The following is a 144179-nucleotide window of genomic DNA, read 5'->3' on the forward strand; positions in this document are numbered from 1 at the left end:
TGGGGAGCACGTGTCTACTTGGAGAACTTGCTACCTGTTTGCGCACGTTGCCTCTCAGGAGATGTGAGGGGAGTGTAACTTGGTGAGCAGTTAGAGGGAGGGATGAGATGATTAGGGCTGGTTGTCAGGGTACAGGCCTACAGTTGTGTCACTGAGGCAGAGGCAGGAGGATTGTTGATTACTATGATAGAGACACAGTTTCAGTAGGAAGAAAGGATAGTAGAGGTTGATAGGCCAGGAGGTTCTGGAATGAGGAGAGGCTTAGTGAACGTTGTGGGCTTTTGTGAAATATGATCTCCTATCCCTCTCTTTGAGCCGATTGAAATATTAGCACCTCCCCCTCCACCAGTGGTAAAATCGTTTTTATCACTACGCTATTGCCGTTGGCTCAAAAAGAAGACTAGGAGGCAGGGCTGGGTTAATTAGAGTGATTGTTCCTGGCAGAGCGTGGCTGACCCTGGGCATTGTTGGCTGTTATCCAGATATGGGCTAGCTCTGTCTCTTGTTATACGATACTGTCTGTCCACACTTGCCCACAGCAGAGCTATGGGGATGCACATTGTGGTTTATTTTATTATTTTACTTTAGTGGATGAGTGTTTTTGCCTGCCTGTTGGTGTACCACATGTGTGCCTGATATCTGTGGAGGTCAGAAGACGGTGGTGGATGCTCTGGAACTGTAATTACAAACCACAGTTTGTGAGACCTTGTATGCATGCTGGGAATTGAACCTGGGACCCCTGAAAGAGTAGCCAGTGCTCCTAGCCCCTGAGTCCCTGAGCCATCTTTCTAGCCCCCATATTAATATGCTGTTTTGTGTTCTTTTGAGTAAGGGTCTCATTATTTAACTCTGGCTGTTCTGGAACTTGCTTTGTAGATCAGGCTGGCTTTGAACTCACAGAGATGGGATTAAAGGCATGCACCCCTATGCACCCCTATGCACCCCTAATCTCCATATTAGATTCTTAAACCCATCTCAAACCCCTTGATTCTGATGTCATACAAGATTTGGGGGCAAAATAAAATCTTTCTTCATCAGCAAAAGTCCCCCCCTCGAATATTAACAGTTATAGTCATTTTTATGAGCTTAATCAGTGAAACGCAAAGTTTAGGGGCTAGTTTACACAGACTGAACCAACTGACTCTTGTGGTTAATTTCCTGTTAAATTTCTCCAGAGTACATATCAGTCTGGATAAAAGGTATCTATGTCATAGTTCCTTTCTATTAACTATTAGAAGTAATGATGGTTAAGTATTTTATGGAATCTCAATCATGCGCCAATTTCGGTAAATTACGTGTTATCTCTACTATTCAACAAGTCACACCTTGTCTTGTGTAACAGTCGATCCACTGCTTGATAATATGCAGCATTTAGGAGCTGATGGCAAAAGTGGAGGGTGGTGGACTTTGCCTAGACAACTTTTGGGAAACAATCTATCCATCACAATAAAGTGGGTCTGGTACAGGATGTTTCTACATAATGCCAGTGCATGATAACCTCTGGGCCAGTGGTGTGGTTATTTTATAACAGAGTCTGACTGAAGCTAATCTTTTTGAGGGGTTATTTTTGCGCTCTGCATTACTGGGACCATTCAGATTGTGAGGGACCTTGTAAATGATTAACTGCACGGTAGGGAATGGGCATTAGGGGCCATCGAGAGGCTCAGTGGGTAAAGGTATTGGCCATGCAAGACTGACGACATGCATGCCATTCTTGGGTCCACACTGCAGGAGAGAACTGAGTTCTCAACGTTGTCCTCCACATGTACCTGCATGCATGTATGTGAGCACACGCACCCCTTCCACTACTAATACCACCACCACCAATAAATAATATCTCAAATAAAACAAGTAAATAAATGAAAAAGATGTGAATTGGAGTTGTTCCCACATGAGATGACAGGTGGGATAAATTTTCCCCATCATTTTTATGCAAAGGAAATCAACTCAACAGCTAGTGTGATATTGCTCTGGGGCAATGGCACCTGGACCTCTAGGCCCATGCTTGCATGAGGATGTGAGCTGCAAGTCATGCAAGATTCAGTCCTTTCTAGACATGGGTCCACACTGCATATCCTTCCATTGCAAATCTAGAATCAAAGTATACTTCTTATATCAGTATTCTGAATATGCTTCTTGCAGGAATAAGTTGTTAATATCACTGGAAACTGCATTGGTCTTATGGCCAAAGGTTCTCATCTCAGTAGAGGGCAGAAGGATGTGGGGAGGTTTGGGGAAATTAAAATCAAGCTTTGGCCTTAGCTCAGACCCTTCACTAGGGGCCACTGCATAGTTTTCCCAATCCTATCCCATCTGTAAAATGGGCCAATACAACCTACTTCACAAACTGGGTCCATACAACTCATTTCACAAACTTGTGTGGATTTTTACAAGAACACATTTTGTGCCCAATCTCAGTCCTTATTAATTGGAGACGACAGCCATGATCTCCATCATTATGATACCTTTTCAGTCTGGCCCTTAGGCATATTTGAAGCAGTGGTTTGGGCCCTGGTCTAGCAGGGGCTGAGCTGCTGTGCCACATATACGAGGCTCTGGATTCTATCCTCGCACTGTAAAACTGATTGTGATGATGGTGATGAGCTGGGCATGGAGACTTGCATCTGTTATTTCAGCTCTAGGGAGGCTGAGGCAGGAGGTTTACTGTGAGTTCAACTTGAGCGAGGACCACAGAATGTGTCAAAAGGCAAGTCAACCAACAAAGAAAAACAAAATAAAGAGCAACAAAATTGCCTCAGTCACCCCATGGCTTCACTTAGTGTTTAGGGACATATCGGCTACATGGAATAGGAAGGAGTACATCCTTATTCCTTCCAGACAGGCTACATGAGGTCCTGGAATCAACTTTGTGGTCAGTCCCCTGGCTAAGGTTGCCTGGGGCCTATTGTGTTATACTAGGTTCAGACTAGATTATAGGTGAGTAGACTTTAATTATAAATGTTGGCAAAGTGATCTTGACAGGGAGGATGAAAGTCATCAACAGAGACCATTGTGTCTCTCTGCCCAACTGTAATTAAGGTGCACCACATTTTCTCTGAAGTGAGCACACACTATGGGCTCATGCTCCTGGCACAGAGAGCTCTTGGAAACCTATCTAGATTTCCTTATTTTTTTATTGTTAGATTGCCAGAGGCTCACTTGTGGGGCTTTCTGGTCATTGTGGACATGGTTTGGTAAATGTTAAAATGGTAAAAGGGGGGTAGCTGGCTACTCTCTGTAACTCTAGGGTGCCTGAGTTCTCAGGAGAGATGGCAAGTGCATAGGAAACAGGTAACTGTGGGTTTGATCTGGGCCAGGCAAATCCCCTCCCGATTCCCCTCAGTGTTTGTTTCTTCTCTTGGGAAGTGGATGTGGTAATTTCTGCACTTATCCTCTGAGCTATGGGAACGATACAAGATATAATGCAGATATGGCTCTCAGACCCAGCATGGAGCCCAAGAAAACTTGCTATTTCTGATTGCTGCTTGTTTCTGCCTAATGGTATCAAATGCCAATTCTGTAGGTGACAATGATTGCCGAACATGGATGGATTCACTAAGCTGCATTGTATGCGGACCTCTGCTCATGATACCTAGTTAAAAGGAAGAGGGAAAAAGCATACATGAGTGCACAAACACACACACACCACACATACCACACACACACACACACACACACACACACACACACACACACACACACACACATTTTCTTCACCTTAAGCACACATGCAGCCCTGAAGTCCATATGTCTGTGGAACCATTTCCAAGAAGCTCCAACTCAGGAAATCAATACTGGAATACTAACATGGGGCAATGCATCAGGTGTGAAGATCCACAAGATGCAAAAATCACACTGAATGTGCAGGAAACTGACCTCACACAGTTTTCTTGCACCATCTTTCTTTCCTTCAGGTCATAATCTAGGTTCTCTGAAAGGGGGATGCATCTCTTGGCAGTGGAAGGTTTGGCTTCTCTGATTAGGATTCCCATAACAATGGAAATGGTCTTACAGTGATAACTCAAGTGAGAATCATTTTGCAGTCAAAGGGAGACAAGCTAGTCCAGGGAACCCTCTAAGGAAAGGATGGGTGAAATCCTGAGGAGCCTGTTTTCTGATGGTCATTGAATGTGTTTCTTGGGTGACTCTAGGAAGGGAGGATAGAAGGGAACATTGATGCCAGTTCTTATTTATGTCTTTGCTTGTTTAATTTGTCCTCAGGTAGTCCAGAAGGCCCAGGAGGGCAGAACCCTGTGTTCTCTGATCTCTCCGCAGAGCTTATCATACAGTAGGCACAATAAATATTTATGGAGGAAATGAAGCCCTATGAGTCTCAGACTGGCATTCTGTGAGAGAAACTCTAGAACCAACCATTAGTCTGTTCTTCCACAGAGCAGAGAGGACCTAAAGCTCATAGAATGCTTTTGATTAATTGCTGTAGAGAAGTATCTATTGTGGGAAAAATTGTTAGTTCATATAGATTATCAAATCATACATTATACTTCCCAGAGTCCTTTAAATCCTAGCAAACTGACACAGCTGATGTCACAAATGTTTCCTTTATCATAATCACGGTTCTTTTGCTTCAGTGGGGTTTTCTGAACCTATAGTTTATTTGTTTTTTGTTTATTGGTTAAAACTATAATATCCACATGTTAGTTACTTTTTTGATTTCACTGGAACCAAATGCCTAAGATCAGCAGCTAAGAGTTATTTTGACTCACACAGTTCACAGGATATTGTTTGTCATGGAGGGGAAGGCATGGTGGCTTCAGTGGCTCAGTTTGTGGGTATGGGAGCTTTCAGCATGGCCTGCTCATACCTTGGCTGATTAGGAAACAGAATTCATTCACTGGAAGTGGGCTAGGTTATCACCTTCAAGGTCTACCCTTAGGGACCTACATATACCTGCTAGGGCCTATGTCTCCTAACATTCCTAATCTTCCCAAACATTGTCAACATCTGAAGACCTAATTTCCAAACCCAGCAGCCTGTGGTGAAGGCTTCATACTCAAACCACAACAATCTACATACAAAGACCCGCAGCTACTCTACCAACAAGTGAGCTTTTCTGTACGAACAAACACAAATGTAATAGTTATAAAAGCAAAACACATGGACTTAGATTTTACCAAGGATTATAGAGACATTGATAAATGAAATTGAAGAAGACATATATAAATGAGAAAGTATACCATGTTCATGGAAAAGAAGAAAGGAATCTTCTTGCAACAAACCCAAAAGAAGAGAGACACACAAACATAATTCCACCTCTAAATATGAAAATAACAGGAAACAACAATCACTATTCCTTAACATCTCTTAACATCAATTCACTCAATTCCCCAATAAAAAGACATATACTAACAGACTGGATATGTAAAGAGGACCCAGCATTTTGCTGCATACAGGAAACACACCTCAGAGACAAAGACAAACACTACCTCAGAGTAAAAGGCTGGGAAAAAATTTTCCAATCAAATGGTCTGAAGAAACAAGCTGGAGTAGCCAATCATAAGTCAAATAAAATCGACTTCCAACCAAAAGTTATCAAAAACATAAGGAAGGACACTTCATGTTTATCAAAGGAAAAATCCACCAAGATGAACTATCAATCCTAAATATCTATGCGCCAAATGCAAGGGCACCTATATTCATAAAAGAAACCTTACTAAAGCTCAAAGCACACGTTGCATCTCACACAATAATAGTAGGAGACTTCAACAACTCACTCTCATCAATGGACAGATCATGGAAACAGAAACTAAACAAAGACACAGAGAAACTAACAGAAGTTATGAACCAAATGGATTTAACAGATATTTGTAGGACATTTCATCCTAAAACAAAAGGATATACCTTCTTCTCAGCACCTCATGGTACCTTCTCCAAAACTGACCATATAATCTGTCACAAAATAGGCTTCAACAGATACAGGAAGAGAGAAATAATCCCATGCATCCTATCAGATCACCACAGACTAAGGCTGGTCTTCAGTAACAAAGATAATGACAGAACATCCACATATACATGGAAATTGAACAATGCTCTACTCAATGATAGCTTGGTCAAGGAAGAAATAAAGAAAGAAATTAGACATTTTTAGAATTTAATGAAAATGAAGGCACAACATACTCAAACTTATGGGACACAATGAAGGCAGTGCTAAGAGGAAAACTCACAGCTCTGAGAGCCTGCAAAAAGAAACAGGAGAGAGCATACACTAGCAGCTTGGCAGCACACCTAAAAACTCTAGAACAAAAAGAAGAAAATACCCAATAGGAGTAGAAGGCAGGAAATAATCAAACTCAGGGCTGAAATCAACCAAGTAGAAACAAAGAGAACTATACAAAGAACCAACAAAACTAGGAGCTGGTTCTTTGAGAAAAATCAACAAGATAGATAAACCCTTAGCCAGACTAACAAGAGGGCACAGAGAGTGTGTCCAAATTAACAAAATCAGAAATGGAAAGGGAGACATAACAACAGAATCTGAGGAAATTAAAAAAAATTATCAGATCCTATTACAAAAGCCTATATTCAACAAAACTGGAAAATCTGGAGGAAATGGACAATTTTCTAGACAAATACCAGGTACCAAAGTTAAATCAGGATCAGATAAACCATTTAAACAGTCCCATAACTCCTCAAGAAATAGAAGCAGTCATTAAAACCAACCCAGAAAATCCCAGGACCAGATGGGGTTAGTGGAAAATTCTATCAGACCTATTAATACTGTCTATTATTATTCCACAGATATAGAAACAGAAGGAACACTACCCAATTTCTTCTATGAAGCCACAATTATGCTTATACCTAAACCACACAAAGACCCAACAAATAAATGAATATCGATGAAAAAATACTCAATAAAATTCTCGCAAACCGAGTCCAAGAACACATCGAAACGATCTTCCATCATGGTTAAGTAGGCTTCATCCCAGAAATGCAGGAATGGTTTAATATATGGAGATCCATCGATGCAATCCACTATATAAACGAATTCAAAGGAAAAAAAACCAATATGATCATCTCATTAGTTGCTGAAAAAGCATTTGACAAAATTTAATAGCTCTTCATGTTAAAAGTCTTGGAAAGATCAGATATTCAAGGCCCATACCTAAACATAGTAAAAGCAATATACAGCAAACCAGTAGCCAACATCAAGCTAAATGGAGAGAATATTGAAGCAATCACACTAAAATCAGGGACTAGACAAGGCTGCCCACTCTCTCCCTACTTATTCAATATATGTCCCCACCCAAAAGGAATGTCAACAGAAACCCTGGAGAAGGGAGTGGGAACGGATGGGACAAGAGATGCGAAAAATGATCTTTATTCTGATCAAGTCTCATTTAATAAAGGAAAAAGCACTTGCTTATAAGCAGAAAAATCACACAACACAAACTGGTTGTCAGGGTAACAATAACATACTTCACATCAGAAACCAATGGCATAAGTTTCAATTTCCCCCAAATTTCTAACTTACAATAAATTTCACTTTCCCTGAAGCTTCTAACTAACAATAGAATGAAACTCATTCTAGGGCAGAAGCATGCTACCAGGAAGTCCCCAGGATTCTTGGCTGGTGGTAACCACCACGTATGTTACTAGGAAACAAGGGCCTATGATGTGGAAAACACCTAGTTCAGGCAAAGAAAGGCGTAAGCAGGTCGGGTGGCCCCGGACAAATATAGTACTCAAAGTCCTAGCCAGAGCAGTCAGACAACTAAAGGAGGTCAAAGGGATACAAATTGGAAAGGAAGAAGTCAAAATATCACTATTTGCAGATGATATGATAGTATACTTAAATGAAAGCAAAAGTTCCACCAGAAAACTACTAAACCTGATAAACAACTTCAGCAAAGTGGCTGGGTATAAAATTAATGCAAGCAAATCAGTAGCCTTCCTCTACACAAAGGATAAACAGGTTGAAAAGAAATTAGAGAAACAACACCATTCACAATAGTCACAAATAACATAAAATACCTTGGTGTGACCCTAACAAAGCAAGTGAAAGATCTGTATGACAAGAACTTCAAGTCTCTGAAGAAAGAAATTGAAGAAAATCTAAATATTTAGAAGATGGAAAGATCTCCCATGCTCATGGATTGGCAGGATTATTATTGTAAAATGTCCATCTTGCCCAAAGCAATGGACAGATTCAATGCAACTCCTATCAATATTCCAACTCAATTCTTCATAGAGATAGAAAGAGCAATTTGCAAATTCATTTGAAATAACAAAAGACCCAGGATAGTGAAAACCATTTTCAATAGTAAAAGAACTTCTAGGTGAATCACTATCCCTAACCTCAAGTAGTATTACAGAGCAATAGTGATAAAAACTGGATGGTATTGGTACAGAGACAGGCAGGTAGATCAATGGAATAGAATTGAAGACCCAAAAATGAGCCTACACACCCATGGTCACTTGGTCTTTGACAAAGGAGGAAAAAAACCATCCAGTGGAAAAAAGACAGCATTTTCAACAAATGGTGCTGGTTCAACTGGAGGTCAGCATGTAGAAGAATGCAGATCGATCCATGCTCATCACCCTGTACAAAGCTTAAGTCCAAGTGGATCAAGGACCTCCACATCAAACCAGACACACTCAAACTAATAGAAGAAAAAGTGGGGAAGAGTCTCGAACACATGGGCACTGGGGAAAATTTCCTGAACAAAACATCAATGGCTTATGCTCTAAGATTGCTGTGTAGATTCAAAACATTCATACCACAGAACAATAAGCACACGTCAGTGCATATGTGCTAGCTTTCTTAGCTATTTCACAATGTCTCCTCAGGACAAATAAAGTGTTATGGGTTTGTTGTTGGTTTGTTAACACAGTCACTGGTGCATGTGCAACAAGGAAAGAACATTAAGGCCGCCCTGAGGACAGACAGCAAGCCAGTGGGGAGACTCCTGCAGCTGGCTGTGAGAGGAGAAGCTAGTCTGGACTGGTCTGCTGGCAACAAAGACAGATCAGCAGACAGGTTGAGATATGTTATGGCTGTACCACCAGCCAGAAATATAGATGGGAATTGTACATGGGGACTATGGAAGGGACTTCCCAGCACATTCTCTCTGTCTTTCTATTTCTCTTTGTTTCTGTCTTTTTATCGCTGTCTCTCTTCTCTTTTCTCTTCTCCCCCTCTCTGTCACTATCTCTCTTTCTCTACTATTCCAGATGGCCTTAGGTCATTTGAACCTGTGTCAGGCTAGATGGCATTTATTTATTTATTTATTTATTTATTTATTTATTTATTTATTTATTTATTTATTTATTTATTTTTTATTGGATATATTTCAAATGTTATTCCTTTTTCTGGTTTCCTGTCCATAAGCCCCCTATTCCCTCCCCCTCCCCTTCTTCTATAAGGTTGTTCCCCTTCCCAATTCCCCCTTACCACCCCTCAACATTCCCTTGCACTGGGGTCCAACCTTGGCAGGACCAAGGGCTTCTCCTTCCACTGGTGCCCAACAAGGCCATCCTCTGCTACATATGCAGTTGGAGCCATAGGTCAGTCCATGTATAGTCTTTGGGTAGTGGATTAATCCTTGGAAGCTCTGGTTGGTTGGCATTGTTTTCTTATGGGCTCGCAAGCCCCTTCAGCTATTTCAATTATTTCTCTAATCCCTCCAACATGGGTCCCGTTCGCAGTTCAGTGCTTTGCTGCTAGCATTCGCCTCTGTATTTGACATACTCTGGCTGTGTCTCTCAGGAGATATCTATATCCAGTTCCTGTCAGCATGCACTTCTTAGCTTCATCAATCTTATCTAGTTTTGGTGGCTGTATATGTATGGGCCACATGTGGGGCAGGCTCTGAATGGCCATTCCTTCAGTCTCTGCTCTAAACTCTGCCTCCGTATCTCCTCCTATGGATATTTTTGTTCCCCTTTTAAGAAGGCCTGAAGCATCTGCATTTTGGTCATCTTTCTTCTTGAGCTTCATGTGGTCTGTGGATTGTATCTTGGGTCATTCAAGTTTTGGGGTTAATATCCACTTATCAATGAGTGCATACCATGTGTGTTTTTCTGTGATTGGGTTACCTCACTCAGGATGATATTTTCTAGTTCAATCCACTTGCCTATGGATTTCATGAATTTCATTCATTGATAGCTGAATAATACTCCACTGTGTAGATGTATCACATTTTTCTGAATCCTTTCCTCTGTTGAAGGGCATCTGGGTTCTTTCAGCTTCTGGCTATTATACATAAGGCTGCTATGAACATAGTGGAGCACGTGTCTTTGTTGTATGTTGGAGCATCTTTTGGGTATATGCCCAAGAGAGGTATAGCTGTTTCTTCAGGTAGTGCAATGTCCAATTTTCTGAGGAACCTCCAGACTGATTTTCAGAGTGGTTGTACCAGTCTGCAATCCCACCAACAATGAAGAAGTGTTCCTCTTTCTCCACATCCTCATCAGCATTTGCTGTCGCCTGAGTTTTTGATCTTAGCCATTCTGATTGGTGTGAGGCGGAATCTCAGGGTTGTTTTGAGTAGTGTTTCCCTCATGACTAAGGATGTTAACCATTTCTTTAGGTGCTTCTCAGCCATTTGATATTCCTTAGTTGAGAATTCTTTGTTTAGCTCTGTACCCCATTTTTAATAGGGTTATTTGATTCTCTGGAGTCTAACTTCTTGAGTTCTTTGTATATTTTGGATATTAGCCCTCTATTGGATGTAGGATTGGTAAAGATCTTTTCCCAATCTGTTGGTTGTCGTTTTGTCCTAATGACAGTGCCCTTTGCCTTACAGAAGCTTCGTAGTTTTATGAGGTCCCATTTGTCGATTCTTGATCTTAGAGCATAAGCCATTGGTGTTTTATTCAGGAAATTTTCTCCAGTGCCCATGTGTTTGAGACTCTTCCCCACTTTTTCTTCTATTAGTTTGAGTGTATCTGGTTTGATGTGGAGGGCCTTGAGCCACTTGGCCTTAAGCTTTGTACATGGCGACAAGAATGGATCGATGTGCATTCTTCTACATGCTGACCTCCAGTTGAACCAGCACCATTTGTTGAAATTCTATCTTTTTTCCATTGGATGGTTTTAGTTCCTTTGTCAAAGATCAAGTGACCATGGTGTGTAAGCTCATTTCTGGGTCTTCAATTCTATTCCATTGATCTACCTACCTGTTTCTGTACCAATACCATGCAGTTTTTGTCACTATTGCTCTGTAATACAGCTTGAGGTCAGGGATGGCGATTCCCCCAGAAGTTCTTTTATTGTTGAGTATAGCTTTTGCTATCCTGGGTCTTTTGTTATTTAAAATGAATTTGCAAATTGCTCTTTCTATCTCTGTGAAGAATTGAGTTGGAATATTGATGGGGATTGCATTGAATCTGTAGATTACTTTTGGCCAAATGGACATTTATGCTATATTAATCCTGCCAATTCATGAGGATGGGAGGTCTTTCCATCTTCTGAAATTTTCTTTAATTTCTTTCTTCAGAGACTTGAAGTTCTTGTCATACAGATCTTTCACTTGCTTGGTTAAAGTCACACCGAGGCATTTTAATTATTTGTGACTATTATGAAGGGTGTAATTTCCCTAATTTCTTTCTCAGCCTGTTTATCCTGAGTAGAGGAAGGCTACCGATTTGTTTGAGTTAATTTTATGTCCAGTCACTTTGCTGAAGTTGTTTATCAGGTTTAGTAGTTCTCTGGTGGAACTTTTGGGGTCACTTAAGTATGCTATATCATCTTTAAATAGTGATAATTTGATTTTTTTCCTTTCCAATTTGTATCCCTTCGACCTTCTTTCATTGTCTGATTGCTCTGACTAGGACTTTGAGTAGTATATTAAATAAATAGGGAGAGAGTGGGAAGCCTTGTCTAGTCCCTGATTTTAGTGGGGTTGCTTCAAGTTTCTCTCCACTTAGTTTAATGCTAGCTATTGGTTTGCTGAATATTGCTTTTACTATGTTTAGATATGGGCCTTGAATTCCTGATCTTTCCAGGACCTTTATCATGAAGGGGTGTTGAATTTTGTCAAATGCTTTCTCAGCATCTAATGAAATGATCATGTGGTTTTTATCTTCGAGTTTGTTTATATAGTGGATTATGTTGATGGATTTCATTGTACTGAATCATCCCTGCATCCCTGGGATGAAGCCTAACTTGATCATGATGGATGATCGTTTAGATGTGCTCTTGGTTTTGGTTTGCAAGAATTTTATTGAGTATTTTTACATCGATATTCTTTGTACAGTTCTTTTTGTTTCTACTTGGTTGATTTCGGTCCTGAGTTTGAGTATTTCCTGCTTGTTTCTTTTTTGCAGGCACTCAGAGCTATGAGTTTTCCTCTTAGCACTGCTTTCATTGTGTTCCATAAGTTTGGGTATGTTGTATACCTTCATTTTCATTGAATTCTAAGAAGTCTTTAATTTCTTTCTTTATTTCTTCCTTGACTAAGTTATCAGTGAATAGAGGGTTGTTCATCTTCTAGGTATATGTGGGCATTCTGTTGTTATTGAAGACCAGCCTTAGTCCATGGTGATCTGATAGGATGCATGGAATTATTTTTATCTTCCTATATCTGTGGAGGCCTCTTTTGTGGCCAATTATACGGTTAGTTTTGGAGAAGGTACCATGAGGTGCTGAGAAGAAGATATATCCTTTCGTTTTAGGATGAAATGTCCTACAAATATCTGTTAAATCCATTTGGTTCATAACTCCTGTTAGTTTTTCTATGTCTCTGTTTAGTTTCTATTTACATGATCTGTCCATTGATGAGAGTGAGTTGTTGAAGTCTCCTACTATTATTGAGTGAGGTGCAAAATGTGCTTTGAGCTTTAGTAAGATTTCTTTTCTGAATATAGGTGCCCATGCATTTGGCGCATAGATATTTAGGATTGATAGTTCATCTTGGTGGATTTTTCCTTTGATGAACATGAAGTGTCTTGCCTTATGTTTTTGATAACTTTTGGCTGAAAGTCGATTTTATTTGACTTATAAGATTGGCTACTCCAGCTTGTTTCTTCAGACCATTTGATTGGAAATTTTTTCCCAGCCTTTTACTCTGAGGTAGTGTTTGTCTTTGTCTCTGAGGTGTGTTTCCTGTATGCAGCAAAATGCTGGGTCCTCTTTATGTATCCAGTCTGTTAGTCTATTTTTTTTAATTGGGGGAATTGAGTGAATTGATGTTAAGAGATATTAAGGAATAGTGATTGTTGCTTCCTGTTATTTTCATATTTAGAGGTGGAATTATGTTTGGTTTCCTTGCAAGAAGATTACTTTCTTGGTTTTTCTACAGTATAGTTTCCCTCCTTGTGTTGGAATTTTCCATCTATTATCCTTTGCAGGGCTGGCTTTACAGAAAGTTATTGTGTAAATTTGTTTTTTTCATGGAATATCTTGGTTTCTCCGTCTATGTTAATCGAAAGTTTTGCTGGATACAGTAACCTGGGCTGGCATTTGTGTTCTCTTAAGGTCTGTATGACATCTTTCCAGGATCTTCTGTCTTTCATAGTCTCTGGTGAGAAGTCTGGTGTAATTCTTATAGGTCTGCTTTTATATGTCACTTGACCTTTTTCTCTTACTGCTTTTAATATTCTTTCTTTGTTTTGTGCATTTGGTGTTTTGACTATTATGCGATGGGAGGAATTTCTCTTCTGGTCCAATCTATTTGGAGTTCTGTAAGCTTCTTGTATGTTTATGGGCATCTCTTTCTTTAGGTTAGGGAAGTTTTCTTCTATAATTTTATTGAGGATATTTATGGGCTTTTAAAGTTGGGAGTCTTCACTCTCTTCTATACCTATTATCTTTAGGTTTGATGTTCTCATTATATACTTGATTTCCTTGATATTTTGGGCTAGGAGCTTTTTGTCTTTTATATCATCTTTTATTGTTTTGTTGATGTTTTCTATGGTATCTTCTGCCCCTGAGATTCTCTCTTCTATCTCTTGTATTCTGTTGGTGATGCTTGCATCTATGACCCCTGATCTCTTCCCTAGATTTTCTATCTCCAGGGTTGCCTCCCTTTGTGATTACTTTATTGTTTCTATTTCCATTTTTTAATGCTGGTTGGTTTTGTTCAATTCCTTCACTGTTTGGTTGTGTTTTCCTGTAATTCTTTTAGGGATTTTTGTGCGTCCTCTAAAAGGGCTTTTGCTTGTTAACTTGTATTGTCCTATATTTCCTTAAGGGAGTTATTTATGTCCTTTTTAAAGATGATGACTGAGGAGTCATCATCATAAAATGTGGTTTTAAATCTAAATCTTGCTTTTCCAATGTGTTTGGATATCCAGCATTTGCTTTGGTAGGAGAACTGGGCTCTGATGATTTTGGTTTGTGTTGCTTAGGTTTCTGTGCTTGCCTCTTGCCATTAAGTTGTCTCTGGTGTTAGCTTGTCTTCCAACAGTGGCTTGATCCTCCTTTAGGCCTGTGTGTCAGCACTCTTGTAGACATGTTTTCCTGTTTTCTTTCAGCCAGTTCAGGAATAGAGTGCTCTTCTCTCAGTTGTGTAGGTGCTCCTGGTGACTGTCTTTCAGCTCTTGGTGCAGGCAGGAACTGGAAGGGTCCTGCTCCTGATTGCTCCTAGGTCCCTGTGCCCAGAGGGCACAGATGGCACTAGGTGATTTCCTCTTGCGTTGGGAATGTGGGCAGAGAGTAGTCTCTGATTTCTCAGGAGTGTTCACACTTCTGAGTGTCCAGCTCTCTCCTGCTTGGGATTTGGGTGCAGGTAGCTGTTTGTTCAGTTCTGGATGCAGATTGGAACTGCATGTACCTGCCACTGAGTGCTCCTATATTCCTGGGTCCAGAGGCACTATGAAGTTTCCTCTTGGGCCAGGGATGTGGGCAAAAGTGGGCAGAAGTGTCAGTCTGTCCCACGGTCTCAGGACGTTCTGCCCTTCTGGGTGTTCAGATCTCTCCCCCGTCGGACTTGGGAGCAGGGCGCTGTGCGATCGAATGGCTTTTATATGAACCTCTTCAGCATCCCTCCCTGAAACCTCTCTGACTAGAAAATATCTTCCTGGAATGTGTAGTATCTTGTTTCTCAGAGATACCACCCCATGTTATTTCTCCTTCTCTCCTCTAGATGCACAATAGTAATGAGAATGGACTTCCCCTTAGAAGTGGACTCCCCAAATCAAAACTTCATCCTCTCCCTGCTTTTTCTTGCTCCAACAAATGAGTCCCTTCCCCGCCCCCCGGAGGCGGAATGAAGAACTTCCATCTGTTTGTCTTGATTTGTATCTGCTGCCCAGTCTTCTGTCTCTTCCTGTCTTACACACGTTGTGAATCTGTGCACTGATGTTTTTGAATTATAATCTCTTAGTACCTGTTGCAGTCTGTCTCCTGGCCCTACCCCAACCTAATAATTTTCAAGGAGATAGAAAAGAACAGAAAATTCAGCTGGAGTGTCCTTTCTATGTGCTTTCTGGTTATTTTAACTTAAAAAAAAAAAGCTATTCATTGTGTCTATGAGCATGTTTGACATAGGTTCAGATAATGTCAAAGTTCACAGAGCAATGGGGAAAGTCCCTGGCCATTAACATGACTATTTTGAGAGGCCAATCTTCCTCACTTCCGGCTCTTCAGCAGCCTAGAATTCTGTGGATGACAGAGTTTGCTGATAAAAGTTCTGGGTGGAGATGCTCTTGGCAGTGGGTGGACAGGTATGAGACAGTCTACATTCAGAATGAGAAACTGAGCTCTCATCTCCTCTCCTGCACTCTGTTACATCTAGCTGCTTGGCTTAGTGTAGGCTTTGGCATTCTCTTGCTACTTTGGGTCTCCCTTGGAACAGTGATAGAGCAGAACTCAGAGTTGGGCCCACTTTGGACTATAGAGTGATCCTCTCTGTGCATGCGCCCTAACTCAGGAACTAGCAATTCATCTCAGGAGATGAGAAATAAACATAAGAAAATGAATAAAGCCAATGTAAGGGCAGTGAGACTCAAATCAGGCTTATCCGAGGCGAGCAACATCCTGTTGTGCTTTAAATTTGTATCCCATGGCAAGAAGGTACACTTTCCATCCAACCAGGGCCATGTTTCTGGGCCCTCTCTGGTAAGTTCTGTTGCAGAAGGACAGGTGGGCTGCTGCAAAGAGTTGGAGAGCATTAAGTCCTACTACTGGGGTACAGCTTAGGTAGGGCAGAAAGTTCATGGACAGGCGGGTAGATAGGTGAAGCTGGTGGAAGGCTTGTAGGAATCTGTCCTGTAGGCTATGGGTATTGAAGGGTCTAGAAGGTGAGTTTGATGGTTGCTGGAAGCTGCGAGAGGCCAAAGTTGACTCAAATTCCAAAAGAGACAAAGCAAAATGGTTCTTCCAGGTCTTCAGGTGATGATGAATTGTGTTGTTGCTGCTAATTATAGTTTCCTATTCAGCCAGGCATACAGCTACATGTCTAGTTAGGCACACAAGGCTTCTCTGTGTGCGTGAAGCTGCTGTTTGACCCTTACCTGCTCTGCTGTCCCATCCCCATCCCCCACTTTCTCCCACCTTGCACCTTGGGTTGTGTTTTCACAATGTGCAATGCTCACTCTTATCTTCCTGTTCCCACGCATGCCGAGGTTCCTCTGTTCTGAAGCCCTCTTTCCCTCTCTCCCGCCTCCCTTCTGCCCTTGCTTCCCACACTGCCTGCACTTTCTCACCATTACCTTTATGACTTGATGTTCATACTTTGTGCTACTCCCTCCAGCGAGGGCCTCTTCTTGGCCCCCTTATCGCCTGCTCGGCTCCCTTATTGCTCTGCTGTGGAACTGCCATTTCACTCGGCTCTCTACCATAAGCTTTTATGGACCTTATTTTATTCCCTTTGACTCCTAATACCTGACCCAGATCCTGACACGAAGCAGACACTTTAGACATTCTTACTAAGTGAACAGTATAGTTTAAAGATGAATTTGAATTATTTTATATTAAAGCAAAGCTCCACATGTTACAAAGTCCTATAAAGGGTTTATGGATGGTGAGATCCTAACATCATGGCTCTCAGAGGTTGGTCTCTGACACTAACGTGCCATGATGTCGTCTCAAGAGAGTCAGGGGATCTAGACTGACACTTGCAATACATTTGCATTATATTAAAAGATATATTCCTATATCCATCAAAAACTTGTTGAATAAATCAGGACATTTGGAGAGAGAGAAAGACTTTCCTGTGAACTTTGTTCAGGGGAAGAATTAAGAGCTTAGCATGCAGCTGAGCCCATGGCTGATGTGGATGTGTGAGCACAGTCAGGGCATTATGTTCTTGGCCAGAGTTTGGGTGGGAAGAGCGGTGGGGAGTCACATTAGCTGGATGCTTTTATAGGCAATGCAGAGATTCTTTTATGGTTTTCAACATTGTTTTGGACATTTGATTCTTCAAGTTGCCATTATAATTCTAGATGGGAACCATTGCTTCATAAAGAGTGGTCATCCCACCAATAATTAGCCATAAGTCCTGGGGGGAAGACTTAGGAGACATCAGTGGCCTTCAGTTTCCTAGATCTCCTGCCATTTTTTTCAAGATAATTATATTATAAAAAGTCAAGGGCTGCACCCCCATTGTATTTTTATGAAACTCTTATCCTTTGGCAAGTATTGCAAATATGTTTGTCCTCCCACTCCCAGTTATTGAATCATTTCCCAGTAGCAATCTCCATCTGGTTGGTTATAAGTAAGTGTTTTTCAGAGAATGATAAGAGGAAAGGATGTTGACATAGAATGTCGAAATCTCAGTGTGAGAACTTTTACTGGTCTCCTGCCAGTGGTTAGATTTTAATCCTGATTTGGTAGCTGGTTCTCTTTTAATATTCTATAACTCTTCCCTATTCTTATTAACTTTAGACCTTCTTAATCTACAGTATCTGCGCTAAAGTCTTAGATTGTGGTTTTTGGTAGTGGTTTTAATTTGATAATTTGACAATTCAGTCATATGAATTGTTCAATATGCTTCAAGATTATGTTGGTAGATGTGGTCAGATTTGGTAAAATATTTCCCTTAAAGATTGTATCATTCTTTTTTTCCTTGTTAATATTTTTACTATAAATTCTACATTTTTGCTAAAATCTGTCATTGCGGTACATGCCTTTTTTTACATGCCTTAATTTGATATTTGAGTGGTATCTCTTTTTACAATCTTTCAAGGTCATTTTGTTTTAGGCATGACTTTTATAGACAGGGCATAGCTTGATTGAGAAAACACAGTAGATATTCTGCTTCTGTTGAAAAGTGAATTTAGCCCACTTATATTTAGTGTGACTTCTGGTCTATTTGGATTTATTCTAAATATTTTACATTTTATGCTTCTACATAATTTATTTGTTTGTTTGGCTTGGTTTTTCAAGACAGGTTTCTCTGTGTAGCATTGACTGTCCTAGAATTCAAGTCTGAAGACCAACCTGACCTCAAACTCATAGAGATGCCCAAGTATTGGGATTAAAGGTATGCACTACCACTGCCTGGCACTCCTACCCAATTTGTTCGCATTTCTGTGTTATTGCTATTTTTGTAGGAGAATGTGATATTAGAATCCAGTCTCTGCTCAGGCCTCTTCTCACAGATACTATTGTCAGGTATGCTGTTTGGACATTGTCTGCCAATCCCTAGTTAACATATTTGCTGGTGCTATGAAATTCTGACAGTGTTACATCCTGCTTTCCACTTCATTCCCTGCCTCCTGCCTTGGAATAAGAGAGATGGGCTACAGGCTTTTGCTATGAACTCCTTCTATCCTAAATAAAAGGTACAAGAAGAGACTCCCTGCCATGTGGGCTCTGATTCTCTTCAGATACCCTGCGTGCTGTCTGACTCTGATGATGACTCTATTTGAAGTCCCTTCCATACTGTTGCCCCTCTGTCTGCTGTTCATGGTGTTAATATTGTTTCTAATAAACTCCTTAGATCCCCATGATCCGTCTCTGTCTTCTCAAACCTTCTCATCCTCTTTATTCAAAACCTAACCAATCAATCTAATTCAAGATTCAATGTCATGCTATCATTCTTCCTTTCTCTTTCTGGTTTTCTCTCTCTCTCCCACCCTCCCTTCTTGCCTCCCTCCCTTCCTCTCTCTGTTTTTGTTCAGGGTCTTGCTATACTTCTCTACTTGCCCTGATGATATGCACACTCACTGGCTTTGAGCTCACAGAAATCTTCCTTCTCCAACCTTCCATGTGCTGGGATTAAAGGTATATACCACTTAGATCTAACCACAATTTCTTTTTCTTTCATTTTTTTTCATACAGGATATTGCTATATATATATATCTCCCAGCCAGGCCTTGAACTCATTATGTAGCTTGTGCTGGTCTCAAACTCTTAACTGTCCTGCATCAACCTCCAGTGTGCTGGGAGGCAGGTATATGCATCACATCTGGATGATTATGTATCTTTTCCATCCTTCCTTCATTGAGATGATAATGTTTATTAATCTTTATTATTTATCTTCTTTGCTCAAGTAAAAGGTATAAATTATACATAATATTTTAATTCCTACCCTTTTTAATTTTTATTTAGATGTTTGCATGTCTGTGTGAATATGTGTACATGAGTTCTGGTGCCCTCAGAGGCCAGAAGGTATCAGTTCCCCTGAGGCTGGGGTTCCGGGTGGTTGTGAGCTGTCTTCTCTGGGTGCTAAGAGCTGAACTCAAGTTCTGTGGAAGAGCTGCAAGTGCTCCTAACAGCTAAGCCATCTCTAGCCACTTCAATATTTACTTTTAAATGGTACAATATTAATGTGACAATAGTTAATACAAACAATAGTTAATTTAACCTTTTCTAAATATGAGGTTCCTCAGAGTTTAGATTCTACCTTCTTAGGGTCTGTAGGACACATCCTTTTTTATTTTTATTTTATACAAGCATTTCTTCCTCAATGATGCTGAGGGAGTAGAAGTTAGACAGATTCCCTTTTAGACAGACAAGGAGAGGGGCCATAGTTATGTAATAAAGTTGGCAAACTTCTAAGAAGTCTGGCTTCTTCCTTACCCTCCTGACTTGAGACAAAAGCCTGGCAGCTTAAAACAAAGGCTTTGGACTCTTCCCCCCCCCCCTCCCCACCGCTGGACAGCTGCATGTCCCCTGCTGAGGGATTAGCCTAGACTGGATTAGGATATGCCACACAAGCACTGGCCCCGGCCAGATCAGGACATGCTACACAACAGTTGTAGGCCAATTAAACATCCTGTCTTTTTTTTTTTTATTATTATTATTAACTTGAGTATTTCTTATATACATTTCGAGTGTTATTCCCTTTCCCAGTTTCCGGGCAAACATCCCCCTCCCCCCTCCCCTTTCTTATCGGTGTTCCCCTCCCCACCCTCCCCCCATTGTCCCCCTCCCCCCAACAGTCTAGTTCACTGGGGGTTCAGTCTTAGCAGGACCCAGGGCTTCCCCTTCCACTGGTGCTCTTACTAGGATATGCATTGCTACCTATGAGGTCAGAGTCCAGGGTCAGTCCATGTATAGTCTTTAGGTAGTGGCTTAGTCCCTGGAAGCTCTGGTTGCTTGGCATTGTTGTACATATGGGGTCTCGAGCCCCTTCAAGCTCTTCCAGTTCTTTCTCTGATTCCTTCAACGGGGGTCCTATTCTCAGTTCAGTGGTTTGCTGCTGGCATCCTGTCTTTCTTCAAATTGCCAACCCTAATTCGGAGTAAGAAGACTCTGCAAACATCAACTCTTGAGAAGAGACTGGATTCCCCGCCACCCCTGCAAGGGTCTTTTTCTCTGTGTGCCTTCGCTGTGTGAGTCTGTCTCCTTGCCTTCCAATAAAATGCCTTTCTTCCACTGCTGATTATGTCTACTGCTGCTTCCTGTTTGAGATTTCTCCACCACTTCCCATTTCTACTTATATTTTTTTCTTGCCTTTTCATTCTTTAACTGGCAGAGAAAAATTCCCAAGATCCCCCACACTGTATCATTTTCATCAATGCGCACTGTGCACAGACGTACAGATGCTTTATTGTGGCTGTCTATTCTGAATGTTCTATTCTCCATTCTTCCAAGATCACATTTCCTACTGCTTCCTGAAGCTGCCCCTTTCCTATGTGTGGGAACAGCAATAGAAGAAGATTTTTGTTTCATGTACCAGACACTGGCACATGGCATGGACACCCTCTCTCCATCACACACAGTGAGGACGAAGGAAACAACAAGTCTTACAGATGGCAGAGGGCTGAAGGCCACCAGGTTCTTCAGGAAAGGGAGTAGGAGGAAGGGTTGCAATCATTGTGGTCATTGCTTTTCAAGAAATATAGGAACTGGGTATGTTCAAGAAATTGAGTGTATTTTGTACATCATGATCTGTGAAAAACTCCAGAAGCTTGAAGAAGAAAGGTGAAAGGAGCAGGCTGTCCAGGGGCTGCACTGGGCAATGTAAACATCCCCACACCCCATGACACACACACACACACACACACACACACACACACACACACACACACACATTAAATACAATGTAATAAATCTCTAAACTTTATGAAAAAGGGAAGATGAAGTTGGAACATGATGGGAGATGTTTGTAAAGATGTAATTGTGACAGGTAAGACAGCACAGAGGTTTTTCTGTCTTGTATTTTCACTGAGGCCATTTTAAGTTTACCTAGACTTTGACCTCCTTGATGAAGAATCCTGTGGGAAATTATCGAACTCTGTTCTAAGAACCCAAGGTCAAGATGCCCAAGCTAACTTATCTTTGCCTCTGCCTATTTGTACAAACACCCCCGCACCATGTAACCATGTATTGTAGCTTCTGTTATATTGCTTGCTTGCATAAAACCTTCCCTATAGCAGCCAAGATACCAGGACATTATTTTTGCCTTTAAAGACCCCTTACCCTAAACACTTGTAGCTACTACACTTGGGTCTTGAATATTTGAGTGTAGTCCCAGTCAGCTGGAATAAAGACTTTCAACTGGCTATAAACTGTGTCTGAGGTGTCTGAAAGGTCTTCTCTAGTGACTCTCTGTAACAAAAAGTTAAGAAAGTAATTCCTGAGGTGGCATCAAAGGGAGAAAAATGTTCCCCTTCCTCATTTGGGTCAGTATTTAACAACCCTCATTCTTGTGCATTTTGAGTCTTGTCTTTCATGAAAAGGATAAGTAAGAGCTATGGAACCTCATCGTGTTTTTTTTTTTCTTGTTAAATAACCTTTACTATGTATATTTGAGGGCTACACTGTGGCATTATGAGATAGTGTAGAGAATAAAATGGTTATTATGAAACTATTCATCATACATAGTTTCTTTTTATCTTAATTTCTTTCTTTCTCTCTTTCTTTCTTTCTTTTTTCTTTCTCTCTTTTGACAATAGCAGCATACATTTTAAAAACACAACTCCTGACACAATTCAGTGTTATTAGATGTAGTCTTTATGTTGTTTATTAGCTTTACAAACTTTTTTGTTGCACATGTCTGCTATTTCTGTATTTTTAACAAATCTTTTCCTTGTTGCCACTTACCTGGGCACCTATTTCATTCTCATCCCAGCACACACACACCACACACACACACACACACACACACACACACACACACACACACAAACACACGCACACACACACACACACACACACACACACACACACACACACACACACTTTCTAAGTCAGGGTTTCTCTGTGTAGTATGGCTGCATGAAACCTGCTCTGACCTTCAACTCCCAGGGATCCACCTATCTCTGCCTTTCAAGTACTGGGATTAAGGCATTCACCACCACTGCCCAGCTATTCCAGTAAATTTTATTGTCTCCATTTTTCTATTCCACATGTAAGTGAAATGGTATGCTATGATTTTTAACCCTGCCTGGCTTCGAGAGGGAGAGAGAGAGAGAGAGAGAGAGAGAGAGAGAGAGAGAGAGAGAGAGAGAGAGAGAATCACAGAGAGACACAGAGACACATATTTATATGATATATCTCGCTCTCTCTATATAATGTGTGTGTGTGTGTATGTGTGTGTGTGTGTGTAATAGAGCATAACTCAACCTTAAAGAAAGAGGATGGCCCTGGCATTTGTCACATGACTGATGGGACACTGGAGGATATCATACTAAGTGAAATAAACTAGACAAGGCACCTTAGGTTTAAATGTCTCAAAGCAGGTAGGTTTCACCATCTGGGATATCTCAACGTGCTATCTTAAGCAGGAGACTGAGGGAAAGATAAATTAGCTTCCTAATGAGTCCTTTCTTGGCCAGAAATGCAAATTCTGTGATAAAGATAGTTGTGGTGTGAGCTTGGCCTTGCGCCCTAACAGAGCCTGTAAAGGCATTTCTCTGATCAAAGCTCATTGTGATGATGGACAGCTGCAGTGTTCTGGACATATCCTAGAGGGAAGGAAAAACCGTGGGAGATGCCCAGGATGGCTGTGAAAGAGAGACATCACAGACAAGAGCTGTGCCAGTTGCCAACAGGAAAGGCATTATGGCAGAGACAGGCAGGTGAGTGCCAGGCACAGGTAGGCCTTGGGCCAAGATGCCCCAGGGTCCTCTGTAACACCAAACAGTCTTCTGAGAGGAGACAGCCAAACATGGATTAGTCAGGACAGAGGGCAAGGAAGAAGGTTCTGGAAGAAAGCCACATAAAAGGAAGAGGAGGAAGTCTGTTTTTTGGCTCCAGAGGAGCATGCCCAAAACAAAGAGGAGGGATGGACTTCGTAGGGGGTGGACACAGTGAAGACCTCCCATCATAAGATAACAAACTGGGGCTAAGGATGAAGGGGAAAGGAGTTTGGCAATCAACATTGGCAGCAGGAAGAGGAAGCTTTCCCCAGTGCTCTCAGTCTCAGCTATGGTCATTGCCATACAAAGAGACATAAGATAACCTGTCCCTTGTGCCAGAGTTTCTAGGGAGTGGTAGGGCATCAGATAGTTTGTTTAGTTGTCCTTCTACAACCTAGGAACCTGTGGAAGTTTTTCGTACAACCCAGAGGGTGAATTAGACACTCTTCTGCATGCTGACCTCATATCACTGCCCCCTGCCTTCACATCTCTCTGTTTCCCATGAGTCTGCTCTAACAAAAAAACTGGGTGCCCATGGTGGGCTTCCTTCTTGGAGTGACCATTAGCTCCTGGCATGGTTAGAAGCAAGGAGATGGAGTAGGAAGTGGGGAGGGCTGGATACATATGTGGCATCTCTGAGGTCGTCTTCTCATCTGTAAAATGGAGAAGGAGCAGGCTGTCTTGTGAGGTTCTCGCTGCTTCTAAGATCCTACAATTCAAGGGACCATCATGGACTCAAGGACATGCATGGTAGTTTCCAGAGAAACAAGGGGGTTTTTGAGCGCTTGCTGAGGGAGCCATCCAGCCTTTCCCTGGTGCCCTTCTTTTCTGGCTTCAAGGTCAACCAATGTGCCTTTTTAATGTCCACATTCTTAACCCCAAATGGGAACAGTGGTTTAAACCACTTGCTTAAGAAGCAAGATTACCAAGAAGCAAGATTTCCCAAGTAAGGATAAGTAGGAATAGAATTCTCAGTGGATGAAGGGAGCCTGGAAGAAGACTTTCAGTGGCCCAAGTTCCTTCACACAAACACCATGTTTCAGGAAGAGTTCTGCTGTGTGAAAAAGCACCCATCTAGAGAAGGCCCAGGACACAAGAATCCTCTGGGAGTAGGCAGGTACCTTGCACAACGATAAGCTGCTCATAGAGTGCTTAGTAACTACATTTAAAAATTGTCTTTGTCAGGCCTGTGAGGTAGCATGTGCATGCATGTGCATGTCTGTGCACGTGTGCATACACACACACTAAATAAAAATAAAAATCTCAAAAAAATTGTATTTGCCCTTAGGAACTTTGCCAGTATAATTAGTACATTGAATAAATACAATGGTATCTATCCATGGTATCATCAAAACACAAATTCCTTTTAAAATTTTACCTTATTGTGTATGTGTATATGTGTGGTTGTGTGTATGTGTTTGTGAGTGTATGTTTGCATGTGTGCTTATATGTGTGTATGTTTGTGTATGTATTTGTGTATGTATTGTGTGTGTGTGCAAATATGAGTGCATGTGTCAGAGGATAACTTGTGGGACTTAAGTCTCTTCTTCCACTATGTAAGTTCTGGGGTTCTTGGGAACAAACTTAGAACTTCAGACTTGGCAGCAAGTGCATTTACCGGCTGAGCTTCTCACGAGCAGTGAGGCCACTTTAAATCATTCAGGAAGGATAGCTCCTAGCCACATTATATTGTATTTTTCTTCATATTGCTGCTCTGTGAGTACATTGCTGTTTATAGAGTGGTCTATGAGGTCAGATTTTGTGGCACAGGCCTTGGGTCCCAACTATTCTGGAGGCTGAGGCACAATGTTCACAAGTTCAAGACCACCCTAGATAGCAGTGAGTCCTTGCCTCAAAATAAAAAGTAGTGTGTGTATGTGTGTGTGTGTGTGTGTGTGTGTGTGTGTGTGTGATGTGCCCCCCCCACAATTAAACTAAAATAAAAAAGTAAGGTGGTTTGTATTTCAATAAAAGGTAGAAATCAGATATTCCAGACATGTCACCAGTCACTTTGAAAGTATCCCTCAAGGCCCCAATCTGCTCCGTGAACCTCGCTGTGCATTTAAACCCGGGAGTTCTGGTTTCTGTAGAGCTCAGGCCTCCTGCAAAGGACGCCAAACAACGTGTGTTCTGTTCGTGGATTTATTTTCAGCTTTTAAATGAAAGTATTTGTGCAAATAATATTTTTAAACAATAATTTTATATTTCTGAGTGTGTAGCAATTTCAGTCATTATCTCATAAATCTTTGACTACGATCAATCAAACACCTGTTCCCTAGGTTGAAGCTCATGACGAATGACACTGTTTCTCAGTGTCAGAGGTCCTGCAAGTCTAGAGTATACATCTCACATCTTTAGTGCCCGTTCTGATGCAGGATTCTTGAAATATCCAGGTTGTCAGCTATTTCCAGTACAACAGTGAGGTTTTTTTTTTTAAATTTCCCCTTCCACCTGGATTGTAAAAGCCTTCAGATAGGAATGGTAGTTTTCCTGGAAATTCTACAGATCTCTGGAACCCGATCAATTAGTGTACATCCTTCATGCCTCCCAGGACAAACCCACTTTCATTTTGTATGTAGTGGGTGCAGTAAAAAAACAAGAAACAGAAAACCCTAAAACAATAACAACAAAAGACCTTCTGAGTGACTGCTACATTAAAGGGAAGGTTTTTCCTGTGAATGAGGGAGGGAGAGAGAGAGAGAGAGAGAGAGAGAGAGAGAGAGAGAGAGAGAGAGAGAGAATGAATGAATGAATGAATCTAGAATCATCTGGAAATGTCCAGAGCAGAGAGAAAGCAGTAGACTAGACATGGCCAGGGCTACTGTTAAACTGAAGAAAGAACACATCTATGGTTGACCAAGTAAAGCAAGCTTTATTTAACACTTGCCAGGAAGATGGACACTGGGCAGGTCCATACAGAGGATTCCCAGAAAATGGCACCAAATTAGTTTAAGTCAGGTGCTCATAAAGGCAGAACCCAGAAGGCCATGTTATTTCACACCTTGGTCCAACTGGGGCCAAGCATATACATCATGATGTACTTTTTGCTTACACAGCTCCTGATTTTATGTGATCAAGCACATTCTGTGCAGTTGGGGCAACCAACCTTGTTTACTGAAGTGAGAATACATGACCTGTCATCTTACATGAACAACAGCCCAGCATTGCAGGCAGGTATCTGTCCTTGGCAAACGGGCTTACAGATTAACTTTAGCCCTTACACTATCTTCGAGAGACGAGGGAAAGTGGGAGATGATAGTGGAGATACAAGAGAGCAAGAGCAGAAAGAGTAGAGAATAGCGGGCTGTAAGGAGGCTGAATAGCCACAGGGAGGAAAGCTATGAACTGGAGTAGGCCTGGAAATTGAGGGTAGAGACAGAGCTCGGAAGGGTCAGGATGCTAGTCTGGAGGCTTTGAAATGTATAAAGGGCACGTGAGTAGTGGCAGAGGGATTCTGAGGCCAGTATAGACTTTTCTATGCAACCACATGTGTATGCTATTGGAAAACCACATGTCTCTCTGCCAGAAGCCAGGAAAATGACTCCTTTTATGGGACAAGAATCTGTTTCCCAAGTTCCCGAGAAATGCTGGCTTTAATCTAACCACCCGAAATCCTTCTATAGTCTAGTTTACGCTCATTTCTAGACATATGCACTATCCAAGACCTAACAATGTCCTTGTCTTCCTACTTACTACATGCTTCTTAAAAACCCACCAAGGCTCTTCAATGCTTCAATTAAGCTCAGAGTCCTCTATGAGCCAGAAGGCAACACTGCACTGTAGCCCCAAACAGTGTCCAGGAACCCCCTAATCCATAAGGGATGTGCTCCCAGGCCCCAGTAGAGCCCACCAATTCCCAAGGTGGACTTTGTCTTCCCTATACATGAATACTCTAGGAAGAGTTTAATTTGTAAATTAGATGCAGCAAGACTTTTACAGTGCCTGGTATTAAATAGAATAACTATAGCAAAAGAGGATCTTGGGAATCAGGGGCCACAGAACCCCATAAAATTTACACATGCAACTGACAGCCAAAATAGCTGAACTATACAGGAGCCAGAGGAGCTGAGGAGAGGGAAGCCCAGCCCGATATCTGAGCTAAAGAGTTTAGGGTAGGGCATGGGATACATCAGCTAGGAGGACCCTGTAATAGTAGACACTGAGGGATGCTGGGAGAACCTGGTGGCCAGCATCTGTTTTGATATGTTAATGGGCACCTCAGCTGTCTGTCCCAGGTTTGAGACCTAACAAGTAATTCTTTTATTTTTTTTGAAACAATAATTTATTATTTTTATTTTATGTATATTGATGTTTTGCCTGCATGCTTGTCTGTGCAAGGGTATCAGATCTTGGAGTTATAGGCAATTGTGAGCTGCCGTGTGAGTGCTAGGAGTTAAACCTGGGTCCTCTGAAAGAGCAGTCAATGCTCTTAACTGCTGAGCCTTCTCTCTAGCTCCCCCAACAAGTAATTATCTCTTGAACTAATATATATATATATATATATATAATTTTATTTCAGTATATCACTAATCTAGACATTTTAAAAAATTACTAAGCAAAAGCATCTTAGGCCTTTGCTAGGAACTTAAATAAGTAATCATTTTGTGTAACTCAAAAGCTTTTCTCTGTGACTTGAAATAACATGACGCCTAAGCTTGCCACTAGGCAGTTTTGGTAAGAACAGGCCTCAAAAGCAAGCCTCTGCAGGCCACTGTACAACCCAGATACAAAGCCTAGACTAGGACAGGTCTTGACATGCTAACGAGCTAACCCCAAGTGGTATTGATGAAGTGAACCAGCCCCAAACTCTGAGCCCTAGTAGTACAAAGCTTTCACTCAATGAAATGATACAAAAATTGGAACTTGGGGGTGGTCTCTAGGATCACATTGCTGTGCTACCGGACATGACTTCTCCAGCTTGTGTTGTCCATCTGCTAGAGGACTTAAGACTCTGTACATGGCCCTGGCCTCAGTGAACACTGAACTTCCCGCACTGTTGCTGGGCCTACACAGGCTGACCTGTCAGCACCAGCCATTGGCCTATGCTCCCAAGGACCTCCTGGGCCCCTGTCAGTGCCATCCTCCCAGCTGGCCACAGCTGAAGGACATCATGGTAGATGTAGGTTCAGTCCACAAGCTTCTGAAGTATCCTCATGGGAGATTCCCTATGGGGAACCTTTCAGCCGTATTTCTCACTTGATGTCCCTCATTTGACGAGATGTCGGTTTAACTTTTATGTCAGCAAGATATTATAAGGAATGTGGTTGAATAAACCAAGCATCTTTGAAAGGCAAATATTGTGTGGACATCCTTATTGCTGGGCACTTTACAGTCCACAGGCTGTGCTCTCTCCTTGTGTTAATCTCAGGGAATCAGAATTGATATGCTTCTAAGCTCAGGTATACCCCTGGAGAGCCTTACAGGCACCCAGAACAGCTCAGTGTGGCCTCTGATATGGCATAGTCAGCTCTGAGCAACCTTGTCCTTCTGACAGTGTTTAGCTTGAATGGCTCTCCATAGTATGTGTCTCTGGCCCAATAAAGGCAGCTTCCAGAAGGACTTGGAGGAGGCAGCGTGTGTCTAGTCTGTCACTGAGGAAGGCCCTCTTAACCTTTGAGTTACAGGTAATAACAAGATGATTCTTGTCCAACCAGGAAGCAAGGGTAGAAAAATCAGGCCCTTTGGGCTACAGTCTTATCTCCAAACTCCTACTGGATTTCTTCTGACTAGCAGGGCTTAATCTAGGTGATAAAAGCCACAGAAGCCTGCAAAGAGGAAGCATGTGGGGTGGGGAGACTTTGACTAGGGGTCTGGAGATGGCCTGTAACCTTGCAGCCTCTGTTTCCCCCTTGGAAAACAGGGAATCTTCATTAGGTAGACTCTAAGGTCTGAGAAGAGACTTCAGCTCTGGGAACAGGAAAGTAACACACACACACACACACACACACACACACACACACACACACACACATTTGAGATAGGCTCTCATGTACTCCAGCTGGCCTTGAACTTGCTATGAAGTCAAGGAAGACCTTAAGCGTCAGATATTCCTGCCTTTAACTCTGAATGCTGATGTTACAGGTATGCACCAGCCCCCATGTATGTTGAAGGGGTCAAGCCCCCATGTATGTTGAGCTTCTCCACCCCAGGCAAACATATTATCAACTTAACTATATCTCCAGTCTCGATAGATATCTTGGTTCTATCTTTGCTTTGACTGCTAGGAGGTCCACAGCCACAGTCCTAGTCAATCTTTAGTAGCTAAGTCCCTCTAGCAGGTGGTGGGAAGGGTGGGGTTGGGGAGGCCTATGGTGGTGCTTACGAGGAAGGTTCATGGCTCAAGTCTTTGCTCTGTTTCTCCAGCTTCTGTGTCCTTGTCTGCCATTATTTTTCTGTTTATACAATCATTGTTTACTAGTTCATTGTATGAGGTTTTGAAAATGGCATCAGATTGCTTTGGCATAACCAATACCACCCCAATCAGGGAGGGACAATGATGTCACAGTTATGCCCCGTTGTCCTCACCTCTTGATCACCATATTAGGACGGTCGAGTCTCCTCTTTGAGCCTCTTTATCTATAAGATGGTTGCACTGCTGCACCCTAAGTCTTGCCTGCCCAGGGCACGTGGGACTGTTCCATGAGGCAGAGGGTGCAGGAAGGTGATAGCATTTGCAAGGCTTCTCCAGCTGCTGTTTGAGGTCGTGCCGGGTGAGCAGAGTTAGGGGTGGAACTTGAGTTGGGTCAGAATGAGTGCACGTGGACGTAGGCTGCAGCAGTGTGGCGTGAGAGATGAAGAAAGTATGAGGAGAGTGAGGCAGGCAGAAGCCTGTGTAGGAGCTGGAGAGGAAGGCATCAGCTTTCTGTGTGGGACCAGAATCAGAGGGGAAGACTCTTAGTAGTCCCTTCTGCTTGGGTGAGAAAGGCTCCTTGGTCCCTGGCCTATGAGACACAGGGCAGACTGTCAAGAAAACTTTCAACCGGAGCCCCTTGGCAGAGTCCAGGCTGTTTGCCTGGGGATGCGCTAGAAGCCAGGGAGAGCACTTTGTGAAAGAATGCTTCCTCCTGCTCTGCTCTGACTCTGGTTGCTTCTTCTAGAGGCTGACACTGTCCTATCAGAATCAACAGCAAGGTGGCCTTCAAGGCAGTGAACATGTGCTTGACTAACTGCACCCACCAAGATAGGCTTGTGTTAGTCATGGATCTGCTCTCACTTACTACATGACAACATATGTGAACACACACACACACACACACACACACACACACACACACACACACACACACACTTTTAGCTCTCTGGCTGGCCTGGGGCTGTAATGAGGAAGCAGGAAACAAAACCTAAATGATGCCTCCACTCAAGGAACTCACCCAGTGTCAGTAAGCTCAGTGGAGGCCATCCACTGTGGTTTGCCCCTTCACTGGCCACACATAAAAATCCCATTATGGCCCTGCTGCCCTTTAGCTCAGGGACACCAATGGCACTCTTTATTTTCTTTGCTTTGGCTTAGTGTTGTGAACTTGTCATTACCCCATACACATTTAAAGCTCCACTTTTGTTCCAAGTTCCTTGGGGGTGACAGTGTGTGTTGTGTTCTTTCAATGCCTCCTGCCAAACCCACTGATAAAGGCTGACTGAGGACATGGTTGTAGTTGTTGAACAAATCAGTGGTTCTGAGCCATTGCGCTCAGCTTTGCATGAACCAGTAATCTGGGGCAAGGAGGCCTGGTTGGGGCTTCTGGGTCCCGAGGGATTCACCTTAGCTGATTTGGAAATACAGTGGACTCCTTGGCATAGTGGGCAACAAATTATGGCCCCCCTCTTTCTCTCTTTCCTTTCTTTCTTTCTTTCTTTCTTTCTTTCTTTCTTTCTTTCTTTCTTTCTTCCTTCCTTCCTTCCTTCCTTCCTTCCTCTCTCTCTCTCTCTCTCTCTCTCTCTCTCTCTCTTTCTTTCTTTCTTTTCTTCCAGTCATGGTTTCCATGTAACTCAAGATGACTTTAAACTTGCTGTGCTGTGTTGTGTGATTAAGATTATGACCCTCTTGCCTCAAGTCCTGAGATGCCAGGTATGGGACTCCACATCTGGTTTTCGATGTTCTAGGACTGGAACCCAGGGCTTATATTTGCTAGGCAAATGCTCTACCAGCTCCAGCTTGAGCCCTGCCCCTTCTCTTCTTTTCTATGGGATCTTTGAGGTTGTTCAACAGGACCCACTCAGCTAGCAGCTCAGAAGGTTGTCTTTGTCCTTAGAGAAGCTGGCACAATTGGACTCTGTACATCTAGAGAAGTCACAGCTTGGCAAAGGCCCTGCCTAGAGCCTACTAGGGCCTTGCTGGGGCTGGAGTATCAGGACAGCTCAGGACTGTGTTCCCTCATGTCTTCCTTTGAGCAGCCACAGCGACATTTCCAACATTGCTTCCCCACCCTTTGTCACATTGTTTCTTACCTAACCCTTCTCCCTCTGGGGCTTCCCAGACTTGAAAGGTACAAAACTCCTATCAGAGGTGAGAAAGGTTAAGTGTGTAGAACATTCTTCCAGATCTCAGGAAAAGGAAGGCCAGACTGCTGGAAGCCAGAGGGCAGAAGGATGGTGAATAGGGCCTAGGCACGCACTGGGAACAACCTTAGGTGAAGTAACCACACAATGATCCTAAACCAATATTCCACCCATGGGAGGAAAAGGGGAAGTGCCATTCACAAGCCTTGGATAAGAAGTAAGGGTCCTGCTGCTCCAGGCTCACTGGACACATGGTCTCTGTTTGGGAGAGCCATAGAGTTCAGTCTTTATGCAGAGACACTGAGGTGGCCACAAGTGTGTTTAGGAGGGTGTGGAGGTACAGAACCAGGATAGACTGTCAGAAAGAGGCTGGCTCTAAGCTGGGATACAGCCCTTTAGAATGGCCTATGTAACTCATCTCTGACATTCACAGATGATGTGGATGTGCTAAACTAGAACCTGGTACTTGTCCAGAGGCCAGGCCTTGACTCTGAACCTCTATCAGTCTTGTCTCTTTTTATTTAAATATCCATTGGTTTATGATGCAGAGTGGAGGGAAACTGTCTTTTAAAAGAAAATCTGTTTATCAAATAAAAATTAGCGTCTTGGTGTTGGTCTCAGAAGCAAAATATTTTTGAACATTTGCAGGTTTGTCGAATGTAGTAAGAAGGAAGTTCTCATGGCCTGAAGTCTCAGTAGGAAGCTTCAGCTCTCTGACTTTCTGTCCCCACTGACTCTTTCTTTCTTGAGCTTTGACCCTCAGTCATACAGCCACACCCCAGCCTTGCCCACTTCAGAGACCACAGCCAGCTGGACCAATGCCTATGTTGGCCTAGGCCTAGGCTCCTGCCTTTTATTTTCTTGGCTTCGGCCTGTATGTAGGGAAGTCTCCACACCTTGTTTTATTTCCACTATGCCCCTGCACCCACCTCCTTCACCAGCTCCAGTCTCCCAGCCTCACCTGTGTTCTCTGCCACTATATTCTCAAACATTCTGTTTCTATCTTCCAGACAGAAGCTCTGGGATCACCAGGTACTGATTTCTTTGCTCTCCCAGAACTCGAGTGGGTACAGGCCCCATATGTATAGCCCAATTCTAGCTGCCACTGGCTGCTAGAACTTTGACCTTGGTTCTCCTCTCCTGGCCAGATCTGCAGGACAGTTTTTACAAGGTGGAGGTAGCCTGTAAGTTGCAAAGGACTTGAGAGCAGGGCTGGTGGAGAGATGTGGGGTCCATGGAATATTGACTGTCAGTAAAGCTGCAGACAAGATGGACCATCAGGAGGAAGAGGGGGAGCAGTGGGTTGGGACACGGCCTAGGGAACACATGCCCTCCAAATTCCCACTTTTCTTCTGAGTTCCCTGTCACATAGCTGGCACCTCTAGTTGGCATCAATGACTCAAACCCACTTAGGGGCCTTCTAGGCTCTTGCATTTGCAATGCTCCTATTTCCCCAACAAAGTGTCATCTATGGAGTTTCCTATGTTCACTGACTATGCCTGATGATTGGAGTTCAGACTTGTGCCTTGTTCCTCCTCGTGTCCCCAGACATAAAGCAGATCTGGCACACCAATAAAGTTCATCGTGTGTTCTTGCCTGTAGATATTCTTACATTGAGTTAGATTCTGAACCCATGAATGACCAGTTGAAACACATCATAAGGCCTTATGTGGCAGCCTTGGCTTTTATACTATGAGCTCTTGGCAGATAGGTAGAGTCCAGAGCTCACTCTTTGAAAGCCAGGGGTTCAGTGCAGAAATGATCAGGGTAGAGAGGTTTGTTAAGAGGAAAATAGTCTTCCTTCTTTTACGGCCCAAGATCCATCTACCTTTTGGGGTGGCTTCTGCTGAGCTTGCAGTCAATCTTGATGAATATCAACTGAGCACTGCCTTGCCATGTGTCTCTGATGCACACCATACCATTCCACCCTCCAAGAATTGTGTAGTTTTAGACTCTAGGGTAGATCTGACTTGAGGTAGACTTGATCTCATTCTGCTCTATCAGTGGCTTCTATCTTTTTAGACTGTGGTGGATACTGGTGACATCTTTGTTTCTGAAACTGAAGGGAAAAGGGGATCTGCCAGTTGGAGGGCTGAGCACTGTACTGGAAGACAGAGTCCCAACATCAATCCCTCTGGGACATAAATTTTCTGATGTAAGAAATGAGCCCACCTCTTACTTCTGTCCAAAAGCCAGTGGATGCCAGTGTCTAACCCAACTGGAATCCAGCAGGAGTCCTTAGATGACCTGAACAGGCTCATCTCCTGCTCTGTGGCCATGCTCATGCATGCTCTGGCTTGGAGGTGGCCTAGTCAATTCTCCCATGTCTCCAACACACCTGGGACTATATGTCCACGATTTGGAGGGGCAGTTGTGACGCCAAGCACTCAGAGGTGTCTAGAACAGTTTTTTGTGCAGAAACTGCCTGAGGAGGTCCATGGCAGTTGCCCTTTATCTGGATGAGAGTTGCCCTTGGATGCCATTCAGTTTCCTTGTTATTATTCTTTGCTCCGAAACAAACTATTGGGATATATTTTAGTCTCTCACACAGACTCATTCTAAAGCCAAAATACACTTCCATTGTCAATGGCTGAGTTGGTTTCCTGGTGTACCAACAGTGTCTGAGCAGTGTAATTAGTGCGGCTGGACATCCGAGGATCGTTTTACTTCAAAGTCTGCCGTGGGTGGTGGTACATTCCTTGTGAGGGAGGACCTCTCCAAAAGAGCTGTTCCCCTGTCTGAGGACCCTGGTCAGCCAGGAAGCCAAACCTGGAATGTACCTTGCTTTTTGGTGAAATTAGAAGCAGATTCTAAGATCCTAACTTCACAGCATCATACTAGAATCAAGTGACAGAGACTGTGGGTTAACAAGGCAAGGTAAAGGAAGCAAGGTACCCCTAGGTCTTATGTGGCAAGAGCCTACTCACCAGGCCAGAAAGAAGTCAATTTTCCTGAGCTGGCTGCTTCTACCACATTCCACACACCAGCACATTCCACCACAGAGACTATCTTACAAATGTGAAGCAACTTTCTTGGAGTCTTCATTGGGTCTATTGAATCCAGGAATGCAAATTGGGGTGTCCCAAAGAGTTTGGGAACATTTACATCACAAACCCAAGGAGGGGGATTGAACATAAGACAGACAGGAACAAGGGACAAGTTCCATGGCTTTCCCAAAATCTGAGCATCCTACTGTGTAATTGCCAAGGACAAGAAATCAAAGCAGGGAGAGATGGCTGGAAATGGTGCAGTTTGAGGTGGTGGATTTCTCAGCTGAGATGAAGATGTTGGTGGATCATCGGGTGGAAGCCAGCAAGGGTGCATGGTCTGGGTGGAACTGTTCTTCATGCCTTCTACTTTTAGTCAGTATGCAAGGGCATTCTCAGCTCTCTGAGCCTCAGTGATGTCCACAAGAGCTAACTAGAAGGACAGCATGCCAGTATGAACCGTCCTGAACACATCCCTTCCCCTTGGCACCATGTCTCTTATTTGCCCAACAGCCCACATCCTGCTTCCCATAAGTTTCTTGGACTCTTCCAAGATAAAAATCAAGGCCATGTTCAGGGAGCCACTGAGAGTCTTCGATGCTCACCAAAAAGGAAGTTTTATCACTGAAGTCAGGCCTCTACGTTGGGCAACGGCCAGGTTGTTCCTGCCACAATCAATCAAATACACCTAACCTTGTTCCCACGGATTAGCCAAACTGTTAACAAAGTTCCTCACTTCCGTCATATTGATTTATAGCAGCAATAGAAGCATACCACCCAAGAGGGCACACCTCCTTCCACCCAGGAACTTATAAATGTCAGGGAATTTCTACTCAAATCGAGAGGAACCAGCACAATGGGGATCTCCATCGTTATCTTTGAAATATGTCTTTTGTGGGGTCAAATTCTTTCTACAGGTATTTTGTCTCATTATTTATAGTCATGAACTGTGTTTCTGCAAACCTTGGTCCTGGTGGGTTGGATGAATTTGTTCATGGTTGTGTGATTGTCGGTCTGAAGTAGGCTCTTTGCTAATAATTGTAAATATTTGCAAGTGTGTGTGGAGGTGTGTGCTTCTCTTTTTGTCCTATGTCTACATGTGGAGTAGAAGTGGTGACTGTAGGAGAGAAGTCAGGCATTCTGTTGATGTTCTTAGGCAGCCGTTCAATGAAGGGAATGATTGATTGAAGTCCTCAGCCTCAGAAAAGGCTTATGGGCATTAGGAAGAGGCCTTAAACCTTGCTAAATACGCTGTGAAAGTGTGAAAGTGGATGGAGACAGGCCTGTATTGACATTCTGCATGTGCCTTCTCTTCTGTATGTCTGGCTCTGTGACCAATATTTGCTGAGCAAAGCCAGGCCAAGTAACCAACAGACAGGATGGTGTCAGAGTGCCAGTCATTTCCTTGCAGCTCAGTTACTCCAACATGGTTTCATGTTCTCAGAGAGTCAAGTGATGAGCAGGGAAGAGTTACCTGGCTAGTCCTCCCCACGGTTGATTGTGTCATCTCATAGAGGACAACTTATCTGCCCCCTCTTCTTCTTTCTCGGTCTGTCTGCCTTCCCTCTGCCTGTCTCTCTGTCTGATTTTCTGTTCATCCTTCTCTTTTCTCTACCCCTCTGTCTCTGTTTCTCTCTTTGTCTGTCTTTGCCTGTCTGTCTTCCTTTCTCTCTTCTCCCCACCTTCCCCTTTCCTGGATATCCCACAGTTCTTCCTTCCTCCCTCTGTCCCTCCTTCTCTCTCTCCCCCTTCATTTCTTCTTCATAATCCTGTCCTTTTCTTTCTTCCTTTGGAGTCACTATGGATGGATTTCATATTTTTGCAAGATCTCCATATGAATGCCAGAATGCTCACTCTCCCCATGGGTCTGCTGAAGATGAAGACTCATGTGGGGAATGGCTTTCATGAGAACATCACCCCAAGTCCAAATCCTCAGGCTTGCACTGCTGACCAAGGAGGCCTATACTGAGGCAGCCTAGAACTATGCAGGCTGTCTTCTTGGGAGGCAAGGCCAACTTTCAGGGTGACAGACTTGCTCTGTTCCTGCCCAGTGACCTGGAATCACTTTAGTTCTGGAGAACAGACAGCCTATTGTCTTGCCCTTATCCACAAAGAAACAAAAGCAGTAATGCTATGGGCCTGAGGGAGTTTGTCCTTTAAGATAATGATGCTACATGTGTACTTACATGCAGGTATGCATGTTTGCCCTATATATGTACTTACATACAGGTATGAATGCTGTGGCTTCAGCACACAGAGGGGGAACTGACCCTCTTCCACTTGACTTTCTTCTCTAATTCAAGCCAGGTAGCACCCTGAGTTAGGCAATTCACCTTCATAGTTCAGATGGGGGACACCAAGGCTCAGGAGATTGGCCATATGGGAACTGTGTCAGAATGTGAACCCGGAATAAAGCTTCATGGCACTGAAGTAACAGCTATGTCAGATTAAGCCATGGCCTCTCCATTGAGGGGGCAGAAGGAGCTGAGTCTTCTGCATGTGTGATCTTAATGCCACCTTTGTACAGTTTGGTGCACAGGTCATGCTGGGCAGGAGAGAGGCTGTGGTATTGCTGCTGGTCGATGGCAGAACTCTCTGTTGGAACAGTTCCTCTCCTGTAATAAAACCCAGTTTACTCTTCTGCAATTGGGGTAACATGCTTTGTTTTACAGAGTGAAGGAATGAGACCACCTCCACCCCATAGAACTAGCAGGTAGAATAAGTCTCAAGATAGTCATGCCCCATTTGGGCCATTTTTTAAAAGATTTATCCAAATATGACTTCCTTAGAGTAGGGTGGATCTCAGAATAACCCTCAAAAGAGAAGATTTGGGAGCAATCCAAACATTATCCACATCCTCGCCATTCCTGAGTAATTATCTCTCAGTTTCCAAAAGAAATAGATTCCAAGAACTTTTTGCTTCTATCCAAAGCCTCTGACACTCAACTCTTTTATCAACCAGTGTATGACCCACAGACATCCACCTGTGTCCTTCCAGTCAAACCAGATATAGTCTCTCACAGAATATCAATGTTGTGTGACTCAGTGCTATACCACATCGCTCATGTGAGAATAGCAGGAGGAAAAGTTTTCATACTCAGTAAATACAGAGGCAGGCTTTTACCGCCATATTTTTGATTCACCTCCTGTGTAATTTGTGAAGGAGTCCATGTGTACTGAGGGTTGAATGGAATATTATTAAGACTATTTTACTGTTTTGACCAATGACAATTGATGGGCAGGAGGCAGGGCCTGTTGGGTCCTAAGCCCCCAGGGAAATTTCTCAATAAAGTCAAGCCTACATGAGCATACATGCCATGGATTATGTCTTTGACTTGTAGATCTTGGGGAGGATCAGCCAGAGGAGGTATCTTCAAGGACCACCAAAAAGGTCTTGTTTCTAGGGGTTCTATTGATCATTCTCAGTGCTCTGAGGTCCTCATGTATCACCCACACCTTGGCCAGCCCAGGCAGCAGAATTTCTAGCAGGGAGCAGAATTCAGTGCTTGCAGAGGAAATCAAAACTCTGCTTAGCCAATGCCCTTGTTGTTTTCCTTTGTCTGAGGCCATATAAAGCTACTATGGATGTCAGTACTCCCCATCCCAGAACATCTCAGATCCTGTTCCCTCTCTGAGTTCTTCCCAGGAGAGGTGTTGGTGGCATATCAGTACAGTTTAGATTCCGATGGCCTGGGCTTTAGCAAGGAAAATTCCATTATTTTTTCTCCTTGGGATTTTTTGATCCTAGGACATCATTGGACTGTTTCCATACCAATGCCTCTGGCCAGCCCAGAGTTTGTTGGGAACCTAATTGGCCTATATATCAGGCCTTGCTTTTTCTTAGTCATGTGAGGTATCCCAAGGATGAGATTGGCTTATTCTCACTTAGCCATATTCTTTTCCAAGATTCCACCCTGTTTTTGTCAGGCCCTTCTGAAGGTTACTTAGAAGCTCCTGGCTTGGTGTCAGTGGGTTAATATCTGGAGATCTTCACTTCAATCCTCAGCACCAAGTTAACTCTTGATTTGTTCTGTGTAAGAGCTAGGGTTCTTTTAAAGTAATTCAAACATGCTTGAAGTTTATGTCTCAAGTATAGGAAACATTTTAGGATCATTTTCAAAACAGTAAAAAAAAAGAGCATGGACTCTCTCTCTCTCTCCCTTACACACACACACACACACACACACACACACACACACACACACACACACGGAGAGAGAGAGAGAGAGAGAGAGAGAGAGAGAGAGAGACTTACCTTGACAGAGACACAAACATACATAGAGATACACACATGAACACAGAAACATGGACATATATTGTCACATGCAATTATTCAGGTAAAAGACAGAAATAACACAGACATACCCACCCACACATAGACACAGAGACACACAGAATTCCAGAAGGGCACACAGAGACAGATGGAGACACTGACACACAGGTACACACATACACTCTATGTCATTGTGTGTCCACACATAATCTCCCATCACATCTCCATTAGCACTTGTCCCTGGTACAGAACTGTCTGTGATGACTTCAGGGCCTAAATATGTTGGGTCCTCTGTACACATGTACAAAGCTGGGAAAGGGAGCACATACTACTCACTTAGTTCCCAGCTTTGTACATGTGCCAAGAGCCTAACAGGTTGCCTGACTCAGAGCAGTCCACCCTCATGGCTCCTGGGAGAACTGAGCAGTCCTGCTGATTCCATAATTCATATTTTTATACATAAATTCATATATAAACACACGTGCTAAACCAGCAAAACATTATCCATATACTCACCATTCTTGAGTATTTATATCTGAGTTTCCAAAGGAAATTTGTTCCAAGAACTTCCTTACTTCTACCTAAAGCCTCTGACATTCAAGTATTTGATCAACTCGTATGTGACCCATGGATACCCTGCTGTGTCTTTCCAGTCATCCCAGATATAGTCCCTCACAGAATATTAACACTGTGTGACTCAATGCTATACCACATTGCTCATGTGAGAATGGCAAGAGGAAAAGATTTTCAGGCTCAATAATACCAAGGCAGGCTTTCCCCCCCTATTTTTGATACATTGCTTGTATAATTTGTGAAGTAGTCCAGGGGTACCGAGGGCTGACACAAATATCAAAGACTATCTTGCTCTTTTGACCAATGAAAAAGAATCCTAGGTATTTGAGTTTTGTCTTTGGGGGGCCCACACAGCAGAGGAGTAAAAGCTATTGCCACAGTAAGGATTTCTGCCAGGTTTCCTGTGGGTGAAACACAGTCTGATTTGCTTTTATTCCCTTCACAGCTTCTCAATCAAGAAGTTCCACACCTGGTAAGTACTTTGAAAATATGGACAGTATCACAGTGTAATTTCCCCTATGTCATGATTGACACTGACACCCTACATGCTAATGAATGACACTAGGATAAAATTTAATGTCCCCTCTAGACTGTGAAGACAATAGAAACTCCTGCCATCTGTAGCATAAAGGGTCCCGTGGTAAGACAAACACAGCCTTCCCTTTTGTGTTGCTCCTGTCTCAAATTTCAGTTCATGTTAGAATCAAATAGAATATCTGAAATCTTGGAATCAGTCCTGCTGCCAGAATTTCTGACTGGGAGACATGAATTGGGCTCAGGGATCTGTGTTGGCAGGAGATATGTAAGGATAACCTGCCCTCTTCACACTTGGGCCAACCTCAGCTTGTCCCAAGACTAATCAGAATCTAATTTCACAAGGTTATAGGACCATTTGTTTGCTATTGCCTTGTTTATTTACCTTTTTGAGACTCAGTGTAGGCCATAATGACCTTGAACTTGCTGTGTAGGCAAGGCTACCCCTGAGCTCCTGACCTTCTTGCCTGTACTATCCAGGTTCTAGGATTCCAAGATTTTGCCACCATGTTCTGCTCTTATTTCTCACATCAGGCATGTGGGTACCGCACCCCTAGTCCAGATCCTTGTAGCTCTCCTTACCAAAAAGTCAAAATCATTTTAATAAAGACCTTGGGCAGTGCACATGGCCAAAATTGAAACACAGATTTCATCCAACCTTTCAAGAGGAGAGGTTAATTTTGTCCCCTGTATGAGACTATTTTTTACAGAGTGGATCCAATTCTAAACTGAGCTTTGTCTTTTTAAGATTGGTGGAACCATGGGGGCACAATTAATGGTAAGGCTGTTTCCTTTGCTCTTATCTCTTGGTTTTGGGTTATTGATGGAATTGGGGCTGAATCTGCTTCCTGTTGCTGTGATCACACACTGGCTCTAAGCTCCTTGGAGGAGGAGAGGTCCATTTGGCTTACAGGTCACCATCCATCATTGAATGAAGCCAGGGCAGGAAATGGAGGCAGGCACGTGGAGGCAGGAACTGAAACAGAGATCAGGGAGGAGCCCTGCTTCCTAGCTTTCTGCCTCATGATTAGCTAGTGTTCTTAAACAGAAGAGACTCACCTGCCCAAGGACAGTGGGCTGGCCCTGTGCTGACAATTATCAATCCAAGCAATCCACATGAATAGGACCACAGGCAATTGTGATCTGTTCAACTCCCAGGCTGAGAGCTCTGTACATGACATAGCTGGAGCCCAGTTGACAGGGGAGATAACTAAGACAGATGGCCAGTTTTGCTGCTGCTGGTGCTGCTGCTGCTGGTGGTGGTGGTGGTGGTGCTGCTGCTGTCTGGTTGTATCCAGTGGAATCTTTGGGCACAGATATCTGAGGTGGAGTAGAGATGAGAGATGTGGGTGTCTAACTGCTGAACAGACCCTACCAATCCCCACCCATTCCCTTCATTCCTCTGTCTGCCATTCAGTCATATGATGGATGAACGTAGCTTTAGATTCTGTCAAAAGGGCTAGTGGAAAACAGTCACTGTTTCTTCCTTCCAAAATGATAGTATTGTGCATAATCAATGCTCAGCTATTGCACATAACGTATGCTATTATCAGGATATGTTCCTGGCAGGGAATCCAGAGGAAGTCTTTTGACCAACTTCCAGAAAAGGCCAATCCAAGGCTGGCAGTTCTCTAGGGGGAACATTCAGAGAGTGAGAAGCAGAGGGCAGGAAGATGGGCTTCTTCAGACACAGAACCTTCTTTGCGAACACCTTGGAAGGTTCAGAGGGTATTTGCCAATCCCCATAGAGTCTACTGAAGATCTCCAGCAACAGCAACTCTCTGAGCTCCTCACTTTGCATCCAAGCCAACTTATCACTCTCAGTACACAGAGTTCTCACAACCACAAAGGGCCCACAGAAAGGTATAACCAGGATCCAGCTCCTGCTGTCAGGATGCTGAACCTGTTCCTTCCTGCTACCACACAGCTGCTTTCTCTTACTTCATACAACCAGCACAGATTGCAGTGTGAGAGACTTATGGGCACCACACCATACAGAAGCATGCTACCTGCTGACTGCCCAGACACATGCATTCTTACATGTGCCTGCAGAAGCAACTTCTCTTAGATGAACTTCATTGCACACTTTACCATGATGATGATTGAGTGGAATCCAGAGCACCCTTTGTGTGTGTGTGTGTGTGTGTGTGTGTGTGTGTGTGTGTGTTCATGTGTCACAGGGTCTCACCATGTATCTCTTACTGGAATTCCTCCCATAGACTAATATAGAACTTGAGTTGCAAAACCTACCAGATTCCTCCCAGGAGTACTAGTATTAAAGGTGTGATCCATTATTCCTGGTCTGTGAGGAAGCATTTTGGATAGGGAAGTGACTAAAATATATAGGTGTTTTGTCAAGATTAAACGTAAGGGCAGCCACTGGACATGGGTGAGTCCTTGGGACAGCCCTGGGCATGAAGCATGCCTTTCAGAGAGGTTGGACAGGTCTCTGATAAGCAGCATGGGATAAGAGCTAGGCAAAGTTGAATTGAGAGGTCATAGAGAGATCAGAGAGGTCACAGAGCAGAGCAGGTTTGAGAGGAGGGAGTTCCAACATCGTTGGTGAGCCTTCGTGAGCGTGGAGCGTGAAGGTTGACAGAAACGGACAAGAGTGTGACAATATCACTGAAGCACACGGTGGCATTAAAGATCCCAATGGAGGACTGAGTTTGGAGTGGTGGGCGTGGATATCCTGGGAGCTGATGGAGTGTGAATATGGAGTTCTACACTGGGACTGTATGCACTAAATTATGTTTGAAGAGGTGACCTTGAGACACCCTTGTCTGGGAAGTTTTCAGAAGCTATGAGGAGAGGATACTAGGAAGAGGAAGTGTGCTGTAATCTTTTGGCTTCTAAGGTGAACAGTGGCATGTAGAAAGCCCTGCAAGTGAGGGGAGGAGAGGGATAAACAGAGATTCTGGCAAAGGTCACAGAAGACACAGAACCCAGCAGGCTAGGACAGCAGTATCTGCTGTGTCAATGCAGGTTTGCCCCTGAGGTTGGTGAAGGGCAGTGACCGCTGTCAGGGCTGGGTAGAGGTCCTGTACTAAGGCTACTGTGTGTGATGAGAGCTGGGATACCCAGGATGCAGATGCCATCTGTCGACAGCTTGGCTGTGGCCATTCTGTGTGAGCATCAGGAGGGGCCCATTTTGGTCAGGTCTCAGGGAACATTCCCTTGGGAGCTGTGCACTGCTCAGGATAAGAATCCGACCTGTCCAGCTGTCAACATGTTGGGTCATTCAACCATGACTCTGGCCACAGGGAAGATGCTGGAGTCGTGTGCTCAGGTAGTGCTGCTGTGGCCTCTGCCTGTTGCATGCACACTCTTAGGCAACCTTGGGAGTGTGTGTGTGTGTGTGTGTGTGTGTGTGTGTGTGTATGCATGTGTGTGTGTGTTCATGTATGTGTGTGTACTCACACAGCCTGTGACTGCTTACATGCGTTGCTGTGAGTCATGCCTTATTTGATGTTAGAGGCTCTAATCCCAATCTCTGTCCATAGATGATGATATTGAGGGTATGAGGGGTCCCAAACTGGGATGTGGTGAAGATAGGTTTTAGGTGCTCTCTCCCCAGAGCTCGCTGATACAGTCAGTCAGCGGACAGCTCTGACAAGGGAGATTGTAGCTCCTGCATCTGGGATGCTCAAGAGTGAGTGGATCAACACCCAATGAATTCTTCCTTTCTCATTCTGCAGATGTGATCTACGACACTCAAGAAACCCCAGAAGGTAAGTTGTACTATGTTGTATCTCTGTGTCCTCATTGTCTCCAGAACCCAAAGGTTTACGTCTGATCAGAAGATGGGCAAGAGGCAGGGCCTGTTGGTTCCTAAGCTCCCAAGAAAATATCTCAATAAAGTCAAGCGTACATGAGCATACATGCCATGGATTATGTCCTTGAGTTGTGGGTGTTGGGGAGGATTAGTCAGAGGAGGTATCTTTAGAACCCACCAAAAATTCTTATTTCTAGGGTTTCTATTGATCATTCTCAGTGCTCTGAGGTCCTCATGTATCACCCACACGTTGGCCAGCCCAGGCAGCAGAATTTCTGAAAGGGAGCAGAATTCAGTGCTTGCAGAGGAAATCAAAACTCTGCTTAGTCAATGCTCTCATCATTTCCCTTTGTCTGAGGCCATATAAAGCGACTATGCATATCATGACCCCACATCCGGGAACATCTCAGATTCTTTTCCCTCTTTCTGAGTCCCTCCAGTATGAGGTGTTTATGGCATATCAATATAATTTAGATTTCATGGCCTGTTCTTTAGCAAGGAAAATTCCTTTTATTTTCTCCTTCAGACTTTTTGTTCCTAGGACATCAGCAAGAACTATTTCCATACGAATGCTTCTGGCCAGCCCAGAGTTTATTGAGAACAAAATGGGCCCATATGTCAGGCCTTGCTTTTCCAGAGGCATGTGACATATCCCAAGGATGAGATTGGCTTACTATCACTTAGCCATATTCCTTTCCAAGATTCCACCCTGTTTTTATCAGGACCTGCTCTGTGGGTCGAGGTCAATTTTTTCCACATCCCCAGACCTTATGAAGGTTTCTTAGAAGCTGGTGTCCTGGTGCCAGTGTGTTAATATCTGGAGACCTTCACTCCAATCCTCAGCACCAAGTTAACTCTTGAAGGCACTATGTCCAGGAGCTAGGGCTCTTTTAAAGTAATTCAAACATATGTTTGAAGACATACACATACACACACACACGCACACACACACACACACACACACACACACACACACACACACAGAGAGAGAGAGAGAGAGAGAGAGAGAGAGAGAGAGAGAGAGAGAGAGAGAGAGAGAGAGAGAGAGAATTCTACAACTTAGGATGCTGAGTTCGTAGGATCTTGAGTTTCAGGCTAGCTTAGTTTACACCCAGAAATAGTGAAGTTAAAAAAAACCTTAACATTCAAAATTGAGGCAAACAGGTATTCCACATATCTGCTAGTGAATATTACATTGGAATAACAGTCAGTGTAATTAGAAAAGAAGAATTAATTACATGTGTACTTTTTTGTTCTGGTTCCCTAGAGCTCAGTGCAAGTCATATGTAGGCAGGTTAGAACTAGAGTCTGTAGGTTAATAACATTTTCTATAAGGATAGACTTTTAGAGTTGGAGAAGTCAAGACTACAAAGATTTGTTACTTGTGTCAAGTCACATAGCATTACCCAATACACACCCTGAATCACATCCCATCAGCTGGTTGACTGTACTTGCATGCCTTGTTTTTCCTCAATGGAGACTTAACATCATATTTCTCATTTTTTTCTCCTTCATTTGTAATGGGCATGCAGTGACGACTACTCAAGTTCCTGATTCCACATCAATAGGTAATAAAATTGTGTAGATCTCTCTCTGAAGGTCACAATGCTGATTTTCTTCACAGCATTGACTTCTTTGGGACACTCAAGGGGATAAGATGGTGGGTGCATGTTGTAAGACATAGGGAAGTTGGGGGTGACTCCTGAACAGGAGGTCTTTTCTCTACTGGGAGCCCTGTTACTACCTGTTTCTTTCTGTGTGGAAGAGTCAGTCAGCATGCTGTTGCTGGCCATTTCCCTTTCTGTCTGTGTCGGAGTCAGTCAGCATGGGAGTGGGTTAAAAAAGTCCACAGTCTCTAAATTTAGTGTTATGTTAGAGGAGACTCTGAGGTTAGAAGGACCAAGATAAGAAAAGGTGACACAATGAGACTGATGACGTCTTATGAGATGCCATTCTGATTCACTTCAAATGGGTGTCCTTTCAGAAAGCTTAGTCCTAGTGCCAATCCCGTGCAGGCCTTTGTCTTGTTTAATCATGTTGGGTTCTTGAGCCTGGACTTCAATGACAAGTTTACACTAACCGTTTTGGTGACCAGCAATGACAAAGTTTGGTGACATCCAGTGTGGTGCCATTGCAAACAGAAATTGAGCTCAAGGAACCCACCATCTGAGTTCATTGGGGGACAGTAGCTTCTGCAGGTGTATAATTTTATATTGGATCTGAAATGATTCTAATATAAACTCTGAATCTTGTGTGTGAGCAGCTGTTGAGAGCCTTTGCCAGGGACCATGAAGTTCTCTTGAGGCAGGAAGCTCATCATTCTGCCCCTCTGGTCTGTCACAGAGACAGCCTGTTCTACCACAGAGAAAGCCTGTTCTACATTCTCCTTTAGTGCTGACAGATGTGGGTCAGTGTGGAGATGAGTGTGCGCATGTGCAGTGTGTGTGTGTGTGTGTTTGTGTGTGTGTGTGAGAGAGAGAGAGAGAGGGAGGGAAGGAGGGAGAGAGAGAGAGAGAGAGAGAGAGAGAGAGAGAGAGAGAGAGAGAAGTTATGATGGCTCTGCATCCTCTCTCTCCTTGAAATACCCTTCATTGAACCGTGTGTGGCACTCAAAGGCCTTAGGCACAAGGGGCAGTCGGTCTCTTGTCACCATCTGGAGCCGATTCAACACATGCCAAACAGTTTGCAGAAACCTGGACATTCTGGTGACCAGCATGTCCTTAATGTGTAGAAGAGAATTAGAGAGTACTGGAGTGAGGGTCAGCACACACAGTGAGAGGGTAAAGGTCTTTTCAGGACAGTGTGTCCAAGATGCAGTCAGAGGAGGAGGAGCTCAAGTCCCCTATTGCTTAAAGTCCATGAGTGAGCTGCCCACACAGTGCACAAGCTCCACCATCCACACAGGACCAACTCATGAGAAACCACCTTGTCTTTCCAGGAACAGATTCTGGTTTGGCTGTGAGGCTGGTGAATGGAGGAGACAGGTGTCGGGGTCGCGTGGAGATCCTTTACCAGGGTTCCTGGGGCACCGTGTGTGACGACAGCTGGGACATCAATGATGCCAACGTGGTGTGCAGGCAGCTGGGCTGTGGCTGGGCCTTGTCTGCCCCAGGAAGTGCCCAGTTTGGACAGGGCTCTGGGTCCATTGTTCTGGATGACGTGGCCTGTAGAGGACATGAGGCCTATCTGTGGAGCTGCTCCCACCGAGGCTGGCTCTCTCATAACTGTGGACATCAGGAGGATGCTGGAGTGATCTGCTCAGGTAAGACCCAGTGATCATTAAATCTGCCTGACAGTAAGGAATCAGGTTCCTATGAATGCTATCAGAACTTCATTCTGGCTCTATTCATTTTGTCTTTGTAAGGGTTGATAAATTTCAAGGACAATGCCCTTCTCGTCAGGGTCCTGCAGAATGCTCTTAGTTATCTAGTGACTCTAGAGTTTATGTGAGGCAGGCAACCTATGGAAATGCAATGTGAAGTCCCAGACATGAGAAAGTACAGGGTGAACAGAAAAGTGCTCTTGTAAGGAGGACCCTACTCTTGGTTTGGAGAATCGGTATCCTGTTTCCATGTTGATTTTTCAATATGCAGAGGGCAGTGCAGTAAAACCTAGGGGGCAGAGCAAATTCACTTTTCCTATTCCCCATTTTTCCACAATCCTCTCAGAAGGTGCTGCGGAAGGAGTTTCATTAACTCCTTCACTCTCTCAGGCTCTGCCGAATTCTGGGTCTCACAGATTCTTGTTCAATAGCTCAATGATGATAACATACTCGGAACATGGCAGAGAGGTCAAATGTGGTATGTTCATGGAAACATTTGACTACGGATATAGCAGGGAGGCTTGCTAGAGTCCTACAGAATCCTTTAACCATGAGGGTGGATCTTTGAATCTTCAACAGCCTAAGGCTGAGTGTGCTTTTGGCGGACTCTCCACACAGTTGTGAGGAACCATGGTTTCCTGGCATGTCCACAGTTGGTCATGAATGTACAGTGATTAGTGAGCTGCAGGAAACTGGGCCCCACCCTGGGCATTCAGTACACAGTAGAAGTTCATGCATACCTGTAGTATTTGTCGTCTGCCCTGGCAGGACCCACTCTGAACATCACCCTCAAGTCCACCTCTACAAATGTTGAGTCTGCCTTCCCTGGGAGTCCAGGTGAACTTCTGGGTGTTTTCTAACTGTCCTTCTATTTTTCATAGATGTCTATGCCACACCTAGCTCAGGTCATTGTCAACAACTTGGAGTCCCCCTGTTCTTTTTATTTGAATGTCATTCTTCTTCTCTTGAACTAGGGCACTATGAGAAAGCATATCATACCCAAACCTGATTTTTCACTAAATATGTTACCTGTGTCATTAGCTTTGCTCTTTGCATGTTGATGACTAACTGGACCTGTCTAGGAGTTGTAGGAACATACCTCTGGGCATTATAGACCCCACTGGTGAATGCTACTGCACATGAAGGGCCTGAGGCTTCACTATGGTATTGATCTCAAGTTGGTTGGCTCACACATCACAGTCCCACAGTTTTCTGTTGTATCTTTCCTCACACTGGGACTTCTGGATGTTTCGGTTCCTACACGTTTTTCTTTTCTTTTGCTGCAATTACATTTCTTATCTTACTGAGACATGTCTATATGTGTAAGCCAAGCTGCTGACATTGCACTACTAATTCTATAGGCTCATTTTCCAGTGCTGGGACTACCATACTGAGCCCCGGTCCCCAGCATATGTCTTGGTTTCATTTCTTCTCCTTGTTATATAGGAGTTCACTCAATCTCCAATAATGTGCTCGCTACATTCCAAGTTGCAACCACATCCCCTTTATCCATAGTCAGGTCATTGCACATGCTCTGGTCCACCGCCCTCCACCTGGTTTGTTCTAACTACTCTTTCTAAAGATTATGGACACTGTCACCTATAGGAGTCTCTTCCCCCAATTTATACCTTTTTACACACACACACACACACACACACACACACACACACACACACACGAACACATATAAACCATACACACAAACATAGATCCTTGCCTTCACAGAGACACAAGAATACAGAGAGACACACATGAACACAGAGACATACACGTATATTTTCACATGCAAATATTCAGGTAAAAGACAGAAATAACACAGACACACATTTTTGAATACAAAACACCCACACCCACGTAGACACAGAGACACACAGAATTCCAGAAGGGCACACGGAGACAGACGTGGACACTGACACGCAGGTACACACATACACTCTATGTCATTGTGTGTCCATACATAATCTCCCATCACATCTCCATTAGCACTTGTCCCTGATACAAAACTGTCTGTGATGACTTCAGGGTCTAAATACATTGTGTTCTCTGTAGACCTGTACAAAGCTGGAAAAAAGAGCACACACTGCTCACTTAGTTCCCAGCTTTGTACATGTGCCAAGAGCCTAACAGGTTGCCTGACTCAGAGCAGTCCACCCTCCTGAAAAACTGAGCAGTCCTGCTGATTCCATAATTCATGCATGTACATAAACTCGTATACAAACACACATGCTAAACCAGCGACAACATTATCCATATCTTCACCATTGCTGATAAATTATATCTCAGTTTTCAAAGGAAAAATTTTCCAAGAACTTCCTTGCTTCTACCCACAGCCTCTGAATTCAAGTATATGATCCACTCCTATGTGACCCACGGATACCCTGCTGTGTCCTTCCAGTCATCCCAGATATAGTCCCTCACAGAATATCAACACTGTGTGACTCAATGCTATATCACATTGCTCATGTGAGAATGACAGGAGGAAAAGACTTTCAGGCTCAATAATTCCAAGGCAGGCTTCTTCTTCTTCTTCTTCTTCTTCTTCTTCTTCTTCTTCTTCTTCTTCTTCTTCTTCTTCTTCTTCTTCTTCTTCTTCTTCTTCTTCTTCTTCCTGTTTTTGATACATTGCCTGTATAATTTGTGAAGTAGTCCAGGGGTACAGAGGGCTGACACAAATATCAAAGACTATCTTGCTCTTTTGACCAATTAAAAAGAAACCTAGGCATTTGAGTTTTTTAGGGGGGCCCACATAGCAGAGTTGTAAAAGCTATGACCATAGTAGTGATTTCTGTAGGATTCTTGTGGGTGAAACACAGTCTGATTTGCTTTTATTCCTTTCACAGATTCTCAAACAAGCAGTCCCACACCCGGTAAGTACTTTGAAAATAGGGGCAGTATCTGGGTGTTATTTCCCCTATGTCATGATTGACACAGACACACCACATGCTAATGAATGGCACTAGGCTGAAATATAGTGTCCCCTCTAGACTGTGATGACAATAGAAACTCCTGCCAGCTGTAGCATAAAGGGTCCTGTGGTAAGACAAGCACAGCCTTCCCTTTTGTGTTGCTCCTGTCTCAAATTTCAGTTCATGTTAGAATCAAATAGAATATCTGAAATCTAGGAATCAGTCCTGGTGCCATAATTTCTGACTAGAAGACATGAATTGGGCTCAGGGCTCTGTGGTTGGCAGAAGATATGTAAGGATAACCTGCCCTCTTCACACTTGGGCCAACCTCAGCTTGTCCCAAGAATAATCAGAATTTAACCTCACAAGCTTATAGGACCATTTATTTGCTATTGCCTTGTTTATTTACCTTTATGAGACTCAGTGTAGGCCATAATGACTTGAACTTGCTGTGTAGGCAAGGCTACCCCTGAGCTCCTGACCTTCTTGCCTGTAGTTTCCAGTTTCTAGGATTCCAAGATTTTGCCACCATGTCCAGCTCTTGCTTATCACATCAGGCATGATGTGTACTGCCCCCTCACCCACAGTCCAGATCCTTGTAGCTCTCCTAACCAAAAAGTGAAAATCATTTTAAGAAAGACCTTGGGCAGTGCACATGGCCAAAACTGAAACACAGATCCTACCCACGTGTTCCCAAGAGGAGTGGCTGTACAGTGCAGTTGAGGCTAATTTTGTGCCCTGTATGAGACTATTTTTTACACAGTGGATCCAACTCTAAACTGAGCTTTGTCTTTTTTTAGGTTGGTGGAACCCCGGGGGCACAAATAACGGTAAGGCCTTCTCATTTGCTTGTGTGTCTTGGCTTTGGGTTATTGATGGGTTTGGGGCTGAATCTGCGTCCTGTTGCTGTGATCACACACTGACTCTAAGCTCCTTGAAGGAGGAAAAGTCCGTTTGGCTTACAGGTCACCATCCATTATTGAATGAAGCCAGGGCAGGAGCTGGAGACAGGCACGTGGAGGCAGGAACTGAAGCAGAGGTCACAGAGGAGCCCTACTTACTGGCTTTCTGGCTTATGTTAGCTAGTGTTCTTCAACAGCCGGGACCCATGTGCCCAAAGACAGTGGGCTGGCTGTTTGCTGACAATTATCAATCAAAGCAATCCACACAGCTAGGGCCAAAGGCAATTGTGATCTGGGCAACTCCAGACTGAAAGCCCTTTACATGACATAGCTAGAGTCAGGGTCACAGTGGATATAACTAGAACAGACAACCAGCATTGCTGCTGTTGCTGCTGCTGCTGTCTGGTTGTATCTAGTGAAGTCTTTGGGCACAGAATTCAGAGGTATAGTAGAGATGAGAGATGTGGGTACCCAACTGCTGAACAGACCCTACCAATCCCCACCCTTCCCCTTCTGTCTGCCCTTCAGTCATGTGATGGGTTAACTTAGCTTTAGACTCTGTCAGAAGAAACAGTCAATGTTCCTTCCTACCAAAATTAAAATATTGTGCATAACCAAGGTTCAGCTATTACAGGTAACATATGCTATTATCAGTATATGTTCCTGGCAGGGAATCCAGAGGAAGTTTTTGACCAACTTCCACTAAGGGCTAAACCAAGGCTGGCAGTTCTCTAGGGGTAACATTCAGAGAGTGAGCAGCAGAGGGCAGTAAGATGGGCTCCTTTAGACACAGAAGCTTTTTAGGAATGCCTTGGAAGGCTCAGTTGGCCTTTGCCAATCCCCATAGTGTCTACTGGAGATCTCCAGCAACAGCAACTGTCTGAGCCCCTCCCCTTGCATCCACTCCAACCTATCACTCTGAGAACACAGAGTTCTTACAACCAAAAAGGGGCCACAGAAAGGTACAGCCAGGATCCAACTTCTGTTGTAAGAAGGCTGAACCTGTTCCTTCCTGCTATCACATAGCTGCTGTCTGTTTCCTCCCACAACCAGCACAGATTTCAGTGTGAGAGACTTATGGGCACCACATCATGCAGAAGCATGCTACCTGCTGACTGCCCAGACATGTGCATTCTTACCTAGGGAGAGCAGGCTGGGTGCCTAGAGAAATGACTTCTGTTAGATGGACGTCACTGCACCCTTTACCATGATGAAGATGAAGTGGAATACAGATTACCCTTTGGGTGTGCGTGTGTGTGTGTGTGTGTGTGTGTGTGTGTGCATGCGTGCGTGCGTGTGTGTGTGTGTGTGTGTGTGTGTGTGTGTGTTTATGTATAACACAAGGTCTTACCTTTTATCTCTGGCTGGAATTCCTCTCATAGACTAATAAAGACCTTGAGTTGCAAAACCTACCAGATTCTTCCCAGGAGTACAGGTATTAAAGGTGTGAGCCATTATTCCTGGACTGTCAGTAAGCACTTTGGATAGGGAAGTGACTCAAATATACAGGTCTTTTGTCAAGATTAAACTTCAGGGGCAGCCACTGGACATGGGTGAGTCCTTGGGACAGCCCTGGGCATGAAGCATGCCTTTCAGAGAGGCTGGGCAGGTCTGTGATAAGGTGCATGAGATAAGAGCTAGGCAAATTGAATTGAGAGGTTATGAAGAGGTCACAGAGTAGGGCAGGTTTGAGAGGAGGGAGGTCCAACTAAGTGGGTGAGCCTTGGTGAGAGGCCAGAGTGAAGGTGGAGAGAAACAGACAATGATTGTGACTATCTCACTCTCGCATACTTGTGGCATCAAGATCCTAATGGAGGACTGAGTTTGGAGTGGTAGACATGGATATTCTGGGGCTGATGGAGTGTGATCCTGGAGTTCTACAAAGGACTGTCAGGGCTAAAATAGTACTGAAGGGAAGACATTTAGAGACCCTTGTCTGGGAAGTTTCCAGAGGCTATGGGGAAGAGGATACTAGGAAGAGGATGTGTGCTTTAACCTTGTGGCTTCTAGGGTGAAGAGCGGCATGTAGAAAGCCCTGCAGGTGAAGTGAGGAGAGGGATAAATGGAGATGCTGGCAAAGGGCACAGAAGCCACAGAGCCCAGCAGACCAGGACAGCAGTTTCTGCTGTGTCAATGCAGGTTTGCCCCTGAGGTTGGTGAAGGGCAGTGACCGTTGTCAGGGCCGGGTGGAGGTCCTGTACCAAAGCTACTGGGGCACCATGTGAGATGACAGCTGGGATACCCAGGATGCAGATGCTGTCTGTTGACAGCTTGGCTGTGGCATTCTGTATCAGCATCAGGAGGGGCTCATTTTGGGCAGGGCTCAGGGAACATTCTCTTGGGAGCTGTGCATTTCTCAGGATAAGAATCCTACTGTCCAGCTGTCAACATGATTGGTGGTTCAACCATGACTCTGGCCACAGGGAAGATGCTGGAGTTGTGTGCTCAGGTAGTGCTGCTTTGGTCTCTGCCTGACACATGGACACTCTTAGGCAACCTTGGGATTGTGTGTGTGTGTGTGTGTGTGTGTGTGTGTGTGTGTGTGTGCATACATATATGTATGTGTGTACTCATACAGTCTGTTGCTGCTTACATGCTCTGCTATGGGTCATGCCTTATTTGAAGTCAGAGTCACAGATGTTACAATCTCTGTCCATAGATGATGACATTGAGGTTCTGAAAGGTCCCAAACTGGGAGTGGATACGATAGGTTTAGCCAATATCTCCTCAGAGCTCGCTGATACAGTCAGTCAGTGGACAGCTCTGACAAGTGGCACCAAGGTCATCATGGACCTAAGGGGCAGGAAAGGATGAGCAACTGCTTGTCCTTGCCACCTAAGTGTATAAAGCAAGCTCACAGCAATGCGTGGCCAATATGTTCTCTCTATCGGAGATAACATGATAAGCAAAAACACACCATCATTGGGGATGCAAATTCTCCCTGATTCAACCAAGCAAATCCCATAAAATAGCTGCTGACTGATTATGTGGTGCTGGTACCCATTCAAATGCAAAGGCATCCTTTTTCTACAAAGAATCCTCCCAGGATTGCAGCCCATTGTGTGTCCCCACGAAGATTGCTGGTTTGACCATTAGTAGGCAGTTTTTTTGTGTAATGGACTGTGCACATGTCACAAGAAACATAGTGTGACTGTGGTGAACTCACCCAACCTGAGAATGGCACTTAAAAGGACCATGGTCCTGCAAGTAGCCACACTCTGAGTGGGTTTGTTGTCCCTTCCAGAATAACCTCTGGAAGTCACTTCAACTGGTTGGAGCCACTTTCTCAGGACTGTTGTCTGATGGCTCTTGGTTATATTAGGAGGTTCTCCCTGAAATACAGAAATACCCAAATGACTTTTGAATTCAAATATCCTCTGGCTATTTCTATCTTGTGCCTACAGTGGGGCTGCTGGTGAACTGCATAGTGTTTTGGATGGAATAGGTGCAGAGATGAAGGAGAGTGAGGGGAAAAATGCTCATGGTGACATCTCAGTGGCAAGTTAAAGATCAGTGTCAGATCCCACAGGAGAATCACAGCTTTTCTAGGGATGCAAGGCCTTTAGCTTGGGAGACTACAGCTCCTGAATATGTGTTCCTCAAGTTTCGATCAATGCCCAATGAATTCTTCCTTTCTCCTTCTGCAGATGTGATCTACGACACTCAAGAAACCACAGAAAGTAAGTTGTACTATGTTGTATCTCTGTGTCCTCATTGTCTCCAGAACCCAAATGGTTAAATCTGATCAGAAGATGGGCAGGAGGCAGGGCCTGTTGGGTCCTAAGCCCCCAGGGAAATTTCTCAATAAAGTCAAGCCTACATGAGCATACATGCCATGAATTATGTCCTAGAGTTGTAGATGTTGGGGAGGATCAGCCAGATGAGGTATCTTCAAGGACCACCAAAAAGGTCTTGTTTCTAGGGCTTCTATTGATCATTCTCAGTGCCCAGAGGTCCCCATCTATCACTCACACCTTGGCCAGCCCAGGCAGCAGAATTTCTGACAGGGAGCAGAATTCAGGTCTTGCAGAGGAAATCAAAACTCTGCTTAGCCAATGCCCTTGTTGTTTTCCTTTGTCTGAGGCCATATAAAGCTACTATGGATGTCAGTACTCCCCATCCCAGAACATCTTAGATCCTGTTCCCTCTCTCTGAGTTCTTTCTGGGAGAGGTGTTGGTGGCATATCAGTATAGTTTAGATTCCGATGGCCTGGGCTTTGGCAAGGAAAAAGTCCATTTTTTTCTTCTTGGGATTTTTTGATCCTAGAACATCATTGGACTGTTTCCATACCAATGCCAGCCCAGAGTTTGTTGGGAATCTAATTGGCCCATATGTCCGGCCTTGCTTTTCCTCAGGCAACAAGGTGTGCCAAAGATGAGATTGGCTTTCTCCCACTTAGCCATATTCCTTCAAAAGATTCCACCTTGTTTTCGTCAGGACCTGCAGTGTGGGGACAGGTCAACTTTTTCCATATCCAGAGACCTTATGAAGGTTACTCAGAAGATGCTGACTTGGTGCCAGTGGATTAATATCTGGAGATTTTCTCTCCAATCCTCAGCACCAAGTTAACTCTTCATTTGTTCTGTCCAAGAGCTAGGGATCTTTTAAAGTAATTTAAACATATGCTTGAAGTTTATGTCTCAAGTATAGGACACATTTTAGGATCATTTTCAAAACAGTAAAAACAGAGCATGGTCTCTCTCTCTCTCTCTCTCTCTCACACACACACACACACACACACACACACACACACACACAAACAAACATAGACACTTGCCTTGACAGAGACAGAAACATACATAGAGATACACAAACACACATGGACAGAGAAACATGCACATATATTGTCACATGCAATTATTCAGGTAAAAGACAGAAATAACACAGACACACATTTTTGTATATAAAACACCCAGACCCACGTAGACACAGAGACACACAGAATTCCAGAAGGGCACACAGAGTCAGAGACAGTGACACACAGGTACACACATACACTCTATGTCATTGTATGTCCACACATAATCTCTCATCACATCTCCATTAGCACTTGTCCCTGGTACAGAACTGTCTGTGATGACTTCAGGGCCTAAATATGTTGGGTCCTCTGTACACATGTACAAAACTGGGAAAGGGAGCACACACTGCTCACTTAGTTCCCAGCTTTGTACATGTGCCGAGAGCCTAACAGGTTGCCTGACTCAGAGCAGTCCACCCTCATGGCTCCTAAGAGAACTGAGCAGTCCTGCTGATTCCATAATTCATGCATAAACATAAACTCATATACAAGCACACGTGCTAAACCAGCAACAACATTATCCATATCCTCACCATTCCTGAGTAATTATATATCAGTTTCTAAAGGAAATTGGTTCCAAGAACTTCCTTGCTCCTACACAAAGCCTCTGACATTCAAGTATTTGATCAACTGGTGTGTGACCTACAGACACCTTGCTGTGTCCTTCCAGTCATCCCAGATATAGTCCTCACAGAATATCAACATTGTGTGACTCAATGCTATACCACATTGCTCATGTGAAAATGACAAGAGGAAAAGATTTTCAGGCTCAATAATACCAAGGCAGGCTTTTTTCCCCTCTATTTTTGATACATTGCTTGTATAATTTGTGAAGTAGTCCATGAGTACAGAGGGCTGACACAAATATCAAAGACTATCTTGCTCTTTTGACCAATTAAAAAAGAAACCTAGTCATTTGAGTTTTGTCTTTGGAGGGCCCACATAGCTGAGGTGTAAAAGCTATCACCACAGAAAGGATTTCTGCCAGGTTTCCTGTGGGTGAAATACAGTCTGATTTGCTTTTATTCCCTTCACAGCTTCTCAAACAAGCAGTCCCACACCTGGTAAGTACTTTGAAAATAGAGGCAGTATCTGGGTGTTATTTCCCCTATGTCATGATTAACACAGACATACCACATGCTAATGAATGGCACTAGGGTGAATTATAGTGTCCCCTCTAGACTGTGATGACAATAGAAACTCCTGCCATCTGTAGCATAAAGGGTCCTGTGGTAAGACAAGCACAGCCTTCCCTTTTGTGTTGCTCCTGTCTCAAATTTCAGTTCATGTTAGAATCAAAAAGAATTTCTGAAATCTTGGAATCAGTCCTGCTGCCAGAAGTTCTGACTGGGAGACATGAATTGGGCTCAGGGATCTGTGGTTGGCAGAAGATATGTAAGGATAACCTGCCCTCTTCACAATTGGGCCAACCTCAACTTGTCCCAAGAATAATCAGAATTTAACCTCACAAGGTTATAGGACCATTTATTTGCTATTGCCTTGTTTATTTACCTTTTTGAGACTCAGTGTAGGCCCTGATGACCTTGAACTTGCAGTGTAGGCAAGGCTACCTGCTGAGCTCCTGATCTTCTTGCCTGTAGTTTCCAGGTTCTAGGATTCCAAGATTTTGCCACCATGTTCTGCTCTTCTTTCTCACATCAGGCATGTGGGTACTGCACCCTCAGTCCAGATCCTTGTAGCTCTCCTTACCAAAAAGTCAAAATCATTTTAATAAAGACCTTGGGCAGTGCACATGGCCAAAACTGAAACACCGATTTCATCCAACCTTTCCAAGAGGAGAGATTAATTTTGTCCCCTGTATGAGACTATTTTTTACAGAGTGGATCCAATTCTAAACTGAGCTTTGTCTTTTTAAGATTGGTGGAACCATGGGGGCACAATTAATGGTAAGGCTGTTTCCTTTGCTCTTATCTCTTGGTTTTGGGTTATTGAAGAAATTGGGGCTGAATCTGCGTCCTGTTGCTGTGGTCACACACTGGCTCTAAGCTCCTTGGAGGAGGAGAGGTCCATTTGGCTTACAGGTCACCATCCATTATCGAATGAAGCCAGGGCAGGAAATGGAGGCAGGCACGTGGAGGCAGAAACTGAAACAGAGATCAGGGAGAAGCCCTGCTTCCTAGCTTTCTGCCTCATGATTAGCTAGTGTTCTTAAACAGCAGAGACTCACCTGCCCAAGGAAAGTGGGCTGGCCGTGTGCTGACAATTATCAATCAAAGCAATCCACATAAATAGGACCACAGGCAATTGTGATCTGTTCAACTCCCAGGCTGAGAGCTCTGTACATGACATAGCTGGAGCCCAGTTGACAGGGGAGATAACTAAGACTGATGGCCAGTTTTGCTGCTGCTGGTGCTGCTGGTGGTGGTGGTGCTGCTGCTGTCTGGTTGTATCCAGTGGAATCTTTGGGCACATATATCTGAGGTGGAGTAGAGATGAGAGATGTGGGTGTCTAACTGCTGAACAGACCCTACCAATCCCCACCCATTCCCTTCATTCCTCTGTCTGCCATTCAGTCATATGATGGATGAACGTAGCTTTAGATTCTGTCAGAAGGGCTAGTGGAGACAGTCACTGTTTCTTCCTTCCAAAATGATAGTATTGTGCATAATCAATGCTCAGCTATTGCACATAACATATGCTATTATCAGGATATGTTCCTGGCAGGGAATCCAGAGGAAGTCTTTTGACCAACTTCCAGAAAAGGCCAATCCAAGGCTGGCAGTTCTCTAGGGGGAACATTCAGAGAGTGAGAAGCAGAGGGCAGGAAGATGGGCTCCTTTAGACACAGGACCTTCTTTGCGAATACCTTGGAAGGTTCAGAGGGTATTTGCCAATCCCCATAGAGTCTACTGAAGATCTCCAGCAACAGCAACTCTCTGAGCTCCTCACTTTGCATCCAAGCCAACTTATCACTCTCAGTACACAGAGTTCTCACAACCACAAAGGGCCCACAGAAAGGTATAGCCAGGATCCAGCTCCTGCTGTCAGGATGCTGAACCTGTTCCTTCCTGCTACCACACAGCTGCTTTCTCTTTCTTTATACAACCAGCACATATTTCAGTGTGAGAGACTTATGGGCACCACACCATACCAAGGTCAGCATGCTACCTGCTGACTGCCCAGACGTGCATTCTTACAGTGGGAGAGCAGGCTGTGGGCCTAGAGAAGCAACTTCTCTTACATGAATTACATTGCACACATTGCCCATGATGATGATGGAGTGGAATCCAGAGCAGCACCCTTTGTGTGTGTGTGTGTGTGTGTGTGTGTGTGTGTGTGTGTGTTTTCATGTGTCACAGAGTCTCACCATGTATCTCTTACTGGAATTCCTCTCATAGACTAATATAGAACTTGAGTTGCAAAACCTACCAGATTCTTCCCAGAAGTACTAGTATTAAAGGTGTGATCCATTATTCTTGGACTGTGAGGAAGCATTTTGGATAGGGAAGTGACTAAAATATATAGGTGTTTTGTTGAGATTAAACTTAAGGGGCAGCCACTGGACATGGGTGAGTCCTTGGGACAGCCCTGGGCATGAAGCATGCCTTTCAGAGAGGCTGGACAGGTCTCTGATAAGCAGCATGAGATAAGAGCTAGGCAAAGTTGAATTGGGAGTTGATAGAGAGATCAGAGAGGTCACAGAGCAGAGCAGGTTTGAGAGGAGGAGGTCCAACATCGTTGGTGAGCCTTGGTGAGCGTGGAGAGTGAAGGTTGACAGAAACAGAAAAAAGTGTGACAATATCACTCAAGCACACTGATGCATCAAAGATCCCAATGGAGGACTGGGTTTGGAGTGGTGGGCGTGGATATCCTGGGAGCTGATGGAGTATGAATATGGAGTTCTAAGCTGGGACTGTAAGCACTAACTTATGTTTGAGGAGGTGACCTTGAGACACCCTTGTCTGGGAATTTGCAAAGGCTATGGAGAAGAGGATACTAGGAAGAGGATGTGTGCTTTAACCTTTTGGTTTCTAGGGTGGAGAGTGGCATGTAGACAGTCCTGCAGGTGAGGGGAGGAGAGGGATAAACTGAGATGCTGGCAAAGGGCACAGAAGCCACAGAGCCCAGCAGGCCAGGACAGCACTATCTGCTGTGTCAATGCAGGTTTGTCCCCGAGGTTCATGAAGGGCAGTGACCACTGCCAGGGCCCGGTAGAGGTCCTGTACCAAGGCTACTGGGGCACCACGTGTGATGAGAGCTGGGATACCCAGGATGCAGATGCCGTCTATCGACAGCTTGGCTGTGGCCATTCTGTATGAGTATCAGGAGGGGCCCATTTTGGGCATGGCCCAGGGAACATTCTCTTGGGAGCTGTGCATTTCTCAGGATAATAATCCTACCTGTCCAGCTGTCAACATGATGGGTGGTACAACCATGACTCTGGCCACAGGGAAGATGCTGGAGTCGTGTGCTCAGGTAGTCCTGCTGTGGCCTCTGCCTGACACATGCACACTCTTAGGCAACCTTTGGATTGTTTGTGTGTGTGTGTGTGTGTGTGTGTGTGTGTGTGTGTGTGTGTGTGTGTCTGTATGTGTGTACTCACACAGCCTGTGACTGCTTACATGTGTTGCTGTGAGTCATGCCTTATTTGATGTTAGAGGCTCTAATCCCAATCTCTGTCCATAGATGATGATATTGAGGGTATGAGGGGTCCCAAACTGGGATGTGGTGAAGATAGGTTTTAGCTGCTCTCTCCCCAGAGCTCGCTGATACAGTCAGTCAGCAGACAGCTCTGACAAGTGGCACCAAGGTCATCATGGACCTAAGGGGCAGGAAAGGATGAGCAACTGCTTGTCCTTGCCACCTAAGTGTATAAAGCAAGCTCACAGCAATGCATGGCCAATATGTTCTCTCTATCAGAGATAACATGATAAGCAAAAACACACCATCATTGGGGATGCAAGTTCTCCATGATTCAACCAAGCAAATCCCATGAAATAGCTGCTGATTGACTATATGATGCTGTTATGCATTCGAAATACAAAGGCATCTTTTAATACAGAGAAGCCACCCAAGATTGCAGTCCATTGTCTCCCTAGAAGAGTGCTAGTTTGACCATTGCTAGTCAATTTTTTGTATCATGGACTGTGCACATGTCACAAGAAACATAGTGTGAATGTGGTGAACTCACCCAACCTTAGAATGGCACTTAGAACCATGGTCCTGCAAGTAGCCACACTCTGAGTGGGTTTGTTTGCCCTTCCAGAATAACCTCTGGAAATCACTCTTCTGGTAGTCGGAGTCACTTTCTCAGGACTGTTGTCTGATGGCTCTTGGTTATATTAGGTGGTTCTGCCTGAAATACAGAAATACCCAAATGACTTTTGAATTCAAATATCCTCTGGCTATTTCTATCTTGTGCCTACAGTGGGGCTGCTGGTGAACTGCATAGTGTTTTGGATGGAATAGGTGCAGAGATGAAGGAGAGTGAGGGGAAAAATGCTCATGGTGACATCTCAGTGACAAGTTAAAGATCAGTGTCAGATCCCACAGGAGAATCACAGCTTTTCTAGGGATGCAAGGCCTTTAGCTTGGGAGACTACAGCTCCTGAATATGTGTTCCTCAAGTTTCGATCAATGCCCAATGAATTCTTCCTTTCTCCTTCTGCAGATGTGATCTACGACACTCAAGAAACCACAGAAGGTGAGTTGTACTATGTTGTATCTCTGTGTCCTCATTGTCTCCAGAACCCAAATGTTTACCTCTGATCAGAAGATGGGCAGGAGGCAGGGACTGTGGGGTCCTAAGCTCCCAGGGAAATTTCTCAATAAAGTCAAGCGTACATGAGCATATATCCCATGGATTATGTCCTTGAGTTGTGGGTGTTGGGGAGGATCAGTCAGAGTAGGTATCTTCAAGGGCCACCAAAAATTCTTACTTCTAGGGCTTCTATTGATCATTCTCAGTGCCCTGAGGTCCCCATGTATCACCCATAGGATGGCCAGCCCAGGCAGCAGAATTTCTGACAGGGAGCAGAATTCAGGGCTTATAGAGGAAATCAAAACTCTGCTTAGCCACTGCCCTTGTTGCTTTCCTTTGTCTGTGGCCATATAAAGCGACTATGGATGTCATGAACCCACATCTAAGAACATCTCAGATTCTGTTCCATCTCTCTGAGTTCCTCCAGTACGACGTGTTGGTGGCATATCAGTATAATGTAGGTTTCATGGCCTGTGCTTTAGCAAGGGAAATTCCTTTTATTTTCTCCTTCAGATTTTTTGATCCTAGGACATCAGCAAGAACTGTTTCCATACCAATGCCTCTGGCCAGCCCAGTGTTTATTGAGAATCTAATTGGCTCATATGTCAGGCCTTGCTTTTCCATAGGCATGTGATATATCCCAAGGATGAGATTGGCTTACTATCACTTAGTCATATTCCTTTCCATGATTCCGCCCTGTTTTTGTCAGGACCTGCTGTGTGGGGAGAGGTCAATTTTTTCCATATCCACAGACCTTATGAATGTTACTTAGAAGCTGGTTTCCTGGTGCCAGTGTGTTAATATCTGGAGACCTTCACTCCAATCCTCAGCACCAAGTTAACTCTTGAAGGCACCTTGTCCAAGAGCTAGGGCTCTTTTAAAATAATTTAAATATATGTTTGAAGACACACACACACACACACATAGACACACACACACGCACACACAGGCACACAGACACACAGTATTCTACAACCTAGGATGCTGAGTTAGTAGGATCTTGATTTTCAGGCTAGCTTAGGGTACATCCAGAGATACTGAATTAAAAACCTTACCGTTCAAAATTGAGGCAAATAGGCATTCCACATATCTGCTAGTGAATATTACATTGGAATAACAGTCAGTGTAATTACAAAAGAAGAATTAATTACATGTGTACCTTTTTGTTCTGGTTTCCTATAGCTCTGTGCAAGTCATATGTAGGAAAGTTAGAATTAGGGTCTGTAAGTTAATAACATTTTCTATAAGGATAGCCTTTTAGAGTTGGAGAAGTCAAGACTACAAAGATATCTTACCTGTGTCAAGTCACATAGCATTATCCAATACAGATCCCGAATCACATCCCATCAGCTGGTTGACTGTACTTGCATGCCTTGTTTTTCCTCAATGGAGACTTAACATCATATTTCTCATTTTTTCTCCCTCATCTCTAATGGACATGCAGTGACGACTACTCAAGTTCCTTATCCCACATCAATACGTAGTAAAAATTGTGTAGATCTCTCTCTGTAGATCACAATGCTGATATTCTTCATAGCATTGACCTCTTTGGGACACTTAAGGGGATATGGTGGTGGGTGCATGTTGTAAGACATAGGGAAGTTGGGGGTGACTCCTGAACAGGAAGTCTTTTCTCTACTGGGAGCCCTGTTACTACCCGTTTCTTTTTGTGTGGAAGAGAAGGTCAGCATGCTGGTGCTGGCCATTTCCCTTTCTGTCTGTGTAGGAGTCAGTCAGCATGGGAGTGGGTTAAAAAAGTCCACGGTCTCTAAATTTAGTGTTATGTCAGAAGAGACTCTGAGGTTAGAAGGACCAAGATAAGACAAGGTGACACAATGGGACTGATGATGTCTTATGAGATGCCATTCTGGTTCACGTCAAATGGGTGTCCTTTCAGAAAGTTTAGTCCTAGTGCCAATCCTGTGCAGGCCTTTGTCTTGTTTAACCATGTTGGGTTCTTGAGCCTGGACTTCAATGACAAGTTTACACCAGCAGTCTTGGTGACCAGCAGTGACAAAGTTTGGTGACATCTAGTGTGGTATCATTGCAGACAGAAATTGAGGTCAAGGAACCTGTCATCTGCGTTCAGTGGGGGACAGTAGCTTCTGCAGGTGTATAATTTCATATTGGACCTCAAACTATTCTAATATAAACTCTGAATCTTGTGTGTGAACAGCTGTTGAGCGCCTATGCCAGGGATCCATGAAGTTCTCTTGAGTCAGGAAGCTCATCATTCTGCCCCTCTGGTCTGTCACAGAGACAGCCTGCTCTACCTTCTCCTCTAGTGCTGGCAGATATGGGTCAGCGTGGAGATGAGTGTGCGCATGTGCAGTGTGTGAGTGTGTGTGTGTGTGTGTGTGTGTGTGTGTGTGTGTGCCAGAGGGGGGGAGGGAGGGAGAGAGAGAGAGAGAGAGAGAGAGGGAGGGTGGGAGAGAGAGAGAGAGAGAGAGAGAGAGAGAGAGAGAGAGAGAGAGAGAAGTTATGATGGCTCTGCATCCTCTCTCTCCTTGAAACACACTTGATTTTACAGTGTGTGGCACTCGAAGGCCTTAGGCACAAGGTGCAGTATGTATCTTGTCACTATCTAGAGCCGATTCAACACATGCCAAACAGTTTGCAGAAACCTGGACATTCTGGTGACCAGCATGTCCTTAATGTCTAGAAGAGAATTAGAGAGCACTGGAGTGAGGGTCAGCACACAAAGTGAGAGGGTAAAGGTCTTTTCAGGACAGTGTGTCCAAGATGCAGTCAGAGGAGGAGGAGCTCAAGTCCCCTATTGCTTAAAGTCCATGAGTGAGCTGCCCACACAGTGCACAAGCTCCACCATCCACACAGGACCAACTCATGAGAAACCACCTTGTCTTTCCAGGAACAGATTCTGGTTTGGCTGTGAGGCTGGTGAATGGAGGAGACAGGTGTCGGGGTCGCGTGGAGATCCTTTACCAGGGTTCCTGGGGCACCGTGTGTGACGACAGCTGGGACATCAATGATGCCAACGTGGTGTGCAGGCAGCTGGGCTGTGGCTGGGCCTTGTCTGCCCCAGGAAGTGCCCAGTTTGGACAGGGCTCTGGGTCCATTGTTCTGGATGACGTGGCCTGTACAGGACATGAGGCCTATCTGTGGAGCTGCTCCCACCGAGGCTGGCTCTCTCATAACTGTGGACATCAGGAGGATGCTGGAGTCATCTGTTCATGTAAGACCCCGTGATCATTAAATCTGCCTCACAGCGAAGTAGTGGAGTCACTATGAATGCTATGAGAACTTCATTCTGGCTCTATTCATTTTGTCCTTGTAATGATTGATAAATATCAAGGACAATGCCCTTCTTGTCAGGGTCCTGCAGAATGCTCTTAGTTATCTAGTGATGCTAGAGTTTATGTGAGTCAGGCAACCCAAGGAAATGCAATGTCAAGTCCCAGATGTGAGAAAGTACAGGGTGAGCAGACAAGTGCTCTTGTCAGGAGTACCCCAGCCTTGGTTTGGAGAATTGGAATCCTGTTTCTATGTTGAATTTGAATATGCAGAGGGCAGTGCAGTAAAGCCTAGGGGGCAGAGCAAATTCACTTTTCCTATTCCTCTGTTTTCCATAATCCTCTCAGAAAGTGATGCACAAGGAATCTTCTGGGGGAGGCTTCAGTAACTCCTTCACTCTCTCAGTCTCTACTGATTTCTGGGTCTTATAGATTCTTGTTCAATAGCTCAATGATGATAACTTACTCGGATTGTTATTCAAGGATGCTGGGATGTGAACATGGCAGGGAGGCCATTTGTGGTATGTTCATGAGGTAAATTCACAGGAAACATTCGACTATGGATATAGCAGGGAGGCTTGCTAGAGTCCTACAGAATTCTGTAACCATGAGGGTGGATCTTTGAACCTTCAACAGCTCAAGACTGAGTGGGCTTTTGGCTGACTCTCCACACAGTAGTGAGGAACCCTGGTTTCCTGGCATGTCCACAGTTGGTCATGAATGTACTGTGTGAGGTGGAGGAAACTGGAACCCACCCTGGGCATTCAGTACACAGCAGAAGTTCATGCATACCTGTACTATTCATGGTCTGCCTTGGCAGGACCACTCTGAACATTAGCCTCAGCTCCTTCTCTACAAAGGATGAGTCTGTGTTTCCTGAAATTTCACATGAACTTCTTGGTGCTTTTTAACTGTCTTTCTATTTCTCACAGATGTCTATACCACACCAAGCTAAGGTCACTGTCAGAAGCTTGGAGTCCCCCTGTTCTCTTTATTGCAGGGTCATGATATTTCTCTGGCACTAGGGCACCATGAGAAGACACACACTATTCATCACCTCTGAGTTTTCACCAATTGTGTTACCTTCGTTCTTAGGTTTGCTCTTTGCATATTCAAGATTGATAGGACATGTCTAGGAGTTGTTGAAGGAACACACCACTGGGCATTATAGACCCCCTGCTGAATGCTACTGAAAATGGTGGGCCTGACGCTTCTCTTTTGTGTTTACCCCAAGTTAGGTGGCTGTCCCCTCACAGTCCCATATTGTCTCATGGTACCCTTTGTGTATCTTCCCCCACACTAGAACAGCTGAATATTTCAGTTCCTAATGTTCTTTGCTGTTTTCTACATAATTTATCTTACTGATTCTGATTGATATACATGCATGCACATACACATTCTTACACAGACATACATACACACACATACCAATATACATACTCACTTATAGCTTAGGCTGCTGACCTTGTCCTACTAATACTTCAGCCTCATTTCCCAATGCTGGGACTACCACTGTTCCCTGTTGCCTAGCATACTTTGTGGTTTCATTTCTTCTCATTATACAGGGGACTGCAGTTCACTCAGTCAATCATAATGTACTTGCTACATTCCACATCCAACCGCGCCCCCTGCAGTTACAGTCTGGTCCCTGCAGTTGCTCTGGTCTCCTGCATCAGGTCTTCTTTGTCCTGTCCTTCAATTGCCTCCACCTTGTTTGTTGTAAATTCTCTTTTTACATATCAGGGACGCTGTCCTCTGTAGAAATCCCTCCCCAACTTACACTTGTTAAAACACACATCTGCACTCATCAAACACACACACATACATACACACACACACACAGACACACACAAACACACAGACACTCAGACATAAACACAGATAAACCATACACACATACATAGATACTTGCATGGACAGAGGCACAAACACAAATAGAGATACATACATTGACACAGAAAAAACACACATATTGTCACATGCAAATATTCAGGTTAAAGAGAGATACAACATAAACACACATACTTAGACACGAAACACCCACAACCACATAGACACAGAGACACACACAATCCCAGAAGGGCACACAGAGACAGTGTGGACACTGACACACAGGTACTCACATAGATTCTAGGTCCACACATAATCTCCCATCACATCTCCATAAGTACTTGTCCCTGGTACAAAACTGTCTGTGATGGCTTCAGAGCCTAAATATGCTGGGTCCTCTGTACACATGTACAAAGCTGGGACCGGAAGCACACACTACTCACTTAGTTCCCAGCTTTGTACATGTGCCAAGAGCCTAACATGTTGCCTGATTCAGAGGATTGTATTGCATCTCACAGGACAGAGGAAGGGACTGTGAGCAGTCCATGCTCATGACTCCTGAGAGACCTGAGCAGCCTTGCTGATTCTATAATTCATGCCATATACATAAACTCATATATAAACATACATGACAAACAAGTGACAACATTATCAGTATCCTCACTATTCCTGAGTAATTTTCTCTCGTTTTCCAGAGGAAATGTGTTCCAAGAACTTCCTTGCTTCTACCCAAAACCTCTGCCACTCAAGTCTTGTAACAACTGGTGTGTGACCCACAGACACCTTCCTGTGTCCTTCCAGTCATCCCAGATAGAGTCCCTCACATAATATCAATGTTGTGTGACTCAGTGCTTTACCACATTGCTCATGTGAGAATGGCAACAGGAAAAGCTTTTCATGCTCTATAATACAGAAGCAGCCATATATAAGTATACATATTTGATTCACTGCCTGTGGAATTTGTTAAGTAGCCCATGGGTACAAACAGTTGATTGGAATATCTAAGGAAGATCTGTTTTGACCAATGAAAAATAAACCTAGGTATTTGAGTTTTGTCTTTGGGAGGCCCACATAGCAGAGGAGTAAAAGCTATCACCACTGAAAGGATTTCTGCCAGGTTTCTTGTGGGTGAAACACAGTCTGATTTGCTTTTATTCCTTTCACAGATTCTCCAACAAGCAGTCCCACACCCGGTAAGTACTTTGAAAATAGGGACAGTATCTGGGTGTAATTTCCCCTATGTCATGATTGACACAGACACACCACATGCTAATGAATGGCACTAGGCTGAAATATAGTGTCCCCTCTAGACTGTGATGACAATAGAAACTCCTGCCATCTGTAACATAAAGGGCCCTGTGGTAAGACAAGCACAGCCTTCCCTTTTGTGTTGCTCCTGCCTCAAATTTCAGTTCATGTTAGAATCAAAAAGAATTTCCGAAATCTAGGAATCAGTCCTGCTGCCGGAAGTTCTGACTAGGAGACATGAATTGGGCTCAGGGATCGGTGGTTGGCAGAAGATATGTAAGGATAACCTGCCCTCTTCACACTTGGACCAACCTCAGCTTGTCCCAAGACTAATCAGAATTTAACCTCACAAGGTTATAGGACCATTTATTTGCTATTGCCTTGTTTATTTACCTTTTTTTGACACTCAGTGTAGGCCATAATGACCTTGAACTTGCTGTGTAGGCAAGGCTACCCCTAAGCTCCTGAAGCTCAAGAAGTTGCCTGTAGTTTCTGGGTCTAGGATTCCAAGATTTTGCCACCATGTCCTGCTCTTGTTTCTCACACAGGCATGATGTGTACTATACCCACAGTCCAGATCCTTGTATCCCTTCTTACCAAAAAGAGAAAATTATTTTAATAAAGACCTTGGGCAGTGTACAAAGCCAAAACTGAAACACAGATTCCACCCAAACTTCCCAGGAGGAGAGGCTAATTTTGTCTCCTGTATGGGACTATTTTTTACGCAGTGGATCCAATTCTAAACTGAGCTTTGTCTTTTTAAGGTTGGTGGAACCCCGGGTTCACAAATAGTGGTAAGGCCCTTTCCTTTGCCCTTGTCTCTTGCCTTTGGGTTATTGATGGATTTGCAGCTGAATCTGCTTCCTGTGGCTGTGATCACACACTGACTCTAAGCTCCTTGGAGAAAGAAAGGTTGATTTGCTTGCATTATTGAATGAAGCCAGGGCAGGAGCTGGAGACAGGCACGTGGAGGCAGGAACTGAAGCAGAGATCACAGAGGAGCCCTGCTTCCTGGCTTTCTGGTTCATGCTTAGCTAGTGTTCTTCAACAGCTCAGACTCACCTGCCCAAGGACAGTGGGCTGGCCTTGCCCTGACCATTATTGATCAAAGCAATCCACACAGCCAGGTCTACAGGCAATTGTGACCTGGGCAAGTCCTATACTGACAGCCCTTTACATCACATAGCTGGAGACCTGTTGACAGGGGAGATAATAAAGACAGATGGCCAGCATTGCTCCTGCTTCTCCTGCTGTCTGGATGTATCCAATAGAATTGCTGGGCATTAAATCAGGGAGGGAGTCGAGATGAAAGATGTGGGTATCCAACTGCTGGGTGGACCCTACCATTCTCCACCCCTCTTCTTCATTCTTCTCTCTACCCTTCAGTCATGTGATGAATGAACTTCGCTTTAGACTCTGTCAGAAGGGCAGTGGAAAGTAGTTACTGTTTCTTCCTTCCAAAATTAAAATATTGCACATAATCAATGCTCAGCTATTACATGTAACATATGCTATCATCAGGATATGTTCCTGACTGAGAATCCAGAGGAAGATTTTTGACCGACTTCCAGAAAGGGCCAAACTAAGGCTGGCAATTGTCTAGGGGGAACATTCAGAACATGACCAGCCAGGGCAGCAAGATGGGCTCCTTTAGACACAGAACCTTCTTTGGGAAGGCCTTGGAAGTCTCAGTTGCCCTTTCCCAATCCCCATAGCGTCTATATAACATCTCCAAGAACAGCAATTGTCGGAGTCCCTCACTTTACATCCACTTCAGCCTGTCACTCTGAGAACTCAGAGTTCTCAAAGGGGCCCCAGAAAGGTACAGCCAGGATCCAGCTCCTACTGTCAGGATGCTAAACCTGTTCCTTCCTGGTATCACACAGCTGCTGTCTGTTTCCTCTCACAACCAGCACAGATTTCGGTATGAGACTTAGGGACACCACTCCATGTAGAAGCATGGTGCCTGGTGACTGCTCAGTCATGTGTATTCTTACATTGGGAGAGCAGGCTGGAGGCCTAGAGGGATGACTTCTGTTAGATGGACTCCATTACACACTTGACCTTGATGAAGATGAAGTGGATGCAGAAACACCCCTTTTATGTGTGAATGTGTGTCTATGTGTGTGTTAAGTGCATGTATGTCTTTTTTTTTTGTATTTGTGCACGCGTGTTACCATTTGGATTGCTAGTTTAACAATTGAGAGGTAATATTTTTGTAGCATGCCGTGTGCACTAGTCTCAGGAAACGTAGTATGAGAGTCACAATCAAACACCACCTGAGAATGACACTTAGAAGTAACATGGCCCTGCAAACATCCACACTGTGCATGAGTTGGTCTGAATTCTGGCATAATCTCTTGAAATCACCTCTTTGTTTAGTCATAGCCACTTTCTAATGACTGTTTTAGCGATTGCAAATGTGTATAATGAGAGGTTGTGTTTGAAATACAGAAATATCCAAATGACTTTTGGATTCAAATATTCTCTGGGTATTTCTGACTTCTGTATACATTGGGGCTGTTGGTGAACTGCATAGTTTTTTTAAAGGATGGAATAGAGGCAGAGATGACAGAGAGTGAGGACAGAGGATGCTCATGGTGACATTTTAGTGTCAAGTTGAAGAAAGATCAGTGTCAGATCTCACAGGAGAATCACAGCATTTTTAGTGACAAAAGGTCTTTAGCATGGGAGTTTGCAGCCCCTGCCTCTGGATTCCTCAAGGGTGGATCAACACACAATGAATTCTTCCTTTCTCATTCTGCAGATGTGTCCTATAGAACTGAACTGCCCACAGACGGTAAGTTGTGTTATGTTGTGTCCTGTGGCTTTATTGTCCCCAAAACCACAGGCTCACTTCTGATCAGAAGATGTAGAGAAGGCAGAGCCCATAGGGCCCTAAACTCGCAGGGAAATTTCTTAATAATACTTCAAGCCTACATGGGAATATACACCATGTGTTATGTCCTTGAGTTGTGGATGTTGGGCAGGATCAGGCAGAAGCTGCATCTTCAAGAGTCACAAAGGAGGTCTTGTTTCTAGTGTTTCTACTGACCATTCTCAGCGTCCTGAGGTCCCCATGTTTCACAGAATACCTTGGCCAGCCCAGCACAGAGTCTGTGCCTTTAGTGCCTGGAGCTTAGCCAATGCCCTTGTCATTTCCCTTTGTTGCCAAATAAAGGAGCTATGGATGTCAGTACTCCCCATCCTAGACCTAGACTCAGACCCTGTTCCATCTCTGATCCTCCAGTGAGAGGTGTTGGTGGCACATCAGTATTGTTTAGACTCTGGCAGCCTGGGCTTTTGAGGAAAGTCTCTTTCTTCTTTTGCACATGGGAGTTTTTGATCCCAGGATATGAGCAAATCAAACTCCATATCACTGTCTCTGGCCAGCCCAGAGTTTTTTGGGAATAGACTTGGCCCGTAAGTCATATCAGGCACTACTCTTCCTGAAGTAAGTGGGGCATCCAAAGGATGAAGTTGGCTTCATTGTAACTCAGCCATATTTTGTCCCAAGATCCCACCCTGTTTTATTTGTAACAATTATACAGGGCAAATCAACTTTCTCCTCTGTGTTGATTACCTTCCAGAACACTCTTTGGTAGCAGACACTCTTGTTAGGTCTGGTAGGTACTATGGTGCAGCTGCAGGATCAGATTGCAGGGGAGAGAGGACTGGACAAGCCTTTGACACAGACCTGTGAGAGACTTTTGTAGAGCTGTTAGCGTCAGGACCCACTATGTGGGGAGAACTCAACTCCTTCCATATCCAGAGTCCTTGTGAAGGTTTCTCAGATAGAAGCTGGTCACATGGCACTAGTGGTATCTCCAGAAATCTCCACTCCAGGCCAAGTTTTCTCCAAGATCCTGGGTTCTTATAAGTACTATTAACATATATGTTGAAATTTGTGTCTTTTTCAAAGGGGACAGATTAGAATAATTTCCAATATGGTAAAAAACAATGAACCAGGTATTTTCTCTGTCTGTCTCTGTCTCTTCCTGTCTATCTCTCTTGCAAACACAGACACACACACACACACACACATAATCACACAAACACACATACAGACACACACACAAACACACACACATAAACACACAAACACACACGTACACCCACACATACACACACAGACACACAAACATACACATACATACACACACATACACACACAGACACACACACACACACACACACACACACACACACACGGAGTATTCTAGTACGCAGGAGCCTGAGATAGGAGGATGCTGAGTTTCAGTTTAGACTAGGGTATATACAAAGAGATATTGAATTAAAAACATTCTCATAGAAAACCAAAGTAAATTGGTATTCCTGACCTGTGCTACTGAATATTATATTATCAGACATGAAATTAGATAAGAACAACTAATGACATATTTAAGCATGAGAAACCTCATTTTTAAATTAGTTCCCTAGAGCTCTGCACATTATCAAAAAAATAGCCTTTTAAATTTGGCAAACCAAAGACTACATAGTTTTCTTACAGAATTCATTCATATAGCATTACCCAAAACAGACCCTGAATAACATCCTATCATCAGATTGACTGTACTTGCATGTCTTGGCTTTTCTTAAGGAAGACTTAAGTTTAATTCCCCATTTTCTCCTTCATGTGTATATGGACATGCAGATGTGACCTCTAGAGTTCCTGATTCCACACCATTAGTTAACAAAACCTTGTATAAAGCTCTGTCTGTAGGTCATACTGTCAGGTGTGTGCATGGCATTGAGTTCCTTGAAACAGTTAAGGGGATAGGGTGTTCAGTGTCTGTTGTGAAGACTTAGAGAAGTTGGGGATCAGAGAGGTTGTGTGACACAATGGGACTGATGACGTCTTATGAGACGCCATTCTGGTTCACGTCAAATGGGTGTCCTTTCAGAAAGCTTAGTCCTAGTGCCAATCCCGTGCAGACCTTTGCCTTGTTTAATCATGTTGGGTTCTTGAGCCTGGACTTCAGTGACAAGTTTACATCAACAGCCTTAGAGACCAGCAGTGACAAAGTTTGGTGACATTCAGTGTGGTACCATTGCAGACAGAGAGTAGTTTATAGAAGCTGTCCCCTGACCCAGTTCTCTGTGGAACAGTAGATTCTGCAGGTTTATAGCTTTATATTGGACCTGAAACGATTCTAATATAAACTCTGAATCTTGTGTGTGAGCAGCTGTTGAGAGCCTTTGCCAGGGATCCATGAAGTTGTCTTGAGGCAGGAAGCTCATCATTCTGCCCCTCTGGTCTGTCAGAGAGACAGCCTGCTCTACCTTCTCCTTTACTGCTGGCAGATATGGGTCAGCGTGGAGATGAGTGTGTGCATGTACAGTGTGCATGGGAGGAGTCAGGATGGCTCTGCATCTTCTCTCTCACTGAAAGGCCTGGCTCTCTTCAGTGCATGGAACTCCAAGGCCTTAGGCACAAGATGGAGGAGGTATCTTGTCACGGTCCAGTGCAGATTCAATTCATGCTAACACAGCTTTCAGAAACCTAGACATCCTGGTGACAAACTGGATCATCATGTCTAGAACAAAATAGTGGACATTGGAGTGAGGGTCCACAGGCCAAGTGAGAGGGTAAAGGTCTTTAGAGGACAGTATGTCCAAGGTGCAGCAGCAGGAGCTCACATCCCATATACTTTAAGGTTCAGGAGTGAGCTGCCCACACAGTACACAAGCTCCACCATCCACATAGGACACACTCATGATTAACCACCTTGTCTTTCCAGCAACAGATTCTGGTTTGGCTGTGAGGCTGGTGAATGGAGGAGACAGGTGTCAGGGTCGTGTGGAGATCCTTTACCAGGGTTCCTGGGGCACTGTGTGTGACGACAGCTGGGACATCAATGACGCCAACGTGGTGTGCAGGCAGCTGGGCTGTGGCTGGGCCTTGTCTGCCCCAGGAAGTGCCCAGTTTGGACAGGGCTCTGGGTCCATTGTTCTGGATGACGTGGCCTGTACAGGACATGAGGCCTATCTGTGGAGCTGCTCCCACCGAGGCTGGCTCTCTCATAACTGTGGACATCAGGAGGATGCTGGAGTCATCTGTTCATGTAAGACCCCGTGATCATTAAATCTGCCTCACAGCAAAGTAGTGGAGTCACTATGAATGCTATCAGAACTTCATTCTGGCTCTATTCATTTTGTCCTTGTAAGGGTTGATGAATATCAAGGACAATGCCCTTCTTGTCAGGGTCCTGCAGAATGCTCTTAGTTATCTAGTGATGCTAGAGTTTATGTGAGTCAGGCAACCCAAGGAAATGCAATGTCAAGTCCCAGATGTGAGAAAGTACAGGGTGAGCAGACAAGTGCTCTTGTCAGGAGTACCCCAGCCTTGGTTTGGAGAATTGGAATCCTGTTTCTATGTTGAATTTGAATATGCAGAGGGCAGAGCAGTAAAGCCTACGGGCCGAGAAAATTAACTTTTCCTTTACCCCACTTTCCCCATAATCCTCTCAGAAAGTGTCTTCTGGGGAGGCTTCAGTAACTCCTTCACTCCCTCAGGCTCTACTGATTTCTGGGTCTCACAGATTCTTGTTCAATAGCTCAATGGTGATAACATACTCTGAATGTTACTCATGGATGCTGGGATGTGAACATGGCAGAGAGGCCATTTGTGGTATGTTCATGAGATAAATGTAGAAGAAACACTTGACTGTGGATATAGCAGGGAGGCTTGCTAGAGTCCTACAGAATCCTTTAACCATGAGGGTGGCTCTTTGACTCTTCAACAGCTCAAGACTGAGTGGGCTTTTGGCTGACTCTCCACACAGTAGTGAGGAACCCTGGTTTCCTGGCATGTCCACAGTTGGTTATGAATGTACAGTGATTAGTGAGCTGCAGGAAACCGGGCCCCACCCTGGGCATTCGGTACACAGCAGAAGGTCATGAATACCTGTACTATTCATGGTCTGCCTTGGCAAGACCACTCTGAGCATCAGCCTCAGCTCCACTTCTACAAATGCTGAGTCTGTCTTTCCTGACAGTCCATGTGAACTCGGTGCTTTCTAACTGTCCTCCTATTTCTCACAGATGTCTATGCCACAGCAAGCTAAGGTCACTGTCAGATGTTTGGAGTCCCCCTGTTCTCTTTATTGCAGGGTCATGATTTTTCTCTGGTACTAGGGCACCATGAAAAGACACACACTATTCAACCCCTCTGAGTTTGCTCTTTGCATGTACAAGGCTGATAGTACATGTCTAGACGTTGTTGAAGGAAGATACCACTGGGCATTATAGAAACCGTGTTGAATGCTACTGAAGATGGAGGGCCTAAGGCTTCTCTTTGGCATTTAGCCTAAGTCAGGTGGCTGTCCCCTCACAGTCCCATATTGTCTCATGGTACCCGTTTTGTATCATCCCCCACACCAGAACAGCTGAATATTTCAGTTCATAATGTTCTTTGCTGATTTCTACATTGCTTATCTTACTGATTCTGATTGATATATGCATACACATACACATACAAACACACACACATACACACACACATACACACACACACCCCAATATACACACTCACATATAGTTTATGCTGCTGACCTTCTCCTGCTAGTTCTTCACCCTCATTTCCCAATGCTGGGACTACCACTGTGCCCTGTTGCCTTGCATACATTGTGGTTTCATTTCTTCTCCTTATTACACAGGGGACTGTAGTTCACTCAGTCTACCATAATGTACTTGCTACATTCCACATCCAACCGTGCCCTGTGTAGTTTGTGAAGTAGCCCACGGGTACAGAGGGCTGACGGGAATATCTAAGACTGTCTTCTTTTTTTGACCAGAGGAAAAGAAACCTAGGTATTTGAGTTTTGTCTTTGTGGGGACCACATAGCAGAGGAGTAAAAGCTATCACCACAGTAAGGATTTCTGCCAGGTTTCTTGTGGGTGAAACACAGTCTGATTTGCTTTCATTCCTTTCACAGATTCTCAAACAAGCAGTCCCACACCCGGTAAGTACTTTGAAAACAGAGGCAGTATCTGGGTGTAATTTCCCCTATGTCATGATTGACACAGACACACCACATGCTAATGAATGGCACTAGCTGAAATATCTTACATGACGTGTACTGCACCCCAAGTCCAGATACTTGTACCTCTCCTTACAGAAAAATATCATTTTAATAAAGACCTTGGGCAGTGCACATGGCCAAAAGTAAAACCCCGATCCCACCCACAAGTTCCCTGGAGGAATGACTGTACAGTGCAGTTGAAGTTAATTATTCCCCTCTATGAGACTATTTTTTTCACAGTGGATCCAATTCTCACCTCATCCTTGTCAGAAGCTTGGAGTCCCCCTGTTCTCTTTATTGCAGGGTCATGGTTTTTCTCTGGCACTACGGCACCATGAGAAGACACACACTATTCATCACCTCTGAGTTTTCACCCATTTTGTTACCTGTGTTCTTAGGTTTGCTCTTTGCATAGGCTGATAGGACATGTCTAGTAGTTGTTGAAGGAACACACCACTGGGCATGATAGAACCCTGCTGAATGCTACTGAATATGGAGGGTGTGAGGCTTTGCTATTGTATTGACCCCAAGTCAAGTGACTGTCACCTTAGAGTACCATATTGTTTCATGGTGGTAACCTTTGTGTATCTTCTCCCACACCAGAACAGCTGAATCTTTCACTTTCTAACGTAGTTTCCTGTTTTCTACATTGCTTATCTTACTGATTCTTACTGATATATGTGCATACACATACACATACATATAAGGACACACACATACATACACACAGAAACACACACACACACACACACACACACACACACACACACACACACCTTGTCCTACTAATTCTTCAGACTCATTTCCCAATGCTGAGACTACCACTGTGCCCTGGTGCCCAGCATACATCCCAGTTTCTTTTTTTCTCCTTATTATACAGGGGACTGCAGTTCACTCAGTCTATCATAATGTACTTGCTACATTCCACATTCCAACAGCGCCCCCTCTAGCTACAGTCTTGTCCCTGCACTTACCCTGGTCTCCTGGAGCAGGTTTTCTTTGTCCTGTCCTTCACCTGCCTCCACATTGTTTGTTCTAAATTCTCTTCTTACATATCAGGGACACTGTCCCCTGTAGAAATCCCTCCCTAACTTACACTTGTTAAGGCATACATCCACACGCATCGCACGTGCACACACACACACACACACACACACACACACACACACACAAACACACACAGATACACAGACCCTCAGACATAAACACAGATAAACCACACACATACATAGTTACTTGCATGGACAGAGACACAAACACATATAGAGATACTTACATGGACACAGAAACACACATATATTGTCACATGCAAATATTCAGGTTAAAGAGAGAAACAACATAAACACACATTGTTATGCACAAAACATCCACACCCACATAGACACAGAGGCACACACAATCTCAGAAGAGCACACAGAGACAGATGGAGACACTGACACACAGGCACACACATACACTCTATGTCATTGTGTGTCCACACATAATCTCCCATCACATCTCCATTAGCACTTGTCCCTGGCATAAACTGTCTGTGATGGCTTCAGGACCTAAATATACTGGGTCCTCTGTACACATGTACAAAGCTGGGACAGAGAGTACACACTACTCACTTAGTTCCCAGCTTTGTACCTGTGCCAAGAGCCTAACAGGTTGCCTGACTCAGAGGAATGTATTGCATCTCACAGGACAGAGGAAGGGACTGTGAGCAGTCCACACTCATGACTCCTGAGAGACCTGAGCAGCCCTGCTGATTCCATAATTCATGGATATACATAAACTCATATGCAAACACACATGACAAACCATCGACAACATTAAACACATCCTCGTCATTCCTGAGTAGTTTTATCTCAGTCTCCAAAGAAAATTGGTTCCAAGAACTTCTTTGCTTCGACCCAAAGCCTCTGGCAATCAGGTCTTTTATCAACCAGTGTGTGACCCACAGACACCCTGCTGTGTCCTTCCAGTCATCCCAGATAGAGTCCCTTACAGAATATCAACATTGTGTGACTCAATGCTGTACCACATTGCTCATGTGAGAACGACAATTGCAAAAGATTTTCATGCTCAATAATACAGAAGTGTTTTTTTGGTTTTTGTTTTTTTTTTTTCCGTATTTTTGATCTGTTGCCTGTGTAGTTTGTGAAGTAGCCCATGGGTACAGAGGGCTGACGGGAATATCTAAGACTGTCTTCTTTTGTTGACCAGTGGAAAAGAAACCTAGGTATTTGAGTTTTGTCTTTGTGGGGACCACATAGCAGAGGAGTAAAAGCTATCACCACAGTAAGGATTTCTGCCAGGTTTCTTGTGGGTGAAACACAGTCTGATTTGCTTTTATTCCTTTCACAGATTCTCAAACAAGCAGTCCCACACCCGGTAAGTACTTTGAAAACAGAGGCAGTATCTGGGTGCATTTCCCCTATGTCATGATTGACACAGACACACCACATGCTAATGAATGGCACTAGGCTGAAATATAGTGTCCCCTCTAGACTGTGATGACAATAGAAACTCCTGCCATCTGTAGCATAAAGGGCCCTGTGGTAAGACAAGCACAGCCTTTCCTTTTGTGTTGCTCCTGTCTCAAATTTCAGTTCATGTTAGAATCAAATAGAATATCTGAAATCTAGGAATCAGTCCTGCTACCAGAATTTCTGACTAGGAGACATGAATTGGGCTCAGGGATCTGTGGTTGGCAGGAGATATGTAAGGATAACGTGCCCTCTTCACGCTTGGGCCAACCTCAGCTTGTCCCAAAACTAATCAGAATTTAACCTCACAAGGCTATAGGACCATTTGTTTGCTATTGGTTTGCTCATTTACTTTGAGTTTTTTTCTGAAGACCCACGTAGCCCATGCTAACCATAGACTTTGGCAATGCTAACCCTGAGCTCCTGATCTTCTTGCCTGTAGTTTCCAGATTCTAGGATTCCAAGATTTTGCCACCATGTCCAGCTCTTGTTTGTCACATCTTACATGACGTGTACTGCACCCCAAGTCCAGATACTTGTACCTCTCCTTACAGAAAAAAATCATTTTAATAAAGACCTTGGGCAGTGCACATGGCCAAAAGTAAAACCCCAATCCCACCCACAAGTTCCCTGGAGGAATGGCTGTACAGTGCAGTTGAGGTTAATTATTCCCCTCTATGAGACTATTTTTTTCACAGTGGATCCAATTCTCACCTCAGCCTTGTCTTTATTAAGGTTGGTGGAACCCCGGGGGCACAAATAACGGTAAGGCCTTCTCCTTCGCTCTTCTGTGTTTTGGGCTACTGATGGAATGGGGATTGAATCTGCCTCTTGTCGCTGTGATGACATACTGGTTACTGGTGAACTTGCACAGCCTTTTTTTTTTTTTTTTTTTTTTTGGATGGAATAGATGCAGAGATGGAGAGTGAGGACAAAGGATGCTCATGGTGACATTTTAGGGTCAAATTAAAGAAAGATCAGTGTCAGATCTCACAGGAGAATCACAGCATTTCTAGTGATGAAAGGCCTTTAGCATGGGAGGTTGTAGCTCCTGCCTCTGGATTCCTCAATTTTGGATCAATACCCAATGGATTCTTCCTTTCTCATTCTGCAGATGTGTCCTATGGACCCGAACAGACCACAGACGGTAAGTTGTGTTATGTTATGTCCCTGTGGCCTCATTTTCCCCAGAACCCACAGGTTCACTTCTGAAGGGGGAAGGCAGAGTCCATGGGGTCCTAAGTGCCCAGGGAAATTTCTCAATAAAACTTTAAGCCTACATGGGAATATACACCATGGGTTATGACCTTGAGTTGTGAATGTTGGGGAGAATCAGATAGAGGATGTATTCAATGGCCACCAAGGAGGTCTTGTTTCTAGGGGTTCTGCTGACCATTCTCAGTGCGCTGAGGTCCCCTCGTTTCACTTCATACCTTGGCCAGTCTAGTAGCAGGCCTCTGCATTCAGTGCCTGGAGAAAAAGGCAAGACCCTGCTTACCTCATTCCATTTTCATTTCCCTTTGTCTGAGGCCAAATAAACCATCATGGATGTCAGTACTCCCCATCCTAGAGCATCACAGATCCTGTCCCATCTCTCTGAGTTCCTCCAGTGAGAGGTGTTGGTGGCACATCAGTATTGTTGAGACTGTGGCAGTCTGGGCTTTAGAGGAAAATTTCTTCCTTCTTTTCTCCATGGGGCTTTTTGATCCTAGGCCTCCAACAAATCAATCTCCATGTCATTGCTTCTGGCCAGCCCAGAGTTTTAGGCAATACAAATGTCCCATAGGTCATATCAGGCATTACTCTTCCTCAGGCAAGTGGAGGCATCTCAAGGATGAAGTTGACTTCATTGTAACCTAGGTATATTCCTTCTCAAGATTCCCCCTGTTTTATTTGTAACAATTATACAGGGCAAATCAACTTTCTCCTCTGTGTTGATTACCTTCCAGAACACTCTTTGGTAGCAGACACTCTTGTTAGATCTGGTAGGTACTATGATGCAACTGCAGGATCAGATTGCAGGGGAGAGAGGACTGGACAAGCCTTTGACACAGACCTGTGAGAGAGGACTTTTGTAGAGCTGTTAGCGTCAGGACCCACTATGTGGGGAGAGCTCAACTCCTTCCATATCCTGATCCTTGTGAAGGTTTCTCAGATAGAAGCTGGTCACATGGCACTAGTGGTATCTCCAGAAATCTCCACTCCAGGCCTCAATATCAGGTCAAGTTTCCTCCAAGATCAAGGGCCCTTTTAAGTAATATTATCCTGTCTGTTTCAAGTTTGTGTTTTTTCTAATGGGGACATATTAGAACAACAATAATAAATATAGTAAAAAACAAAGAGCTAGATAGTCTCTCTTTCTCTTTGTGACTCTCTTTGTGTCTCTGTCTTTCCTTTCTGTCTCTTTAAGTCTGTCTCTGTCTCTGTCTTTCTGTTTTTTATCTGTGTCTATGTCTCTCTTTGTCTCTCTGTCTCAGTCTCTCTATCTGTCTCTGTCTGTCTGTCTCTGTCTGTCTCTGTCTCTGTCTCTGTCTGTCTCTCTCTCTCTCTCTCTCTCTCTCTCTCTCTCTCTCACACACACACACACACACACACACACACACACACACACACACACACACAGAGCCAGATATTATTCTAGCATTCAGGAGGCTGAGTTAAAGAGGATTTTGAGTTTCAGTTTAGGCTAGGGTACATACAGAGATATATTGATTTAAAAAATCCACGTAGAAAAACAAGGTAAACGCATTCCAAACCTCTGCTTCTGAATATTATATTGGGCTTATCAGACAGTGCAATTAGCTAAGAACAATTAATGACATATTTAAGCATGAGAAACCTCATTTTTGTATTAGTTCCCTAGAGTTCAGCACAAGTCAAATGTAGGAAAGTAATAGCTATCTGTCTTTGCTCTCTGAAGACTACATAGATTTCTTACTGTGTCAATTCATATATCATTACCCAATACATACCCTGAATCAAACCTTATCAGCAGATACGTCTGTACTTGCATGTATTGGTTTTCTCAATGGAGACTTTGTATGCATTTTTCTCCCCCATCTGTATATGGACATGCAGATCCGACTACTCAAGTTCCTGATTTCACACCAATAGGTAACAAAAAATGTATAAATCTTACTGTGTAAGTCATAATGCCAGTTTTATGCATGGCATTTACTTCCTTGGGCTACTTAAGAGTATAGGGTGGTGGGTATGTGTTGTGAAGACTTAGAGAAGTTGGGGATGCCTCCTGATCCAGATGTCTTTCCTCCACTGGGAACCCTGTTACTGCCCATTTCTTTCTGTGAGTGGAGGAGTCAGTCAGCATGGGAGTGGGTTTCAAAATCCATGGTCTCTAAATTTAGTGTTATGTCAGAAGAGACTCTGGGGTTAGAAGGATCAAGATAAGACAACCTTCCAGACAGGCTATGTGACATAATGAGACTGATGACCTCTTATGAGATGCTATTCTGATTCACATCAGATTGATAACCAGCGAGAAAGCTTAGACCTAGTGCAAACCGTGTGAAGACCTTTGTCTTGTTTAATCATGTTGAATTGAACATTGACTTCAATGAAAACTTCACACCAGTAGTCTTGGTGACCAGCAGTGACAAAGTTTGTTGACCTCTAGTGCAGTGTCATTGCAGACAGAGATTGAGCTCATGGAAGCCTTTACCTGACCTAGGTCAGTGGGCACAGCAGCTTCTGCAGGTTTATAATTTTAGAGGGCCTGAAAGCAGTTCTGATGTAAACTCTGAACCTTGTGTGTGAGCAGCTGTTGAGCGCCTTTGCCAGGGACACATGAAGTTCTCTTGAGGCAGGAAGGTCATCATTCTGCCCCTTTGGTCTGTCACAGAGACAGCCTGCTCTACCTTCTCCTTTACTGCTGGCAGATGTGGGATAGTGTGGAAATGAGTGTGCGCATGTGCAGTGTGCATGGGAGGAGTCAGGATGGCTCTGCATCTTCTCTCTCACTGAAACACCTGGCTCTCTTCAGTGCATGGCACTCCAAGGCCTTAGGCACAAGATGGAGGAGGTATCTTGTTACGGTCCAGTGCAGATTCAATTCATGCTAACACAGCTTTCAGAAACCTAGACATCCTGGTGACAAACTGGATCATCATGTCTAGAACAAAATAGTGGACATTGGAGTGAGGGTCCACAGGCCAAGTGAGAGGGTAAAGGTCTTTAGAGGACAGTATGTCCAAGGTGCAGTAGCAGGAGCTCACATCCCATATACTTTAAGGTTCAGGCGTGAGCTGCCCACACAGTGCACAAGCTCCACCATCCACATAGGACACACTCATGATTAACCATCTTGTCTTTCCAGCAACAGATTCTGGTTTGGCTGTGAGGCTGGTGAATGGAGGAGACAGGTGTCAGGGTCGTGTGGAGATCCTTTACCAGGGTTCCTGGGGTACCGTGTGTGACGACAGCTGGGACACCAAGGATGCCAACGTGGTGTGCAGGCAGCTGGGCTGTGGCTGGGCCTTGTCTGCCCCAGGAAGTGCCCACTTTGGACAAGGCTCTGGATCCATTGTTCTGGATGACGTGGCCTGTACAGGACATGAGGCCTATCTGTGGAGCTGCTCCCACCGAGGCTGGCTCTCTCATAACTGTGGCCACCATGAGGATGCTGGAGTCATCTGTTCAGGTATAAGCCAAATGCCATCAGATATTGTTCTCCACAGTGGGCTTTTATAGGTCACTCAATTTTTTTCTCAGTACTGTATTCGGGCTTCATCAATATTGGGACTCTTTGTGCATTTTTGCTTTTTCTCACTTAGAGAACTGTCCAAAATTCACACAGCTGTCTTGGAACTCTAGAGTTTCCTCGGTGCAGAGCTAGGCCCCATCGTGAAGAAATCCTGGTGTCTTTACATGTTCCCTCTTGTAAGCTGTCCCACAGTATTTGAAAGTTCTTAGGTTTCAAGATTTAGTATCTAGCAACTCCTGTGCAAAAAAACTATAATCTATTATTTTAGCTGAGGAACATTCATTTGACTCTGCTTCCCGTGGTCCCAGACATCATTCTCCGAGATGGAGCCTTTAGAGGACACGTGTGTTGTAGCTCTCCACTTTCTTTTGTTTCATAGTCATTTGTCATTAGCCACAGTCATTTTAGGTTAGCTCAGTAACTACCCTAAAGTCAATGACTCATTGACAAACGCAGGCAGAAGTCTGGATGCTGGAGTAGGGTATAGGCATCACAGGGTGGTAACATATTTTGTGTTCATGAATCAGCTGTGAAGAATCCATTTTGCAACAGTGAAGCAAGGAGGACCACATGCTTTCAACAATATCCTCTTAACATGATGGTAGTCAGTGGGTCTTCAACAGCTCATCACTGAGACTAATTTTGGCTGATTACCTCCATAGTTACGCAAAGAAGTTTGTAACCTGTTCCATCAGTGTTCATTACTTTTGTACTGCAGATAATGACTTATGAACACTGAGGTCCAGGCTTTGGCTGTAGGGTGCAGGATGGATTTCTGTGAATGTATCTAGGTTTCTGGGTACACTGGTTATATGCAGAACATCAGCTCTTTGTGTAAAAACACCAACTCTGCACCCCTGTTAGTCTAAGATGGGTTCTCTGTTCTGTGTCTAACCTACTTTCTTTCTCATAGATGCCCAAACCCAGAGCACAACCTGGCCAGGTGAGTTTCAGCATCTTTACATGAAAGATCTCTTTTCTTGGGAATCCCATTTTGGGGACACATATTCTTCTTTGGCCACTTTAGTACTCAGGAGGCACGTTCTTATCTCCAACCCAAGTTTGCATCAAATATTTGGGTAGAGTAGTGGTTTAGACACTGGTAACTGGAATAAAAGGCCACCCATCCAAGGGATTTTGGCCCTTTTATATTCAAGATCTGTCTGCAAATTGATGTGGACATTCTTTGGCCTTCTGAAACCATCAGCATTATCCAAGTCACTCTCCTCTATTTCTGCAAAACTTTCTGTGCTCCATGGTCACCTCCCCACCAACTTGTATGTGCTGCATGGTCACCTGACCACCAACCCATATTTGTGGAATTGTCGCCTCCCCATGCTATGTGAGATGAATGGAGAGGAATGTTTTGTGATTCTAGTTGCCAGAAAAGTCAGTTCTTCTATGTTCTACACTCTGCTGCCTTTGGCCCTTTGTCTCTTTCTCCACTCTTTATCTAAGTCTGGGCCATGGCGTCACATGTACCTGTCCCATACTTGGATCCCCAAGTGGCCAGACAGAGCTTTTTAGAGAAAAGAATGTCCCACTTAGAGAGAGGTGGCAGAGCATTCTGATGTCCCTTGAGCTTTGTTTTGGGATGAGAATCTGAGTTGGCCCCATGTGCATGAGTCATAAGTGTAGCTCTTGAATGGATTCTGAATTGTGTGGACACCTTTGTGTGTTCGTTTGTCCCCTAATATTACTCTTTGTTGTTATTTTCAGATATGTGGCCTACTACCACTCCAGAAACTACAACAGGTAATGTGTCTTCTTACCATGGTTTGACTCCTTGTACATCTCAGGTTGAAACCTTGACTGGCTATTAAGAGATGAAGCGAAGGAGTTGCCTGCCGTGCTTCTGATCCTTTGCGTTTAGTTAAAGAAAAAGACCTTTCACGAGCTGTTGATAGGTTGTTGTAGCGATCCCTATTCTGCTCAGAGTCACAGCCAACAGCTACAGAGTAGCTGGGATTCCTTCATATTCTATCCGCCCCAGAGCTTTCAGCACGCTCCATAAAGGACAAAGGCAGCATCTGTTGAGCCCACATCACCTGCTTGTATCGGTAGAATCACAGACTTGTAGCACTTAATCAATTTTGCTAAACTTCGTTTTCCTGTGAAATCATTTGCTATGGTGGCCCTTTCCTATGACATTTGTCTGGAGAGCATCATCTCTTGCAAGAGTCATGTGACATGGGACAGCAGAGACTGTTCTTGCCATGTTCCTAAAGTATAGATGGCATGATTCTTTTATGAAGCAACTGTCATTCAGAACAATGCTATCATTGCCCTAGGGCCCAGGGTCACCTCATTGGCACTATCATGGACATATGCAAGCATGGTCAATACCACCATGTACCCTCGAGAAAAGACTCTGTTTCTCAGGCACAGTGCTTCTGTGTCCAACATTTCCATCTTGCTAGCCCAGGAATCTGGAGCACACTTTGATGCACAGGCCTTCCTTCTAATCTAGCTTTGTTTTCTCTCCATGTTGCTTGCCTACAACTCCTTATGATGGTAAGTTTGGGATGAGACCAAAGCATAGCTCTCAGCATTTCAACCAAGAGGTTGGAGAAAGACAGAACTTTTGTAATCTTCTTGAAGTATGTGCTGGATCACAGCTCTGAAAGATAAGGAGGAAGAATGGAATTAGAAAGACGGTTTATCTTATCTGTGTACATCCAGGTGATCTACACTGTCCACAAAAACTCATCTATTTACTCCATCCCAGAACTAATGAACAGATTTGCTCTGAGCCCTGAGAATCTAATCATGGGGTTGGACTCATGACCAGCACTATAGGTCTTCAATCTGAGCCCTTGGTGGACACTTCCTATTCCACTCAGTATCCTGTCAGCCCCAGAACCTTCAGCATCCCAGGAAGGTGGATCCTGTTGAGCCTACCTCACCTTCTGCTTGTCTCAGTGAAATATGAGACTTTGCAGCCGCTGACTCATTTTATTAAACTTTACTTTCCTGAAAAAAATGATCATTTGCTATGGAAGCTCTTTCCTAGTGTTTTGCCTAGAAACCATTGTATTTTGCAAGGCAATTGATAACAGAGACAGTTCCTGTCAGGTACCTAAGGTAACAGATGGCATGATTCTTTTACCAAACAACTGTCATTTAGCACAAAGTTATAGTTGACTTGGGTCTTAGGACCAGATTTTTGTCACTATAGTGGACACATGAGAGCATGGTTAGGGTCACCACTTGCTCTCAAAGGGGTGGGAGTTTATTCTCAGTAACAGTGCTTTTGTGCCCAATATTTTTGCTTTGGAACCATGGGCTTGACAGGACCTTGATGCACAGGCCTTTCTAATTCAGCTTTGTTTTCCTCTCCAGACCGGCAGATAACTGTAATTTATGATAAGTCTGGGATGAGGTCAAAGCGTAGATTTCCTTAACAAAGAGGTTGGAGAAAGACAGGAATTCTGGGATTGTCTTGAAGTCTGAGCTGGAGCACAGTTGAGAAAGACAAGGAGAAAGAAATTAGAAAGAGGGCCTATGTTTCCTGTGTACATCCCCAGTGATGTACTCTGTCCACAAAAATCTACTTCTTGTAAAAATTAATTATTTCAATATAAGTGTAATTAGTAGATTAATCTGGTGGCTGTATTTCTTTACCCGTCCTAGTTCTCAATAACCACACAGAGAAACCAAGATTTATTTCAAGTTGCACCTCCATAGCTGGGTAATAAATGATTATATTAACCCCTCTCCTAATCTGGATCCTGCATATTATTAATGATCTGGATCTTTGGGAAACAGATGTTTTTTCTCATGGTGTCTTCTTGGTCCTTCTACCCATGGCTCATTTCTTTATTTTCATGACTGATCTGAAACAACCCCCTGCTCCCTTTCTCCACTCCATGGCTGGAGGAAGCTTCCATTATAGTCTCTTTTGTCCAGATATCGGGCAATCAGCATTTATTAACAAGGCAGAGAATAAACTGTAATAATCGTTTAAACAAATTTGAGACAAGATTTTCTTTTTTTTTTTTTTTGGTTCTTTTTTTTGGAGCTGGGGATCAAACCCAGGGCCTTGCGCTTCCTAGGTAAGCACTCTACCACTGAGCTAAATCCCCAACCCCGAGACAAGATTTTCTTGGTACAAAGCTTCCATTTCCAGGTCCTGATTGGAGAAAGGTAGTGGGATAGAGAAGTCGAAATTTAAAATAATGCAAGGTAAACTTTACACAGTGTATAAAACCATAAAACCACTATACGTATAATCTTCTATTTACTCTACCCCAGAACTAATGAACAGATTTGGTCTGAGCCCCGCAATCATGGAGTTGGACTCATGTGTGGGAACCCAGGTCTTCAATCTGAGCCCTTGGTGGATACTTCCTAATCCATTCAATATTCTGTCAGCCCCAGAACCTTCAGCATTCCCATGAAGGTAGCTTCTGTTGAGCCAACCTCACCCTCTACTTGACTCAGTGAGATATGAGAATTGCAGCACTTAATCCATTTTGCTGAACTTCACTCTCCTGGAGAAATCATTTGTTACAGATGCCCTTTCCTAAGCAATTTATTTAGAAATCGTGGTATTTTTCAAGAGTCATGAGACATTGGACAACAGAGACTGTTCTGGTCAGGTTCCTAAAGTATAGAAGGCACAATTATTTTACCCAGCAATTGTCATTTGGGACAAAGTTATATTTTCCCTGGGACTCAGGGCCACATTCTTGTCACAATGTAGACATGAGAGCAGGGTTAGGATCACCACAAGCTCTGAAGAAAAGGACTTTGTTATCTCAGCCACATTGCTTCTGCATCTAACATTTTCTATTTCCAAGCACCGATGCCTTGACAGAACATTGACTGCACAAACCCTCCTTCTAATCCAGCTCCGTTTCCCTCTCCAGATTGGTGGACTACAAAATATTCTTCCTCTGGTAAGTCTGGGATGAGGCCAAAGCATAGCTTTCAGCACTTCCACTAAGAGGTTAGAAAAAGTCAGGAATTCTAGGATTTTCTTGAAGTCTATTCTGGAGCACAGCTCAGAAAGACAAGGAGAAGACAAGGAATAAGAAAGAGGGCCTATCTTCTATCCATCTCCTATTTACTCCATTTTAGAAATAATGAACAGATTTGGAAGGCGCTCTCAGGATGCAGTCATGGAGGCTGGGGATTTAGCTCAGTGGTAGAGCGCTTACCTAGAAAACGCAGGATGCAGTCATGGGGTTGGACTCATGAGTGGGACCCAATGTCTTCAATATGAGCCCTTGGTGGACAGTCCCTATCCCATTCAGAACACCGTAGCATTGCCAGAAGACCTAGGTCAGGACGCTGTAAGTCAGAATAGCAGAAATAGGCTCAGAGTCTAGAGATTCTCTCTTTTCTTGAGAGAGAGAGAGAGAGAGAGAGAGAGAGAGAGAGAGAGAGAGAGAGAGAGAAACCCATATTGGCAAGCACATGTGCACCTGAAATAATCCCTGTGATGGGTATCAGTTACACCGGGATATTTGTGTCCAGGTAGCAGAAACTGCACTACCAGTCTAAGAGATTGGTACCCACAATCATTTGACAGCCAGTGAGACAAAGAGACTCAAGAAAAGATTTTCACCCTGAGCAGAGAGGACGCATTACTGTGGCTTTGATGCAACTTTCCTAAGGACTGCCATTTATTGTCCACCTATCCACTAAACAACCTGCACCTACTCCTACAAAGAAAAGCCACAAGGAGGGGTCCTGCCTATCTTCAGACTGTAGCTAGGGAGAGGAATTACTTGTGTCAATTCCTGCCTTTGGTTTCACCATCAGAGAATCCTAAGCACGAATGCTTCACCAGGCTTTGATGTAGGTGTGTGTCGCTGCACAGCTTTTCAGGTACTGGGGTAGAGTCTGTGTTCATGGCTATAAATCTGTCCAGATCTGTGCCTCCTGGCCAGTCTGGTGGGAGATATGACAAGAGACCTGAATGATCAAATATAAGGAATTGCTCTAGATTTGGGGTACTTATTCATAATTTGCTGGACAGTCACAAACTACAGGATTCATCAGGCTAACATAAGCAGACACACATTTCCTTGTGAGGTGGAGCAGAATGTGGGTCCTTGATGACCCCATGGGTAGCATCTTCCTGGCAGTGTGTATGGCTACACCCTTGTTCAGAGGCAACAGATGAGTCCAACTCAGTTTGGCTGCTCACTGTCATGCACAAAGGACCAGGCTAGGCAAATTCTCTTCAAGGCTCTGACATGGCTTCTTTTTTTCACAGTTCCTACAACACAATTCCCCACCATAGCCGGTGAGTCCTGATCCCCCTCAACTCCTCTTTTTCCCCATCCCCATTGTGCTCACAGCCATGTCCAACAGCTACAGCGTGGGTGGGACTCCAGTCCTCTGTCCGCCCCAGAACCTTCAGCATTCTCCATATCATAACTGGCAGCACGTGTTGAGCCGATGTCACCCTCTGCCTGTCTCAGTGGGGTGTGAGAGTTACAGCCCTTAACCATTTTGCTAAACTTCTCTTTCCTGGTAAAATGATTACCTACAGACACCCTGTCCTGTGTAATTCATTCAGAAACCATTGTATTGTGCAAAAGTGATGAGATACTGGATATCAGAAACTGTTCCTGTCAGCTTCCTGAACTGTATGATGTTTTTCTCCAAGCAACTGTCATTCAGCACAGAGTTGCAGTGTCCCTGGGGTCAGGGCCACATTTTTGTAAATATGAAGTACACATTAGAGCACAGTCAGGGATGCCACTTGCTCTCAAGAAAAGACTTTGTTACTCTCAGTCACAGTGCTTCTGTGTGCACTGTTTTCTGCTTCCACCCATGGGTGCCTTGACAGATCTTGAAGCACAGACCTTTCTCTAATTGTGCTTTGTTTTCCTCTGCAGATTGGTGGACAACTCCTTCTCCGGGTGAGTCTTGGAAGAAGCCAAACTGCTCTTTTTTTACCCCAATTATGTGTTGGAGAGAGATGGAAGTTCTAGGATCTTCTTGTATCTTTGCTGGAGTACAGTCCACAAAGACAAGGAGAAACAGAGAAATTAGAAAGAGGGCCTGTATTTCCTGTGTACATTTCCAGCGATCCACTTGGTCCACAAAATTACATATTCTATTTACTTGATCACAGACTTAATGAGTAGGTTTGGAAAGAGCTCTCAGGGTGGATTCATGGGGGTGGGATTCCAAGTCTTCAATATGAACCTTTAGTGGACATTACCTATCCCATTCAGAAGACCATGAAGACAAAGGCTTTGGATGCTCTGAGTCAGAATAGCAGAACAGTTGCTTCCTGTAGATTTTGAGAGAGAGAGAGAGAGAGAGAGAGAGAGAGAGAGAGAGAGAGAGAGAGAATCCAATCAGCAAAGACATGCATATTTTACATAACCCCTGGGCTAGGTGTTAATTATACCCAGATACTTTGTGTGTCCAAGTAGTAGAAACTCTGTACTACTAGTTACCTATAATCATTTGCTAACCAGGGAGTCATAGCGATCCAAAGAAAGGTTTGAGCACAGAGACACAAGACTGTGTCTTTGACAGACCTTTCCATTTTCATCCACCCATTCACTGAACAACCTGCACCTATTGCTCCAAAGAGAGGACACAAGGAAGGGGTCCTCCATGTCCTCAGAATGGGACCAGGGCTAGGTTATCTCCTGCCCCATTCCTCCCTTGGAATTCTGGTCAAACCTGATTCTGCCCCTTGCCAGACACCTGTGCAGTGTGATGCAGGGTTCATCAGCGTTTCCACACTTTTCTGTTTGCAGAATACACCTGTGGAGGTTTACTGACCCTACCCTATGGGCAGTTTTCCAGCCCATACTACCCTGGAAGCTATCCTAACAATGCCAGATGTTTGTGGAAAATTTTTGTCTCCAGCATGAACCGTGTGACAGTGGTCTTCACAGATGTGCAGTAAGTGTGTGTATGTGTGTGTGTGTGTGTGTGTGTGTGTGTGCAAAGCAGCTGTTACAGAGAATCATGGGGTGCTTTGAAATTCAAGTGGTCAATAGTCAAGTCGACATTTACAATACAGGGCCCATTTTTGATGTGGAACAAGAGTCACACAGGGAGGATGTAATGGGTGGAAAAGCACAGGAACTTGAAAATACTGTTTTAAAGTTCCAGGGTACATTATAGCAGTCACCTTGTTAGAACAATTCAAGAGTATACCTGATGGGCATAAGATCCTATGCACAAGGCCCCTCAGTCTGGTTCTTGCTAGCACCCCACTGACAGTTGCTGAAGTACAGTAACATATTATGAAGACACCTCCCACTCCAACCTTCCCCGCCCCTCCTGGTAATATAGTATTTTCTCATGGTTGCATTTCAGAGTTTCTCAGTGGATAGGGAAGGTGGTGTTGCTCTCAGTAGATGAGAAACTCAGGGGGCAGAGAATCCCAGAGACATGTCTTGTGGAGAATTTTGTTGTTAAATTTTTTAAAATTTATGTTTAAGTTGTGTGAGTGTTTTGTATGTATATGTATGTCTGTGAACTGCATGTGTGCCTGGTCCCCACAGAGGTCAAAAGAAGGTGTCTAATTCCCTGGATATGGAGGTAAACTTACTTGTGAGCTTTCTTGTAGGTGCTGGGAATTGAACCTTGGTCCTGTAGAGCAGCAGGCAGTGAACTTAACCTCTGAACTATCTTTCTGCCACCTGCCTTGGGTATACTTCTTCCTTATTCATATTTATTAGAGATATTTGTATTATCCTGAAGATAACCTGGGACTCTGTGAAAGAACCAATTAGAATGTCCTCAGTTGATTTTCCTGTGTTAATATAAAGGTGTTCAAGGAGACATATTAAGGATTACATATCTGTAAAGACAGAGTTTTACCAGGCGTGCTGGGTGTGGGAAGATAGATGAATTCCCTTTGCATTCTAGGAAGCCACCTGCTCTTTCACATGATGTATTTAGTCTCTGTTATCAGCACAATGGTCCCTGGGATGTGTACCCTCACACCACATTCCAGGCACAAAAAAAGGGACCGTTTCTTCTGTGTCCTCAGGCTTGAAGGAGGTTGCAACTATGACTACATCCTGGTTTTTGATGGCCCTGAATACAATTCTTCTCTCATTGCTCGGGTTTGTGATGGGTTCAATGGATCTTTCACCTCAACCCAGAACTTCATGTCTGTAGTCTTTATCACGGATGGCAGTGTCACGAGGAGAGGGTTCCAAGCTGACTACTACTCTACTCCTATCAGCACCAGCACAAGTAAGTTCCCTTGTGACAATGAATGTACACCTGGGATTGGGGATGTCATATGGAGCCTTTTGACCCTCAACACTCCTGAGTTTGTGACAAGGGCAATAGAGTGGTACCCTGGGTCCTGTGCTTACTGACAGGTACTATGACCAGTGATTCTTCAGGTCTGACTGGCATAAAGAGAGGCTTGGGCCAGTACTGACTGATGGGACGTACAATGGCTTTACTGTCACCATCAGAAACTAAAAAGGGCAAAGTTGATTGTTCAATAGAGAGACTGAAGTCAGTTTTAGGTCTGGTGGATGATGTCTTGCTTGGACCTTTGGGTTCTATCCAAAGTATAGTACATGGCCCCATCCTGGGACCAATCACATCTGGCTTCTGTCTGAAGAAGGATAGATTATGGGATATGTAGATGGACAGACCATTGAATCAGAGGTTGAGTTCTTAGTCAGAAATTCCATATGGACCTCTAGGTGCAATGGAGAAGGACTAAGGACTGATATCCAAGGTCTCTTGTTCAGCAAGGAGAAGGGTGGGCATTGTGAGCTAAGGACTTGACTTGATGCTGTTGCTAGTCTTGGCTGTGGAGTTACTTAATTCCTCTTGAGAATGATGACTTGACAAAACATTTTGTTTGTGTCAATTCCTGTTTCTGGGTCCCCACCAGAGAACCTTAAGCATAAGTTCCCTCACTGAGACTTGATGAAGGTGTTTGTCTCTGCACAGCTTTTCAGGTTCTGGGTTAGAGTCTGTGTTCGTGATTATAAATTTCTCTTGGATGTGTGCCTCATGGACAGTGTGGTTGAATATGTCATTTTGTAAGAGACCTGAATGGTGAAATGCAAGGATTTGATCTGGAGTTGGGATAGTTACACTTGATTCACTGGAGAGCCACACACTATAGGATCAATCCTGACAGAATGTGCAGACACACATCTCCTTCTGAGGGGAGATCAGAATGTGGGTCCTTAATGACACAATGAGGAGCATCTTCCTGGCAGTGTATCTGGCCACACACTTGCTGTGAGGCAGCAGATGAATAAAACTCAGTCTGGTCTGCTCAGTGTCATGCACAAAGGACCAGGCCAGGCAACTTCTCTGAAAGGCTCTGACATGGCTTCTTTTTCTCACAGCCTCTCCAACGACGTTCCCGATCGTTACTGGTGAGTCCTGATCTCCTTCAACTCCTCTCTCTCCCCATCCCTCTTCTGCTCACCTCCAGGGTAAGTTCACCACCCACTACAGAGTGGGTGGGGCTCCAGTATTCAGTCTGCCCCAGAACCTCCAGCATTGTCCATACCCTCATAGACAGCATGCATTGAGCCAACACCACCCTCTGTTTGACTCAGTGGGATGTAAGTGTTGGAGCTCTTAATCATTTTGCTAAACTTCACTTTCCTGGTGAAATGAATACCTAAAGTTTCTTTTCCTATGTAATTTGTCCAGAAATGATTGCATTTTGCAAGAGTGATGAGATATTGGACAACAGAGACTGTTGCTGTCAGGTTCCTAAAGAACCTGTCAGGTTCCCATAAAACTGTCATTCAGCACAGAGTTGCAGTGTCCCTGGGGTCAGGGTCACATTTTTGTAAATATGAAGTACACATTAGAGCACAGTCAGGGATGCCACTTGCTCTCAAGAAAAGACTTTGTTACTCTCAGTCACAGTGCTTCTGTGTGCACTGTTTTCTGCTTCCACCCATGGGTGCCTTGACAGATCTTGAAGCACAGACCTTTCTCTAATTGTGCTTTGTTTTCCTCTGCAGATTGGTGGACAACTCCTTCTCTGGGTGAGTCTTGGAAGAGGACAAACTTCTCTTCCAGCACCTCAACTAAGAGTTGGAGAGAGATGGTAGTTCTAGGATTCTCCAATAATCTGTGCTCACAAAGTAGAAAGAGGGCCTATATTTCCTGTGTACATCTCCAGTGATCCACACAATTGCATCTCCTATTTATTTGATCACAGATTTAATGAGTAGGTTTGGAAAGAGCTCTCAGGATGAACTCATGGGGGTGGGATTCCAAGTCTTCAATATGCAATATGAACCTTTAGTGGACACTGCCCATCCCACTCAGAAGACCATGGCATACCAGAAGACATATGCTTTGGATGCTCTGAGTCAGAACAGCAGAACAGTTGCTTCTTGTAGATTTTCTGTTCTCCAGAGAGAGAGAGAGAGAGAGAGAGAGAGAGAGAGAGAGAGAGAGAGAGAGAGAGAGAGAGAGACACTCTAATTTGCAAAGACATGCACATTTGACATAACCCCTGGGCTAGGTGTAAATTATACCCAGATACTTTGTGTCCAGGGAGTAGAAACTCTGCATCACTAGTCTAAGAGATTGGTACCTATAATCATTTGGTAGCCAGGGAATCAAAGACATTCAAGGAAAGGTTTTTCACCATGAGCACAGAGGATACGTGACTGGGGGTTTGCCAGAACTTTCTATTTTTCATCCACCCATTCACTGAACAACCTGCACCTATTGCTCCAAAGAGAGGACACAAGGAAGGGGTCCTCCATGTCCTCAGAATGGGACAAGGGCTAGGTTATCTCCTGCCCCATTCCTCCTTTGGAATTTTGGTCAAACCTGATTCTGCCCCTTGCCAGACACCTGTGCAGTGTGATGCACGGTTCGGCAGCATTTCTAACTTTTCTGTTTGCAGAATACACCTGTGGAGGTTTACTGACCCTACCCTATGGGCAGTTTTCCAGCCCATACTACCCTGGAAGCTATCCTAACAATGCCAGATGTTTGTGGAAAATTTTCGTCCCCAGCATGAACCGTGTGACAGTGGTCTTCACAGATGTGCAGTAAGTGTGTGTGTGTGTGTGTGTGTGTGTGTGTGTGTGTGTGTGTGTGTGTGCAGAGCAGCTGTTAAAGAGGATTGGGGTGGTTTGAAATTCAAGTGGTCAATAGTCAAGTCGATATTTACAATACGGGGTCCATTTTTGATGTGGAACTAGGGTCACCCAGGGAGGATGTAATGGGTGCAAAAGCACAGGAGTTTCAAAATATTCTGTCTTAAAATCCAAGGTTGTCATGAATCTGCACTCTGGCCATAGTGTGCCATGTTCCTAATCCTCAGTCAGAAGAAGGGGTTGGAATGCCTGTTTTCCTAATCTTGTTGATTAACAAGTGACCAGAGAATGGAAACACACTTGGAGACCTTCCTTAGTGGTAGGGAAGGGCGGTGGCCTAGGTAGTGGCAGTCTTGGGTGCACATAGGACAGTGGCTGCTGATGAGGAGACCTATTGGGTACAAAGCTTTCTCCAGAGCTACTTCTCACTCCACGAGGCATGAGGAGTAGGCAGCAGTGCATTTCCACTGAAGTGAATAGGGTCTCAGCACATCCTAACTGAGCTGTGATCCCAGGACCTCTCTTGGTGTCTGTAGTGACTTTGCAAGTCTCTGTTGTAGAACTACCTGCACATTCTCTCATTGTCCTTAAAAGAACAATTCAAGAGTATGCCCAAAGGGCATAAGATCCTGTGCACAGGGCCCCTCAGTCTGGTTCCTATCAACACCCCCACTGACAGTTGCTGGAGTACAGTGACACATTATGAAGCCACCTTTCTAGCCAGACTTCTCTGCCCCTCCTCACTATAGTATTTTTGCCTTGGCTTCATTGCAGTGTTTCTCATTGGACAGGGAAGGGAGTGTTGATCTCATAGATGAGAAACTCAAGGGTCAAAAAGTTCCCATGACATGTTGTGTTAAGATTTTTTTGTTGTTATGTTTTTGTAGATCTTTTAAAATTTATTTGTGTGAGTGTTTTATGTTTATATGTATGTCTGTGAACTGCATTCGTGCCTGGTCCCCACAGAGAATAAAAGAAGGTGTCTAATTCCCTGGATATGGAGGTAAACTCAGTTGTGAGCTTCCTTGTAGGTGCTGGGAGTTGAACCTTGGTCCTGCAGAACAGCAGGCAGTGAACTTAACAGCTGAGCTATCTTTTCACCACTTGCCTTTCGTGCACTTCTTCCTTTTTAAAATACTTACTAGATTAGATATAATTGTTTAATCCTGAAGATAACTGGGGACTCTGTGAAAGAACCAATTAGAATGTCCTTCATGTGTTGATGTAAAGGTGTTGAAGGAGAGGCATTATGGATTACATATGTGAACCCCAAAGACAGAGTTTTACCAGGCGTGCTGGGTGTGGGAAGATAGATGAATTCCCTTTGCATTCCGGGAAGCCACCTATTCTTTCACACGATGCATTTAGTCACTGTTATCAGCACAATGGTCCCTGGGATGTGTGCCCTCACACCACATTCCAGACACAGAAAAAGGGACTGTTTCTTCTGTGTCCTCAGGCTTGAAGGAGGTTGCAACTATGACTACATCCTGGTTTTTGATGGCCCTGAATACAATTCTTCTCTCATTGCTCGGGTTTGTGATGGGTCCAATGGATCTTTCACCTCAACCCAGAACTTCATGTCTGTAGTCTTTATCACGGATGGCAGTGTCACGAGGAGAGGGTTCCAAGCTGACTACTACTCCACTCCTATCAGCACCAGCACAAGTAAGTTCCCTTGTGACAATGAATGTACACCTGGGATTGGGGATGTCATATGGAGCCTTTTGACCCTCAACGCTCCTGAGTTTGTAACAAGGGCTATATAGTGGGAACCTGGGTCATGTGCTTGCTAAGAGGAACTGTGACCCATGAATCTTCGGATCTGACTGGCAAGAAGAGAGGCTTAGGCCAGCCCTGACTGATGGGATATACAATAGCTTTACAGTCTCCATCAAAAACTAGAAATGTCAAAGGTGATTGTTCAATAGAGAGTGTGAAGTCAGTTCTAGGAGTGGTGGATGACTTCATGCTTGGATCTTTCTGACCTTTCCAAAGTATGGAATCCTGGCCCCATCCTAGAACCAATCACATCTGGCTTCTGTCTGAAGAAGGATAGATTATGGGATATGTAGATGGACAGACCATTGAATCAGAGGTTGAGTTCTTAGTCAGAGATTCCATATGGACCTCTAGGTGCAATGGAGAAGGGCCGAGGACTGATATCCCAGGTCTCTTGTTCAGTAAGGAGAAGGGTGGGCATTGTCCAGAGCTAAGGACTTGACTTGATGCTGCTGCTAGTCTTGGCTGTGGGGTTACTTAATTCCTCTTGAAAATGATCATTTGACAAACATCTTGTTTGTGTCAATTACTGTCTCTGGCTTCCCATCAGAGAACCCTAAGCACAAGTTTCCTCACTGAGCCTTGATGAAGGTGTTTGTCTCTGCACAGCTTTTCAGGTTCTGGGTTAGAGTCTGTGTTCATGATTATAAATCTCTCTTGGATGTGTGCCTCATGGACAGTGTAACTGAAGATGTCCTAAGGGACATGAATGATCAAAGGTAAAGAATTGATCTGGACTTGAGATAGTTACTCTTGATTTGTTTGACAGCCACAAACTATAGGATCAATCTTGCCAACATACACAAGCACATGTCCTTGTGAGGTGGGAGCAGAATATGTGTCTTTAACGACCTCATGAGTAGCATCTTCCTGGCAGTGTATCTGGCTACACACTTGCTCTTAGGCAACAAATGAGTAAAACTCAGTCTGGTCTGCTCAGTGTCATGCACAAAGGATCAGGCCAGGCAACTTCTCTGCAAGGCTCTGACATGGCTTCTTTTTCTCACAGCTCCTCCAACGACGTTCCCGATCATTACTGGTGAGTCCTGATCTCCTTCAACTCCTCTGTCTCCCCATCCCTCTTCTGCTCACCTCCAGAGCCAACAGCTACAGAGTGGGTGGGACTCAAGTATTGTCTGCCCCAGAACCTTCAGCATTCTTTGTATCCTACATAGGCAGCATGTGTTGAACCAATAACACCCTCTGCTTGTCTCAGTGGGATGTGAGAGTTGCAGCATTTAACCCATTTTGCTAAATGCCACTTCCTGTGAAATGATTTGCTATGGCAATTCTTTCCTATTCAGTTTGTCTAGAATGCATTATCTTTTGCAAATGTCCTGGGTCTTAGTTAGGGTCTTATTGATGTGAACAGACATCCTGACCAATGTAAGTTTTATAAAGGACAACATTTAATTGGGGCTGGCTTACAGGTTCAGAGGTTCAGTCCATTATCATCAAGGCAGGAGCATGGTAGCATCCAGCCAGGCATGGTGCAGGAAGAGCTGAGTTCTACATCATCACCTGAAGGAAACCAGGAGCAGCCTGAGCATCACCAGGCAGCTAGGAGGAGGGTCTCCAAGCTCACCCCCACAGTGACACACTTCCTCCAACAATGCCATACCTTCTAATAGTGCTACTCCCTGGGCCAAGCATATGCAAACCATCACATCCTGTTACTTAGGGACAGAAGAGACTGCTCCTTTCAGGTTCCTAAGGTATAGATGCCATAATTCTTTTTACCAATTTTGTCAATCATGACAAACGTGTAGCTCTCCAGGCTTTCAGGAATACCCCACTGCCAATTGATGGACACATGAGGGCATGGTTAGGGCCAACACTTGCTTTCAAGGTATGAACAGTCTTTTACTCAGTCAGCTACAGTGCGTCTGTGTCAAATGTCATGTACTCTGAACCATGAGTTCCTTCACAGAACCTTGATTCAGAATCTGTCTTTGTTTTCCCCCGTATTTCTGGCCTACAACATATCCTCCTTATTGCATGTCTGTTTTCAGTATTTAAACCAAGAGTTTAGGAAGAGACAGGTATTCTGGGATCTTCTTGAAGTCCGTGATGGAGCACAGCTCAGAAAGACAAGGAGAGAGAAAGGAATTAGAAGTAGGGCCTATTTTTCTTGTGTACATCTGCAGTGATTCACTCTGTACACAAAAATCTATTTTATTTACTCGATCCCAGAATGTATAAACAGATTTCGTCTAAGCCTTCATGGGACTAGACTCATCATCAGGACTTGAGGTCTTCAATGTTAGCCTTGGGGTACACTTTCTGTTCCATTCAGAACACTATGACATTGACAGAAGACCTAAGTCCTGGACTCTGCCGTTTAGAACAGAAGAAACATGTGCAGAGTGCATAGTACTTCCTGTAGTTTTTCTGTTCTCCAAAGACAGTGACACCCATAATCAGCAAACACATGTGCATCTGAAATAGCCCCTGACACAGGTGTTAATTATGCCAGAAGATCCTTTGTGTTCAGGGTGCAGAAACCTTGTCCCAGCAATCTAAGGGGTTGCTACCACTATCACCTGCCTGTTGAGGAATCAAAGAGCCTCAAGGAAAGCCTTTTCACCATGAGTACAGGGGATACCTGACTGTCGCATTAATGGAACTTATCTAATGAGTGCCATTTTATCTCAGGAAATGATTCTTCATTGGTGCTGAGGCTGGTAAATGGAACAAACCGGTGTGAGGGCCGAGTGGAGATCTTGTACAGAGGCTCTTGGGGTACCGTGTGCGACGACAGCTGGGACATCAATGATGCCAATGTGGTCTGCAGACAGCTCGGTTGTGGCTCTGCTCTGTCTGCTCCAGGAAATGCTTGGTTTGGTCAGGGTTCAGGGCTCATTGTCCTGGATGATGTGTCTTGCTCTGGGTATGAGTCCCACCTGTGGAATTGTCGTCACCCTGGCTGGCTTGTCCATAATTGTCGCCATGTTGAGGATGCAGGAGTCATTTGCTCACGTGAGTTTGGTGAAAACCTCTACTGTCTTCTTCCATGATCCCTTCTTATCCTTAGTTCTTTCCCCTCAATGAATGTGTCTTTCTTATTTACTGAAATTGCCTTTTTTTTTTTTTTACTGGGAGTGAGTATTACTTCTTTCTACAAGGCTGGTTGTGGAAATTGTCACTGGTAACCCACATCTAAGGGACATTAGTCATTTTCACTTCTAGTTTTGTTAGAAGAATCAAGGAGAAAAATCACTGGCTTCAGTGTTTCTTCTACCACGGTTGGGTTCTGTGGGGATAGAGGAACTGCAGTCTAGAGGCTGAGGAAAGTACTGAGTCAATGAGTGTACAGCAGTTCAAAGTGTACTCTGGGGAGCACAGTCTACTCAGACCGTACCATTCCAAAGGGTTTCTGAATGAGGCCTAGTGGCTAGTACTGTGAATATGTGTTTGTACAGAAAACGTTTTAGGATAAGAGAGTTATCTGTACCCTAGAAAAGAAATCCTTCCATTTCACTACCTCAAGGACATTTGGTTGGGAATAACCAAACTACACACACTGTACCCACTCTCTGACTTTAGCCCAACCCTAACCCTAACCCTAACCCTAACCCTAACCATAACCATAACCATAACCCAAACCCTAACCCTCTAACCCTAACACCCTAACCCTAACCATAACCATAACCCAAACCCTAACCCTCTAACCCTAACACCCTAACCCTAATCCAATCCAAGCCTAACCCAACCCTAACCCTAATACTGAGGACTAGATCATTCCATGTAAAAATTTGGTCTGGACAAGGCCATTTAACATCTGAATCACTGGACAGTTATGAAATACAAGATTCAGCCTGTTACCTTGTCCAGACACATTTGTCACCTGGAGAAGGACCAGAAGGTGAAATACTAATTGACCCTCACCAAAAACATCTTCCTGGGAGTATAGATGGCTACCAATTCCTACTCTGTGGTGGGGGCTGAGCACAGCTTAAAGCAAATTATGCCCACTGTCACCCACCCAGGTTCCATATTAGTCACCTTTTCATCTAACAAGGCTTTTTTTTTTCATTTCACAGTCCCTGATCCGACTCCCTCTCCTGGTCCAGGTGAGTCCAGCTGTCCTTCAATCCTATGAGTCCCTCTTTCTCTGCTCTGCTCACGATACCAGGCAGTTGCTACAGAATGGGAAGGGATTTACAGAGATATTGCTGCCCCAGAACCTTCTGTGTTTTCCTTAAAGTAGAAAAGGAGCTCACATCAGCCTTTGCCTGGCCCAGTGGAATAGGAATGTTTCAGTACTTAACATATGTTACTGAGTAGTGCTTTCCTGGTGCTGTAAGGATCTATCCTGGGCAAAGCATTGTCTTATCCATGGATTGTGTGTTGGGGGACAACTGAGAGTCCTCATGACAGCATTTAGGAGAGAATTAAAGTTGCTAGTGGGTCTGGATCACCTAACTGTCCCTGAGGTGGGCATCCTTGAGTGTGGTCTAGGGTATTTCTGGCTCTGTATGAGATGAGTCCTTGTCTCCCAGTCACAGTGATTTCCTGGCTCCTGCATCCCATGTCCCAGCTATGTCAGCTTTCACCATTGGTTCATGCTATCTCATTCTAATTCCGCTTTGTTTCCCTTTCTAGTTTGGACAAGTCCTCCTTTTGGTAAGTATTTTATTCAAAATCTGTGGTGGAGCAAAGATAAGAGGGAGGAGAAAGAGACACATAGATACACAGACACACACGGAAACAGAATATTTAGAGGAAGGGACAAGTACTATAACCAAGGTATATCTTTCTAGGATATGCCCCTGTGACCCACTTTACTCAACCAGACCCCATCATCTAGTTCCTCTATCAAATGATTAATCTGTAAATCTGTCCAAAGCTCTCAGCAACCAATCACAGGATTGGATTCATGAGTTGGCCTCCAAGTCTTTAATAACGACCTTATTGATGTATGTTTCAAATCTAAACCAGAATACTATGTCTCTACAAGAAGATTGCAACATTTGACTCTGTGAGCTGGATAGGTACAAAGAGCTTTATTTCATGTTCCTTGCTCTAGATGTCTGCATTGATCAGATTCATCACCCCACCAGCAAATTCAATGATCTTTGGAAAAAACCCCAAGGTGGGGCCTAAGATTCCTTTTGCATCCAGAGTGCATGAACCTGGATTCAAGTGATCTATTCCTCACCATTGTCTGCCTGTCAGTGAAAGCTAGAGTTTACTAGCTTAACCAATGAGCTCCAGGTTGAGTGAAAGACCTTTTTTCAAAACACGTATCTGTGTTATCCTCAACTATTGATGAACATTAGATCACACACACACACACACACACACACACACATACACACACAGTCACACACACTCACACACACACATTCGCATACACTATCACACATACTCATACACATATACACACACATATACACCACACACTCATATTCACACACAATGCACACACACTCACATACACTATCACACATATGCATACACATATTCACACACATATAGACCACACACTCATATTCACACACAATGCACACACACACTCACATACACTATCACACATATGCATACACATATACACACACATATACACCACACACTCATATTCATACGCAACACACACACACACACACACACACACACACACACACACACACACACACACACAGATTCCTAGGCGTTAATGAGTGAGCCAGGGCTAGGCCAACTTTTGTTGGGTTCCTTAAGCCTCTCTCCCCATGCCAGGCAGGTGTGCAGTGTGTTCTGGGGTTCATCTGCATTTCCTCTCTTCCCTGACAGTAAACTATACTTGTGGAGGTTTCCTGACTGGACTCTCTGGGCAATTTTCTAGCCCATTCTACCCTGGGAGCTATCCTAATAATGCCAGATGTTTGTGGAACATTGAAGTCCCAAACAACTACCGCGTGACTGTGGTCTTCAGAGATGTGCAGTAAGTGTGGGTGCATAGCAGATGTTAGAGAATGTGGGGTGCTTTTGAAATTCCTGGGGGTGATAGCCAAGTTGGCATTTACCATACAGGTTATATGTTTGATGTGGAACAAGAGTAGCCTACAGAGGATGGTGAACGTTGCAAGAGCACAGGAATTTGAAAATGCTCTGTCTTAAAGTCCCAGGTTGTCATGAATTTGCACTATGGCCTTGGGGTGCCACTTTCCTAAACCTCGGTCAAAAGAAGGGTCTAGAATGCCTGCTTTCCTCATCTCCTCACCTTATTGATCAGGAGATCACCAGAGCATTTGAAAGTATTTAGAATGTTCTCAGTGGGAGGGAGGATCTTGGCTTGAGTAATGACAGCCTTGGGAGCACAATATACAAACACACCTGTTCTGTATAGACCTTTCCTCACTGAACCCTTTCTTTCTGAGTCCTTAGGAACCCAGGGTGCTAGCATTACCGCTGCTTATAGCAGAGTCCTTATCACCCATATGCTTACAAATAAAAATGTTCTTGATCAGAGTAGATATCTACAAGAGCCCATTAATACATGCATCATTCTGGGAGGTAGATGGCCAAGAAACTATGTCAGTTTTCTCTAGCACCTCAATAGCAGTGTCCACTGCTTGTGACCTTTTACGAACTCCTTTCCCCCTTACAGTACTCCATGTGCCATCATGAACACCCTTTTCGGATATGCATAGTATACATAGTGTTTATCTTAGTGGCTGGGAAACCTGAGCATTACAGAGGTCCAGTGTTTATTTCCTTCGCTGTTCATCACCACACTCTGACGTCATTGGCACTTGTTTCATTCTGGAAGGGACCTGGAAGCCTTTTGAAGGAATAAGTCAAGAATTCTCTTGTGACCTTCCTGTGTTGATTTAAAGGGCAGTCAGGCAGAGAGCTTATAGATTTCTTATATGTGAGCTTAGATGGCAGTCTGAAGACAAGTCTTGGCCATCTTGGCAAGATGAATTCCCCTGGATTTAAGAAAGTCCTCTATTCTTTCAAATAGTGAACCTGACTAGGGTTTCCATGGCAAAGGATATCAAGATCTGAGCCCTCATCAATTGTTCCTTTTGTCTCTCCAGGCTGGAAGGGGGCTGCAACTATGACTATATAGAGATTTTTGATGGCCCCCACCACAGTTCACCTCTCATTGCCCGGGTTTGTGATGGGGCCATGGGCTCTTTCACTTCAACATCCAACTTCATGTCAGTTCGCTTCACCACTGATCACAGTGTTACTCGAAGAGGGTTCCGGGCTGACTACTACTCAGACTTTGACAATAATACCACCAGTAAGTTCCCTTGTTAAAACAAAAGCTTGTTAGGACTGGGGACACCTCTGAGAGCCTTCTGTTCCTGTATTGTCCTGGGATTGTAACATAATGATTGTTCTAATATCATGGCCCCTATGATTGAGCTCATGCATTGTCAATTGAGAGCAACTGTGTGGTGAGTCTTGGGACTCTGGATGACCAAAAGAGGGCCGAGGGCCAGCATTGGCTGATGAGAGTTGTACTGGCCTTATTGTGGTGGCAAAGTGTATGAAGGTATAAAATGATGCTCTCAACAGATAGTGAGAAGACAGTGCCAGAAGGAGTGGTGGGTGACACCAAGCTTGACACTTTGGGACCCTCTCTGAGTGTGAATCACTGGTCATATCCTGAGACCTAATACATTTGGCTTCTGTCTGAAGATGGATAAAGTTGGACACCATAGTATAAGCAGCTATTGTAACAGAGGCTCAGTTTGAGCCATATGAACCTATATCTACATTGGTGAAGGGTTGAACATGGTGATATCCATGGTCTCTAACTGGTCAGAATCAGAGGCATCAACTTTCTCCTTATGACATCACCTAATGTCACCTAATGACATCACCATTGTCTTATTGTACAGTTGCTTTACTTCATGGGAGAATGCTAACTTGACAAAAATATTTTGGATATTTAAAAATCTTATCTCCAGGTCCATACCAGAAAATCCTATACATCTAAGTGCCCTCATTCCAGAGCATTCCTGAGGATGAAGATGCGTGTAGCCATAGGGTACCCTTGGAGTCATTGTGACTCTTTTTTGAGCATTTATGTCACATGCAGACCATGTGTGAATCAACCCTCTCAATCTGTGTTTCTTTAGCTGGGGAAAGACCCTCACGAGGGTTGTGGGGTTTGAAATCCTGACTCTGCATGCTTTGCTCGTGTCCTTTAGATCTCCTTTGTCTGTCAAATCACATGAGAGCCAGTGTGAGCAGGAGCTACCTTCAGTCCATGGGCTACTCCTCCAGGGATCTTGTCATTCCTGGTTGGAACGTGAGTTACCAGTGTCAGCCTCAGATAACACAAAGGGAGGTCATATTCACAATTCCCTACACAGGCTGCGGTACTACCAAACAGGTAAGCCTGGAACCGCCTACTCTATTTCCCACTGAGCATGCTTTCTTTAATCAAAAGTGTGTGTGTGTGTGTGTGTGTGTGTGTGTGTGTGTGTGCGTGTGTGTGTGTGTTATGCCTCTGTGTGCATATGGAGGTCAAAAGACAACTTATGGGAAATGGGTTTTTTCTTCTACCATGTGGGTCTCGGGAATAGAACTCAGATTGTTAGATTTGGCAGCAAATCCCTTTACTCACTGAGCCGTCTCACCAGCCCTGAGCATGATTTATCACAGTGACAGCTATCGTGCTTCTAGAACACTGGGGATCTACAAGTTATGGCTGGGATGTAATCAGAACATCAGAAGGCAGACAGAAGTCCCTGGTACAGTAGTTGTAGCTACTTCTAAACAAGAGGAATTCAGAGGAAGAGAAGGGGGAAGCCCAGCAGTTTCCACAGCTGTGTCCAGCAGAGGGAGCCCTTGGCAGGAATCCACCCACACAGCTCCCAGGAGGAGCTTGAGATTTTTCAGTCTGGGATTCTTATGGCTTCATTTGGGATGTGTCAAAGAAACAGAGGCCCTTCAACTAAATACACAAACATATTTTACAAGTCTGAGATCTACAACAGCCAACAGCTCTCAAGTGCATTGCTATGCCTTTGAGGAAGCCAGTGCCCACCTTGAGACTCATACTCGGTTGCCACAGTTGGCAACAGGAGGGGGGTGGCCAATGCTTTGACATTGTCATCTACAAAATTCACACTAGAGTACTGCATGTTGACTTACAGAAGAATTTACCCTGTTGAGTGTTTTAAATAGTGTGGCCCGTGGACCATCATGGGTTAGACATGACTAGTAGAGCGGTCACCCATCTTGGTATGCTTGAGATTTGGTAATTTTAATATAGACTGTCCTGTTGTCATCCTGTTAGTAGAGGATGCTGTGATGAGTCCATGCTGTACTCCCGAAATATTATTTTATTATTATTTTTTTTGAGACAAAGTTTCTTCATGCAGTTCTTGATGGCTGTGTGGACCAGACTGGCTTTGAACTCACATAGCTTTGCCTACCTCAGCATCTTGAGTCCTGAGATTAAAGACTTATACTACCATGTCTGGCTATGCCCCAATTCTTGAAAAGTATTCTTGTATTGCCATCCCTACATTAAAACTGAAGAGATTGAATTAAGAGAGGCCAGGCCTATTGATCAAAGCCATGTAGACCAATAGCATAGGACCACACCACAAGGCAAGAATCTCAGAAAAAAAAGCCAGACACAGAAGCGGTATACAAAATTTTATGTATATCACTATTAGATAGAAATGCCCCATTCATACTGAATTTAGCAAAAGGGAATGGCTGTGCCATAGGAAAAAGGTCTTCATGGGTGGCCTGCTTCTAGGTTGTGACTTTTAAGGCAGGATGGAGATGCTTGGGCAATGGAAAAGTGGTGTGTCTTACTATGGTGGTATGTACAGGACAGACATGTTCAGATGCCTATAATGCACCAGACACATGATAAGCATTTGCCACATGCCAGGCACAGTACACACTGAGAGACAAAGTGGGCACTCAGTCAACCAGGTGGGCCTTGGGCCATTCCTATGACTGTGTGTGAGGATCTGATCACCCAGATCTCTTGGTGAGATTCTAAACAACCAGGAGTTCCTTTGGAGAGAAATTTAATGGATGAGATGAGCTACTCATAGCAAAGAATGTGCATCAACCAGGCACTGTGTGAAAGGCTGAGGAGAATTCCTTCCCATCCCTCTGACACACAGCCAGTTGTGTTATTTCGCTCTGTAAGTTAACCATGCTATCTCCAGCTTGCTGTGAGTCAGCCCACTGAAGGTGACTACTGCTCCTCTTTCCAAATGTGCAGCCTAGAGAATTAAACACCTCAGGAGCTTGCTGGTGGCACTTCATAGATCATTGAGGGCATCTCTCCAGCGTGCCAGCCCTGCCCTTTCTAACTGGAATGAGACTGTGTAGTACTCGCTGCCTTCTTGTTTCCCCACTTATGAACATCCACATCACCTACCAAACAGTGCTTCAGAGGCAGGGCTAATTTTAATTGTCTCTGCTATCCTTGGTGCCCAGGACTTCATGATAGCGTCAACAACTATTATGTGTGCCAGGTACTGAATTGAGACTTCCGCATAACGTCTAAAAGTCTTGGGAAACCTTTATCCCCAATCACAGGAGATAAAAACTGAGAGAAGCTGGGCCATGTGTCCGAGGACACATACGCAGGAACTGTGGAGTCAGTGTGTTCTGTAGCCAGGCTTGTTCATGACTCTCTACCCAGGCTGCCACACAGTGGAAGGGTGACAGGTTGGCTGGTATCACAGAATAGATGAGCTTTCTCACAGTGAAAGCATGCCAGGTCTCTCTGGGAATGACAGGAGACTCATGCATAGGACTTTCTGTCATATTGGTTGTGTTTCTACCTGGGCAGATGCCTAAGCAAGAATTTTAATCTAGAATCTCGATGGCTCCTTCCAATCAAGAAATAACTTTGCAGGTTGGGGATTTAGCTCAGTGGTAGAGCACTTGCCTAGCAAGCACAAGGCCCTGGGTTTGGTCCCCAGCTCTGAAAAAAAGAAAGAAAAAGAAATAACTTTACACTCTATGCTTGTTGTTTAGAGAAGATTCAGAACTGAGCTCTGTCACAGAGAGACGTATATGGACTTCATGAATATGCTCATGTTAAATACAGTTTGAAAGACCTATGTGGTTTGTAACACCATTGGTTCTGGAATACAAATGTTTAAAGGCTTTGAAGAATTTATGGGAGAAATATAGTGTGCTTCCTCAGGGAACGTGGAAAGCAAGAGATCTGTCTGTCTGCTGGTTCTTCTCCAGACCTGGGTCTGGAGTGCAGGTTTTGATGCCCTTTGTCAATCAGGATGGTCATACCCTAGACCCTAGTCAGTCTGTGGAGACAAAGATTGGGTAGAGAAAATAAGGGAAGGGTCAAAGAGCTTACCCCAAAAGATCTTGTCTTATGTTTAGATTTTTGGAAGGCACATGTGTGGAGTAGAGTCTCAACAATAGACAAGTAGAAGGCTCTCTATCCTGAAAAATAATTATATGTAAGATGTATGAGTGCTGGCAACACAGGGGACCTTGTTCAGGACCGAGCCAACTAGAACACAGTTTTGCCATTCATAGTTGACATGACTACAGGAAAATGCTTACTCTTTTTCTCTGTCTCTGTGTTCTCTCTCTCTCTCTCTCTCTCTCTCTCTCTCTCTCTCTCTATGTCTCTCTGTATGTGTCTGTTTCTCTGCCTGTCTCTCTGCCTATCTCTGTCTTTCGCTCCGTCCTTCTCTCTGTCTCTCTCTGTCTCTCTCTCTGTCTCGCTCCGTCCTTCTCTCTGTCTCTCTCTGTCTCTCTCTCTGTCTTTCGCTCCATCCTTCTCTCTGTCTCTCTCTCTGTCTCTCTCTGTCTCTCTCTGTCTCTCTCTTCTGTCTGTCTGTCTCTGCTCTGTCCTGCCCTGCCATATCTTCTTTTTTTTTTACTGTAAAGAGTACAATTGTTTTAATTTCTGGATGGTGTCCATGTCCCCCCTGCTATTATTCTGCCCTTACAGCATACAGGGTTCTAAGCATAAGGGAGTGGGAGAAGTTTATGACAGCACTCAGGCTGTGAGGAGCCCCCCAGCCCACAGCCTAGTGATGGTGTAGTTATGCTTACATCACTGGAGCCAGACACTCCCGACATGGTGCTTCCAGGAGTCACTGTTTATGTTCTCTTAGCTATTGCACTGTTACCTCCCTGTCACACCCTCTGTTTATCACAGTTCTTCCAGGATGCTCCCTTCATTCATTTCAACTGCTTCACAGATACCTACAGACGCTACTGATGCTGTTATTATACTAAGAAAAAAGAAATATTTTAAGGCACCACCCTTTCCTTCATATGCTGACAGGACCCAATCATAAGGCTATCATCAAGGCAGCTCTCAGAAGATGGCAGAAACAGTAAATGGCACAAGACACTAGCCTCCTTATGAGTTTGCTGCCCAGTGGAATTCACAATGGTGAATGATCCCATAGTACAATGACATAAGGCAAGAATGGCCTCAGGGTTGCTATGACTTCATTCAGATGTTCATCTGAGGCTCTGCAGGGAAGCCTCAACCCCCTGGGCCAAGACCTGCTTCAGTTATAACTGCAAATCCCATGGCTTGCAAATTCCACCATGCCAATCACCACACTGAGGAAGTCTTCAGTCATTCCAAATAGAAAGCATTCTATGCTGGTATTACCAGGCCTTTCTCATAAGTATCACCCCGGAATGTTGAGAAAGAATAAGCTCAGAATATCCTTCTCTGAGTCCTAAACCATGGAGTCTGAGTTTGGTCAGATACACTGCAGGTCAGGGGCTGTCCAGACACTCATTCTGCCCCAAGCAAGAGCAAGTGCAGATTATCCTGGCCTCTACCGCCATGTGCCAGAGGATGTGGGAGAGTGGGTGAGAGTTTGCTGGTTAGGCTGACATCCATCATAGGTAATAGCAGGCACAGTGCAGACAGGCACCTTCTCTGTATGATTCTGCAGGAGTCTGGCGGAGTCATCTCCCTCTCTCTCTAACCCGCATCCTTGCTGACCCAATCTGCTTTCACCTGTTAGGCTGACAACGAGACCATCAACTACTCCAACTTCCTCAAAGCGGCTGTTTCAAATGGCATCATCAAAAGGAGAAAGGATCTCCACATCCATGTCAGCTGCAAGATGCTTCAGAACACCTGGGTCAACACCATGTACATCACCAACAACACAGTCGAGATCCAGGAAGTCCAGTATGGCAATTTTGACGTGAATATTTCCTTTTATACATCCTCCTCCTTCTTGTATCCAGTGACCAGCAGCCCATATTATGTGGATCTGGACCAGAATTTGTACCTTCAGGCCGAAGTCCTCCATTCGGATACCTCTTTGGCTCTGTTTGTGGACACCTGTGTGGCTTCGCCACATCCCAATGACTTCTCGTCTTTGACATATGATCTCATCAGGAGTGGGTAAGGAATTCTGTATGAGATAGATGAAAATGTTTGCTTTATAACTCAGACATGAGTAGCCAAAAAGCTCAGGGAATGAAGATTTTTGCTAACTGAACTTCCAACAGATTCAGACTTAGATAGTTTCCGACCCATGGCTTTTGCCTTTGAGGAGTTCTCACATTGTTCCCGAGGTCACATTTCTGATTAAGGGGACGGGTAACTAGGCACCATACCCTGTTAACATGTGGGAAGAGAGGAACAACTTATCAATGGTCATTCAGCTAGTCGACTATAAACTGGGGTTTCATCTCCAGTCATCAAAGTCTAGTCTTAGGGTTAAAAGCATGTCATGGGAAAATCACCAATTTGAAAGCAGACCCAAATTAAAATACATAAATCTCTGGGTCAGTTTCTGCACCCCAAGTTAACTGGAGATAGTGGCAAGAATCAGATGCTGGGAAGGTTACATGAGAAAGAATAATGAGCACTGAGATCACAAGATTCTCAGAAGGAGGCCTAGAAGATTACCATAGCAAAGGAGTGCATGGTCTCTACATCCTCCATCCATTAAGAATGCAAATTCTCAGTTGTGGCTCAGGGCACGTTGAGGTTGAATCACTGGAGACCAGGTTGACTGCACTAATCTCCTTGGCTCTACCCTCCCTGGATTAGGCTCTTTGGGGTGGTATGATGCTCCTGCACTCTTGGAGGAAGCCTGACATGTTGGGTGCACAAGCTCAGTCCCCACTGTGTAATCTCTGCTGGAGGGCATGGTACTTCTTGGCTTCTAGTATGGCCCTTGCCTCCCATGGGACTGTTGATAATAATTATGGCAGTAGGCTTACATTTCATGCCGACCTGAGACACCAAAGAAGACAGCCTCACTTCCTGGGAACTATTTGAATATGAGTATCAGTTCAGTAAACAGAGACTGAGAATCATCTTGTGCATTCTGCGTAGTTGGTCCTATTTGAGTCTGCCCCATTGGAAGCAACAAACACAGGAGAAAACTTACCTAGACCCCTCTTGCCTTAAGTAGTAACTGAGTGGTTTCTGAATGGAAATGCAATGACTGAAGTAGAAACAAACCAGTGAGTGATTAGTTCTTCTCTGCCAAAGGTTCTTTCTTGACTCTGGTGACGTCTTGCCATATTTGTGGCCATGCCATCTGTAATACCATCTGAGCCTGGAGCATAGGGACTCACTAGTCATAGCTGGTCCTCAATTCCACCATCTACATAGAGAATAAAGTTCCTGGTAGGCCTGTACTACGAAGTTCTGGTCATTGCAGAACCCCCTCACCCTCACCTCCAACTCTCCTCCCACTCTAGATCTTTCAAAGGCCCCAGCTCTGAACAAACCTACAGGTATCCTTACACTTGGCATGCTAATAGGGCTGTAGTAAAGAAAAGGAGCCTGGGTATTTCCAGACAGTTAAGTTGAAGGTAGAAACAGGAAGGAACCTCTGGAGGGAGAAGGAAGAAGGAAAGTTGACATGGAACCTCTGGGAGAGTCAGGCTGCCCCGGGACAGTCCACCTATGAAGCATTCCTATCTCGGAGTACCAGGCCCATTCCTCTTGTTTCTCTTTCAGCACATCCCTTCAGCCTCCATATTGAAAGTCTCACATGGTTTGATCCCTGGAGACAGCCTCTTCTGCTTCTCAGTGGAATTCCTGAAGTAGATTGGCTGGATGGTTTTCTTCTATTACCAGCAGGTTCCTGAGGGAAGAGAAAGCGCTGGATACTAGAGTAGGGTCTTAGAGAGAATTCAGCATCATGGAGGTATAGTTGCATAGGGGCAGGGCTGGTTAGGGGCTGAGCAGAGAGGCCCTAGGCGACAGGGCACAGGAAACACAGAAGATGTTCAGCCTGTATCTGAATGTCACCTTTCAAGGCCTAGTAGCAAGGAAAGGGAAGAAGAGGCCATCTTCTTTCCTGTCTGCTCTTGGATTCCAAACTTGAGCAGCCTTCTCTACTTCCTTGTTACTCTGGCCCACTGAACTCAATCTCATGGCAGGTGATTTGCTCTGTAAACATGCTGGTGAGATACAAGAGCTGCTGGGACTTATGTGCACACCGCACAATGAGTGTGTGGAGGCACTGGAGGCCCAGGCAGCCAGCATGACTGGGGAGTGCAGGGGGATTAAGGTGAGTCCATGCTTCCACAAGCTAACACATTCCTCTCCTTACTTCCAGATGCATACGAGATGAAACTTACCAATCTTACTCCTCGCCCTCACCACGCATCACCCGCTTTAAATTCAGTTCTTTCCACTTCCTGAACCGCTTCCCCTCAGTATACCTACAGTGTAAACTGGTGGTTTGTCGAGCATACGATGTCTCCTCACGGTGCTACAGAGGATGTGTAGTAAGGTCCAAGAGGGATGTAGGCTCCTACCAAGAAAAGGTGGATGTTGTTCTGGGACCCATCCAGTTGCAATCTCCCAGCAAAGAAAAGAGGAGTCTCGGTAGGTGGTTACCCTCACATCCTACATTCCCCTAGGGCCCATGATTCTGGGGAGGTGGGATTTGGGATGTTTTTGTCTGTGCTATGGGCCAACCTAAACTGCACACGTGTTGATGAATTAGGCTGGTTGCTGCCTTCCCCCAAGACTTAAGGTCACATGTCAGTGGTAGGCAAATGATTTGTGACCTGGAAGGCTTGATTCTCTGAAATCTATATTCCCAGAATCTTTAGCTATAAGGTGAAAGGGTTAATGTCTCTAAGGACTATGAGGGCTTGTTAAAGCAATGTTTGTTGAACTGCGTTGGTCCTTCTCTGGTGCAAGTTACTAGATGTATGATGAATGTTCGATAGTTTTTGTTGTTAATGTAGTTAATGGTATTATTACACCTCACTACGATGGTGACAGGTGTTTTGAATTAACCAACTGGGTGGGATGTGGAGCTGCAGGCAGCACGGATTGGTTTTAACTGCTGGAGGTTGGGGGTTCTGGCACTGAATGGGTCATTTTGTTTCCCACCTAGAACAGGTGTTAGGTATGATTTCTGTTGTGTTGTTTTGCTTTGGGTATTGACTAGAAGTAAATGTCCACAGTAGGACTCTAAGGACCTCTGGCCTAGACTGTGGCCAGACCTACATATCTCCTAGGTAGGGAGATACAATGGCCAGAGTGACAGGGCAGATGTGGATCTGTTATGCTGTCACACACCCACTTCTAGGTTGGCCAGCACCATCACCCTGTGGGAACCATCTGTGATAGCTCTCTGTTCTCATGCCCAATAGTAGCCGTGTCCCACACTTGGTTCCAGACTCTTTCTCCATTCATTCATAATTTGCCAAAGGCCCACTGTGTGGCATGTGGCAGGAAGCAAATAAGTAGGCACGGTCAGAGCAGACTTGGACGAGGTACCTCTGATGCGGATATAGAAAAGAACAGTGGGCAAAGTGAGGAGCCAGGTGGTGCCTCTTTTATACCTAAAGTCACCACAGTGGCTCAGGTGCTGGATTCTTTTGGCCTAGGACTCTTATCACCACTTCCCAACTGGCTTAAATGCTATGACTCTCTCCCTTCCCACTCATCTATAGACCCAGAGTTGTTCTCCCAATGCCCAGGCCCAAGTTCCTACGGAAACCCTCCCTAACTCTCCTGTGTGGCAAGACAACAGGGAGTAAGCCTCTCTAGACCAACACTCAGTTGCTACCTGGAATACTGGTAGCCTCAGTTTGCCCTTCTTCCATCCCCAATGGAAAGTTCTGACAAGGGTCACCCTAGTCCTTGTCTTTGTCTTTTCTCATTCTATCACCTCACTCTCTGTTCTTCCTCAGACTTGGCAGTGGCAGATGTGGAGAAGCCAGCCAGCTCCCAGGAGGTCTATCCCACTGCAGCCATCTTTGGTGGAGTCTTCCTGGCCCTGGTTGTAGCTGTGGCAGCCTTCACACTGGGAAGGAAGACACGCACTGCCCGTGGTCAACCTCCAAGTACTAAGATGTGAAGCAAAACAACCCAGACATTGGCTCCAAATGCATAGATTCCCAGAAAAGATGGAAGTCAGGAGTGTCTAATGCCTGGCACCCAGATACACGATGACTAGGCTTCCCTTAGCACAAATGTGTGGCCGAGTATGATCAGATGGTAAAGAAGAAAGGTGGGGGCCAAGTTTTCCCAGGGTCTAGAGGCTGAAGGCTGGGAAGAATGTCATAGGAGAATGAGATCAGTGTCTACAATAACAGGCAACTGTGAGCCAAACATTGGCATCAGCCATCCTTTCTCTAGCTAGAATTTCCCTTTCCCCCTTTTATAGCTGACTTTTTTGAACTGTAGTGTTAATATGGACCTTTCCGTACAACAAACTAAATATAAAGAATCTTTTTCAAAGCAAGTGTCTGCTTGGTCATTGTGTGTACAGGCTTACCCACTTACTGGATTCCCTCAAGTCACCCAGACAGCTTTGGTGACATGGCCAGAGAAATGTTAAAAGGGCAAGGGACTCTGCTTTGTGGCTTCCAGAACCTTCAAGAGAATGATCATCTACATTCTTCCAAGAGTCTTCATCTTTCCGTTTGTGACACACATAAATGTTCAGAGCTACAGACTGGGAAGGGCCAGAGGAGGGTATCCATGCCTAGGACAGGAGTCATGTTTGCATGAAATCCCCAGGGAAAAATGTGACAGATGACCATAGAAGATAAAGAAATGTAGCCAGGTACCCAGGCTGGAAGACCCTGGCCTCTAGGTACTGTGCAGGCAATGCCAATGCAGACCCCCAACAGGTAGGCTTGGATGATCCTAACTATGAACGTGTTGCTAGAGTTAGGTGAGACCCCTTAGGACAAAGGGCCAGAGAAGTTCAGCAGAGAAGTTCAGCTGACAAGAGATGACTGAGAACTGCCCATCACCAGCCTTGAGACTTCACACACACACACACACACACACACACACACACACACACACACACACACTTTCAGCATGCAGAAGAGTTAGGAGATCAGGGCGCTATCTTCTGGTCTTCATTACCCCTATTCATGTCCCAGGCTGGAGACATCAAGGAAAAACCTGATGGGTCACTCTGTGTGGACTAGTCTTGCAAACATCAGTACAGTGAAACGTAGACCCAGCCTGTGGCTGGATCTGAGCAGATGTGGACCTGCTTAGAGATGAATGGCTCTGTTTTGGGTGACACCTTCAAATGAATGACAGACACAATGGGTAAAAGAACAGGACACAGCAGATCTGCTTGAGCTGTGTCTTGCTTGCCTTCCAGTCCCTTCAAAGCAGACAAGGCTTCCTACCACTCTCTTGCCATCCCAGTGGTGGAGACAAGAGGGCACTACAGCTCAACATTAGTGCCATTTTGTTACTGTGCCTCCCTTTCTCCCTCTTTCCCTTCTTCCTTCCTTCTTAGATGAATGGTTTGCATATAGGTACACTCCCTCAGTACCCCCTACATCCAGAGTGTCTTCCTTGACAGCTCTCCACTTTACAGAGGAAGTAGGATCTCAGGCTGAACTGGAGCTCACCAATCTGCTGGTCTAGAGCACCAGCTTGTTCTAACTCCACAAGTGCTGGTTTTAGAGGCAGCTGCCATGTCCGCCTGAAGACACCTCTTTCTCCCTTCAGCCTTACAGCTATGTTTGTGAACCTTGATCCACACCCAGACTCCCAAGGTAAACAGACTTCAAGAGGGGAGCCCCTGCTGGTATAATGAGTACACCTGAACTTAATGTGTTCCTCCTCCATACCCCCAGAGTTTCTCCCTACCACCAGGAATCAAGGGCTGTGGCCCCTGTTGTGGCCTACTCATCTACCACTTGTATGAGAATCTCTCCCTTCCTCTGGGACCTATAAGAAGGAACAGCCACTCTGCCTAATGGGACAGAACCCTCTGGGATGGTTTGGGTTTTTGTCATTTGGACTTAAGTCATAGTTGTCTTGGAAGAGGGAACCCAATTGAGAAAATGCCTGTATCAGATACAGAGCAATTTCTTTACCGATTACTGATGTGGGAGTGCCCAGCCTACTACAGGCAGTGCCACCCCTGGGCAAGTGGCCCTGGGTTGTACAAGAAAGCAGGCTGAGCAAGCCCTGGGGAGCAAGCCAGTAAATAGTGTTCCTTCATGGCGTCTACTTTAATTCCTGCCTTCAGGATCCTGCCTCAGTCCTAGACGGTAGACTCCAACTTGTGAGCCAAATAAACCTTCTCCTCCTCAAGTTGCTTTTGGTCATGGTGTTTATCGTAGCAACAGAGAAGCAAACCAAAGCATTCCTTTTAAATCCCCTGCCATCCTGTTGGTCTCTTTGTAAGTCCATGACAGAAATAATTTCCCCAATTAGTCCTTTATTCAAAATGACAGTCTACCTAAGTACTGATGTGTGGGGCACCCTCCTGTGGTGAACAACGGTACTGCGCATGCGTGGGTTTTGCACCTGGTGACAGTTGGCTGGGATGGTAATATGCTAATGAGGGATTCATGCTCTGCCAATCCCTGGAGGACAAGTAGCAGGGGTGATAGTGGGATGATAGTGGGGTGATAATGATTCGTGCTCTGCCAGTCCCTGAAAGACAATTAGCATAGCCCCAGCCTGTTGTGTATATAAGGCGAGTTCTTTTGCCGCTCGAGGCCCCCCGCATCAGCAATGAGGTGGTCCTGCAATAAAGGCTGTTGAGAAGAATCCGACCGTGTTGCATCTTCCTTGCCGTGCGAGGTGGGCGTGACAACTGGTGGCTGCTCGGGGAGCCAAGGATATCTTCGTGGATTCAGAACTCTTCAGTTTCAGGATGGCGATGTCAGTAAATTCCCGGATAAGGGATGATAAGGTTCTCTGGAGGTAAGCAGAGACGATGAAAGCCTTGGTATAGAGGCGGAAAGGTTTGTGAACTACGGCAATGTTTTTTCCAATTGATCCTTTGTGGGTAGGGCTTGTAATTTTGTTTCTTTTTTTCTTTGTGTGGGATAGAGAAGCCACAGAGGGAAAGGTTAAGCCTGGATTAAAACCTCTTTGGCAAATGGTCCGTGCCTGCTTAGAGGATAAACGATGTGAGGAAGCCGTTAGGACAGGTCAGAGGGTCCTTGCAGAGCAACAAGAAAGTATGTCGGAGGGAGAAAAGGTCTCGAAAGAAAAAAAGAAAAGAAAAGGAGATAAAAGGAACAGAGAGAAGGCAGAGATAAAAAAAGAGGATAACCAGGACCAGGAAACAAATAAGATATATTCTTCTTTAAAAGCCTTGACCTTAGAAATGTCAGATGATTCAGAGCTTAGTGAGGATGATGAGGCTGATCTCGAGGAAGAGGCTGCTCAGTGTGAGAGGGAGAGATATGATCCAGACTGGCCACATGCTAGTGCCAAGTGGCAACGAGGCAGACAATTATGCAAGAAAGCATTAATACCAACAGCACCTCCGTATAATCCTCAATATAAAAGCATGGTGAAGCCTGCAAAAGGTACTTCCTTTTGCCCAGAGGTGTGGAAAGAGATGGGATTAAGTTTTCCAGTATTTCTGGATGCTAACTGCATCGATATCATGAACCCGTTGACTTTAAGACTATAAAGCAATTGGCAGAATCAGTCAGAACCTATGGGGTCAGTGCAGTTTTTGTTGTGGCTCAAGTTGAGGCTATTGCTAAGTATGTGATTAGGCTCTGGAAACCTCACAGAGTCATACTGATCAGATTTGATAGAGGTAGACCACCTGAAAAATTTATTCAGGAGAACATGGAGAGTGCCTTTGATCCTATCCCCTCAGCAGCCAGTTCCTGCCCCTATGGTCAAAATGCCCCACCAATCTGGCTAAGGTTATATTTTGCTTTCAAGCTAACTTTTCTCAGCATTCTCAACAGAACAAAGAAAACTCGATATCTGAAAGGGAACTGGTCCATGAAAGCAGAGCAACTATCAAGACAATTGCTGATGCAGATTGCTGTCCTCAACAGCACTAGGTTGGACCCCATCACAATTGAAGATTTTAACTCATGGATCACCAACGCTTTCTCCTTTTTTAAGGAGTGGGCTGGCATGTTTGCCTGGGGAGCTATTGTCCTCCTGGGATTCGGAGTAGGTCTCTGGCTTATTGGCCGTTTAAAAAGACAACATGCCAGACACAAAGTGGTTGTTTACCAGGCTATGATCGCCATTGAAAATGGTGCTTCTCCCAACATATGGCTGGCCTCTTTGAAAGATTAAGAGTTCGCCCTAGATCATTTTAGTCATAGTCATGTGAAGACATTGTATCCAGAGATGGGCAACTTTCCCGGGCTCGGATCAACCTAAGACACGGGGCCCAGTTGCGATAGGGTAACCCTATGACGAGTAAGGCTGAGTCGACAAGAGGAACGACCTAAGACAGGAGCAATGACAAATATTCACGTGACATCCTGATCTAGACCAGTCATTTTATTAAACAAAAAAGGGGGAGATGTAGGGCGCCCTCCTGTGGTGAGCAACGATACTGCGCATGCGTGGGTTTTGCACCTGGAGTCAGTTGGCCGGGACGGTAATATGCTAATGAGGGATTCATGCTCCACCAATCCCTGGAGGACAAGTAGCAGGGGTGATAGTGGGGTGATAGTGGGGTGACTCGTGCTCTGCCAATCCCTGAAAGACAATTAGCATAGCCCCAGCCTGTTGTGTATATAAGGCGAGTGCTTTTGCCGCTCGAGGCCCCCCGTATCAGCAATGAGGTGGTCCTGCAATAAAGGCTGTTGAGAAGAATCCAACGGTGTTGCATCTTCCTTGCTGGACGAGGTGGGCATGACACTGATGGACAAGGGGTTTATTTTATTCACTGCTTCAGGGGACTCAGTTCATCATGATGTGGAGACAAGGCAAAAGGAGTGACACAGGAGGCACTGGTGGCTCCCACACCAGGAAGCAGAGAACAGACTCAGAAGAGGAGGTAGCCATAACCTCAAGGCTGTGCTGGCTTGTTTCGTATCAACTTAACACAAGTAAAAGTCATCTGAGAGGAGGGAGCCTTGATTGAGAACAGACCTCCATAAAGATCAGGCTGTTGGCCATCCTGTAAGGCATTTTCTTAATTAGTAATTGATGTGGGGAGGGTTCCGCCCATTGTGGGTCCGGGTTTTATAAGAAAGCAGGCTGAGCATTCCACAAGGAGCAAGACAGTAAGTAGTACCTCACCGTGGCCTCAGCATCAGCTCCTGCCCTCAGGTTCCTGCCCTTCTTGAGTTCCTGCCTGACTTCCTTTGACAGGAAACAGTGATATGGAAGAGTAAACCACATAAACATTTTCATCCCTAACCTGCTTTTGGTCATGGTGTTTCATCACAGCAATAGTAACCCTAACTAGGACAAAGGGAGGAAATGTCCCAGTCTCCCGTAACCCACTCCCTCCAGCCTGACCTACAACACCGTCAGCTGGGGGTCACGTGAGTCTGAGGGGAACACTTTAGACTCAACTTTTAATAGTTACCCCATTACTTTTATGGGAGGAAATAAGAGCTAGGAATGTCCTATTCTACCATGTTGCTTGTAATTGTCCTCTACTCTTAAGTGATCAATTCTTCAGAAAAAATATGGATGGGGTTTGTGTTAACCTTGAGAACAGTAATAAGAGATCTCTATGTTCTCACACTCATGCATATGCAGGCTCCATGGAGACAGAAAGGACAGTGTGGGAAACAGATTGATTTTTCTTCCACACTGAGAGAAATAATTCCTAAGGTTGTGACATTTACCTTTGGACAACTATGAGCGAGGTACTCATTAAGACAGAAATGTAAGCGGCTAATGCTTTTCAGTACATTAGGAGCCTTCACAGCTCTTAAGAACAGGACAGCTTTATAACTCTTTAAAGGCAATATCTCTCCTCTTTGAAAGCATTTCATGTTCAAAGAGGGGAAATTTCCCCTCTAGGCAGGGAAGGGTAGCTCACACTCTCCACAGAATATCAAAAATAACTGAAACAACCCTTAATAGGCCGTGAGCTGGATTGTTAGACACTGTGACAGAAAAGGCTTTCTCGGTAATAGCTGATTTAAAAGCTAAAAGTGGTGACCATCACCGGGAAGAGAATTTACCAAATGATAAGTAACGGGCTTATTTGAAGTGGAGGGAACATCCAGGGGTGCATGTGGATTTATACACATGTGTTACATCATGTGCTCTTCATGTCGCAGTAACCATAGAGTAATAAGGGGAAAGAGACAACCAGGATGTCAATTAATCTTTGTAGGGTTTTGGATATTTTCACTGAGGATCAAGGCTTTAGGGCTTCAAGGTCGACATCACTTGGGTTTTTTTTTTTCCTCAAGATTAGCCACAATTACTCAGAATAGCATTATCATTATTTGTTGCCATGGAGAACAGCATTGTAGGTGCAGTTGTTAAGGTATGGTTCATTGGTTCGGGCTGTGTCTTGGTCTTCCATGGTTGGATTTTTGAAATCCAAGGAGGTGGAGTTCAAAGTCAGGGAAGACATTAGGAATGCTTCTGTGTAACTCTTCAGGATGGACATTCTTTTTTTTTTTTTTTTTTGGTTCTTTTTTTTGGAGCTGGGGACCAAACCCAGGGCCTTGTGCTTCCTAGGCAAGCGCTCTACCACTGAGCTAAATCCCCAACCCCCAGGATGGACATTCTTGAAGTAGAATATTTTGCATGTTTCCCTCTGTCTAGTTATGTTTTGGGTGAGATTTTTTGGCAGCTGTGACTTCTTTGGAGATTTTAGTAAAGCACAATGGAGGTGAGCACTAATTCTCTATCTATCTATCTATCTATCTATCTATCTATCTATCATCTATTGATCTATCATCTATCTATTTATCTATATCTATTATTTATCTGTTTATCTATCATCCATTTATCTATTTCTATCTATCTCTATCATCTCTTTATCTATCAGCTATCTATTGATCTATCATTTAGTTATCTATATCTAGCTATCATTTATGTTTTTCAATCATCTAGTTATTGTCTATCTCTATCATCTATCTATCTATCTATCTATCTATCTATCTATCTATCTATCTATCTATCATCTATCTATTATTTATCTATCATCTATCTATCTATCAATCTATCTATCTATCTATCTATCTATCTATCTATCTATCTATCATCTATATCTATAGACTGAATATATTTTATGAGAGAGACCTGGAAGGTGCTTTGTAACCATTTGCCCAAGCTATTAGCATCTCCCAGAGAGAACAAGCTGAGAAAGTCTTCTCAACCCGGGATTGCCAGCAGTAGCAGGCTGTGTTGTCTGACTCTCAAAAAGGCAAGCACTTTATGTATTTAGGACTCCTTGCAGTGGCAGGTCTTAGAAGGCCAGTCTCTGATGGGTTTAAAGAAGAACCAGGATCGACTTCTGAAATGGCACACAAAGGTGGCAGGCTGACAGCAGTTATATGCCCAGGCATTTTCCCATGCCCCAGCTTTGCTCTGCCTGCTCTAAGAGTTGACCTCCTTCTTGGTGGGCAGCAACTGGGCAGCAGCTCTTTTCACCCCTCTGCATCAATCACACTTCACTTTGACTTGTTGCAGTGTCCATCATGTTCTTGTCTGCACCAATCATCCATGTGGATGGCGAAGCTCATCTGCGACACTTATACCTTGCCTTCATGGTTCTTGAGCAGGGCTTGGATTGTTTCCTCCTGGGGACATTGGCTAGTGAGGGTAGGGATAGATACCTGTCATGATAGAAGGGAACCATGCAGAGGAGGTAACTTACAACATACCTGTCAGCCCTTCCACTCATCTTTGTGGGATGAAAGTCAGAGCACTGGGGAGGGGAGTGAGGCAGCCTTGGGTCAACACAGACTGACACCAGATGGGGTGGTGCTGATTGTGTAAATGCTGTCGGCAGGTTTGGACAGATAGACTGTCTCAAGTTTTGTAGGGAAGCAGAAGAAAGACACACAGGAGAGGTATGAGAGACTGTTTAAAGAACCTTTAGAAACAGTGTAGCCTAGACAAAGATCTGGGGGACACAAATCTTCAGATGAGGCTAACTCGGAAGTTTCTGACAAGAGGACATTGTGACGTGGAATGCCGAAGACTTTGTCTCTGGGTATCCCTGGAAAACACAGTCCTTCTCTCTCCCCAGGCAGCCACAAGCATGCTGGTATGTTTCTGCAGAGTAGGGAATCAGGCCTGACATATGAAGTGGATGCCGGATCCTTGGACTGGCACCTAGGAGGAAGGCTTCACTTTCTCCCATCATTTGATCTACTTGGGCACATACAACAGAACTGCAAAAAGTTTAGTTCTTGCCACAGCTCAGCACAGAGAGTAGAGTGAAGGGGACAGAAATAGTGGAGGGTTTCTGGAGTAGGAAGAGGAAGTAGGTAGAAGCCTGGGCTTTATATTAGTCATAGCCTGGAGGCTGAGTCACAGAATCGGAATCTCCATTGAATGCTGAGCAGTAGACAGTGTTCCAACCTGGTTCCTCACCCCATCCTCCATGAGAACTGCTTGACCAACCAGATAGTTCAGAGCTCAGCTTAGCCACCTTGTTCTGATGGAGTGTGAGCCTCTCGTCCTGGGAACTCCTTAAGGTCCAGTGTGAAGAAAGGTCACAGATGGTCTTTCCTACTTCACAAGAAGACAAGTCAAGTAGTGAGAGGAAATTAGCCAGGAAATGAAAGGACATTTTACGGAAATCTGCATCTGTAGAGATGCTGGCCCCATGGGGAATTGAGGAAGTGTGCCTTGTAAAGTAAAAAGTTAGCTATTATTTGTTGCATATTTGGTTAAGCTGTCTTTAAGATTCCTGGTAAAACGACAGGAGCCGGATGTAGATCGCTCCTGAGAGACACAGCCAGAATACAGCAAATACAGAGGCGAATGCCAGCAGCAAACCACTGAACTGAGAATAGGACCCCCGTTGAAGGAATCAGAGAAAGAACTGGAAGAGCTTGAAGGGGCTCGAGACCCCATATGTACAACAATGCCAAGCAACCAGAGCTTCCAGGGACTAAGCCACTACCTAAAGACTATACATGGACTGACCCTGGACTCTGACCTCATAGATAGTAATGAATATCCTAGTAAGAGCACCAGTGGAAGGGGAAGCCCTGGGTCCTGCTAAGACTGAACCCCCAGTGAACTAGACTGGTGGGGGGGAAGGAGGCAATGGGGGGAGGGTTGGGAGGGGAACACCCATAAGGAAGGGGAGGGGGGAGGAGGATGTTTGCCCGGATACCGGGAAAGGGAATAACACTCAAAATGTATATAAGAAATATTCAAGTTAATAAAAAAAAAGAAAAAAAGATTCCTGGTAAAATCTAGAGTTGGTTAGATTTTGGGAGATGGAAGCTTGTATTCTCTTGACTACTGTATATGTTGGTGATATCACTGGACAACTGACTATCAGTGTGTAGCAAAACACAGGCATGTGTGTTCCAACTCTCTAGTGTCACTTTTCCCCAAAGCACTGTTTCTTTACTCTGGACCTATGACAATATTGACCTGTTTAATCCTTTGTTCATTGTGGAATGCCTTGTTTAGTTGGGCATTCCCCTTCCTACAAGATACCAGCAACATCTTTGACTTGCCTCCCTGTGGGGCATGTGGACAGTCCTACCAGACTGGAATAAGTACTGGTGAGGTAGAACATCCTCAACTTCTGAAATCTCAGAGATCAGAGACAACAAGAGTGGGACTGGACCTTCCCTGCTTCTATGTTCTCCATGACACTGAACTAAGATGATCATTGACAGTGACATAGCATAGCACATGGAATCCCTCTCCATGCTAACGGGGCATCTCAATCACCTCAGCCTTCAGCCAATGGCCCTCCTTTCCTGATATTCTCATGACTTTCCCCAAATGATATAAACTCTGGTTCATCCTGAACAAAGTGTATGTGTTTATATCTACCCTCAATAGAAAAATACGACCAAGTTGAGATCGTTTCAGAGAGTTGCTTCATCAAAAATCACCACAGGGAAGGCCTTTCCTTTGCCTAAATGAGCCACCACACTAAGACTCCTGAAGGCCTTCTCTCTTCTTCCACCCCCTCTGGAATTCACCAGACCAACATCATGCCTGACCCCTGGATTCTACTTTCCTCTTCCAGCCTGGCGTGCAGCAGCATTCTGATGCCCCAAAGGAAAACCCAGACTGCTGACCCCAGGCCACCCTGAGCCAGTTTGTGGGCAGTGTCCAGACAACACCAGAAGAGAGGCAGAAGACAGGACCACACAGCCCTAAGCTGTGAAAACAAAGAATGTCTCCAGACATTGTGGCCTTTCAGGGAGATGGGTGATAGGCCAGTGATTCATGGGCTGTGAAAGAAATCACCCAGACAAAAGGGGGGGGTAACTTTATTAGATCCTCAGTGGCACAGCTCCAGTAGGGGCAGTTAGAGAGACTGTATGGGTATTCTAAGATACTGCCTTCATGGTGGGATTTCTGCATAGGCAGAGAGGCAGGAGATACATTAATGTTACAGAGTTCTGGTTGTTTAGGTCTTACTGGGTGAGACACCTGGAGCTTGTATCTGGCTGATTAGGAAGATATCTCAGTATTTGACCGAGGGATAAGCTGTACACTGTGTAATTCTAACCCTAACCCTAACCCTCACCTTAACCCTAACCTAAATCTAAGCCTAGCCCTAACTTTCTAACCCTAACCTTCTAACCCTAACCCTAACCTAACCCTAATCCCTTAACCTTAACCCTACCCCTACCCCTACCCCTACCCCTAACCTTTCTGGTCCTGCTTGGAGGCAGTGGTGGTCTTGCTATGGGCTCAGTCTGCTCTGTTCTCAGGTCAAAATATCATAGCACAGCCTCCGTTCCAGGACAGAGTCCACAGATGTCAAACATTGTGAAGTGTAAGGACTTGAAATTCAACCTTGTTAAGAATCCCTGCCCTAAAGGAAATATGTCATGGAAGCAGAGGATGGGTGTGGTAGGAAGCCTAAGGTCTAGAACTGCTCTGTTGTGGGGTTCATCTTCCACTGGGAGAGGAGAAAAGAGCCCACAGTTGGCCTTGGATCCTTCTCTTCCTCTTCCGAAAAGCTCAGGCCAGTTGCTAGAGAAATACAGATGGAAGGGACAGAGGGGTCCATTTATTCTTGACCACATCTCCAGTGTTTTTCCTCTGCCCCCATTGTTTCAGTAAACTAACCATGTCATTAATGTCCACTAATACCTTATGCCAGCTTTATCGATACATAATCCACACACCATGCAATCCATTCGGACGTATCATCCAGTGATTTTTAGGTGGTTGGCCAAGTGGTTCAGTGCCATCACACCTTCATAGAACACCTTGATGACTTCCCAAAGAAATATCAAATCCATCCAAACCTACTTGTCTGCTCACACCTTGAGTTCAAGCCTTTAGTAAACTCAAACCTCATTTCTCACCCTAAATTTAACCCTTATGGGCATTTTGCATAGATAGAAGTAGAAAGTGTGTGGTCTTTAGGGACACTAGGTCATTCACTTGGCATATTTCTATATTTAATCACAATTGAATGACCTTGAGCAGTTCCGAATCTTTCACATGCCTGAAAATCATTTTCTTGCATGAATGTTACCGTGTTTATCTTACCTATCACCAGATGAACATTTTGGTCATTTCTACTTTAGACATACTATGAGGAAATTGCTATGACTATTCACATACAAACATGTGTGTGGACAGAGTCTGGATTCCCCTGGATGTGTACTGAGAGTGAGAGAGCAGTGGGGAGCTATATATAACCCTTTCCTTTATTGGACTGTTGGACTGTTCCACAAGGGCTTGTACAGTAGACTTTGTAACCATGGACACTGTTTTGAGAATGAACCACGAGGGTTCTGGTGTAATACGTAACAAGTGGAGACATTTGGACAACCCCACTCCCAAGGGATCAGCTCCTTCAGCATTTCTGCTCTCACACCTGGGCTTGTTTCTATGCCTTTGCTCTAGGCACCTCCAAGAGCTTTTTATAAATCAGTCAGGGGGGTGGGACCTGACCCTGGTTCTGACACTGAAGTCTAGTCAATGTAGTAGGCAAGGCTTTTAGGTTCAGAGATTTCTTGACTGCCTCACCACCAGGTTCAAGGTTATGTAAGAGAGTAGAGAGGGCTGGAACTTCTTCAAGCATGGAGTCATGATGGAGCATGACTGACTATGACTGACTAGTTACTCATCCTTGGAGCCTTTCAGAATTGTAAAAAAAAAAAAAAAAAAAAAAAAGGAGCCGCTCGTTTCCGAGAGCCTTGTGGAGAAAGGTAAATGGGACTTCATCTCTAGTCACTTTACCTTTCTTTTCTAGACTACCAGGGGACCCTCAGAAGCTTCACTGTGGCCAGTGTTATTCTAGGAGAGGAAGAGACAGATTTCAGTAGTGTCTTGTGAATAGCCCCAAGCCACCAGACTGACTTGTCCCTGCTGCTGGAGCCAGGCTCTGCTTGGGACGAATGTCTATAGCCTTTATTTAGGCATTGTTGACAAGAATGGTGTGTGATTGGTGAGCCCTCTCTACACTCTGAAGACTCTTCGCCCCCTGTTCAACTTTGAACTGGGATTTTGTAGCTTGCTCAATACCAAGAAATCCCAGAGTAGACAGGCTTGAAGATACTCTTCTCCAAATGAAAGTGTCTCACTTCCTCCTTAATGCTAGAGAAGGAAGGGACAAAGATGAGAATGCCTTTGTCACTGGGCAAATGCCTTCTTTATGGGTATGGGTATGTGTGAATATGTTCGTGTGTGTGCGCGCGCGTGCACGCCTGCACATGCAAAAGTGAATGTATTTTGTGGCAGGGAGTGTTGAATTTATTTCATTTTTTTACTGGCCAAAAACAGATTATAAACTGGGCCTGGTGGTATATGTTTATAATGTGAGCTACTTGGAAAGGCAAGGCAGAAGGCCAATTGGGACACTTACTGAGGTCCTATATCAAAAACAAAAAGTAAGGGCCTGGAGAGATGACTCAGTGGTTAAGAGCACTGGCTGCTCGTCCAGAGCCCCAGGTTTGATTCACAGCACCCACATGGTGACTCACAACCATCTCTAACTCCAGTGCTAGGGCATTCACACTCTCTTCTGGCTTCCAGGGCCACCAGGCACATCTGTGGTGCACTGATGCACACGCAGGAAGCACCAGAGCTCTGTCTTTGGAAGGAAACGTCTTCCTTTGCTCTAGATGTTTCCCCCAGAGCTGAAGTTCCCATCTAAGCTCAGGCTGAGACAGAAGATATTTTTAGGAGGCTGAGAACCCATTCCCTGGCGCTCACATTTGGATTGCTTCCTAATTACCAGGACTCAGCATTTGATGGGCGGCTTCAGTGTTTCAATGAATACACAGGATCACAAAACCAGCCCAGCCAGTTGCGGCAAGCCCATTATTTAGAACTAATGATTGTAGCAAGGGTGGTAGCTAAGATTCAAGAGCTTCTGGAAATAAGGAAGTCCCTGCAACAGGGTCTCATCTCGGAGACACTGTAGAGACAGAGCAGGAGCCAAGGAGCTCAAAAGAAGAGCAGAAGGGAAGGACCCTGGGGTACTCCGTGCAGGAGAAATAAAGAGCAGTGCATTTGCTCATGATCAGGACCAGATAGAGCTTCACTGTGGGCTGTAAGCAGGCCTTTGCTTGTGTTCCTTGCAGCGATCCTCTTCCGGCAGCCAGTAGATTTTTATGGTGTCATTCGGGTGGATTCCCTTGGATCTAAAATCCTGGTTCATGAGCATCAGGTCTTTAGGGAAGTTAGTGATAGGGAAGAGGTTTCTGTTTGTGAAGCCCGTGGTATGCCACTCCGGTCTCTTCCCAGGGAGGAAGGGTTTCCGATCATTCCGATGGCATACTACACAACTTTTGGATTCCTCGGACTTGAAAACCACGTTCAAGGCGACTTCTCGTGTTTTTGTGGGTTCAAACTTGGCCTTCCCTTTCTCTCTGTAACAGGTTTTGTCACTGCTATCCCTGTCATCAGCCAGTACCAACTGTTGTCTGTTAGTAGCCGCCCGTACTGTGCCCAACGTGGGGCCGATTTCCTGTGAGTGAGTCAACAGGGCACAGCTGTTGTCCACCCCGAAGGACGCAGTGCGCATGAGCCAAGCACTTCACAGCCCGCTCTCGGGGCATGCAAATTGGGCATTGTGGCTTGCACCAATCGGGTAGCGACACGAGTCTCCTAAGCATATATAAGCAGTGCCTTTTCCTCCCTCGGGGTCCCCTGTCCCTGTTCAAGAGAGCTGTACAATAAAGGCTTGTTCGCAGAAGAATCCTGTTGCCGCGTGTCGTTCTTGCTGGTGAGACATTGGGTGTGCGACATTTTCCACTTTTATGTATACTTCTAAGTTACTTTGATAATGGTTGTTATAATGATCAAGCCAAAGGACTCTCTTCTTTGTTTCCATAGCTGTCCCGGAAGCCAGTGACCTGGGCTCTGACTCCTTCTGGTAGATCTTTTAGTTTATATCAGTTAATCTTCTCATTGCTGCAACAAAGCGCAGAAGAAAGTTGAGGGAAGAGGGCTTTGTCTTGGCTCACAGTTTCATCACAGCAAGGAAGGCTTGGTGGAGTGGTCCAGTTCAAGGTGGTGGGACCGCTCTGCTGCTGCAGTTTCTCAGATCAGGAAGCAGGGGGCTCAGGTTGGAGCCAGGATACAGTTATCACCTTCAAGTCCCACCCCTTGGCAACTCACTTCTAGCTTCAACCACAGTTCTAGAGTTTCTATAACTTCCTAAAACACCACCACTGATGATATCCTCTCTGGGGCCTGTGTGTTCAAACACATGAGACTATCGGGAGCATTTCACATTGAAACCACTAATGAGTTTATATGAGACTCACTGCCAGCCTTTCCCTGATGGGTTCATGGAGATATTGTCCCTCACCTCCTTCTCAAAGTCCCCTGTGAGTCTCTGTGGTGATTTGAAAGGGATGTTACCTGTATGCTTAGGCATTTGAATACAGTATTCCAGTTACTGGCAGTGTTGGGGGGAGGATTAGGAGGTGTGGCCTTGCTAGAGGAAGTGGATCACCAAGGGCAGGCTTTGAGCTTTCAAAAACCATGTTCCATTATTCCTAGCTAAAGATCTCTTTGCCTGCTGTTTGTGGAGTGAGACGTGAACTCTCAGCTATTCCTGCTGCTCCACCAGCCTGCTCTCATGCTTTCCTACCATCATGGAGATGGATTCTTATCCCTCAGGAACATGAGCCCCCAATAAACTCTTTCTTCTCTAAGGTGTCTTTGTCGAGGGGTTTTATTAAATCAATAGGAAAATAACTAATACAGTCTTTTGTTTCTTGTGCTGCTAATATCCAGCACAAGGCATGAGCAGTACCTTCCTGAAGTATAGGCAGGCATGGTGCTAGCTAGTTTTTTTTTCTTTATTAACTTGAGTATTTCTTATTTACATTTCGATTGTTATTTTCCTTCCCGGTTTCTGGGCCAACATCCCCCTAAGCCCTCCCCCCGTTCTATATGGGCTTCCCGTCCCCAGCCCTCCCTATTACCACCCTCCCCCCAACAATCACGTTCACTGGGGGTTCATTCTTGGCAGGACCAAGGGCTTTCCCCTTCCACTGGTGCTCTTACTAGGCTATTCATTGCTACCTATGAGGTCAGAGTCCAGGGTCAGTCCATGTACTGTCTTTGGGTAGTGGCTTAGTCCCTGGAAGCTCTGGTTGGTTGGCATTGTTGTTCATATGGGGTTTCGAGCCCCTTCTAGCTCTTCCAGTCCTTTCTCTGATTCCTTCAACGGCGGTCCTCTTCTCAGTTCAATGGATTGCTGCTGGCATTCGCCTATATATTTGCTGTATTCTGGGTGTGTCTCTCAGGAGAGATCTATATCCGGTTCCTGTTGGCCTGCACTTCTTTGCTTCATCCATCTTATCTAGTTTGGTGGCTGTATATGTATGGGCCACATGTGGGGCAGGCTCTGAATGGGTATTCCTTCTGTGTCTGTTCTAAACTTTGCCTCCCTATTCTCTGCCAAGGGTATTCTCATTCCCCTTTTAAAGAAGGAGTGAAGCATTTGCATTTTGGTCATCCCTCTTGAGTTTCATGTGTTCTATGCATCTAGGGCAATTCAAGCATTTGGGCTAATAGCCACTTATCAATGAGTGCATACCATGTGTGTTTTTCTGTGATTGGGTTACCTCACTCAGGATGATATTTTCCAGTTCCATCCATTTGCCTATGAATTTCATAAAGTCATTGTTTTTGGTAGCTGAGTAGTATTCCATTGTGTAGATGTACCACATTTTCTGTATCCATTCCTCTGTTGAAGGGCATCTGGGTTCTTTCCAGCTTCTGGCTATTATAAGTAAGGCTGCTATGAACATAGTAGAGCATGTGTCTTTGTTACATGTTGGGGCATCTTTTGGGTATATGCCCAAGAATGTTATAGCTGGGTCCTCAGGTAGTTCAATGACCAATTTTCTGAGGAACCTCCAGACTGATTTCCAGAATGGTTGTACCAGTCTGCAATCCCACCAACAATGGAGGAGTGTTCCTTTTTCTCCACATCCTTGGCAGCATTTGCTGTCACCTGAGTTTTTGATCTTAGCCATTCTCACTGGTGTGAGGTGAAATCTCAGGGTTGTTTTGATTTGCATTTCCCTTATGACTAAAGATGTTGAACATTTCTTTAGGTGTTTCTCAGCCATTAAGCATTACTCAGCTGTGAATTCTTCGTTTAACTCTGAACCCCATTTTTTAAATAGGGTTATTTGTCTCCCTGCGGTCTACCTTCTTGAGTTCTTGTATATTTTGGATATAAGCCCTCTATCAGTTGTAGGATTGGTAAAGATCTTTTTCCAATCTGTTGGTTGCCATTTTGTCCTAACAACAGTGTTCTTTGCCTTACAGAAGCTTTGCAGTTTTATAAGATCCCATTTGTCGATTCTTGATCTTAGAGCATAAGCCATTGGTGTTTTGTTCAGGAAATTTTCTCCAGTGCCCATGTGTTCGAGATGCTTCCCCATTTTTTCTTCTATTAGTTTGAGTGTATCTGGTTTGATGTGGAGGTCCTTGATCCACTTGGACTTAAGCTTTGTACAGGGTGAACAGAATGGATCAATCTGCATTCTTCTACATGTTGACCTCCAGTTGAACCAGCACCATTTGCTGAAAATGCTCTCTTTTTTCCATTGGATGGTTTTGGCTCCATTGTCAAAGATCAAGTGACCATTTGTGTGTGGGTTCATTTCTGGGTCTTCAATTCTATTCCACTGGTCTATCTGTCTGTCTCTGTACCAGTACCATGCAGTTTTTTTTTTTTATCACTATTGCTCTGTAATACTGCTTGAGTTCAGGGATAGTGATTCTCCCAGAAGTCCTTTAATTGTTGAGGATAGTTTTAGCTATCTTGGGCTTTTTGTTATTCCAGATGAATTTGCAAATTGTTCTGTCTAACTCTCTGAAGAACTGGATTGGTATTTTGATGGGGATTGCATTGAATCTGTAGATTGCTTTTGGTAAAATGGCCATTTTTACTATGTTAATCCTGCCAATCCATGTGCATGGGGGAGCTTTCCATCCTCTGAGGTCTTCTTCAGTTTCTTTCTTCAGAGGCTTGAAGTTCTTATCATACAGATCTTTTACTTGCTTGGTTAACGTCACCCCAAGGTATTCTATATTATTTGGGACTGTTATGAAGGGTGTCGTTTCCCTAATTTCTTTCTTGGCTTGTTTCTCTTTTGTGTAGAATAAGACTACTGATTTATTTGAGTTAATTTTATACCCAGCCACTTTGCCGAAAGTGTTTATCAGGTTTAGTAGTTGTCTGGTGTAACTTTTGGGATCACTTAAATAAACTATCATATCATCTGCAAATAGTGATATTTTGACTTCTTCCTTTTCAATCTGTATCCCTTTGATATCCTTTTGTTGTCTGATTGCTCTGGGTAGAACTCCAAGAATTATATTGAATAAGTAGGGAGAGAGTGGGCAGCCTTATCTAGTCCCTGATTTTAGGGGGATTGCTTCAAGTTTCTCTCCATTTAGTTTAATGTTAGCTATGGTTTGCTGTATATGGTTTTTACTATGTTTAGGTATGGGCTGTGAATTCCTATTCTTCCCAGGACTTTTATCATGAAGTGGTGTTAATTTTGTCAAATGCTTTCTCAGCATCTAATGAAATGATCATGTGGTTTTGTTCTTTCAGTTTGTTTATATAATGGATCACATTGATGGTTTTCCATATATTAAACCATCCCTGCATGCCTGGGATGAAGCCTACTTGATCATGGTGGATGATTGTTTTGATGTGCTCTTGGATTTGGTTTGCCAGAATTTTATTGAGTATTTTTGTGTTGATATTTATAAGGGAAATTGGTCTGAAGTTCTCTTTATTTGTTTGGTCTTTGTGTGGTTTAGGTATAAGAGTAATTGTGGCTTCATAGAAGGAATTCGGTAGCGCTCCATATGTTTCAATTTTGTGGAATAGTTTGGATAGTATTGGTATGAGGTCTTCTATGAAGGTTTGATAGAATTCTGCACTGAACCCATCTGAACCTGGGTTCTTTTTGGTTGGGAGACCTTTAATGACTGCTTCTATTTCGTTAGGAGTTATGGGGTTTAAATGGTTTATCTGTTCCTGATTTAACTTCGGTACCTGGTATCTGTCTAGGAAATTGTCCATTTCCTCCAGATTTTCAAGTTTTGTTGAATATAGGCTTTTGTAGTAGGATGTGATGATTTTTTGAATTTCCTCTGATTCTGTAGTTATTTTTCCCTTTTCGTTTCTGATTTTGTTAATTGTACATACTCTCTGTGTTTTCTCATTAGTGTGACTAAGGGTTTATCTATCTTGTTGACTTTCTCAAAGAACCAGCTTTTGATTCTGTTGATTCTTTCTGTGGTCCTTTTTGTTTCTACTTGGTTGATTTCAGCTCTGAGTTTGATTATTTCCTGCCTTCTACTCTTCCTGGGTGTATTTGCTTCTTTTTCTTCTAGAGCTTGTATGCGTGCTGTCAAGCTGCTGATATATGCTCTCTTCTGTTTCTTTCTGCAGGCACTCAGAGCTATGAGTTTTCCTCTTAGCACAGCTTTCATTGTGTCCCATAAGTTTGGGTATGTTGTACCTTCATTTTCATTAAATTCTAAGAAGTCTTTAATTTTTTTCTTTATTTCTTCCTTGACCAGGTTATTGTTGAGTAGAGCATTTTTCAACTTCCATGTATATGTGGGCATTCTTCCCTTATTGTTATTGAAGAGCAGCTTTAGCCTTTGGTGGTCTCATAGGATGCATGGGATTATTTCTATCTTTCTGTGTCTGTTGAGGCCTGTTTTATGACCAATTATATGGTCAATTTTGGAGAAAATACCATGAGGTGGTAAGAAGAAGGTATATCCTTTTGTTTTAGGATAGAATGTTCTATAAATATCTGTTAAGTACATTTGGTTCATGATTTCTCTTAGTCTGTCTATGTTTCTGTTTAATTTCTGTTTCCATAATCTGTCCATTGATGAGAGTGGGGTGTTGAAATCTCCTACTGTTATTGTGTGATGTACAATGTGTGCTTTGAGCTTTAGTAAGGTTTCTTTTATGTATGTAGGTGCCCTTGTATTTGGAGCATAGATATTTAGGATTGAGAGTTCATCTTGGTGGATTTTCCTTTGATAAATATGAAGTGTCCTTCCTTATCTTTTTTGATGACTTTTAGTTGAAAATCGATTTTATTCAATATTAGAATGGCTACTCCAGCTTGCTTCTTCCGACCATTTGCTTGGAAAGTTGTTTTCCAGCCTTTCACTCTGAGGTAGTGTCTGTCTTTGTCTCTGAGGTGTGTTTCCTGTAGGCAGCAGAATACAGAGTCCTCATTGCGTATCCAGTTTGTTAATCTATGTCTTTTTATTGCAGAGTTGAGACCACTGGTGTTGAGAGATATTAAGGAATAATATTTATTGATTCCTGTTATATTCATATTTGGATGTGAGATTATGTTTGTGTGCTTTTCTTCTCTTTGTTTTGTTGCCAAGACGATTAATTTTTTGCTTTTTCTAGGGTGTAGCTTGCCTCCTTATGTTGGGCTTTACCATTTATTATCCTTTGTAGCACTGGATTTGTAGAAAGATATTGTGTAAATTTGGTTTTGTCATGGAATATCTTGGTTTCTCCATCTATGTTAATTGAGAGTTTTGCAGGATACAGTAACCTGGGCTGGCATTTGTGTTCTCTTAGGGTCTGTATGACATCTGTCCAGGATCTTCTGGCTTTCAAAGTCTCTGGTGAGAAGTCTGGTGTAATTCTGATAGGTCTGCCTTTATATGTTACTTGACCTTTTTCCCTTACTGCTTTTAATATTCTTTCTTTATTTTGTGCATTTGGTGTTTTGACTATTATGTGACGGGAGGAGTTTCTTTTCTGGTCCAATCTATTTGGAGTTCTGTAGGCTTCTTGTATGTTTATGGGCATCTCTTTCTTTAGGTTAGGGAAGTTTTCTTCTATGACTTGGTTGAAGATATTTACTGGTCCTTTGAGCTGGGGGTCTTCACTGTCTTCTATACCTATTATCCTTAGGTTTGATCTTCTCACTGAGTCCTGGATTTTCTTTATGTTTTGGACAAGTAACTTTTCTGTTTTACATTTTCTTTGACCATAGTGTTGATGATTTCTACGGAATCTTCTGCTCCTGAGATTCTCTCTTCTATTTCTTGTATTCTGTTGTTGATGCTTATATCTGCGGCTTCTAGTCTCTTCCTTTGGTTTTCTATATCCCGGGATGTTTCCCTTTGTGCTGTCTTTATTGCTTCTATTTCCATTTTTAATTCCTTCACCTGTTTGATTGTGTTTTCCTATAATTCTTTCAGGGATTTTTGTGATTCCTCTCTATAGGCTTCTATTTGTTTGTTTATGTTTTCCTGCATTTCTCTAAGGGAGTTCTTCATGTCTTTCTTGAAGTCCTCCAGAATCATGATCAAAAGTGATTTTAAATCTGGATCTTGCTTTTCTGGTGCGTTTGGATATTCAGTGTTTGCTTTGGAGGGAGAATTGGGCTCCGATGATGCCATTTAGTCTTGGTTTCTGTTGCTTGGGTTCCTGCACTTGCCTCTCACCATCAGGTTGTCTCTGGTGTTACCTTCTTCTGCTATTTCTGACAGTGGCCATAGGCCTGTGTGTCAGGAGTGCTGTAGACCTGTTTTCCTGTTTTCTTTCTGCCAGTTATGTGAACAGAGTGTTTTGCTTTCAGGCGTGTAGTCTTTCCTGTCTACTGGTCTTCAGCTGTTCCTGTGGGCCTGTGTCCTGAGTCCACCAGGCAGGTCACTTGGAGCAGAAAAGGTGGTCTTACCTGTGGTCCCCTGGCTCAAGTTGCTCATGGGGGGCTGCTTTTGAGCTCTGTGTGAGAGGGGCAACCAGGAGGGCCTGCGCCGCCTTTTCTCGGAGCCCCCACTGGGGTCCCAGATGGTGTTAGGTGTTTTCCTCTGGAGTCAGAAATGTGGGCAGAGTGTAGTCTCTTCTCGCCTCCCAGGCATGTCTGCCCCTCTGAAGGTTTAGCTCTCCCTCCCACGGGATTTGGGTGCAGAGAACTGTTGACTGGTTTGCTTCAGGTCCGGGTGGTGTCTGGACTGTGGGGGATCTGCTGTCCGAGTGCCCCTGTCTTCTGGTTCCCAGAGGCCGTATACAGTTTCCTCTTGGGCCAGGGATGTGGGCAGGGGTGGGCAGTATTGGTGGTCTCTTCCGCTCTGCAGTCTCAGGAATCGGACACATCCTTTTTTTTAAATTTTTTTTTTATTTTATACAAGCATTTCTTCCTCAATGATGCTGAGGGAGTAGAAGTTAGACATATTTCCTTTTAGACAGACAAGGAGAGGGGCCATAGTTATGTAATAAAGTTGGCAAACTTCTAAGAAGTCTGGCTTCTTCCTTACCCTCCTGACTTGAGACAAAAGCCTGACAGCTTAAAACAAAGGCTTTAGACTCCTCCTCCCCCCACCCCCAACCTCTGGACAGCTGCATGTCCCTTGCTGAGGGATTAGCCTACACTGTATTAGGATATGCCACACAAGCACTGGCCCAGGGTAAATCAGGACATGCTATACAATAGTTGTAGGCCAATTTAACATCCGGTCTTTCTTCAAATTGCCAACCCTAACTCAGAGTAAGAAGACTCTGCAAACATCAACTCTTGAGAAGAGACTGGATTCCCCGCCCACCCCTGCAAGCGTCTTTTTCTCTGTGTGCCTTCGCTGTGTGAGTCTGTCTCCTTGCCTTCCAATAAAATGCCTTTCTTCCACTGCTGATTGTGTCTACTGCTGCTTGCTGTTTGAGATTTCTCCACCACTTCCCGTTTCTACTTATATTTTTTTCTTGCCTTTTCATTCTTTAACTGGCAGAGAAAAATTCCCAAGATCGCCCACACTGTATCATTCTCATCAATGCGCACTGTGCACAGACGTACAGATGCTTTATTGTGGCTGTCTATTCTGAATGTTCTATTCTCCATTCTTCCAAGATCACATTTCCTATTACTTCCTGAAGTTGCCCCGTTCCTATGTGTGGGAGTTCTTAGAGATCCAAATTGAAAATTAATTGACTCAGTGAATGTCATTCAAAGTAGGCTAATTAAACTCTTTTTCCAAAGTTTTTAAGTAGGGACAGAAATAAAAGAAGATTTTTGTTTCATGTACCAGACACTGGCACATGGCATGGACACCCTCTCTCCATCACACACAGTGAGGATGAAGGAAACAAGTCTTACAGATGGCAGAGGGCTGAAGGCCACCAGGTTCTTCAGGAAAGGGAGTAGAAGGAAGGGTTGCAATCATTGTGGTCATTGTTTTTCAAGAAATATAGGAACTGGGTATGTTCAAGAAATTGAGTGTATTTTGTACATCATGATCTGTGAAAAACTCCAGAAGCTTGAAGAAGAAAGGTGAAAGAAGCAGGCTGGCCAGGGGCTGCACTGGGCAATGTCAACATCCCCCCACCCCATGATACAAACACACACACACACACACACACACACACACACACACACACACACACACATTAAATACAATGTAATAAATCTCTAAAATTTATGAAAAAGGGAAAATGAAGTTGGGACATGATGGGAGATGTTTGTAAAGATGTAATTGTGACAGGTAAGACAGCACAGAGGTTTTTCTGTCTTGTATTTTCATTGAGGCCATTTTAAGTTTACTTAAAGTTTGATCTCCTTGATCAAAGAATCCTGTGGGAAATTGAAAGACCCCCGGAGCGGGGAGACCCTCACTCAAGTCTTGGGATGATATGACCCCACAAGAACTCGTGTGAGACCATCCTTGCTGTAATAAACATGAGGTTTATTGATAGGAGCCAGTGCACTGGGGTCGAGACTCATATCCCAGGCAGGGGCAGTGGAGTTCGACCCCGAAAGGCTGGGAGAAAGGGTATTTAAAGGGAGAAACCACAACCTGAGGGGGCAGGGATGGTGTCATTGGAAAGTGTCGAGAATACTAATGAAAAATCACAAGGAGGAGCTTCCTGTTTCTCAAGATTGTTAAACGTTATGATCTATCAGTTCCTGGGAGGAGCTTCCTGTTTCTTAAGATTATTCTCTAAGTTTTAATCTAACTTTATGATCAGTTAGTACAGGTAGAGTGCAGGGTCTGGAATTTGAGGTATTTTGGCTTCTTAGGGGTGAGGTTGCATTTTTTAAATTTCTGACTTTTTAGCTGCATTTTTTATTCTTTCAAAATTATCAAACTCTGTTCTAAGAACCCAAGGTCAAGATGCCCAAGCTAACTTATCTTTGCCTCTGCCTATTTGTACAAACATCCCCCCCCCCCATCTAACCATGTACGGTAGCTTCTCTTATATTGCTTGCTTGCATAAAACCTTCCCCTATAGCAGCCAAGATACCAGGACATTATTTTTGCCTTTAAAGACCCCTTACCTTAAACACTTGTAGCTACTACACTTGGGTCTTGAATATTTGAGTGTAGTCCCAGTCAGCTGGAATAAAGACTTTCAACTGGTTATAAACTGTGTCTGAGGTATCTGAAAGTTCTTCTCTAGTGACTCTCTATAACAAAAGGTTAAGATAAAGTAATTCCTGAGGCGGCATTAAAGGGAGAAAAATGTTCACCTTCCTCGTTTGGGTCAGTGTTTAACAACCTTCATTCTTGTGCATTTTGAGTCTTGTCTTTCATGAAAAGGATAAGTAAGAGCTATGGAACCTCATTATGTTTTTTTTTCTTGTTAAATAACCTTTATTATGTATATGTGAGGGCTACACTGTGGTATTATGAGATAATGTAGAAAATAAAATGGTTATTATGATAAAGCAGGTTAAACTATCCATCATACATATATTCTTTCCTTCTCTCTTTCTTCCTTCCTTCCTTCCTTCCTTCCTTCCTTCCTTTCTTTCTTTCTTTCTTTCTTTCTTTCTTTCTTTCTTTCTTTCTTTCTCTTTCTCCCTCCTTTCTTATCTCCTTTCCCCTCTCCCTCTTTTCTTCCCTCTCTCTTCCTCCCTTCCCCTCTCTCTCCCTCACTATTTCTCTCTCTCATTCCCTCTGACTCCCTCCCCTCTCACCTTCCTGTCTTTCCCCTTCCTTCCTTCCTTCCTTTCTTTCTTTCTTTCTTTCTTTCTTTCTTTCTTTCTTTCTTTCTTTCTTTCTTTCTTCCTTTCTTTCTTCTCTTCCAGACATGGTTTCCATGTAACTCAAGATGACTTTAAACTTGCTGTGCTGTGCTGTGTGGTTAAGATTATGATCCGCTTGCCTCAAGTCCTGAGATGCCAGGTACTCGCCTCCACATCTGCTTTTCGATGTTCTAGGACTGGAACCCAGGGCTTATATTTGCTAGGCAAATGTTCTACCAGCTCCAGCTTGAGCCCTGCCCCTTCTTTCCTTTTCTATGGGATCTTTGAGGTTGTTCAACAGGACCCACTCAGCTAGCAGCTCAGAAGGTTGCCTTTGTCCTTAGAGAAGCTGGCACAATTGGACTCTGTACATCTAGAGAAGTCACAGCTTGGCACAAGGCCCTGCCTAGAGCCTACTAGGGCCTTGCTGGGGCTGGAGTATCAGGACAGCTCAGGACTGTGTTCCCTCATGTCTTCCTCTGAGCAGCCACAGCAACATTTCCGACATTGCTTCCCCACCCTTTGTCACATTGTTTCTTACCTAACCCTTCTCCCTCTGGGGCTTCCCAGACTTGAAAGGTACAAAACTCCTATCAAAGGTGAGAAAGGTTAAGTGTGTAGAACATTCTTCCAGATCTCAGGAAAAGGAAGGCCAGACTGCTGGAAGCCAGAGGGCAGAAGGATGGTGAATAGGGCCTAGGCACGCACTGGGAACAACCTTAGGTGAAGTAACCACACAATGATCCTAAACCAATATTCCACCCATGGGAGGAAAAGGGGAAGTGCCATTCACAAGCCTTGGATAAGAAGTAAGGGCCCTGCTGCTCCAGGCTCACTGGACACATGGTCTCTGTTTGGGAGAGCCATAGAGTTCAGTCTTTATGCAGAGACACTGAGGTGGCCACAAGTGTGTTTAGGAGAGTGTGGAGGTACAGAACCAGGATAGGCTGTCAGAAAGAGGCTGGCTCCAAGCTGGGATACAGCCCTTTAGAGTGGCCTATGTAACTCATCTCTGACATTCACAGATGATGTGGATGTGCTAAACTAGAACCTGGTACTTGTCCAGAGGCCAGGCCTTGACTTTGAACCTCTATCAGTCTTGTCTCTTTTTCTTTAAATATCCATTGGTTTATGATGTGGAGTGGAGGGAAACTGTCTTTAAAAATAATCTGTTTACTAAATAAAAATTAGCGTCTTGGTGTTGGTCTCAGAAGCAAAATATTTTTGAACATTTGCAGGTTTGTCGAATGTAGTAAGAAGGAAGTTCTCATGGCCTGAAGTCTCAGTAGGAAGCTTCAGCTCTCTGACTTTCTGTCCCCACTGACTCTTTCTTTCTTGAGCTTTGACCCTCAGTCATACAGCCACACCCCAGCCTTGCCCACTTCAGAGACCACAGACAGCTGGACCAATGCCTATGTTGGCCTAGGCCTAGGCTCCTGCCTTTTATTTTCTTGGCTTCAGCGTGTATGTAGGGAAGTCTCCACACCTTGTTTTATTTCCACTGTGCCCCTGCACCCACCTCCTTCACCAGCTCCAGTCTTCCAGCCTCACCTGTGTTCTCTGCCACTATATTCTCAAACATTCTGTTTCTATCTTCCAGACAGAAGCTCTGGGATCACCAGGTACTGATTTCTTTGCTCTCCCAGAACTTGGCTGGGTACAGGCCCCATATGTGTAGCCCAATTCTAGCTGCCACTGGCTGCTAGAACTTTGACCTTGGTTCTCCTCTCCTGGCCAGATCTGCAGGACAGTTTTTACAAGGTGGAGGTAGCCTGTAAGTTGCAAAGGACTTGAGAGCAGGGCTGGTGGAGAGATGTGGGGTCCATGGAATATTGACTGTCAGTAAAGCTGCAGACAAGATGGACCATCAGGAGGAAGAGGGGGAGCAGTGGGTTGGGACACGGCCTAGGGAACACATGCCCTCCAAATTCCCACTTTTCTTCTGAGTTCCCTGTCACATAGTTGGCATCAATGCCTCAAAACCCACTTAGGGGCCTTCTAGGCTCTTGCATTTGCAATACTCCTATTTCCCCAACAAACTGTCATCTATGGAGTTTCCTATGTTCACTGACTCTGCCTGGCGATTGGAGTTCAGACTCGTGCCTTGTTCCTCCTCGTGTCCCCAGACATAAAGCAAATCTGGCACACCAATAAAATTCTTTGTGTGTTCTTGTCTGTAGATATTCTTACATTGAGTTAGGTTCTGAACCCATGAATGACCAGTTGAAACACATCATAAGGCCTTATGTGGCAGCCTTGGCTTTTATACTATGAGCTCTTGGCAGATAGGTAGAGTCCAGAGCTCACTCTTTGAAAGCCAAGGGTTCAGTGCAGAAATGATCAGGGTAGAGAGGTTTGTTAAGAGGAATAGTCTTCCTTCTTTTACGGCCCAAGATCCATCTACCTTTTGGGGTGGCTTCTGCTGAGCTTGCAGTCAATCTTGATGAATATCAACTGAGCACTGCCTTGCCATGTGTCTCTGATGCACACCATACCATTCCACCCTCCAAGAATTGTGTAGTTTTAGACTCTAGGGTAGATCTGACTTGAGGTAGACTTGATCTCATTCTGCTCTATCAGTGGCTTCTATCTTTCTATACTGTACTGGATACTGGTGACATCTTTGTTTCCTGTTAATCTTTCCCTAGAAACTGAAGGGAAAAGGGGATCTGCCAGCTGGAGGGCTGAGCACTGTACTGGAAGACAGAGTCCCAACATCAATCCCTCTGGGACATAAATTTTCTGATGTAAGAAATGAGCCCACCTCTTACTTCTGTCCAAAAGCCAGTGGATGCCAGTGTCTAACCCAACTGGAATCCAGCAGGAGTCCTTAGATGACCTGAACAGGCTCATCTCCTGCTCTGTGGCCATGCTCATGCATGCTCTGGCTTGGAGGTGGCCTAGTCAATTCTCCCATGTCTCCAACACACCTGGGACTATATGTCCACGATTTGGAGGGGCAGTTGTGACGCCAAGCACTCAGAGGTGTCTAGAACAGTTCTTTGTGCAGAAACTGCCTGAGGAGGTCCATGGCAGTTGCCCTTTATCTGGATGAGAGTTGCCCTTGGATGCCATTCACTTTCCTTGTTCTTATTCTTTGCTCTGAAACAAACTATTGGGATATATTTTAGTCTCTCACACAGACTTATTCTAAAGCCAAAATACACTTCCATTGTCAATGGCTGAGTTGGTTTCCTGATGTACCAACAGTGTCTGAGCAGTGTAATTAGTGCGGCTGGATGTCCGAGGATCAAGTTTTACTTCAAAGTCTGCTATAGGTGTGGTGGTACATTCCTTGTGAGGGAGGACCTCTCCAAAAGAGCTGTTCCCCTGTCTGAGGACCCTGGTCATCCAGGAAGCCAAACCTGGAATGTTCCTTGCCTTTGGATGAAATTAGAAGCAGATTCTAAGATCCTAACTTCACAGCATCATACAAGAATCAAGTGACAGAGACTGTGGGTTAACAAGGCAAGGTAAAGGAAGCAAGGTACCCCTAGGTCTTATGTGGCAAGAGCCTACTCACCAGGCCAGAAAGCAGTCAATTTTCCTGAGCTGGCTGCTTCTACCACATTCCACACACCAGCACATTCCACCACAGAGACTATCTTACAAATGTCAAGCAACTTTCTTGGAGTCTTCACTGGGTCTATTGAATCCAGGAATGCAAACTGGGGTGTCCAAAGAGTTTGGGGACATTTACATCACAAACCCAAGGAAGCAGACTGAACATAAGACAGATAGGAACAAGGGAGAAGTGCCATGGCTTTCCCAAAATTTGAGCATCCTACTGTATAATTGCTGAGGACAAGAAATCAAAGCAGGGAGAGATGGCTGGGAATGGTGCAGTTTGAGGTGGTGGATTTCTCAGCTGAGATGAAGATGTTGGTGGATCATCGGGTGGAAGCCAGCAAGGGTGCATGGTCTGGGTGGAACTGTTCTTCATGCCTTCTACTTTTAGTCAGTATGCAAGCACATTCTCAGCTCTCTGAGCCTCAGTGATGTCCACAAGAGCTAACTAGAAGGACAGCATGCCAGTATGAACAGTCCTGAACACATCCCTTCCCCTTGGCACCATGTCTCTCATTTTCCCAGCAGCCCACATCCTGCTTCCCATAAGTTTCTTGGACTCTTCCAAGATAAAAGTCAAGGCTCACCAAAAAGGAAGTTTTATCACTGAAGTCAGGCGTCTATGTTGGGCAGCAGCCAGGTTGTTCCTGCCACAATCAGTCAAATGCACTTAACCTTGTTCTCACGGATTAGCCAAACTGTTAACAAAGTTCCTCACTTCCGTCATATTGATTTATAGCAGCAATAGATGCATACCACCCAAGAGGGCACACCTCCTTCCACCCAGAAACTTATAAATGTCAGGGAATTTCTACTCAAATCGAGAGGAACCAGCACAATGGGGATCTCCATCGTTATCTTTGAAATATGTCTTTTGTGGGGTCAAATTCTTTCTACAGGTATTTTGTCTCATTATTTATAGTCATGAATTGTGTTTCTGCAAACCTTGGTCCTGGTGGGTTGGATGAATTTGTTCATGGTTGTGTGATTGTCGGTCTGAAGTAGGCTCTTTGCTAATAATTGTAAATATTTGCAAGTGTGTGTGGAGGTGTGTGCTTCTCTTTTTGTCCTATGTCTACATGTGGAGTAGAAGTGGTGACTGTAGGAGAGAAGTCAGGCATTCTGTTGATGTTCTTAGGCAGCCGTTCAATGAAGGGAATGATTGATTGAAGTCCTCAGCCTCAGAAAAGGCTTATGGGCATTAGGAAGAGGCCTTAAACCTTGCTAAATACGCTGTGAAAGTGGATGGAGACAGGCCTGTATTGACATTCTGCATGTGCCTTCTCTTCTGTATGTCTGGCTCTGTGACCAGTATTTGCTGAGCAATGCCAGGCCAAGTGACCAACAGACAGGATGGTGTCAGAGTGCCAGTCATTTCCTTGTAGTTCAGTTGTTTCATGTTCTCAGAGAGTCAAGTGATGAGCAAGGAAGAGTTACCTGGCTAGTCCTCCCCACAGTTGATTGTGTCATCTCACAGAGGACAACTTATTTGCCCCCTCTTCTTCTTTCTCGGTCTGTCTGCCTTCCCTCTGCCTGTCTCTCTGTTTGCTTTTCTGTTTGTCCTTCTCTTTTCTCTACCTCTCTGTCTCTGTTTCCTCTCTTTGTCTCTCTTTGTCTGTCTGTCTTCCTTTCTGTCTTCTCCCCACCTTTCCCTTTCCTGGATATCCTATCTCTTCATCTCTCTCCCACAGTTCTTCCTTCCTCCCTCTGTCTCTCTTTTCCTCTCTCCCCCCTTCATTTCTTCTTCATAATCCTCTCCT

At 44.3% G+C, this 144179-nt stretch overlaps 2 protein-coding genes across 63 annotated transcripts in view; both read left to right on the forward strand.

Moving 5' to 3' along the window:
- The first annotated feature begins 35753 nt into the window (after nt 1–35753).
- Nucleotides 35754–114755, forward strand: Dmbt1 (deleted in malignant brain tumors 1). Of its 50 annotated transcripts, none has more exons than XM_087601904.1 (43): nt 35754–35830; nt 40205–40231; nt 41042–41071; nt 43992–44024; nt 45601–45636; nt 47007–47330; nt 50231–50257; nt 51097–51126; nt 54846–54878; nt 57035–57061; nt 57875–57904; nt 61630–61687; nt 64555–64912; nt 67967–67993; nt 68813–68842; nt 70816–70848; nt 73790–74113; nt 75986–76012; nt 78422–78448; nt 79279–79308; nt 79658–79690; nt 82877–83200; nt 84177–84206; nt 84983–85018; nt 88135–88164; nt 89490–89519; nt 90118–90141; nt 90997–91144; nt 92244–92452; nt 93580–93609; nt 94213–94236; nt 95112–95259; nt 96767–96975; nt 98099–98128; nt 99745–100068; nt 101133–101162; nt 101695–101715; nt 102865–103015; nt 104115–104323; nt 105240–105424; nt 110040–110428; nt 112608–112879; nt 114202–114755. In XM_087601904.1, exons 13-43 carry the CDS (start codon nt 64564–64566, stop codon nt 114366–114368), a joined length of 3900 nt encoding a protein of 1299 aa, XP_087458030.1. In that variant the 5' UTR covers nt 35754–35830; nt 40205–40231; nt 41042–41071; nt 43992–44024; nt 45601–45636; nt 47007–47330; nt 50231–50257; nt 51097–51126; nt 54846–54878; nt 57035–57061; nt 57875–57904; nt 61630–61687; nt 64555–64563; the 3' UTR covers nt 114369–114755. The 50 variants fall into 50 exon arrangements, with proteins under 50 accessions (XP_087458030.1, XP_087456939.1, NP_001416823.1 ...); XM_087600813.1 differs by having other exon boundaries at nt 61630–61662; nt 64589–64912; nt 88117–88164; NM_001429894.1 differs by having other exon boundaries at nt 61630–61662; nt 64589–64912.
- A 28486-nt stretch (nt 114756–143241) lies between these two features.
- Nucleotides 143242–144179, forward strand: part of LOC147996985 (scavenger receptor cysteine-rich domain-containing protein DMBT1-like) — a 175464-nt gene continuing 174526 nt past the window's right edge. For all 13 annotated transcript variants that reach the window (XM_087607979.1, XM_087608011.1, XM_087607995.1 and 10 more), the window contains exon 1: nt 143242–143318. In XM_087607979.1, the coding sequence (XP_087464105.1) occupies nt 143258–143318 (61 nt within the window). In that variant the 5' untranslated portion in view covers nt 143242–143257. The remainder of the gene's footprint in view (nt 143319–144179) is intronic.

This window comes from Rattus norvegicus, chromosome 1 (genome assembly GCF_021556685.1).
Source record: "Rattus norvegicus strain SHRSP/BbbUtx chromosome 1, alternate assembly SHRSP_T2T, whole genome shotgun sequence".
Taxonomy (NCBI): Eukaryota; Metazoa; Chordata; class Mammalia; order Rodentia; family Muridae; genus Rattus; species Rattus norvegicus.

What these genes read in the sequence shown, in the direction of transcription:
- Dmbt1 (XM_087600813.1), top strand. Translation starts at nt 35,770, where the DNA reads ATGGGGATCTCCATCGTTATCTTTGAAATATGTCTTTTGTGGGGTCAA. An exon ending in TCCTGATTCCACATCAATAG is followed by an intron (nt 45,637 to 47,006) that starts GTAATAAAATTG and finishes TTGTCTTTCCAG; the next exon opens with GAACAGATTCTGGTTTGGCT. An exon ending in TGCTGGAGTCATCTGTTCAT is followed by an intron (nt 64,913 to 67,966) that starts GTAAGACCCCGT and finishes TTCCTTTCACAG; the next exon opens with ATTCTCCAACAAGCAGTCCC.